This window comes from Numida meleagris, chromosome 1 (assembly GCF_002078875.1).
Source record: "Numida meleagris isolate 19003 breed g44 Domestic line chromosome 1, NumMel1.0, whole genome shotgun sequence".
Classification (NCBI taxonomy): Eukaryota; Metazoa; Chordata; class Aves; order Galliformes; family Numididae; genus Numida; species Numida meleagris.
Window position 1 is genome coordinate 63,994,705 of NC_034409.1, and position 122,920 is coordinate 64,117,624.

The following is a 122,920-nucleotide window of genomic DNA, read 5'->3' on the forward strand; positions in this document are numbered from 1 at the left end:
TTACTGGGTGACTGGCTGTCTTTGTCTTGTCCCATTCAAGAGAGAGCTAGCAAGAGTGCAAGTCCATCTTGGAAGCAAAGGCAAGGCTGGAGCCTGGCACTCCAACTACATCACTCATGGCAGTGCTGAGGGCCCCAGGCTGAGCTGAAGCTTGGCTCTTGGGCTGGTAGCTGCATGGCGAGGGGAGGCTGAGCAGGGCTGTGAGAGTCTTGGGGCTCATGCTAATGCTGACCCCATGAGACAGCTAGAGCTGGAAGGTTCCATGGGGAACTGGAAATGTTCTCAGTGTGGTCTTCTGAGTTTATACTTGCACTGGTGCCCTTAACCTTGACCAGCACTTCCACTTCACTCTTCCATTTCTTCCCATCATGGCTAGCTGTTGGCTGCTATTTATTTCCCATTGTCACAGAAGAATTGAGACTTTATCTAGGTTGTTGCAGCTGGTCATAACAGCTGCACAAAGTGTGTGTAAGGAGATGGGGACCTGAAATCAGTAACCAGGGAGGGGGCAGCACACCACTGCTGAATAGACTGAGGAAAGTTCGGATTTAGCACTCTGCTTCAGGCCTTTAGAAAAGAAACAGGCAATTATGCCTGTTTATCTGTATAAATACATCTATATTTAGATACATATATTTCAGAGTATAACATATGTTTTGTGCAAGTCAGTCTAGTATACTAATCATTATTTTTGTAACACTTATTCATTTAGGATTTAAAATAGCTTCATTTTGTTGACTACCTCACTTTGCAAATAAGTGAATAAATTTAAGAAGAAAGTCAAGTAGAAACTGCACATCTAGAATATTCTGCATCAACTTATTTACAAGAAGAGGGAATTGGGAGAAGGGGTAAGCTTTTTTTCTGGTTTGTAGGAAACAAAGATATTAAATAGTAATTATATTCAAAGTGCACATATCAGCTGGGGCAAGTAATACTTTGATATCTTTATTTCATCAGTAGTATAAGTTCATTCTTTCATTTCCTTTCTGAAGCAGAGAACATACATTATATACCATAGCACATGCTTCTGAGACAGAAAAGGCTGATCTACGTTTAATTTTGTTTTGCTCAGTTGGAACTCTGGCTCCCTGCCTCCTCTGGGGAAAAGGAAGGAAAAAAAAAAAAAAAAGGAACAGCAACTTTTATCCAAATCTTGGTGCACTTCTGCTGAAATTACCAGTGCTGACATCTGTATGATACATAAAGCGTGCAGTAGGAGTAGAGGGAGGGAATTGCTTTTAATTAGATGTAACCTACCCAGGAGAAAAAGACAGGGAAATGTCCATCTGGCCAGTTCTTATTAATAGGACAACAAAGGATAAAAGTATTTGTAACATGCAAAGACACCGTTGTTGAAACTACCAATTGACCATTTTTATTAGAATCCTAGACAGCCTGAACTGTAATTTGAGAGGTAAGTCTTAGAAAGAAAGAAGCATCAAAGAAGGTGACAGTCCTTGCATGTCCTAAAAGGAAAGAGTAAGCAAGGGATGGGTGACCATCAGGTCCCAACCAGTTATTTTGTAGAGACCCTTCTTCTGTTCCAGACAAGTTACAGACCCTTTCTGCGAGGACCTACAGTAACAACAGAAAACGTGACAAAGTTGTTTAGATATCCTTTAATAAAATTTAACATTGATGCAGCAAGATGCTCTAGGCATTCCTGATGAGTCTAGTGATTTTAAGTGGCTCTGGTTTGAGCACTAGGAACATGCTGTGGGTTGCTAATTTTTGGAAAGTGCATAAAATGTGGTCTTCTGGAAGCAAACCTTTCTTGAGATTTAGCAATTTCAGATCTCCCAGTTCACAGGAGGTGTTTGAAAACACTGAACTGTAAAAGCATCAGTTTTGAATTGCTTTCTTAGCTGAGAAGAAAACTTTTTAAAAGATGTTAGCAAATGGAGGAAGTGATAATGGAATTTATTACACTTGTTTTTGCAAGTCTTGCTTTCTCTAAGGGAGGACTGGACAAAGGAGCTTCAGAGGCTCAATTAATGAAGATAAATGTAATATCTCAATAGTGTGGTGCTATATAAAACCAAAACCCCTGGTGGATGAGGTTTTGCCCAGAAAATCGGAAAAGCTTGATAAGCTTATTTTTCCATTTCACCAATAGCAATGAGATCTGTTTGTATTCAAAGATTGATGAAAGTTATCACCTAGTTACTGATTGCAGCAAACAAACAAGCAAACCATTTCCTGTGTCTCAGCAAAGGCCAGTGCCAGGGCTGGGCTGGTGATCCTTCAGTGTAGGGATTCCCATTACTGTTGCAGCCCAGAGAGCAGATGCGCTACAGGTCACATCCGACAAGGCAAGGTGTCTTGCCTGCTGGCCTCACAAGAAAGTCCGGGGTCTTACTGACCAAGGAGGAGCAGTTGATGCAGCAGAAGGAAGGGATGCCGTCCAGAGGGAGCTTGATAAACTCAAAAGGTGGGCCCTTGTGAACCTAATGAGGTTCAACAAAGCAAAGTGCAAGGTTTTGCGCTTCAGTCGAGGCAATCCCAGACATGTATACAGACTGGGAGAAGAACTCCTTGAGAGCAGCCTTGCTGAGAAGGACTTAGGGGTCCTGGTTGGTGAAAAACTTAACATGAGCCAACAGTGTGTGCTTGCTGCCCGGAAGGCCAGTGGCATCCTGAGTTCCATCAGAAGAGGGGTGGCCAGGAGGGAGAGGGAGGGGATTGTCCTCCTCTGTTCTGCCTTCATGAGGACCCAGCTGGAATATTGTGTCCAGCCCCGCAGGAAAGATGTGGAGTTTTTTGTGAGGGCCAAGAGGGGAGCCATGAAGATGATCCAAGGGCTGGAGCACCTCTTCTATGAAGATAGTCTGAAGGGACTGGGCTTGTTCAGCCTGGAGAAGAGAAGGCTCCAGGGAGAGCTCATTGTGGCCTTCCAGTATTTAAAGGGAGTCTGTAAACATGAGGGAAATCAATTTTTTACGTGGGTAGAAAGTGATAGGACAAGGGGGAATGGTTTTAAACTAAAGGAAGGGAGATTTAGGTTAGATATCAGGGGGAAGTTTTTCACTGAGAGAGTGGTGAGGTGCTGGCACAGGTTGCACAGAGAGGCTGTGGGTGCCCCATCCCTGGAGGTGTTCAAGGCGAGGTTGGATGGGGCTTGATCTAGCGGCTGTCAACCCTGCCTCTGGCAGGGGATTGGAACTTGATGATCCTTGAGGTCCCTTCTAACCCAAGTTTTTCTATGACTCTGTGGCTCGCTTCAGGGGTTACCAGCATGGCTGCAGGGCCAGGAGGTGCTAAAGCTGCCTGTAGCAGTAACTGCTAATCCATTGAGAATACTTTTTTGCCCCTAAACCTCAGACCAGAACAACCAGCTTCTGAGCAGAAGCTGGAGAATGTGTATTCTCCAACATTTAATTTAATTACACGTAAGTTGATTAAAGATGTTATCTTCATTTCCAAGGGAAATGAAACATTCATTCGGAGTCGTGTCAGAGCTCTGGCTGAAGGCTGCCAGGTCTCAGCACTGGCTGCTTTCTGCAGCTTCCAGTGGGGTCTTGGTCTTTCCTCATAGCACAGGCATCGTCTGACCCAGAACATGGCTTCTTGCTTTAATGTTCTGAAGGGCCTGAACAGAGCTAGAACAAAGAGCAACTATTCTGTCCAAGCTCTAACAAGAAGGGTTTTATGTTCTAGTTAGCACAGATCTGTCCAATTCCAAAAAAATGCAAATGCCATTGCCCCATCTGGTAGCAACTGTAACAAGGCCTCTGGGAGGCGAGTGGCAGAAAGATGTAGATAAAGGGAAAACAGAAGGGTAAAAAGAGAAGTCGCAAGAAGTAAGAGAGAGCGTCACCACTACTGTTACTGCTTCACAGAATTGTAATCTTTTGTGATCTCTTCGGAACAGGAGGTAAATAATAAAACACAGGGGAGGGAAAAATTTAAAATAAATGTAGTGTGTGAGTGCATGTTAAAACAGATGTCAGATTAAAAATAACTGAAAAGGAAATTCTACTGTAGGGGGAAAACTGCTTTTTCCTTCAGCATTTTATATTCCACCTTCATTAGGCGGAAAGTGAAAGAACTGTAAAGGAAAAGGGGAACTTTTGTTGATTCCCTCTGAACGCTAAGAGAAGCCTAATGTGAGTGTGGGGGCATGTTCTGTGGCGCGGTGCTGCAGCAATTCTCAGAGTGAAGCCCAGAAGCAGCAGGGATGTTAAGCAGATGCAGCTGCATGTGCCAAGCTCTGGGACTTGGAGCTTTAAGCCTGCGGTGTTGCGTAGCCAGGTAGTTTCATCCTCTCCATTCTCCTTCAGTCCCTTCAGGGTTGACAAGTCCTCTAATGTTTAAAAAAAAAATAAACCCTGCAACCTGGTAGGATCACATAATCCAGTAGTGCCCCTCTAACTATAGATCTAGGCACCAGGGACTTTGTTCTAGTTTCTTCACCCCTTTTAAGCAGGCTCTGTCAGTGTTTGACGACAGCAGAGCGGGGAACATCTACACAAATGTATTTTTCCCGACATGGCTGCCAAACCAGACTGATCATTGGAGATGGCAAGTACCCACGAAAATGGCATTGCCACTCCATAAAACAGAGCCGTCACAGCTCTCTTCTGCTAAATGTGCTTCATAATGGCTCCGTGAAATTCGTGATCTGAAAAGTGGCCTGGCCTGCACCTGTCTAAAGCCGAAGAAGCTTTAAATAAACACCTAGAAATTGTGCTGAGGCTGGACGGGGAGCCGGAGTGCTAGCATGGGTAGCTTGGCTTGTTCACATTAACTAATGAGATGTGGGTAATCTTTATATGGTTTGCTCCTTTATTCCTTAATATGGAATGGAGGTTTTAAAAAAGAAAAAAAAAGCTTACAAGAGGACACTCCTGACTGTTCAGAACTGATAGGTATCTTTGGCTGCTGTAACAACACGAGTCTCCAACATACTTGAACAATTCGATGTCATCCAGAGAAGTCATATTCCTACAGTGTTTGAGAAAAATGTTACTTCTCCCTACCATTATCTCTTCCAAATTCCCACAATTCCTATTTCTTTCAGACGCTTAAGCTAGTGAGGAAGCAACCGAGACAGAAGTAGAAGACATCCAAGCAGCTATCCCTGCCAGGCTGAAGGCAGAGTGGTTTCCCAACTTTCAAAACTTACATTGGGCTCATCCAGAAATTGCCGGGGAAGATGACAGACCAGAATCTTCCCAATGAGAAGTGCTTACAAGCAGGAGCAGCTTGTCCTTACAGAGGCTTAACCTGGAACATCTCCATCTAGCCAGCCAGGGCTTAGCAGGTATGTTAGCAATGCATGAGAGTCCTCTGCCTGTGAAATGCCTTGTATCGGACTACAGTCAGATCAGGCTGCCTTAGTGTGCGGCAGAAAGTGTTCAGAGAGGTTCTCCAGGTATTTAAGGCCACTCACTGCACACATATCAGCTCCGCCCGGTCTCAGTGCACCTGTATCTCTGAGATACTGAGAGAAATGTTCCCATGGCAGTGACTGCCCCGAGCAGGCTGTGGGCAAGGTGCAGGACCGAGGCTTCCAGGAGCCTTCACCTGTGCTACTTCTGCTGATCTTGTGCCATTCATCACCCACCTCTGCACCTCACTGAAAACTCAGGACCATCTGCTCAGAGGAAACTAATAAATGTATAAACAGAAATCACAGCAACTGCAGGAAGGTAACCCTCTGCTCTTAAATGAACATGTATTTTCTGAGTTGCCTCCATCAGGGCAGATTTCTTTGTTAAGCATTAATTCTGTTTCATTTTCCTGAACGTCTCTGCCATTTTCTCCATTAGAGGGCTGTAGAGCAGTGTGTTACAGTATTTTAAAACACAAATGGATTTAAACCTATGTAAATATACTTGGGGCCTAATTTTCTTCTGTATTGCTCTCCTGAAACTCGATGAGGCGTAAAACCGGTGCAATACAGAACAAAAATGTACGGCACCTTAGAATACATCAGAGCTCTGGGTTTTGCTGACAATGTTCAGAAACTCAGAAGTGGTAAGACTTTTAGACATGTATGACAGGTGAGGCAGAAGAGTGAGTCAGTTGCTGCTCGCATGTTTGAACACACTACAACTGGTCAATAGGATATGTTTTGAGGAAAAGGTAGCAAAGAGCAAGTATTATAGGCAGAGGCTAGACTAAGAATCATAAATGTTATAGGCTCCATTCTGCTCCAGCTGTGATGCTGACAAGCTAATTGTACAGACTGCAATTTTCTAGGCAAATATCTTCCTTGGCTGAACTTTATTCTAAAAAAAAAAAAAAAAAAAGAACCAGAAAATAAGGCTGAATAAAAGCATGGAGTGGGTTGGGGCTTTTCAGCCCACACCTAGAAATTTCAGTGCTTTCACTGTGTTAAGTTCCAACACTCCAGAGCATGAGCCATGGCAAAGGGGAAACTGGCCTCTGTCCTCACCACTTGCCTTCTGCTGCGTTCGTACAATGTAAGGTGCTAACAGGAGCAGTGCTGGATGGATGCAGTGAAACTCAAATGGCAGCTGAAAGCAGAACGAGAGGGAGAGAAAGACGCTGGCACAGTAAGTCCAGTGCAGATCAGAGCTAATGGGAACTAAAGGCAACAGTGAGTGCAAGTGTAAGCAGGGAAAGCAGAAGGAAAGGCTTGGGGGGAGGGTGCCTAGAAGATGAGAAATATGAACTGGCAGCTGAACAACAGCAAGGTGATCCAGACAAGAAGAGCTAGAGTGAACCCATCAAAGACACAATGCCTCATCAGGAAAGAAGCAATACTGAGACCGAAAGGAAATTGTTCACTGACCTGATCTCTTGCCTGTGAATTTAACTTCTGGATTGGCTGGCAGAGCAACATCACTGAAAATGGCATTTATAGAGGCTGAGATGCAGCGGCATGCGCAACTTTCAAACCAGTATTTGGTAACTTTGAAAAGCTTTGGCTTTGAAACTAATATTTCTTCCTTGTTGTTTGTTGTGCATTATGTAAATTTATTTCATCTAAGCAATTAACTCATTGAGGCAGGGATTGCTTTTTTGCCCTGTGTTTGCACACCACTTGCTGTAAAGTGTTGTGGTTCGTGACTGCTGCCATTACATGCCACGTTAATACAGATAGGAAGTAGTATGCTGGTGGAGGTTATACTAAAAGCTAAATGAGAATTCTAACAGTGGAGGAAAATGGTTTGATACAAAACACTGGGAAATTATCAGGCGCACCAGGCAAAAATAACAAGTGGAAAATTGGAGGCGAGTACCAAAGAATGGTTCTGTAAGTAGTTCGGTGAGGCTGTTGGGCAGCCCACCATGGAAGCAGCAGAAGTCCCTCAGCTGGGACCTGGCTGAAGATACGACAACTCTGTTCAGAAGGCACAAGCCTGCACAGGGACACAGACACTGCATGGTCTAATGGGTCCACTCTGTCTCCAGCTTCTGTGACTCTGCTCAGCTTTCCCCAAAAGCCAGCACGAAGGAGTTGGCTTTTTGACACAAAAGATGCAATACATATTTACAGACATTTCTTGAGCTGAGAACTATGAAAAGAAATCAAGTAGTTCTCATCCATGAGCTGAAATTGAGGGTACGCACTAACCCAAAAGGACACCAGCTCAAAGAGCGCTGTATGAAAATCTTATAAAGCTCTGCAACACTCCATAAATAATTTTCAGACAGGAAGCTTTTTGTTTCAGTGATAACAATACTAAAAAGGAAGAATGGCAAATATCCATGAAAAAAGGCTGAAACAGTCTGCACCCTATACTGATGATAGTTTTAATCACTACCAGTGGTTCACGCGCAATTATCAGTCATTTATTAAGAAACGCAAGTGATCATTACAGAGGTTTAGATTAATTCAGGCTGAAGCTTGGTGTCATGCCAGCGGTGCACCACGTGATGGGCAGACCATGGAATAAACATTCTAGCATGTCACTGTGCTATAAATCCTACAAATGAAAGAAATTAAAAAGCCAGGAGCAATTTTGAAAATGATTTATGATCGGAGGTGCACTTAGAAGTGCTTTTATTGTCACGGGAACATCTCCTTTCACATCTTTAAGGTGAAAGCACCACTCTGCTTCGCCCTGAGTTTCTCGGGACAGCCTGTGACTGCGTGAGGTGTGGAGGCGAGCACTGCGGCTCGCGCTGAGTGCTGGTGAGTATATGTGCACTTAGCAGTGCGCAACTGCTTGTGAGGGTTAGCTTTGCACAGCCCTAGGGTGACAGAACAGCAAATTGCTTCTGACACTTTAAGTATGTGAAAAGACACCAGTTGTGGGGTTTTTTTTCCCTTCTTTTACAGCTATACTATAACTACGCTCTTAAGCGCACGTATAAACATTTTATAACACAGATTTGGACTAACAGTTGAAAAATAACCTGAAGACTAGTTCTGCAGCAGAAAGTATTCCTACCAAAATAGCAGTCTGTTGCAAGTCAAACTTTCGCTCCATACATAAACGATGCAGAACTTAGTGTACTTCTGATGTAGATGTTACTAGAAGTTTTACCAAAATATCATGCTGGTGTTAATACGGATATGTTATCTTAAACAAAAAGTGAATTCACCTAGATTGAAAGGCAAAATATTTTAGTTTGCAAGCATCGTACTCAGCTGCCCATGTAAAGAATAGCAGCAGTGAAAGTGAGTGAATCATAAAAACATAGAATATCCCAAATTGGAAGGGATCCCATAAGGATTGTCTAGTCCAAGTCCTGGTTCCCTACAGGACCACCCAAAAATCAGGCCATGTCACTGAGAGTGTTGCACAGACGCTTACTGAACTTCACAAGCTCAGTGCCATGACCACTTCCCTGGGAAGCCAGTGTCAGTGCTCAGCCATGCTCGCAGTGAAGAACCTTGCCCTGATATCCAGCCTGAAAGTGAAAGCTTGGAAATCCAAGACACAAGCAAGATAGTTGATCCTCCCTCAGGCCAGTGATACTGGGACCACAGACACAAACCTATGTGATGCATTGCTGCCTTCCTGGTTCCTCCTTTGGGCCTGCCTTCAGCCATTTGGACTTGTGCTTTTCACTCTCCTGGGATGGCCTGAGGACTTCCCACAGCAGCGTGCCATTCGTACACACCCAGCAGGGTTGACTGGTTAGATATCTGCAGTTCTCTCTCCAGCAACGGATAACCTTCAGATCAAGAAGCCTACGTCATCATTACTGCTTGTGTCCACAACTGTAATGAAGATTTTAAAAATATAGTTGACGTGGGTGATTATTTAAGGTAAAGGTTTATACCTCTCTTAGTATTGCCTATCATTAGGTGACTGTGAATACCCATAACAATCTAAAACATCTCATCCAGAGCAATGTTTCCATATCTGACTTCTCCGAAAGGGTTAATTTTCCATCTCTCTACTGATCCTTCTCCATCCTGGGGCTGTGTAGGAAAACAACTTTAAGAACTTGGTTGGAGATCAGCTCTTCAAAGCTAGCAGCTCAGGGGTTGTCTTGTGATAGCCTGCATGTCTCTGCTTTTCCTCTGCTGGTCTTTAAACTCCTGCGAGGTTCTTTCACCCTTCTGCAAGGATTCACACAGCCTCCTCTTGGCAAAGTGGCTGGGATAACAACAACCAATGGAGAGGATTGTGAGTGTAAATGCTGTGTGTGTGGGGGGTACCTCAAACTATTTGCCTAAATCCTATAAGCCTGAAGAGGAAGAAGATGACCGCTAACTGGATTAAGGAGTATCCAGGGTCCTACCAGGAAACTTGTGAAGAAAAGAAGGTGCCAACCTGCAGAAGTGCACGAAAATGAGTAACATGAGAAGAGAGATGCCCCACTTCATGCTCACCTCCCTCAGGGTTGGTGCTGCCTCCTCCTCACTGGATGTCACAAGTGGGCAGATGGTGTGGTTTACAGTGCATGGGGACACAGGGGAGGGTGACCGCCTGGGGTGCCTCCTCATCCTCAGGGGGCACATAACTGTGTGGATGTGAGAGGAAGGGAGGTGGTGTCAAAACTCTGAAGGAAGAGCTGTTGACTCGCTGTGAGGGAGCGGAGGGGCAGTGCTGAGCTCTGCTCTCTGTAACAGTGACATGGCCCAAGGGAACAGCATGACACAGCTCTGTTAGGGGAGGGGCAGCTGGGCGTTAGGGAAAGGGTCTGCACCAGAGGGTGGTGGGCATGGAACAGGCTGCACAGGGCAGTGGGCATAGCTACAAGCTGATGGAGTTCTAGGGGAATTTGGACAGCACTTTCAGGCATAGGGTTTGGATTTTGGATGGTCCTTTGCAGGGCCAGGAGTTGAGCTTGATGATCCTTGTGGGTTCCTGCCAGCTTGAGATATTCTATGATTCTGTGGTTCTATGATTACTTATGGAAGGCTTTTCTTGAATTTATGTTTACTTTTGTAAGCACCTCATATTTTGGTTTCTTTGTTATGATGCTTGATAAAGACCTTGGATGTATAGTTCACTGATTGCCAGTTAATTACATGTCATTAATAAGTCAATAAACTCCTTTAATCCTGATTTACCTTAAACTATGTGAATTGAGCAGATTCTTCCTGCAACAACATTAATCTTTGTCTGTCTGTTTTCTCAGAAATAAACCAATGAAGGTGGAAAGCAGACAGCCAGAATGTGGGTGTCTGTGTACATCATACCTCCTCCATCACGTCAAATAAAAGGGGCAGAATGAAATGAAAAAGAGCTAGATGGTAAGGGGGACATTCCCCTGGCGCTGTAAATGAAGTGTACAGCTCAGTGCTTTCCAGGGTAGCAGCAGCTCTGGGTGGGGATAAGTCCAACGAGCTCTTGCAGCACAGGGAGAGCACTGCGAGCTGTATAAATTGTGCTAAGGGAAAGTGCATGGACTAGAGCTGTTGCAAATTGAGAAAGCACAAAGAAGACTTTAAGCCATTCAAGCTTCCTCCTTGTGAAGTCTGTGCTGAGCCCCTGCGGGCTTGTAGCTCAGTAGCTTCCATGGCCCTATGCAGACCAGGTGTTAGTTTGCTCTGTGCATCTCATCTGCTGTTGATCTCTCTTCCAGTTTTACTGACAAGGCTGCTGAGCAGTGGCTGCTCTGACAGCAGTGGGCACCTGTGGATCCCTATTTAATAAGAGCCAACCCAAGAGAAATTCTCCATCTGCATAGTAGCCTTATGGTCCTCCTTTTTTCTAATTTGCATTGATTTAGAAATGCTAAATCATAATTTCAACAAGGCAGATGCTGCAAGAAATGGAAGACACTAAAAGAGTGATATAATCACTGTGTTATATTTGAAACAAGGCTGTGTCCCCTGAAGAACATTTTCACTTGTGTCAGCTCTATCATGAGTTCTCCATCCTAAATGGAGGGAGGAGTATGTCAGAAATGGGGGCCTGGGAGCCACGTACCTCAGTGGATTTAGGCACTGCAATCCCACTGCACAGCCCTACACATCCCTACTAATGATACTCCAGCACTGGAATTTGAACTACTCGCGTGCGAAGTTGTCTGTGTTTTTGTAATGGATCTGTCGGTGTCCTCCCCGAAGTCAGCATCAAATCTGCCAGTCAACCGACCTCCATTCTCAGAGAGAAATCTCACTTTCACAGTTTGCAAGGATATATGCCTTGTCTCCTGGGGCCTTTTCCTCTCTCTCTCTCTCACCCTTCCCATCAACACTCCAGCATGAAAAAGGGATGCCATCAGGCACAGTTATTAATACATAATAGAAGTGCCATGTGTGATTGTCTGAATATTCCAGTGTTTTATGTAATGCAGATTTAGAGATTTCATTGTAAAGTCATTTTAAACTCTGAACTAATGGGTAGTTTGGCAACAGCCTCTAAGTATGAAATCATTATTAATTCCTTTAGTACCATAATAACATTGATTTAGATGAACTCTTATAACATAGAAATTGTATAGTATTTAGCTGTAATTAACGTCCCCTAATTAGGAAGTGTTGCCAAGTAGTTTTCTCTGCTGGCTCTGTTGTACTTAAGTGCAGCTGGATGAAAATTAACCACAAAGGGAACAGCTTGTGTTTTATGTGAAGTTTGCCTATGATTGATTAAAAAAATATTCCTTGGTACTTCATTTTATTATCAAAAAGTGTGCACTGGATTATCAGTGTTACAGGGAGCCACAAAGTTCACGTGCCATAAACTGTACCAACATTTGTGTAGTATGTTGACCCAGTGATGACATAGTAGCTACATATTCAAAACATTCATAGATTTATTTTGTTTTAATACCTCGAGTTATCACAGTAAAAATGAAGTGATTTTGCTGTGGCTGTCATTAATAAAGTCTGCAGAAATTTAAGTAGAATTAACATAATTTAATGTCCACTCAGAGGATAGAGTCATGCGCTGCAAGCTGAGAGCATTTGTTGATGCGAAAAATGCTGACATTTTTGGAAATTCAAATTATAAATGAAATACTGCTGTCAGTTTATTGTGCAACTTCGTAGCATATGGTGCTTCTGCTGGTGGGTGTTATTTCAAAGTTTGCAAATCACACTATGAGAGTGTCCCTCTGGTGAGCTTTTGCAATGCTTAGCAACTGTGAATCAAAAGTGACAGTACAGAGGAAGAGGGACTAAAAAAAAATCTGCCTCTAAGACAGTAGAACAAAGTACATGGTAAGTTAATACATTTTTACAGGGGGAAAAAAGAGGCCAACATGCTATAGCTAAGAGAGATCCAGTGCCTTCATTCTTGCACAATAATGCACCAAGTCTTCTAAATTGTTAAAATAAAAATCTGGTATCTCTCTCCCAGTCTTTTTGATTTTGGTATGACAAGAGAATTAAAATAACTTTCGAAATTGGGAAAGTTGCTTCACTACATAATGCAACCTCCTCCAGATGTTCTTTCTACCCACCTCACTGACAAAAAGTATAGACTGTCAGAGAATAGCAGTAGCCATCTGAAAAACATTCCATACAAACACAGTAACACAGAGGAAAGGTGTGAGCCAGAAAAAAATGAGTTTCCTATTAGCCTGGCATACAAGAGGATTTCAACTAGTCTGATATAAAACATGTCACAGTAAAGTAAATTTAAATAAAATATTACAACACCCTCCACCATTGTTTTCAGGACTCTGGTACCTAATGGCCCTTTTAACATGCACATATACTACCAAGAATTGAATATAAATGTTGATTCATTGTGATTTGATCTGACCATTGTTGATAGTTGTTGTTTTGCTCCAGGTAGTGATTTTTGGTACCAGCATGGAACCGTGATATGTGGTACAAACCTCATCATTTTGCCAATCAAGCTGGCTGAGAATAGAAAGTGATGGAGCTGTCAGTAGCAGTTCAACCATAAGCAATTCTAAACTAAGCAATTTGGAAATTTAAATAGTTATAATGACCAAGATTTTCTACGTTGGCCCTTAATTACTGGAATGTCAATTCAGCTCAAAATTGCCTTTCTCAGGTAATGATAATTCCTAGAAAAGTCTTTGCTTATACACCCACCCATAGCACTCATTAAGTCAAGCTTCTTCCTTTTGTCTGAGGAGCTGTCAATTTTATGTGACATCACCAATCATCTGCCATCTAAAACATCTCCTGGCTGTCTTGCTGAAGGCTGATTCTCTTTTAGCTGCAGTGCACTCCATGGAGCTCAGCCTGCTGCTAAAAGCATTGTTGGACCAAAAGAGTGTCAAGAGTTGCATAGTCTTGGCACCACTAAATGGTGATCCATTCAAACCTAGTGTCCATGGAACAGCAGTACACTTTTTATATATGAAGGAAAACTCTGCTTCCCTGCCCTTCACAGCACTCAGCACTGGAAGAGAAGACAGATGTCCTCTCCATCACTTCTTCTGGAAAGGAAAAGGAGAGGGAAGTCGCTGGAGTCATTGTGTCAGGGGGTTCCCTCTGAGATGGGTGTAAGATACAGAGATGGGCGGAATGAATTTGTGTATAAACATATTCCCATACTTATTTTATATTACATTTCTTACATTTATTTTACATCAATCTGCTATTGCCAATTCAGAATGACTATATTGCAACTCTCCATGTCAACCTCTGCTGATAGACATTGTTGATTGTTTTCTTTTTGAACGTAAATAAATGAAAAATAGGCAAAACCTTCTCCATGAGCAGAATGTGCCGATGAGCGATCCATTTTTCCTGTTGCCCATGTTAATATGACTGTTTCCCACAAAAGATCAACAGCACTCTGCAGCTGTAGCTACAGAACAGCTATGCTGTGGTCCTCTCTTCCAGCTGACCTGGAACCCTCATGGGTAATACTGAATTAGAGAGAAATCAAGAAAAAGTGAGAATAGTACAATCACATCTGCTGAAGAAAGTCTGTCACAGGTAGAGGGAATTCAAATGCCATACTTCAACATTCTGACTACTTCAGATAGTTTACTACTTCATCCTGGTGGTGTTTCACGTGCCTTAAGGCAGTATTATACCTCTCTAGACACCGTGACCAGTAATAGCATTGTTTTTATGTACAAAAAGAGAAAGAGGGAAGGGGCTTTGATGTTGGTTTGAAAAGTTGTCTATTTTTTTTCCTTTATTAAAAATGGAGAACAGGGGAGAGTTTTTCCATGCTGTCTCCTTGACCATGACGCTCTCCCTTCCAGGCCCTACACAATGAGTGCACCATTCCCCCACACCTGGAACAGCTGCACAGGGGTTGCAGTCTCATTCTTGCAGTTAAATTGTTTCTTATTAGTTTGGATGCAACTTGCTCACTTTCTCTCCCCACTCCTGATTCTTGCCATGCACACAATGAAATAGTAGGGGCCTTAGGCACTTAAAAAAAATAACAACAAAAAAAAACCCTCAATAAATCCCCTTAAGGGACCATTTTAATTCTGCTTCTGTTCTTGATGTGCAAGTTCTTGCCCCACTATCCCCCTTGAAGCAGTTTATTTCTGTCTGTCAGCGCTGCCAAAGTGACAAAATCCTCTTTCCCACCCACCATGTAATTGCTCTGTTGTTGCCCTTCCCACACATGCCTGTAGAAAGAAAGCTCTTGCTTGATTTGTACTGCTGAAGTGAATAGCATCCCTTCCCTCCCTCCCTTCCTCCCTCCCTCCATGAGGCTTTCAAGTAGTCACACTATCATTATTTATTGCTATTCTGGAGGAGCTCCCCATCTGAGAAATAAGCACATTTGATATGAAACAGAACAAGGGCCCTGTCCTGATCCTCTAGCTGGCCTGAGGAGTTTGGGGCTCGCAAGGAATGCAGAAGCAAACACTGCGAATAAAGATCAAAATTAAAGGATGTTCAGAAGGAGGGTCACAAAACAAGAAAATCAAGGGACATGGCTGTAATTTTAATTGCATTTTTCTTATTGTAAAGTCTTTGGGGCAGAGCAGCTCCCTTTGTTCTCTGCTTGCACAGAGTTGTGTTGTTAATTTTAGTCTATGGCAGAAAAAATTTCAATTACTGTAGAGATATTTTTACTTTTCTGGTGGTTCACTCTTTCTCCTTTAAGCTTCCATCATCCACAGAAAACAAAACCTGCTCTGGAATCATTTTTTTCCCATGCATTTGGGCTTATTTATCCATTTATTTTAAAGGTACACAATAGATTGATTTGCACACCTCATTCTTGGTGCTGAGTTTATGATTACAAGAAGACCACAGCACCGCTCCTAACTACATCGTCAGAAATGATTTGTTCAACTTGCCTGAGGAAACTGACCCCTATTTCTTGTTAACACTTCAACATTCACAGTTGTATGGAAACAAAAAATGCAGTTTCAGAGCCACTCACCTCTAAGGTAAACAAAACACAATAAATTTTTCTTAATACAGTTTTATTTCTTAAGAAAAAATGCGGTAACATAGCTTCAGCTGGAACAGCTGTTTGTTATGGACATGCTAAGTTGTTCATGTCCTTTTTGCTCTTCTCTGTGATTTGGCAATGCTGAATTGGTAAAAAGCCATAGACAAATTTTTAAATAATAGGGGTGTAATTTATTTTACGGTCAGCATCCTATTGTATGCAGCTTCACATTTTTGCAGTGTGACAACTGTCTTTGTGAAAAAAAAAGTCCGTAACAGTGGTCTAAATCACACATTTGTTCTTCCTTCAAGCACTGGCGGTTGTCAAAACCTGTTGCCCTCCAGTAGGGGAGCCTTTTAGAGGTATTCCAGCGCTGGCTCCATGCAGACAAAATGCATTAGAGGCCACTCGAACACCACATCGAAACAATGGCACAGACCTGCTTTTGCCCACTTCATCCGTGAGCAGTCCTGCAAACCACGCAGAGGGCAGTCTCCTCCGAGCTGCCGAGCACTACCAAGTATCAAATATCAAGGACTGATAGAAATTTACTTATATTACTTCCCAAGTGTCTATTTACGATACCCGTGGGAGTGTTATCAGACAGTGAAAAAGCCCAAGTTAGGAGAAAACAAACAATCTGACTTTAGCAGGAGCGTAACAAGCTAACCGTAAAGTTATACTTCTCCGTGTGCCCAAACCTCTCTGTGCTGCCATATCTCTCCAGCTCTCCCGCTCAGCACTAGCTACTTCACCTTAAAATCTACTTTTTATTCAAACTTCTGGTTTTTTTAGAATGAATGAATGAATTCTTTGAAACAGCCCAAACTTACCCCTAAAGGAGCTGTATGGAAGTACCCTTCATTTCCTGCCTAACCTGAAGAAACGTGTGCCAGGAGAGCACCTTATTATGCTACCATCAGTGATATTCTGATGATGATGTGTCCATGCTGGGCACTGACTGTGCAGGTCTGTGCTCAGTTCCCAGTCCTCCGCTCTGTTTTTGGAGCCCTTGTAGAACTTTCTCTCACCGGCTCAGTAATTATCAAGTTTCTGTGGCTGTGCCTGATGGGCTTTGGATCCAACCCTCAGAGGGGTGCAATTTCACATTGCAAAACCCAGCACTGTGGGATTGGTGGTGCTACAGCATTTAAGATCCAGCACATACACTCATGAGTCTTTTCTCAGCTTCAGGGGCTAAGATCCACATCCCTGACCTTAACCACCAGGCTATATACAGGTGTGCCCTAGCACAGCCCTGTGTGAAGGTGGGCACCCTTCACTTCTATCCTCTTCTGAAAAGCTGAAGAACTTCAGTACTAATTGGGCCAGAGAGAGAGGAGGAGTGTGTATGAGCAACAGGGACTGTGGCTCTTCAGATTATTATTTAGAACTTTCCTCCGAGAGGGAGAGTCTTGGGTCCCAGAGCACGCTCCTAGAACTTGATGTATTTTACATTACATGGATTTTACACTGATAAAATACAGAAAGAGCTGTGACTGGAACTCAGGACTCTCTCTTTCAAGCCAGGTGCCCTGACCACAAAGCTGGCTATGGTCTCCATCCTCTCTGGCCAAATCATTGCTGATTCTCTTCTACATGGTGCCACAGCTCTCACAGGAAGTCTGGGAAAAGCAAAAATTTCAGACTCCTCAGGGAGAAGCAAATGTACAAATATATTGTTTGGAGATCTTAGGCTTAGGCATGATCAGACTTAGGGAGCAAGCCGGTCAGCTATTTCAAGATTAGGATTGCTTCTCTCTGTGCACAAAGACAGACTGTGAGATATTTGGAAAACCAGCAAGGAGAAAATTGCCTGTAAAAGGTTGAGTCAGAAGGTAGGGTTCAAATGGGACTGCAGATTGTGTTACATTTGGCTATATTCCATGGAACTACCACTGAGATATCCCAGTCTTCTATCTTCTCCTTTAGAGAGCGATGTGCCCCCCTGTTCAGCACCCTCATTCAGCTGACAAGGTCACTAAGTTTCAAGCATTGTATCTCCACTGGCTCTGATTCCCTCCTATTTTAAGCATCCATACAGGGAATGAAAGACAAGCAGATATTTCTTAGGCAGTCAGAGGCATTTAGCTTTTGGTTGTGTGACACAGGAGGAGAGACGCACCCAACCAACCAACTTCTCGCCTGAACTTGGAGCTCACACTTCCTTCACAGCTGACATTTATCCTTCTGCCAAATCAAATCAAATCCCGCTCTTGCAGCTATCCTGAAAACTGCATTTACATCCAGTCCAAGGCTCCCTACCCCGTGCCAGCTCTTCACAAGCATCAAAGTGCTTGGTGGAAGGGAGAACATCCTTATTAAACACACCTGCTTTGGTTTGCTGGACAAGAGCCTATTCCCATTTACAAGTCAGGCATATCACTGCTGAAGACACAGGAATTATTTCTTTACATGCCAGCTCCATGAGCAAAATGCATCCCCTCGTTCATGTGAAGCGTAAACCCTCTCTTTTGCCTTTAAGGACCCACTGCCAGCTCCACACTGCACCTTCCATTAATTTAAATCCCAAATCCATTTGGCTCATGATATGCTGCACTAATATACGAGGGAAAGAGGGGCCTTGCTCATGAAATATTTCAGGTATAATTGGGAAACTGTGGCTACAGATGCAATCCAGGAGCATTTTGGGTTGGTAACCAAGGCAACACATTTTGCTTCAAGACACACTTTTCTGTTGATAATCTATTGTAATGCCAGTAATTGCAGCTGACAAGGCTCTGTTTGTTGTGAGAGATAATTAGCACTTGAAATAAAGTAACAGATTTAAATAAATTGAGGGGAACTGAGTGGTGTGACCTGATCGCTTTAGAAACAAACAGGAGTGTTGAGAGCCTGCATGCGGTGTGATGTTAGTGGTGGCCTCCTCTGCGGCTGAACAATACCAACATTTATTAGGCATTGTTTAATTGGGAATTACAGTCCCCTTCGTGATGAAAACACTTTCCGTTTCTCACCCAGGTTATATTTACAATATAAATAATGTGTTAGAAATAAAACCATAAAAACTCTCTATCTACTTTACAGAACAAAACTATTGATGTTTTCATGCGCTCATTCTTTTGGCTAGCACCTGATTTGCTTAAAATATGATGTTTTTAAGTAAATAAGCATTTTGGACAGCTGCAGGGTTTTAAGAGATGCTTGCACTCCCTGCACAAGGGTGTGCAAGGAGCGTTGCTCATGCAGCATGTAGCAGGAATGCTTTTATGGTCAGCAGGCAACAAAGGTGCTTCAGCTCAATGCCAGTTTACTTAGGGCCAGGTTGCATGGCTTAGGTTGTGAACACAGCTCCTTGGTTGGTGTTTGTGTTTATATTAGATATCGATGTGTCTGGAACTGGATGAGCAAGCCAGGGCTGCTACCTGATGTGAGACCATGTCTCCTGCAGTGGGGGTGTTAGCTGGAGGAGTAGGATGGATGCTAGATCCACAGCAGTTCTGGGGCTCCCCAGTAAAGCCACATTCCATATCTTGCTTTTCCTGTACTTCTAAGGTACAACTGCTCAGTGCATAGCAAGAAAAGGAACACTGTCCTACTAATACTTGTGCGCCGCAAGAATTGAAAGTATTTTACATCAACTTGTAGCTGCTAAACTGAGGATGGTTGCAAACTAATCTCTTAAAGGCTTTGTGAGACCCTTTTCCACAGTGTCTGAGCATCAATTTTGGCATGAAAGACAAAATGAGATTTCCTAAGAAAATGAGATCTGCTGGTTTACAAGAGAGGCTCAGGCCGGGCAGCTTTGCCTGGGGTCATGTGCAGACGCTCAGCAGATCAGCAAACTGAGCCTGCATGGTGCAAGGTCAGCAGCATCAACCCTAATGGTAGGCTACTTCTCCCCTGAAAGCCAGAATGTCTGGGGATGGAGCAATTCAGCTTCTTCATAGACTCTCACCAAACCTGCAAAACCACCTGGCCAGGAAATTATATCACAACCCGTGTGAAAACAGGGTCTGCCGTGTAAATACATTCATCTCACGGCAGGCCAGAAGGCAAAATCAGTATCCTCTCAAGATTTCCTCATAGACGTTAAATGACTTTCTATGGCCACTAATATTGTTTATTTCCTCCATACTTCATCAAAAAGACATCTCGGTTATTCTCAGGATAGCAGGCACACTATTTCTCCAGCAAACATTAATCAACTGTTCACATCAGAATCATGCATTCGTGATACATTACTGTTCATAGCCCCCTTAATATGGGACAGTAATATTCTCCTGAGTCCAAAATCATATTATTGCTTTCTTTCCACAAGTGGGGACAGTGGTTAAAGGCACCAGAACCAGCTAGCGGTTTGCTAGCCCCAGCTGAAGTTACAGAGGTGACTAGGAGAGGAGACAGCCTGGAACCTGGGGGTGCTCATGCTTCCAAGGCCAGTGGCCAGGCCCTCCCACATGTTCAATTTTCTGTACTAGTTCTTGGGAAGCAATCAAAGAAAGACTGCGTGTTAAAAACAGAAGTGGAGTGCATAGGTTACGATAATTTTTCTTTTGTAATCAGCAACTTAGTGTTGCCAGGCAATGTTTTTGCTTTTTAAATGCTTTGAAACATGCAGAAATGTTGCATCTATATGTTATTTAAAAAACAACAACTAATGATCTGCAGTAGTTCCCCAGGAATTAAAAACTGCTTACAATTTATAGCGTTTGCAGGATCGTACTGCAAATCCCATCCCATCCCCAGTTCTAAGCAGCTCATAAAAATGGCCTGTTTATTTTCTAAAACGATCTGCATAAAAGGATTAAGTTTATTTATTGTGAAAATTAACATCTTTCTGAAACAGTAATGACTACATCATCGAGGAATGTTCTCTCCCTGAATGCCTCCCTCGGCACTGCTGTGCAAGGAGACCTGCATTTATAGTCTCCTAGAATAGAGTTAATGCTCATAAGACTCCGCTCTTGTACGCCTACAGCTAAATCATGGAATCTAGCAGATGGTGTATGTGTGTTTCCTAATGCAATGTCTTGTATATGTGTAGTTGTCATAATTAAATAATAACTCCCTACACCGTCTCATGTAACAGGAGAGTCTCAGCCACATTTCCCATCAGAGTGAAGCCGTCAAACCCAACTTGTGGGAAGATGAATTAGGCTACAAGGAAACTAATATACAGAGTACCCCCCATCACCTCCTCTCAGGAATAAAATGAGTTCTTCTCTGTGCAGCCAGTTCTCGTTAAAAATTAAGTAAGAGCATCTCAGTCCAAAAACTGTCAGATACTATGGTCCCAACACATTGCTGAGGTTAAGTAACCTGTTCTTGAGAGGAGAAAGTCCGGCCTCATCTGTTTGGGATTTCCCCTGCTTTTTCTTGGTCATTGTCATGACAGAGGAATTACGGACATCTGCAGGAGGAGTTCCTGTGAGACGAGGCAATTTGCAGCTATCATCTTTGTAAGATAAATGCCACAGCTGCTTTTTATATTCTTTTATGGATGGAAGAGAGAATGATAGGTCTCTGCAGATACTCATTCTTTCCTTGGCTTAGAGAAAGAATTAAGTTGTTGATTACGCCCAGCAAGAAACATCTCTGTTCAAACTGAGGACAAATGTAACTTATTTTAAGGGATACAAGTTTAACAATTCCAGTATTATCCTTCACTTTGCTGTAGAAAAATCCTTTTGCTGAGGATACTATAAATGCCTTGAACAGATGAAAGGCATTTAGCCTTTATTTCATACTAAAAATTAGAATGTGAAATCGAGAAAAGTATCTTTGAAATATGAGTCAGCAAGTGAAAAAGGAGGCTGTGGGAGCTATTTGCCTCTCCTGTGTGAAGAAAATACATGGATACTTCTGCTGCTGGTCCCCTTTGGCACAACCTCTCCCCCCAGGCCACTGTCCTCATCCTGCTCGCGGCCTGCACCTCACTCTTGCTAGGAAGCAGCTTTCCCTTCTGCAGGATGGCAGAGCAGGAGGTTATCATTTTTTCCTCCTTATTCTCAGCTTCACAGAACTGAAGATTCCAGCCAGGATTTAGTTCTAATCTTCGCAAAGGGCCCTGTCCCCTTAGCAAACAAATCACTCCTTCTCTATCTCCAGGATCCTAAGATCCTCTTCTGGCTTATAAAAGGGAAGACGTAGTTGAGCAGAACATGCAAATGGCTCTCTCAGTATTATTTCACACAGTGACCATTTTGCTTCGTGTGTGAGAAAAAAGGGGAAAAAAGAGCGCCTTTAAATTTCGCATCATACACTCTAATAAAAACTCAAGGGGAGCTATTGCCACAGAAAGCTCATAAGGACAACAAACTCACTTTTTTATTTTTTTTTTGAAGTTTGCCTTATAATAAATATTCATGCCATATTCCCTTCACAGTGTAGCTGCTAGAGAACATGCTGTAATCTGTTTAAGAAGAACATGAATCGGACTGATAAAAATAATTGGTTGGATTTCTCTTTTAATTTTTTTTTAAAATGTTTTAAATAAAGCTGTCAAAGGTTCCTGTGGTAATGAAGAGCTTTGTTGTTATGACAACTGCTTATTCTTTTTCCTTTGAAGAAGCCTGCAATTTGATAGGCAAAACATCAGGAATAATTAAAACAAATGGGAAGTGAAGACAAAACATCTGCTATGAAAAATCCCACCTGAAACCTTAGCAATCTCACTTGTGCAGTGACAAAATTCAGGTGGAATTTGTTAATGTCAACCAGCATGGGCACACTCAGCAGATGCTGGGGTGTGGGGTCCACACATCTGAAATCCCATTTCTGTGTAAGGGCACGCATATCTCCTTCGTGTAGCTAACCTCTCTTCCTCTCCAAAGTGTATCCTTACCAAAGAAGGTTACTTTCAGAAGTTAATTGTGCTTCTTCTAATAGGTGCATATTTAAATCCTTTTTAAATCAGCAATCAGTTGGCCTCATGTCCTCCAAACATTTGGCAAGCTGGGCTAGTTTCTTTTGAGACAGGTTGCCCCTGCTCTGCAGGTTTAAAAACCGTTTGGATGTGGTGCTCAGGGACATGATTTAGTGGTGGGTTGTTAGAGTTAGCACAGTATGGTTAGGTTGCAGTTGGACTTAATGATCTTGAAGGTATTTTACAACCTGAGCAATTCTATGATTCTACAATTCTATCACAGGGACTGTAGGGCAAGGTGAACTCTGGGAAGGGTGATGAGGATGAAAGGGTTCTGGGAGCCTGTAGGGTTTTCCTTTAGATGTGAATGTGGGCACTGCTGGAGAGGCCTCTAGAAGATGAGGTAGTCCTCAGAGTGCTGACTGGGGACATACTGAGGGTCCTCGTGGCTTTAATGCACTTCCATGTGAGCAGCTGGGACTGTCCATAGCCAAGATGATAAGTGGCCATCTGTGATGTGGAGAGCCGTACACAGGCATACAGAGATGCACCTAGCAAAAGTATTCCTCGTCTGGAACTAACATTAGACACAAGGACAACTACTAAAAATTTCAGAGAGTTTTCCCCAAAGCATATTTTTTCCTCATTGTTATCTGATTCTCATGGGCTGTCCTTCCCAGGAGACATGTGACTGTCAGATTTTAGTCATTTCCATGTTTAATAACTAATCTGCTAACACGGAGTTTTACTTCTCAAACTGCAAGACTTAACCCCTTAGATTCAGTACAAGAGAAGGGCAACAAATACACATTCCCGGCTCTGTAATGTTAATAAACTCGGCATTTGGCAATAAGCTAGGATGGCACACACTGCAGAGAGACCAGCTTCAGGAATGCCAGCGTTCTTACTGTGCTTCACAAGACACTCTACAATAATTTCTGTAGCTTTGCATGCCAGCTCACACTACCAGGTGACTACAGTCTCGTTTTGCTGTTCTCTGAGGCACGCACTGCTCTCCATTACTCTATCCACTTGGAAATAAGCCAGCACTCCTGAGCAGCAGCATTTTAACTGCTGTCTTGCCTTGCCACCTCAATTTAAGAACTTGCATGTTTCATGAAGTCTCTTCTCAGTACCTCTGCGCACTCATTCGTTCAGCCAACGAATCCTCACTTCCACAAAAGTGAGGATTTCGATGTCCCCACTGAGGAAAGGTGGTCCCCACTTATTACCCTTTTCTATGTAGAGAGATGTTGGACATCCAAGAGAAGACTATCTTGCTATGAAGGTGGCAGGATTTGGAAATAAAAGCAACTGTCTGGCTGTTGCAACTGCAGATTTTTGGGAAGCTGCTGTAGGAGTCTATGGTAACCACAAAAAAAAAAAAACAAAACAAGAAACATAACAAAAGAAAACAAAACAAAAAAATCCCCACCATTAATATCCAAACAAAAAAAAAGAAAGAAAACCAAAAACCCCAACCAATCACCACCACCAAAAAACAACCATATTTTACTTTCCCCCCCAACTGTCTGTATTCCCCAGTTAATGATACACGAGTCTCTGGGCTTGACACTAGGTGGTGCTAGGGTAATGGTGCATGGGGAAATTCAGTTGGAAAATTCTGGGTGGAAGAGCACAGTAGATTGCAAATGGTTACTCACCAATAACACGTTTGCTCTAGAGCAGCTAATCCATTACTCTCAGTCTGTGTTAGGCTAACCCACGTGGCAGGACACCATTAGCTGGCAGCATGAACATCTGAGGCTTTGTTTCCTCAGCCTGGCTCTGACACTCAACTAGAGTGTTTCCCCTCACTTCCTAGGTGGAGTGTACAGCAAGTAAATAAGAGATCCTGTGAGGAGTGCATGGAACCTACAGGTGTTACCTGGCTTAGTGGTACACAAGGCCTGTTCCCAGGCATAAGAAATTCATCACAATATACAACACAAGGCTTTTTTTCCTTTTTTTTTTTTTTAAATTGATGAAGCACCACTTTGTGGTGACAGGAAAGCTTTTTGCAAGAATGCCCCAGCTGTGATATCTGTGTCTTCATCAGTCAAATCATCTTGCATGGGTAGACAAGCCTACAGTGTAGCCAGATATAGTGTCCAATCAAATAGTTTTACAAAGTCATTAATTGCTAAAGCTCAGAACAATATAATCTAAATATATATAAATCATAAGGTGCCCTTAAATGGAATAACCCCTGTTTTAGCTGTAATAAACACGGGCAGTGAGTAGCTCTTCATGGATTGCATGTATTTCCCTACTCCACTCTTGCTATGTATGCAGGGAACTTTTGAGGCAATAGTTCATGCACATTCAAAAAGCATTTTTAAAAAGCAACAATAACTCGGTGGCTATTTGCTATCTAAATGAGTAGTCTCAGATGACCATCTTGCTAATGCACACTATAAAATATATTGTCCCTGTTCGCTGGATGTAAAACAAATGCAGAGATTTGTGGGTTCTGGCAGTTGCTGCTTGCTCAGTAATGCTCATTTGTCTTGTCACAAATATAAAATGTAGATTTTTTTGTATATAAATATTTCCAGCTTGGCAAAGTGATTAAAGACAGAGGATATCCATCTTAAAATACCTAAAGGTATAAAAATGAAAAAGTGAAAATAATAGCAATATTTCACAAGGGGATAGGTCAGAAGACCCAGACATTATTATCATTTTTTGCCTTTGAAAAAAAATGTGGCTAGCCTGACAAGAACCCATCCATCCTCTGAGAGCCACCCCTGACTTCAGTAACATGTACCAATGACCCCATCCCCTTCCAGCAGTGACCCCCTCCTGCTCTAAGTGCAACCTCAGCTGAAGGACCTGGAGATGACTGTGACCCACAGAGCAAACCAGTACTTGGGATACTGCTACTTACTGCGCAGATATTTGAATTCAGAGAGGGCTAAGACTTGGAGTGCAGCAGAAGTGGCAGGGCCCAGACAGAGGGGAAGCGCGCAACCCACACGTGCTTGTGGAAAAGCAGGCATATATACCCAGGAGCCGGCTGCTGCCTCAGGCTGGGCGAAAGCGCTGCTTTGAATCTCTGCATACTTCTTTCAGTCACTGCTAGAGAAAGAACAAAAATAGTCACACAAAGCATTAATAAGATCTGAAGTCCTTTAGGTAATAACCAGAGAAATCGATGCAACCACAGCCAGCAGGAGCATCAAGTGTGCAGAGCTGCTGAGCAAAACTTCAGGGCATGAGGTGCGGATCCTCAGCTGCGAAAACGGGCACTGAAGCCTGCCTGTCTGACCTGCTGGCAACACCCAGCCAGCTGTGTGTGCTCACCGCAACGTGCATGCTTGCAGACATCGACTCTGGTGTTGCTGAGAGGGAAAACAGCACCCATGAGCAGCTCCTTTTAGAGTCGCTTAGATGCCTGCAGTCTGTGTTCTGTTGCTTCCTTTTCAGTGACTGCATGCAACTGAATTGTCACTTAGGAGTCCCAGAAATAGTTATTAGGCAATGGCCACCGGATCACCTTCATTAGAGCAACAAAACACGATGCCTGGAGCAATGCAAAAATCTTTTTGCGCTGTTATCCCTCATCATCCAAGGGCTTTTAGTTTGCTGCAGCCAGACTGTTGAGGACCCCATGTATTAACACGCAGGCAGAAGACAGGAGATGGTAAGAGATGATCAGACGGCAATCATGGAAACAGATACTTAAAAGATCTTTTCATTTCACCGGGTGATGGACCTGATATGCTAATTGAAACAACATCTGTGTCTGCCTGTGCGATTTCAAACCAGGAAAGCTTTGTTTTGACACCAGTGCAATGGAAAAAAGGTCCTCTTCAAAAGAGTAGTAGTGACCTCATTCAGACACGCTCGCTTTCATGAAAGGTAAAGATGGCAGGCAAAGCAGTGATGCCAGCAGTTCGTTCCTGAGCAGAATGGGGAGGGGGGGGGATCATCACATAGTTTGTCTTTCCAGCAGGCTGATTTCCTTTAGCAGCCTGAATAAGCAATTGGCTAGTAGCCAGCTGTGGCGGATTTGTCCCGTGTTTGCAAGATCAGTCAGCGAGCAAAGCTGTTTTCAGTTAATAAATATTTGATTTACAAGGTACAGCGAGTAATAAAAAGGGAAGAGAGTTTAGCTGCTGGGAGATTTGTTTAGCACTTTAGTGGGGATAACTAACAACCAGCATTGGTTGTTTTTCCTCCTTTGCATGGCCAGTGGGCAACCAACTTGATCAGTCTTGCTGCATTACAGCTTGTAGTGAGCAGAACTAACACGCTGAGCCAAACAGAGGTGGACTGGGATGTATACTGTGCCTTGACAGAAACACAGCTGAAGGGAACATTCGTAGATTCCCCTTTCTTCTTCTCTGCGAGTAACCTGTGATAAATATTGCATTTCTTAGTATCATTGGGAAAAATCAAAACTGTTTGATCCTTTCCATATGATATAGATAGATATATATGAGAGGGGGGAGGACATAAAGTAGCAGGTACAGAACAGCCAGCAGCATTTTATCAAAGGAGAAAAGACCCCAGAAGACACTAATCAGCCGACTACAGAGTCCTGGGTATTTTGGATGGAGCTGGAAAACAAAGTGGGCACAAAAAAGAAAAAAAAAAGAGAAAAGAAAAAGAAAAAAAAAAAGGACCGTGTTTAAAAAAAAAAAAAAAAAAACAGAATCGAAACCAGCTACAAAAGGTAGCATTTTTTTTTTACATTTTAATTTCCTCCTGCAGCACTGAGCCTCTAGGTGGGGATGTGGCAGTGCAGGCAAGGCAGGAACAGGGCATGCATCAGGAGGGTGGCAGTGTTCTCCTTGCGTGGTGCCAAGCACAGTCTGCATGCCGAAGGAGCCAGTGCTCCTGTGCTTGGTCTCTGGCACATGGCAGCCCTCCCGTGTGTCTGTGAGAACATCTCCTAGTCCTTCAGATCTCTGCTTCCACCACTTGTGGATAGGCAGACTAACCTACCCACTGCTCAGGCGCAGCCGGTTGTTTCCTTCAGTCTCCGTACAGGAGTTCTGAGTTGGGAAGCGGGCACTAAAAAGTGCAGAATACAACTGTTAGTGTTGTGATAGTTCCTTGCAGGAGAAGAGTGAAAGCTTCTTTTTAGAGGCTCAGAAGGGCAGCATGGCACCAGAAATACCAGGCACAGACAGTTACTGATTTCTAGGGCTGTGCCAGAAGTTCCTTCTCAGCAGCTACTGATAGGACAGAACAAAGTGTTTTCTCTGTCAAGTATGAATTAATTATTCTGAGTTCTAGCTGTTCAGCCCACACTATTTTACACTGTTAAACTGTTTTGCATTCGTCCCCAGCATGATTCCAAGTACATGCCTGGCAAAGGCGTGAGGAAAGCCCCACACAGCCTTCCAGCAAAGGACAGATCACAGGCCTTTCTTGCAAAGCAGATTCTGAAAACGTAGCCCACTCTCACTCCCTGCTACACAGAGGGGACTCCAAGCACTGGTTCTGGGCGGGACAACAAAAGGCAGCCCCGGGCACCACCATGCTGCCATGGTGCCCTGGGCACCAGCTGCTGCCTCTGCGCCTGGTGGGACTGCAGCCTGGGCTGCCCCAGGGCTCTGCGTTGAAGGAGCACCCGGCTGGCTGGTCTAAGAGCAACAGTGCTGCTGAAGGGACCAGGAAAGTAATGTTATGAAGAGTGGCAGAAGAAACTGGTGCTGTTTTGTCTGGAGAAGAGGAGGCTGAACGGAGTCCTCATTGCTGTCTGTAACTACTTGAAGGGAAGTTGTAGCAAGGTGGGTGTTGGTCTCTTTTCTCAGTTGACAAGTGATAGTATGCAACAAAATGGCCTCAAGTAGCACTGTGGAAGGTTTAGACTGAGTATCAGGAAGAATTTCTTCACAGAGAGGTGGTCAGGCATTGGAACGGGCTGCCTAGGGAAGTGGTGGAGTCCTCATCCCTGGAGGTATTTAGGATGTGCAGATGTGACAGTAAGGGACATGGATTAGCGATGGGACTCAGTAGGTCATGCTTATGACTGGACATGATAACCTTGAAGGTCTTTTCCAGTCTAGATGATTCAATTGATTCTGCAGTGTCCCTGCTGGACAAGCAGCAGGCAGGTGCCTCTGCAGCGACGAGACAGGCTTCAGTGCATTGGAAAGGCTTTCTCTTTTCAGCTCTGCAGATGCCATACCAAAGCCTTAAGAAAAATAAGCTATCTGGTGTGTGTACTGGGAGGTGGGAAGCTCTGGGTTCTTAGCAAAAAGACTATTTTAAAAATTTGTGGGGAAAAGGTGTGCAACACACCAGAGGCTAAGAGCTTAGGATGTTCTCAAAAGTAACAGGAGACTCCAGTTCATGTCCATGCAGTGCCTGAACTGAGGAGGTGAGATCACAGCTGTGCTACTCAGGCTGTGCATGCTATGGGTGCCCGTTTTGCAGCCTGACATACTCCAGATGAGTGGCCCTGTGCAGTGATGGAAGCCCATATTTGCTTCTCCACTAGTGCAGAAGTTCTTACTTTAAATTCTGTTCCAGACACAGGGAAAACTTCATGCCAGGAGTTTCATCAAAGCATATGCTTCTGCAAAAGAGCTTTAATGAATAGATGTTTTTTGACTTTTTTTTTTTTGCCAGAAATTCTGTCCAGCTCCACCATTCAGTTATCTCTAAAGATTGCTGTCTGCCATCTGGAAAACAAGGATAAAAATGTTACCTGCCTTTTACAAAGCACATTAGGGTTTAGTGGGTGAACAGCTCACAAAAAAGAAGTGTATGCAAAAACTAGTGCTTTCACAAACTGATCTGGCAGCTGCCACACTAATAGTGGACAATAATATCTAACTAGACCATACAAAGTAGTAATTTTGACATGAGCAGACCTGTGTTATATTATTTTAAAATATCCATTCATTACTATGGAACTGGAATCCAATGGTGATGTCAAGCGTTTTGGGAAAAGGAGGGTGTATTTCTTTCATATATGCTTTACTTTCTAATAGCTATTGGCCTGTTCATAGATTAATGGAGTGGTTTGGGATGGAAAGGACCTTAGAGACCATCTAGTTCCAGCTGCCCTGCCAAAGGCAGGGACATCTTCCGCTAGGCTGGGCTGCCCAGAGCGCCATCCAACCTGGCCTTGAATGCTTACAGGGATGGGGCATCCACAGCTTCTCCAGGCAGCCTGTGCCAGTGCCTCCCCACCCCCACAGGAAAGAATTTCTTCCAAATCCAAATGCAAATCCAAATCCAAGTCCAGTCTAAATCTACACTTTTACTTTAATCTGTTAGCCCTCGTCCTATCACTTCTCTCCCAATAAAGGGAGAGAAGGGGCTGAACAGGCTTCCTCAGGGTGACAGTACTGAGCAAAAGTATTTGATGTCACAAAGTAACGATGTGTGATGTCACTGGGCAATGGACTCTGTCCTCATGGAACTCCACTGTGTATATTGGGTGATGTAGTTGGACCACAAATATTTATTGCAATAGCAGCAGCATTACAAAACTGATCATCCCCATCCCTGAGAAACGGACTGAATCTCTGTTTGTTTTCTGTTGAGGAGGGAAGTGTCCCTTAGGGTCTCCCTTTGGGAACCCCTGTCTTGGCATAAAACGAGTAATGCGATTTATGTAGACGCTGCCAGCTTTTCTCCTTTCTCAGACAGAAAATGGTTTTGTCTAGTCAGGTAGTGTCACAATAAAGTAGTACAGTAGAAATTTCATCACTGAATGGTCTAAAAGAGATAGATCACCCAGTCTATATTTTCAAAGGTTTTTCAAGCAGTGTGCTGTGCTCAAGCGACAGCAAGCAGTATAATGAGAGGAAAAAAGATCTGAGGCTGAACTACAGATTTTAAACAAAATATTTTCTTGAGGGATTGATAATAACATTAACAAAGTTGGATAAACAGGGAGCAGACAATTCAATGTGCCAGTCAAATTTAAGGAATCCATTATACTTGCTTTTTGGTGAGCTTTTTCGAAACAGCTCTCAATGTATCCTCTGTTTAACCAGGCGGGAACTGAGAGGAGGGGACAGGCTCTGACAGGGCTGACAACCCCCTGCTAACTGTGTTCAAGACAATGCTCACACCTCTGCTTCATGTCCGCACGCCTGCTACATCTTCCCTGCCTCCTGGGTTAGACTGGGGCCGTGTCCTACTCTGTTTTCACACATGCATAGGCAGGGTTATTCAGGGGCTAGCTTTTAAAGAAAGGGTAAAATGCAGTGAACTGAAGGCATTTGCAACTCTTTTTTTCTACTACGCTATTTCAATATCTTGCTTTATTCACATCTGTCCCTTACAAGAGACTGGCCATGGGTACAAGCTCTGCCCAGGCACAGCAGAGTGAGCAGCAGTCCCACGTCACTGCTTACCAACAGTGTGAACACAAGTGAGAGCTGAATTTCCTCTATGCCCTTCGCGTTTCTGTTCTCATTTGAAGGAAAAAACAGTATGCGTATGTATTAGGAAATGCCACAGGAATTTTTTTTTAAGACAGGCTGAGAGAGCTGGGGCTGTTCAGCCTGGAAAAGGGAAGGCTCCAGAGAGACCTGAGAGTGGCTGTATGGGAACTGCTGAGTCACGGCCTGAACCACTGATTGAGCACCTGGAGGAAAGACCCAGTCAGCCCTGGGAGCACAGGTGAAGGCAATTCACTGTGTGACTAGAAGGGGTGGAGCCAGGCTCCACCGCTCTTAGGCCACATTTAAGGGCTGACTGCCACTGAGGAAGGATCTCTTTCCAGAGATCCCTCCTTGGTGGAAACTCTCTCCTGCAAACCCAGAGTATTCTGATCTGGGTGAGCAATCTACTTCCCTTCCCTTGTAGCATCTTGCTGCTGTGTCGGTCCTTCCACCTCTTTTGTAACACTTTTTCTATCATGTTGGTACTTCTGATTGCTACAGTGGCCTTTCAGTGTCTAAAGCAGGACTGTAAGAAAGAAGTGGATAGACTCTTTAGTAAGGTCTGTTGTGATGGGGCAAGGGGAAATGGTTTCAAAGTAAAAGAGGAAAGATTTACATTGGATATAAGGAAGAAGGTTTTTACAATAAAGGTGGTGAGGCACTGGCTGCCCAGAGAGGTGGTGCATGCCACATCCCTGGAGATGCTCAAGGTGAGGCTGGATGGGGCTCTGAGCAACCTGATCTACCTGTGGGTGTCCCTGTTCATTGCAGGGGGGTTGGACAGGATGACCTTCAAGGGGTCTGTTCCAACTCAAACAATTCTGATTCCCTAAAAATAGGGGAGATTAGGAGGATGTCTTAATTTTTCTAACTCAGAACAATCAGTGGTGTCATGGACCACTTGCATCTAGCTTGACACACCTCTCACTGCTGTGTGACTGAATGCAAGACCACTGTATCACTTTGATATTTTCTTGTTTGTAAATACCTGAACACAAAACCTTAAAAAAAAAATAACCAACAACCATATTAGGTACATGATGCTACTGGAACATTCTTGTCCAGAAGCTCCAGTCACAGTTCCAGCAAGACACGGCTTTTCAGTTGGCAAAAAGCCTCAGTACAGTGTTTTGTTTTGTGGGTTTTTTTGTTATTTTTTTCTTATTCGAGAAAATGAACACCAAATCCTATGCAGTTAACTTGTGCCACTTTCCCTCTGTCAAGGAGGGATCAATTAGTGTCTCAGAAAAAAAGTTCTTTCCAAAAAAAGTCCAGGCTTTTCTTGCAGTTCATATTAGTAGCTCTGTACCACATTGTCAGTGCCAGCGAAGGACGAGAACACAGGAATTGGTGATGGGATTTAGTCAACTAAGAGAAAAAGGTGTGTCACCACCTGCAGAGATTTTTTTCACTTACTTTCAAAAGAGTGAGTGTTTACAAGCTCACTTCCCACAAAAGTAAAAGCAGATCTAAACCAAACCTATGTAAGTCACTACTGTCTCAACTGATTTAGGCAGCTGTTGTTGCTGATGGTATCTTTGCTTCTCAACATTCATGAATAAATTCCTTCATCTTAAACCTTACAAACATACAAGTTCATGAAAGAACCCACATGACTCCTTTTATATTTAGGAGACTGAATAAAATATTTATGTCCCTCTGTGTCCCAAATATCAATTACTTCCTTCACCAAAAAAGTACATTTGCAATGGGATTAAAAATTTACCCTACTACAAAACAATATACTTTTAACTCATACATTTCCAGCTGTCTTTTTCAGACATGCACTGTATTCATTCACCTCCATCCCTTTTGAACCATGCATACCATCAACACCTCCTCTCAAATTTGACAGGTAAGTCAAAAATACAGCTATTGTCAGACAACACATCTGCATGATCTCATGACAGCTACAAGCACATGCAGCATTTACCACTGGGAGAAGTCAGCATTTACTAAAGTGTGTCAGACAGCAGCCTGATTTTCCCAGATTATAAGATTCCTAAATTAGGTTGGCCTCAAAATTATTTTTTTAGATATGGGAGATATGAAGATTTTAAGTTTTACTTAGAATTGAGTAACAGGTTTCAAATACATACTGGAATATGTTTTCTGAAATAGTCTTTCAATATCATAACCATGAAAATCAGAGGCATTAAAAACTGCATGAAAAATTGCCTATTAAAACGGAACAACAACAACAAAAATAAAAGCAGTCCCTCAAAACAGCAAATCCAACCAGGAAATCAATGCTCAAAACAGAAATGTCAACACAACTGTGGGTTTTTTTTGTTTTTGTTTTTGTTTTTTTTAAAAAAACCTCTACATCATTCTCAATAGTTCTTTATTCTTAGAAAATCTCTGGAATCTCTCTAAAAATTAGCTCTGGTTATGTGTTTTGACCACGGGAGCAGAGAGAGAAGTGAAAATGGTATGTAAATTACAGGGGGAAATGCTGGTTGTGAATGCCAGGTCCATAGCAGAATACTTCAGCTAACCTAAATTTTGCTTCATAGTACAAAAATTTAAGGGGTGCTTTGCAGTTATTATTGAAAGGTTTATAATAAATTATTATTGTGTAGCAGAAATGGACCTGGGGATATTTGTTGATGCTCAGCTGAACGTGAGCCAGCAGTGTGCCCAGGTGGCTAAGAAGGCCAGTGGCATCCTGGCTTGTATCAGAAATAGTGTTGCCAGCAGGAGCAAGGAAGTGATCATCCCTCTGTACTCAGCCCTGGTGAGGCTGCACCTCGAGTACTGTGTTCAGTTTTGGGCCCCTCGCTACAAGAAAGACATTGAGGCCCTGGATTGAGTTCAGAGAAGGGCAGCAAAGCTGGTGACGAGTCTGGAGCATAAGTCTTATGGGGAGTAGCTGAAGGAGCTGGGATTGTTCAGTCTGGAGAAGAAGCAGCTCAGAGGTGACCTTATCATTCTCTACAACAACCTGAAGGGAGGTTGTGGTGAGGTTGGGATCAGCCTCTTCTCCCATATAAATAGCAGTAGGACTAGAGGCAATGGCCCCAAGTTACGCCAGGGGAGATTCAGGTTGGTCGTAGGAAAATCTTCTTCCCTGAGGGAGTGATCAGGTGCTAGAATGGGCTGCCCAGGGAGGTGGTTGAGTCACCGTCCTTGGAAGTGTTCAAGAAACCTTAAGATGTTGTACTGAGGGACATGGTTTAGTGGGCAATATTGGTGATAGGTGGACAGTTGGACTGGATGATCTTGTAGGTCTTCTCCAACCTTGGTGATTCTATGATTGAAAATGAAATAGCTATGATACAATAAATTGCCAGTTCATCCCAGTTAAACTGGGATAAGGTTTTTCTCAGCTACTTAGTGATGTTACTATGCTAAAGAATTGCCTTCAGGAAAGCGTCTATATTTCTTCTGTTGCTTCTGTATCATAGAAAACAAGGGGTCCACATGGGAGGGTATCCTGTACCAGTGTTTTACCCTATCCTCTATTCAGTAAATCAAGTATATTTTGCTATTTCAAATCTTGTTAGGTAGTTGTGCTATTTACTACAGAGCTGTGTTAAATCACTATTTTCATGGAATCATAATGATGGAAAAGTCTTCTAAGATCATCTAGTCCAACCATCCACGTACTCCAGTATTACTCACTAACCCATGTCGCTAAGTACTACATCTACTTTCTCCTTAAACAACTCCAGGGATGGTGACACCACCACCTCCCTGGGCATCCTGTTCCAACACCTCACCCCTCTTTCTGAGAAGAAATTGTTTCTAATATCCAACCTGAACCTCCCCTGATGCAGTTTGAGGCCATTCCCTCTTGTAATTATTGCTGTTGCCTGGGAGAAGAGGCCAACAGCCACCTCACCACTGCCCTCAGGTTTGATTTTTGCAAACAGTGAGAGCTCAGATCAACCAAACAGGAAGCACACGGTTCTCATTCAGAAGGGATTGGAAAGAGAGAGAGAAAAGGAGGAAATGTACTTCTGTGAATGGAAATCCCCCAAATCTGTCATCTACATTTCTGTAGCTGTGCATATAAACAGTTTGTATTGTCTCAGCTGTGGATCTGAAGTGGCCTATTTTCAAAATGAAAAGAAGGGAATTGCCCAACCTGTTGTAGACTCCATGCTACAATGGAGAAAATAAGCTTGAAAAGTTATGTGGATCAGGGACAAAGCTCACGGTATCGTGACTGTATAGATATTTGAGCTCCTACTGAAGCCAGGCAGAAGTAAAAGTCCTCAAGTCCCCATGTGAGGTTGATCACATGCCTCTTGTATTTGCCTTTGGGAGACCTCAGGATTGTTTCCCTATTTTTGCCTTCCTACAGCCTCTGCTAACATAGAAAGACTTCCCATCTGGATGGTTCTTCTGACAAGCAGTAACAACATATGACTCAGTTATTTCCAGCAGGAGTCCAGAAGAGTGCACAGTGGAAAAATTTATCTTTGAATTCATAATTTTTGAACTTATTTTCATTCTCATTCTATGAAAAATTCATTTGTGCTATTAAAAACTGTGGTGGCGGAAACCCAAAAATCCAAGCCAAATTCATAATCGAAGGCAATTAAGTTGATTGCTTCATGATAAATACCACATCTTTTCTTAATGGGGATACTGTTCTTGAGTAAGCAAACTGTTTCTCTGTTCATTAATTTCAAAGAATGTATCTCTTTCAAAAGTTCAATGGAAAGCAAACATTTATTACTGAGTTGTTGAAAATCTCAACCATTTAAATAGCTTATATACTAATAACAGGAGCAGAAAAAGCAACCTGATTCTTCTTATGCAAAAATGTTGATCTTCATTGTCTCCTAGGGATAGAAAAATCTACCTCTACAATTCCTGACCTCTATTTTTGCTTTCTATTCATTTCTAAGAATGAACACATTCCTTGGGAGTCTGGAGGATGATTTAAGAACTGAATGAGAGAGTCACTATAAAAGAGTGCTTATAGATAAATGACAAAGTTTGTTTCTCAAGTAGGACAAGCAAAAATATGCAACAGAAGCTGACTGATTTATTCCCTTGGTCCAAGCTACGTGAACTATATAGGTTAAGAGCGATCCTTTGTTCTGAAAAACAGACAAAATAAAATAACTCAGTCAAGAATTCCTTTTAACTTTCATGTAGAGCACAGATGAAGAATTTTAGTGCTAGACAAAATTGAAAAAAAAAATGAAAAAATCAGAATTAAAAAAAACTGAGAAAAATAAATGGTTAAATCTGCAGTAGAGATCAGCTTTGTAAGTAAAGTCAGGAAAGAGTCTTGGGCTACAATTACAATTTGCAGATAAAGAGTATTTATGCAGCAGTTAAGTCATGAATGACAAAATGCCATTCCTTACTATGTCATGATCAACAAAATCAAAATGTAGTTCTTAGCTTCCGTAAACCACATACATTGAAAAGACAGTGTAGGAAATGTGAAAAAACTAACTATAAGAATAGAAATACAAACCCTATGTGGGAATTTTAGGACTCCACAGTTGAAAAAAATCATGTTGGCCACACCATACTCATGCAAATTATGCTAGGCACAAATCAGACCCTCTCTGAAGACTTTGCTAAATCAGGCAGCAAAAGGAAACCAAGAATTAAAGCTCAAACAGGAGTCCATTGCATTCATGATTCTCATAATCCTGAAGTCACTGATAGTAACAACTGAGGTGAAACTCAATTTCTTTTGACAATATTTTGTCATGTGCTTTAAGTGAATAAAAATGTGAATTGCTTGGAATATGTCGTATTTCTCTCTTGTTTCCCAGTGTTTCTTTCTTTATTATTTCAAAATGCAACAACAAATTGCTGGGGGTTAACAAAACTCCATCTGTTGTATTTGAATAACACACAGAAGTGAACTCTGAATGTAATCAAAATCTTTGGACATGTTAAGAAAATTAACAACACCGCCGAAAAAAGAAAAAGTATATTTTTTCAGAAAGCTGCTCCTCCTTTCAATTCTCTTATTTACTGCCCAGGCTAAGATTTGACTAAAGATAATACAGAATTTAAAATAAACAAATATTTACAATGGCAGAACCCAACCTTTTTGATGCCTTGTGGTGCCAAAAGGCAGAAGCAGCTTTTCAAACCGTTAGAAAGAGATTAAATACGATCTGTTTTGGAAATCCATTCTGTTGCACATTTATGGGTATGTAGAAAGTAGCAAAAAGTGCTAGCTGTACTATAGTAGTAGTTACTAACTGAAAAGCTATAATGTGCAGAAATATTGGATGATTAGGCACAGCAGAATACTGGGAACATACATACTCCAGTTCTGGAGACCAAAGTCAACGTAGCATGATAAGATCATTTTACATGCCAAACAATCTCAAAATGTTCTGCAGGAAATGCTGGCTTGTAGTTTGCTAATGGGCTCTGGATGCTCAAGGTGATATTTCACCCAAACTTGATTTTCACTCATGACTCATGTAGATCACATCTCCTAAAAACATCCAAATGGACATTTTAAATGGAAGGTACCACCAGAATTGTAGAAGTGAGCCAAGACCTGTCCCTCTCTTTGCTTCCATAGTCAACTGACCAAAGGGCATCTGAGGAAGATCAGCACCTTCAGCACTTCTGCATGCAACACACTCTTGGAGATCACCCATTCAAGAGACGTATGTTGGTTGTATTTATCATAACCAACTACCATCCCCTCCATGCTGCAGCTCCCTCATGGGTTTCTGTTCGAGCATGTACAAGGTTAAATTCTCTGTGAATCTCTTAAAGATATGTACACTGCAGGATAATAATAATAATAGAAAGGATTTAATGTGTCTTCCTGATATGACTCAGCAGTCAAATATTTATTTTCATTCAGAGATATTTAGCATTAAAATTCAAATAGATGCAGGTGCCATTAGCTATTTATGAGGGAAGGATTCTCAATTAAGTATTCTTGATTTGTTAACAATTCAAGTTACAATGGAGCTTTTATTTCCTTTTAATTGTAAGCAAACAATATTATTAGTTCTCAAGGCAGACAAAACAGCAGTATTATCACTATTCATTTAGCATTTTTACTAAAAAGCACTATAAAAAAGAGAAAGTAACAACGTCCCCCCACCTCAGTCTCTTCCTCCACCCCACAAGATATCCTTTCTAATCCTATAAAAGCATCTGTCTTTGATTTCAAGTGGAGTACCTGCTGTGCAGGATGCAATGCCAATCCAATTTGCGTGCAACAAAACCAAATGGGTTGAAATGAACTCTGCATTTTAAAGATGTTTTTGTTTAATCATTACCGTCACTTCTCTTTAATGAATGCATTAATCAAGCAAAACTTCAAGCAAAAACGGAAAGGCTCATCTCAAGAAATGAAAAAACAAATAAAAAACCCTCCTATCTTCACAATATCCGCTACTGTCAAACGCTGTTACACTTTCCTTTGGCAGAACTTCAAATGCATATTACCGTTGGTTGTTTGGAGATGTTAAGTATAAGCAGCAGCTCCCTCCAGAAAGAAGCGCAGGAGGAAACAGGTGAGCTGCCACACAGAACTGAGCTCTGCTTCTTTGCTGATTGATGACTGGCTAACCCAGGATGTGCAGCCCTGACACTTCCTGACTACCCTTTCACATGTGCTAGAATGCTGGGGTTTTTTTGAAATAGATAAGAATGGTCAATATACTACTGACAATGATGTGTAAAAAAACACATACACATACAACATTTATTCTGCCCTTAGAAATAAGTTTCTTCCAAAGCTTGGTATCAGTAAGAATGTTCAATATTGAGCAGATGCCCATCCGTCAATAGAAGGTACAGAGCTGGCCTACAGAGAACCTCGTTTTATGAATTGGGTAGGTATGTGAACACACATTTCTAACATGCATTCACTCATGCCCATAATTTGCCATATGATGTTTGTTCAAAGATTTGAAGATTAATTTTCATGGGGGAATATGGGCAAAGAAGAACACAAAATGGGAGAACAACGCAGCTTTTTCAGTCTGGCATTCCCACTGCCTCCATTACCCAGGTAGGATTAAGGATTGATGAAATTTGACCATCACGATACACTGGCAGAAGCCAACTGTCATTTTACAAATAAAGTAGACATAACTTAATGAAACTTGCTCAGCTGTCAGATGCATTTATATAAATGCTTTTTCCTTATAAGGATTTTACTCATTTAAATTGTCATAATCTTTGTCAATGTAATGTTTAAAATCCATTACCTTCCTCTTGCTTAATTTGTGTGTTTTATTTTTGCAAATGTTTAAGGAATTTGTACTGGTCACTGCACTTAGGTATCACGTGCAAATCTGGGGGAAAGAGTTGTTCAGAGCTGTACCGAAGCTGCAGCATTCCTTCACGAAGGTTTATTACAGAGCTAGATCCTTTCCCGGAGGAATTATCCAATAGCACTCCATTAAAGGACCATAAAAATTTTAAAGACATTTTATGATTAGGCCGGTGACCTCTACAAGAATTTCTCCCAAGGCTTCCACAAATTTTATCTCAATGTGGAAACAAAAAACTGCACAGGAGCAATCAGATTTAATTTAAATTAATTTGTAGTTTGGCAACAACAAAAAGCCAGTGTTTCCAGAATCAGGTGAGCTAAGAGGATTATTATAATATTAAATTTAAAAAAAATTCCTTTTTTTTCTAACAATAATAACAACAAAAAAAAGAAATTAGATTTCCATATGCTCTCTTTAGTCCCGGAGGGTTGATATTCTTTTTTTTCTCACGTATCGGAACCAAACTAGGGAGCATCAGAGTTGGCTACACTGATGCACAGCAGATAGACATTTTGCTGTTCCGATGCTAACTAGAAGATTAGGAGCTCCCGAAATGGCACCAGCTAAGTGACTGAATTTGATCACCAGCACATTCAGAAAAGGGAGCGAGACAGCTCCTCTCAGTCTCATTACAGACTCCAGGATGAACCAAGGTACACATGAATTTTGTATGAGATAAACTGAAAAAGTTGTATAAAAAGTTCAAGTTGTGATTATTTCTCATTGAAACTTTTTTTTGAAGAGTGTCCATCCACATAACATATAACATATTTACTCCTTATTCTACTGTTGTGCATTTGGAATAATAACCAATATTTCCCTTACTATTTCTCCCAAATTCTTCATTTGAAATGCAATTAAGAGATACCCACATTTTATTCTGAGAAAGACCCAATTTCCCTATTTCAGTTGCTGATAGGTATGAAACAACATCACATAGGGGGAAAAAAAAAGGAAAAGACAAGAGAGAAAGAAGTCATCCCAACCTTCTGTCAGGCACTTTACAGCATAATGAGCTATGATGAAAAACAAGTCAAATGCTGAAAAAAAAACAAGAAAGCTTGGAAATCTGATCTTGCTGACAGGATCTGGAGTAATTAATTTTAACCCATGTGACCACTGGATGTCCCCACTGTTCCTTAAATGCAGTGCAGACATCATCTAGCTGGCAGATAGATAAAGCAGCAGATTTGACAAAGAGCAGGGACTGTGCAAGGACACAGCCAGCGATGACTCTTGCAGTAGCCAAATCTCCAGTGCACACAGATGCAAACACACATACGTGCATGCACAGAAGCAAACTGGAGAGCAGGGGAGCAGCAGCCCACAGGCACTGAGAGAGAAATACTCTTTGAATGCAGTTTCCACCAAACTCACTTGGTGTCTGCTGCACACTTAATAATGCATCACGGAGCAAGGCTGGGTGACAGATCTTGGAGGGAGACAGAAAGCAGAACTGCTTCTCCTGAGGTGTGCAGGAAGCCTGGATTGGAGCACGTTGTGCAGTGGAGCAAATGGAAAAGACCCCAGTGCCATAGCAGGTGAGAGTACAGGTGAGGAGGAACAGGGATGTCGGCACCAGACCACTGAGCAGCTGCCAGTCAAAAGCATCCAAAGGAGCTGGAGTAACAAGAGAACACCTGCAATGCCATGGGGGTGCTCTCCAAATCAAAGGTTTGAGGGCATTGGTGAGATGAAAGCTGGACAAGGCAAGGGAAAAAAAACAAAAAATCCACCAGGAAGGCTGCTTCTACATGTCCTATTTTGAGGTCAGGTCGTATGAGAGGTTTGAGTTCACATGAAGGTGTAGCAAGCTGAAGTGTTAGCATCAACTCATCCTTATTTACTGTGTCATGTGATTGAAGGTCAGACCCAATTCTGACATCCAAAAAAAAAAAGAAGAAAAAAGTGCCTTGCTTATTACTGTGTCAAAAAGGAATGAGATCATGCCATTTTTTCCATAGAAGGAATTTCCTAGAAGTAATTTCAAATCAAATTTTAAAATCATCTGTGTCTCTTTTGTGCAGACCTTGAAAGCTCTTTTTTGTTTGCAGCAAGAGGCTGCAAAAGAGAAACCCCCACGTCCCTCCTCAATCCCCACATCCTCCCAATAGTTGATGTTAGGCACTGAACTAAAAAGCTGCGGGATGGTACCAATTACTTATATCAAACAATATTTGAGGAGTGAAACTATATGATTTGTGCATTTCCTCTTCATGCTTCCTACTGCTTCTAGAAGCCTGAGCAGTGATGAGGCTTGGCCACAGCTGACTTAAAGAAAAAAACATGCTATAGAAACCACAAGAGCACAGGTAGCTAGCAGAGAGATACTGAAAACAAATCTGAACAGTAAACAGCACATTTCACTAGAACACAATCAACATGGAAATAGTATGAGGTTTAATTGTTATTGGTGTAATGTTTAGTTACATAAACAGTAGGATGACCAGAAACACAGAACTTGGGATAGCTCCTTCAGCCTGAATGCTGGGCAGGGCACAACCAGACCATCACTCTCTTCCCTGTGCATCTCCCTCACACCCTGTTAGAAGGATCATGGGTCTGACATACTACCGCTATTCTTTTGTTCGCATTTCAGACGTTCGCAAACTGAACTGTACTGAAAAGGCAGGTTTTTTTTTCTTTTTTTTTTTTTTTTTAGGGAAAATGCCCTGGGGGAGGGAAATGCATGAATATATTTGAATAATAAATTAATTTGAGAATTTCATGGTTTGCAATTAAATTAATTAGGTACTCTGAATTACTGTCCAGCGACTCTTCAAGCTTGTTCTACTTGGTTTGAAGTGATGTAAATACACAAATATGCCAGATAAGCCTTAGACAGCTTTTGTTCTCTCCCCTGGATCTCATCTGTACTATCAGATCAGCAGCTGACCATAATGCATGTGCTTTGTATGAAGAACAAAATGGCTCAAGTGATTTGCTGAGATTTAACAATAATAATAAAAAAACCCAATACCTGTTAGGCTGACTTCTTGTAGTCAATACTCTCTTCTGAAGCATGTTGTCTGACAGAGAGAATTCATTGTGTATGTTTCAGCATTCCAAAAATATGAGTTACTATCATGACTCTTCATCCAAAGATCTGAGATTGCTTAAAAATGTCAGAGATGCTTTATGACAGCTGCTCGAATTCTGAGTGGTTTCTTTACAGCTTTTGGCTCTAAAGGAGCATAAGTAACATATCTAATCCCAAGACCTGATTACTTTCCCGGTTTTAAAATGGAGACTGTGCATTCTCATTTTTAGGCTGTCTGCTGGAAAGGCAACTTTCTGGCACCTCCTCTGCTCTCAAGAAGTGACATTGCCACTTCAACCCAAGTTGAAGTCAAGTAAGAGTGCTCATCTTTTCATTTTTTCATTTGCATCTTAATCAGGAGCTACAATTAGAAAGTAGCCAAATTTAAGGCCAATGAAAGTTTAGAAAAAAAAGCTCAAAAACAGTTTGAGTCCCTCAAGTCACTTTGAGGCCCCAAATTTCAAGATCTTGTCAACACTCTTTGATCTAGAGTCCAGAGAAGGAAGAGTTTGGCCACTAGTTTTATGGCTGTGATGCTAAGGCAGAGTCTTCAGAACCCACCTGATTCCTCCATTTTTAGTATGACCATGGTTTGAGAATTGTCAGGCCCCCCTTGGGATAATTTATATGAAATCTTTATCCATTAGGGATACAAATGAGCTCGGAGAAATTATACTTAGGGAAACAAAGATAAAGCAAAAGCCAAGCCGTTGCTAGGTTCCTTCCCGGTACCTCTACAGAAAAAGTTTTGCCTAAGCAAGCTGGAAAATGACTGAGTGCAGTAGTATTAAGAGGTGTCCTCGGGCTTTAAAAAAAAAAAAAGAGAACAAATTCCTCATACTTTTCTTCCATTGCATTTGTTCCTTACCTATCACTAACTTAGCAGGATGAGTTCAGCCCAGAACTGCTGCAGCAAGCTCTGATTAAAGCAGTTTTCACTACTCTTACGTGATAGAAACCACATGCATGAAATCGCTGTGCAGTCTAGCCCGAACCACTTGTAATGCCCGGACGGAGCCCCATAAGTGGGATAAACAAGAACAGGACTATGCAGCAAAATCTATCTTGCACTAGAGTCTCACAAATTCAGTTTTAATTTTTGTAAACAGATTGCTTCTTGGGTTGTTATTATTAGTGTGAGCTGGACAGCTTGAATTGGAGAATAATTTATTCCCTGTGCATTTCTAATTACAGAAAAGAGGTTCACTCACTGACACACTTGTCCGTCTTGTTCTTTCCTGTCTTTCAGGCATGGCTGGTTGCAGTTAAATAGACAGACCAGCGCAAACTGCATAAGAAACACAACTCTGTCAAAAAAGGACTGAAGTGTTACCATTAATTATTCTGGACCATGTGCTCATTTACAACAGATCTAACATGAGAAATATTCTCAGAGGTGTCAAACAGCCTCAGTTTCATAGGTGCATGGGGGTAGCACTGACTAAATGTTTGAGTGACTGGTAGGATGTGACCTGCCAGAGACCCCTGAAGCTTGGGGATTTCATGTGCAATTTGTGTTTCAGCATTCAATAGATAATTTAAATTGGGCCCCTCTCTCTGAGCATTTCTGAAGGATCTACATGCATGAGCCCGCCTTGGAACTGTACAAGTATCTCAAAAAAAAAATTTATGAGCATCTGCGCAAGTGATTATTTGGAACTCACTGCATCTTAAAAGGCCTGAAGAAAGAAAGTGAGAATGTAGTTTTCTAAAGAATGTCGAAAGCTAGGTGTAACAGCCACCGGCTGCATAGGAAGATAGCTTGGAAATACAAACTGCGGGAAAGAACTAAGACAGAATCGCGATGATTTAGTTAACTATCTCGACAACAGGAGCTGGTATTACAAAAACCTGAGGAGAAAACAGTACACCCAAGCCATTAATCAGGTGAACAAACTTTGCAAAAGCAATAATCAATCAAGTGGTAATTCAGTTTGGAACTGGGAAAAAGAAAATAATACAAAAGACTGGGCTGAACTAAGTTATACCCTGCAACCATTTCAACCAGCTCTACAAGAGTATGTTCAATTTTTTAAAATAAAAGCAATACATGAAATAAGTGTTCCCTCACTGCCACTGTATTTACTTTTATTTTTATTCTATTTTATTTTAAAGCCTCTGCATGTTGTAACAGAGGAGACCTCCATCCACTCTCACATACTCTGGTAAACTTGAATCTCCTATTCCAAGTAGCAGCAGAAAGCTTTCCCACAACACAGCAATATCGTTATCAAATCAATAATAATCACCTTCTGTCCCTGGTGCGGTTTGCTGCTCTGTTACTGAAGCTTTTTACTCATTTTTGCAAAATCTCTGTTGAAGCATCCGCCTTAAAGTGGTGAATATTCTCTTGTTCTTTTTCATAGAAAATATATGCAGAACTTTTGGTGTTTAAAGTTTTATACAGCGTTCCCAACATTAAAGTTTACTTTACAAAGAGTTTAAGCTTTAAAAGCATTTCCATTAAGTGACAGCTCTTTATAAAGAGTGACAAAGCTTGTTGAAGAGGTTATAATCTGTCAGCATGTTATTAAATTATCTCAGGTTTCTATATCTTTCACCTGATATACTGAACATTTTTAAAGTAACAGTTTGAAGACAACAAGAGAACTCTGAGACAACGTAAAGAAATGCAGAATTGAGCATAGTGCTGGATTAGCTTTCAAGAAGCACCTTCTGGTAACCTTTGGTTACAATTTAAAATTGCTTTTGAATTTAAGATTTTTGTTTGTTTGTTTCAGAAGTATCCTCTTTCTGCCAGCTAGCTAAGTAGACAGTATTTACATACTGCATTCACTGACCGTCCTTACAGCAATGCTGAGAAAACTTCCCGTGCTCTTTTAAAGTGCTCCTATAACTACTGTCCCCAACGTCAGAGATCTTCTGAAGTTCACAAGACAGGACAAGGAAAGCATTGGGGATCTGTTTTCAAAAGATGCTTTTTCACAGTCTACAAAGCAGGGAGGACAAATGTTGACTACTAAGGGCTTTTGTTCCTTTGTTTCCTGACAGATTTTTTTATTATTATTATTGGTTGTTTTTTTTTTTTTTTTTAAGATTTCAAAACACTTCTTTTTCTGAGTTGATAAAAATATTTTGTGTTATTTTTCATTAAATAAAAAATGTGTATCAAAAAAACCCACACACCTACATTCAACCTCCATCCCACAGATACTCTGCTGGGTATAGAAGACTCAGTATCCACCCACGGCTCTAAACTAAGCTATTCCAGAGGTGGTGTAGCAAGCACTTGAACAGGAGTTTCCCACACTAACAGGAAAGGAGGATAGCCCCTCAAACCGTAAAGTTAATAACTGAAGTATTTTCTAGATATGCTTTTTTTCCCTCAAAAGATTAGATGATTGGAATGAGCGTATTTTGGCTCTACACAAAACCCTGGTGTTTGGAAAGAGGTGGGCTACCATCCAAACTGTATGTCTACTTACTTTTTTTTTTAATCTCAAAAAAAAAAGTGGAAAGAGATGCCAGCCATACAATATTTTAAGAAAATTTCTGCTTATTTTCTTTCTGAGAGTGTGCATATGCCCAACAAAAAGCATGGATTGCCTTCATGATTTGTTATTCTTAGTGTGTGTTATCCAGTCCTCTGCGGAGATGAAACATCTCCAAAATACAGAAAAATCATTACCAGATAAATTCCTTTTAGTTTGACTCCCACTGTGCATAAGAACTGATTAACTAACTTTAAAAAGCCAGCACCATCACTAGTAGACTGCATAAGGTTCAGATGTCAACTTCCCCGTCAACTTTCTCTAAATTAAGGAAATCCATACTGCAGGTTACAGGCAGAGACAGAAGCTAGAATAATTTGAAGAACTAAACCAACAGAATATTACTTCTTCAGTGAGGATTGCTTCAGAGCAGGAAGGTAAAAAGGAAGAGGTAATTTGTATTCTATTTAGAACAGAGACACAGTGAGGAGACTCATGGACCTATTTTCATTTTAAAGAATTAAATTAAAACAGTCTTTCAGAATACACTCTGGAAGGCAGTTACGTCTGTCCCTTCCAAGGCATGTTGGCTTATGTTACTGCAAACAGACACCAAGCTGAAATCTAAAAAGTTTAGTTCTGGGGCCATGAGGAAGGCTTCTCCTGCCTCCTTCCAACTCAGATTTCCCACAGATGCTGAACAAGAATGAGAAGCTAAGCAAGAATGACTTTTATATCAAGCAGGTCAGGTACCCCCTTCTCTAGAAACTGGCAGAAAAGAAGTGATTCTAGGAAATGTGCTACAAGCTTTTCAGATGCACTGGTAGCTCCACCTAAAAGAAGGGAAAAGAAATCTAGCACAGACCCACAGAGCTTGGTTTAATGCTGTGAAATTACATTTTAATCAGATGCACTCAGAGTTCTTGACCAAAAAAAGAGTTTGGAATGTTATTCCTCCTTTCACAGATAGAGAACCTGACTCAGATTAAATACTTTGCACAAGGACACTCACGAAGCCTACAGAATGTCTGATCTGGGTTCTATCTTCTGACTAGTACTGCTGAGCCTTAACAGCTCCCTCTTTCCTCTGCAAAGCTTCAGGCTTCAGCAAACAAAGCATTCCTCATAGCTAATTGGTATTACATGGAAACTCAACTGCTCTTATTTACAAAACTACAGATTTATGTCAAGCAAAGCCAATTATGCTTAATGTTTAAACTATTGCAGGTGCTCAATGACATTGTTGCTAGGCAGTAGAAGTGAAATTGCTCTTTTAATGCATCTTGTTCCAACTGGGAGCATGTGTTTTATCATCAGTGCAAACTTAACAGATGGAGATCTTAATCCTCACCAACGAGCTTTCTTCACCCTTCCGCACTTGAAATGGTGTCCCATACATTTAGTCTTAACTGAGGTGCTCAGTGAACTGTCTGGGACAACTCATTTTTCATATGTGCATACACGAATGCAGAATAAAGCACACATTTAACCCTTAAAAAAGCAGCACCAGCAGCACTCAGCACTCCATATGGATATTCAAGGTTAGCACTGACCTTTCTGAGCACAGCACCTAAGTAGTTATAACCAGAGCTGTTAGACAGCACATAAGCAGCTTCTTTTAAACTCAAGACTGAATCTACAGAATACTTTATATTAATTTCATTGCATCTCAGGACAAGATTTGGAAAATGTAGGCAGTAAAACTACAAAACTGAACTGCGATGTTTCTGTTCACTCACAGCCTGTGAACCCATTTGGAGGCAACTTCTTCCATGCACTATTTCAAAAGCTTCAGTCCTTGATGATAACGATCAAAACATGCATATCTGCATTTACTCCATGCATTGCGACATGAACACATGATCTGAATGTTTTATTGTCTCCCACAAGAACTGTCATAGATCAACAAAATACCAAACAAAAGGCTATTTTAACAATTTACAGCTGTTTATTATGTTATTTCATATGCATACACACCTATTTATTCCCCTCATTTTTCATAATGTATTAATCCAGGTGTAAAAAGCAGCATCTTTCAAAGTCAAGACTGTAGCTACAGAGTCCTTTATACTAATTTCACATATGCTGGGACAAGATTTATAAAATATAAGCAATGCTCTGAAAGTACAAAGAATTCAGTACAAAGTATTCCTCAAGGTTTGTATGCAGACCCAATTGCTCCAGCTGGAGAAGCATCCCTGCCTGTTGAGGTATAACTGCTAAATTGCTCTGCCATAACAGCAAGCATGATTGATAGACTTTTTCATACAGGTTACTCTGCATGACCAGCTGAAATAAGTCAGTATCCAGCAACCAGTGGCCCTTTCCATCCATCCTAAAGGGCAAATATTTTAAATCTAATAGTTAAAGCTTTTCTCCAGTCCACGTGTAAAAGGTAGAATTTTCAGTAGTCAAATATTCATCCCACAACCCATTCTAATTCATGTAATTCTAATATCTCCTCATGAAGGCTGCCAAACGCCTCACTCTCCATTGCTGTAAGCCTTTCTTGCACAGCTACATGAGAGCGAGATCCTTCCTTACAGAGAATTAATCTTTTTATTTTTCAGAATGACAGATCTTTATCTGACAATTAAACTGCAATAATTTATGTTCTCTGCTGTGATCTATTTTCAGATTTTGATCTCAGAGAAAGAGGTCTTAGTGTGCATGATCTAAAATTTCCTAAGAATGACCAGAAAAAATACAGATGTTCAGAATGAGAACTGAACTGAGGATCACCAGAACCACAGGTTTCTACAAGTTGATCTTATCATCACAGAAACCAAGTAAATTTTGCCACCGTCTAGCTGGAGAGAAGTCACCAAGGCAGTACATCAGAAGGCCATACCCAACCCCCAACACTCAGATATTACATAATTTTTTAAGATTAAAGGAGCACAAAAATAGAATTTCACAGACCAGGTCTCAGAGACTTAAGAAGAAATCCTCTGCTTCATAAGGCTCTCTCTCAAAGAACTCTGATCAAAACAATGAGCAAGCTCAAGTATGATTAATAGTAGATAAGGTCTCTTCTGGGACCCCTGGAGTCTCCTCTTTGCTATGCAGTCACTTCTGGAGGAAAAGGCCATCTCTTACTGGCAAGCAGAAGACGGTGAGGGTGAGAGAGGGTGAGGCAAGTAGGCAGCCTTCCTCCCCTCCCTTCCTCCCAACAAAAACCCTTACACAACAAACGCCAGTTGCACACTCAGCTGTGCCATCAAATCACTGCCTCACAGTCAGAAAGCACATCTTGAACACGGACAACCATTACTGATGAGCTTGTATGAAAATACTTGTTTCTTCCATCTCCACCAACGCATCCCAGGATCACTTTTACCACAAAGGACGATATTTAACAAGTTCCACAAAAGCTTACTTGCAGATGAGTACCTCTCTTTTCCACAATATCCGTTGCCATCTTGGCTTAAACTGGTCCCTCAGCCACCTCCTGCTGGCCTTCATCTACACAAGTTGTTTCCCTTGAGAAATATGCCAAAAGCTTTACTGAAATTAAGGCAGATCATCTCTACTATGTTTTGTTTAAAAGATGCGTTCTCATCACACACAGGCATTAAGGTCGTCTGGCAAATCTACCTTTGATACATCAGCATTGCATTTTATTCAGTTTTCCCTTTTATCTCATGACTTCAAATATTCTCTTTTAATTTTTTTTTTTTAAAACAAAACTTTAAATACTAGTGAGATCAAACTAACAGCTCTGAGACAGTCCTGACTGCCTTCCCTCCTACTTCTTAGATGTACTTATCGCATTTTGCTTCCCCCTCACTACTCCCCACCCCAGCCTATACCTGCAGCATGGTTAAATGTGTAACAGTGAGGTGATTTCCTTCATCAACTCTTTTATAGTTTCAGTGTATGAACTACTGTGTCACTTCAGAGCATTGTATGCATTCAGTGTGATTTCTCCTGTGGTATAGCATTCCTTGTGTCTGGTAGCATTCTGACTTGACTTCAGTTTTCAACTCTATCATCTTTAAATAAAACTATTCCTCTTGTTTTTGGGTTTAGTATGTTTCTTTATTACATGAGGACCCTAATTCTTTCCTCATTATCTTTTTATTAATACGACTTTTAAAAAAAGCACTGTTTGATTGGCATCACTAGTCAGTCAATCTTGAGAGTGCTTAACACTGTTTAAATTTTTTTAAGGTGGAACGTTAACTTCAATTTTGTTAATTGGTTGTTCCGCCACTTCCAGCTGTATCTACACTTTCCTAAACTTCTTCCTAACTTCTTTCACCCTCTCCAACTAGGCAACAATTAGTAATTTTCATCTAAATAAGCTGTCGCCTCTGGATCTCCCATTAGCAACAGTCCCGTACATCATCCTCTAGGAATGACAAATCCCACAATTCTTCTGCTAAAAATGAAGGCTAGATGCCTCAGCACAAGTGTTTCACATCAGATTTTTACAGATTTATCACTAGTATACAATTTCAGTATATTCCTGGTAGACCTCAAGGCAATCTCCAGAGAAGGTTAGCATGGCAGCATCCATTTTCCTGAAGAGGAAACTAAGGTGAAGCAGCAACTTGCTGAAGATCAGAGAGCAGATAAGTATTAGCCAGGAATAACACAAGGCTCCCACCTTCACAAGTATCAATTAACTAATACTGCCTACAAAATTATTTTCAAATGATACTGTCACAGTGTAATTTGCTAAACAAATGTATACATGAATTTATTAATTTTTAACCATTACTAATTATAAACACACATGAATACCCATCCCTTTCCCTATACAGATTAAAAGCCTCTCTACATCAACCATGCCAAGCAGTGAGCTCTCGTTGTCTTTGACATGCATTGTGACAGGGCAGCATCCTACAAGACTGACTCATAAGACAGCTGCTATTTTGTAAATTTATAAATAACAACATTAGTCCTAAAGTGATTAATAACTACATTGGCAGTTCCACTAAAGTGCACTACATAATTTATCATTAGAAAGCTTGTAGGTAACAATCAAAATTTAGTTCAACAAGGGTGAAACTTTTCAGGTTGTCTCCATAGGAGACAGAATGGGAGAATGATCCAGGACACTACCATAGTGCTCAACAGCCTTGTCATACTTCAGAAAGACTTCTTTTTCCTCAGAAAGGCTTCCTCTGAACTCACTGGTATACTCCTGGTTCAGATTGCTGTATCTGGGAAAGAGAACAGTGAAGGAAAATGCTAGGATAACCATCCTTCCTGGGATGGATTTCACAAAAATTATAAGTGCCTTCTGAATACTGAGTTTCTAAGCAAGCAAAAAATACAGTAGGGATATGCACTTTCATGGAATCTTTCATAACAGAAGGACAAGTGCTACACTTGATGCAAGCATTAACAAAAGCAGTACTCTATCACATCAATAAATAAACAGCAATTAATATTTGTAATAATACACAAATACTGTTTTGCAATCATGCTTTTCTCAGAGTAACTTTAGTAGACTTTTTCTAATTCAGAATTATAAATGCCAATTTCCTCCTACGCTTAAATCAGTGCTTATATCTGTATAGCCTCACCCTTTTTTTCATCTCTTCTGCAAAGTGACAAGGGTGAGAATTTCATTTGGCACAAAATGAAACTGTAGCATTTAACCTCAAAAATATATTTCATGTTGGCCTTGGCCACCTTACTGAAAAATTAAATACCTTGATATTGTAATGAAATGTCAATTTGAAATAAAATTATATATTTATACACATAATATTTGCTCCAAAAGTAATGCCTCCTATTTTACTATGTTGGTCCACAATGCCAGAGGTGGGTTTTGGTGGTATGGCAGTAGAGGTTGAACCTTCCCACCAATACTTTGCTACATTTTGTTGCCATGTGACAGACGGCAGCAGAGGGGTAGTCTGACAAAACAGCGTCTGACCTGGAAGTGCCTGTGAAGAAAAGGTGTCTCACTGAATTTCTCCATGTGGAAAAAACTGAATCTATTAACATTTATCAATGCTTACTGAATGCTTATGGAGACCAAACAGTGGATTTTATCATGGGGAGGTGTGTGGATAGTTTCAGCAGTGGTGACACTGATGTGAAAGACAAGCCACATTCTGGGCAGCCACGCACAGCTGGTGCAGATTGTGTATGATCACAGCTTGCAGGCTCTTGTTCATTGCTGGTGAAAATGCACAGCTAATGGTGGTTGAAAAACACTTTTGTAGCTGACAGTTTGCTTTATCAAATGGTGTTATTGTACTCTTTGTAGCTGTTGTAGTGGCCAAGGAAATAATAGGAAGCATTACTTTTGGAGCAATCCACCTATTTATAAGAAAACAGAAGGACTTTGTTGACTTTTAAAAACATGTTAATTTGTGGCAAAATTATTTGTTGAGCTCAAACCAGTTTTGACAACCAAAACCCTTCAGTTTTCAGCAGTAAACAACACAAATGAATATTTCATTTTACAGAAGAAAAAAATCTGATTTTATAAGAGGATACAACAAAGTACCTGGAGGAAGAACACTTCCAAACCATGATTCAGGTCACAGTTAAAAGAACTGAAGTGAGAACTAGCTACCTGTACAAATGGACACTTGTGTCTCAGGTTACACTGAAATGACTGATAAGATGCTACAGTAAGCATCAGTGCTGCAAAGTTAGAGTAATATGTAACAGGAAAAGGAGCATTTTTCCCTCAAGAGTTCTAGAAGTACAGTGCCTTGGAAATTTTCTAGCATTGTCATCATCAAATCACTATTTCAACTCTTCTGAAAGATTTTCATAGAACTGCAGCCCAGTATCTAAGAGAGAATGCCATCTACACATGACCTTTCCTCACAGTGACACCGCTTCCCTCTCCATTCTTGAGGAGAAGTATTCCTTATAACACTGACAAACTGATTAAATATTCCAGAATACAAGATGCAGGCCAGCTCTAAAACCATCCTGGATGTAAGGTGGATTGTTTCATGCAATTCCTTGCATTTTACAGGCAATATGTGGGCATTAAACCTAGGCTCTACAGGTGGCATAGAATTGCTTTCTCTTTAGGGGCTAATTGAGCAACTCCATTATACCCAGTAAAAAGTTTCATTCAACTCACTACCCAGCAGACTATCAGAAAATATTTCTGCATTACTCTGTTGAGACCACCACATAAAGCATTAACCAGTAGTGTTCTGGTGTCTTCTTGCAGCTCTCACATCTACTGCCTTATGCTAAAGATGCAAGCTCACAGGGACAATAGCAGCATTTACCATGTTTTGGCACAAAAGCAAGCGCACAGGAAGTCATTTCCATGGCCGAGATACCTTTGCTATGGCTTTAACCCCATCTTTGTGTCCTTTAGGAAAGGAAAGGATTCTCTTCTTTGTTAAAAGCATTTTTTTTTTGTATTAATAAGGCTCTTTAGATATTCAAGGCTAATTATAACCATTTGTTTATTCGAGTCTTACCACAAGTTTTCTGTGAAATCTTCTCTTGAAAGAGAAGGAAAAACCCACAGAATTCTGAATCCTGGACAACATCACATGATCACTACTAATTCAGTATTACACGCTACTTAGAAGTTCAAGAATTTCTGCCCCACCTACAAAAGAAACATCAAGTTTATTTCCCCACACGTACCTGTGTGCAATAGTCCAGAACCAGATGGTGTTCACCATCATCAAGGAAGCCAAGAAGAAGAAGAATCTCTCCAATTTACCTTCATGTAGCAAGTGTGGAAACCAGCTGCCTGTCAAAGCAGACATTTGAAGCAGAATTAGTTTGCCTTGCAGGGTGAGACATGGTTTTTATGAAAGACACAAAGAGAAGCTTGTATAAGGCACAGTCACAACAGGTGACTTGAACCCCCTGTAGCTATTTACACGGTCTTAATTCACTCAGTGTGCATTTTTTCCAAGTCTACAGTGTACTTTGCTTCTGATTTGAAGACATAAAGTAAATAAACTTGCCTAACAAATCTGAAGCATCCTGGAAAGTTAACTCTGCACAACTATTACAGTCATGGCCGGGCCATTGTCCTGTGCACAGTTAAATGAATGACAATACACAAGTTTTAGGAAGCGTTAGAATTAAGGTGGTTTGTGGAAATCTTTAGTCACATCTCTCATGCTTTTAACAGGCTCTTTTTTTTTTTTTTTGAAAAGTTCTTTTTTTAGTGCCTTTGGTGTCACTCCATTACCAAGATGCTAGCAGACATTTGGCTTTCTCTATGGCTGCCTTAAAATAAGAGTCTGTAACATGTTCTCGCATTGTACACATCATTTGTTCTGCAAGAATCACAGACCTTTGGCTCACTGAGGCTTTTAGTGACAGTGTCTGGGACATTCTGGAAGAAAAACCCCTTCAGCAGCAAACAGTACTACCTATAGACACACACCCAGAGCCTCTGTCTGTATTCTTGCTTGCTTTCAATGTTGCTCATTACAGCCAGCAAACAAGCTCAGATGGTAAGTTATTACTATGGAAATTGAGATGCTTAACAGGAAAGCAAGCCCCAGTCAGACTGCATCTGAAGACAATCACCACCTGAAGTATTATAATCAGCTACAATAAGAAGTAAAACCAAGGTGAAAAAAGAAATTACTGTAGATACAGAATATCAGAGAGCTGTACAGTGCCATAACGACCTCCTGCGTTTTTTTGGGAGCACAGGTTGTTTATTGCCTTTGAGGAAGGAGAGACTGCCCTCATTAGCAAGTAGTGAAGTTCAAGAGGAGCACTCAGCCACAGCTGAGAACCTGATGCCCACACTGCACACAGCTCAGGAAGGCTGCATCGGACTGATTCCTATTAGCAGCTGGAACGCATCCAGCACAGGCATTTTGTGGATTTAGTTTCATCCAAAATAATGATCTTTTTTTTTCAGTGGTCCAAGATCACTGCAATGTGATCAATGCACAAATAGAGAGGGTCAGAAAATTCAAGTCAGAAGTACACACCTGACCTTAACTAAACCACCAGCACTGATGCACACAAATATGCCTTTCATCGCTCTCTCAGATTCTGGTACCTATTCCTCCCTGTTTATATGGGATCACTATTCTCCACTTGAACTAGCTTTAAAAGGGAGAGGAGGAAATTAGCTTTCTATGGCTTAATTGTTCTGTACAGAGATGATAGCCACAAGTGATCTTTTGACCAACAAAGACATCTTCAGTCATCCAGTGTAATTCTTAGCATGTCAGCTTCTTACTAATTAGATTTGGAGGAAAAAAAACAATAGCAAAAGGATTGCACACACACCTACATTTTCCTTTTCCTCCACATTTTGGCATGGTAAACACATTTCTTTTTCAAAGCAGTTACCTCTCACTCTCCCGGGACTATCAGGGAACACCTGCCATCAGAGCAGCAGCTCTCCCCCAGCTCTCAGCTGACTCTGTGCCATGGCACCTTCCTGCCTGTCACAGCACAGCACCACCTCATCTCCGTGCCTGGTGCCTTTTGTAGCATTATCTCAGAGTGAGCTTTAAAACGTATCATTTAACACTGTCAGTTGACTGAGCTCCTAGGTGCTATAACTTCATTTTAGTAGCTTATAAACTTTTACTGTCATAATTCACAATCAGGTAGTTTTTCATTTTGCATCCCCCAGTGGCCAGAGCTCACAGAGAGAGCAGGTCTACCTGATGAAAGGGGAAGCACACATGGGGCTTGGTGCTACAGCTTGTCAAAGCAGAGTTCACACTGTCTGCTAGGTTACTTACATCGACTGGTCTAACTATATGAGCAGCAGGAGTTTCCTAATGGAATAGAGTTTATAATGTAAACTGAAGAGAAAATACAGACTTAAAAATGGTACTAAGCTATATATAAGGAATTTAGCAGCTTCTAAGAAAACAGTGAAATGGATCTTGGACACTATCTTAATGGTAGGAAAGCCACAATATTGAAAGCCTGAAAGTGAAGCTGGTTGGTTCTATCAGGGTGGAACATCAGCATGGGCATTAGGAGGTCTGGGTTCTGCCTCCGTTTTACATCCTCTAGAACCCCAAAGATCAGGTAGGTCCAACAATACACATTTTCGTCAGTGGGTATAGCCAACATTAATCAACAATTTCCTAGTTTCAGGCACAAATATTTGCTTCTTACTTTTTTGCTTTTAAAAGTAGGTTGACTTTCCATGGAAGAAGGGTTATACCTGGGCTACAGTCTCTTCTACTCACATACACTGCATACAGAATCAGAAGACCTGGGAGAACAGCCACTGGCATTGAAACTTCCACCTTGCATTTTGGGCAGTGAAACTACTTTTAGGCACCTCACTCCTTGCCCCACTAAAAGCTTTCACAAGTCATCTACAGAGTCTAGTACGGGCTTGGTTTGGTTCATGTTTTCAGGATTTTATTCTCAGCCATGAATGCTAGGAACTTATTTGGTCTGTTTGTTTGTTATTGATGGAATAAGATGCCCTTGGCACTACTGTGTTTGAAGAACTCAGAACTTTTTCATCCTTCAATCAGAATGCAATATGCTAACAATTCACTTTTCCCCAAAAGACACTGCCTTTGGGTTCTGTCAATCCTTTACTTTTCTATGGAGATTGCCAACAGAAGTGCCAATTACAAGGTTGGTTTGTCACATAGATAATTGCTCACTGGGAATTAACTTTCTACAAGCTCCTGATTTCCATTTTTATTCCAACAATAGAAATACTCAGTAGCATGAATCACGACAGAATCAGAAGTTTCCTTTAGCCAACTGTTTTAAAGAGCCTTTTGTTATTTGCTAGAGGTGAACTGGTTATGCATTTCATGGCAAATACAGAAAAGAAGAATAAGCCTAGGAAAAGCCTGAGTTCCTCAACATTGCTACTAGATGTTGTCAAATTAAAAGTACCTGGTAAACTTGCACCAACACCCCAGCAGTCTCATCCATTTTGCATTAAAAATGCTCAAGTAGTACAGAGGAATATGATCCAACACAGCCGAAAAAGTAGGTGAAGCAGAGACCTGTGCTAGTTGTGGTGGACAACCCCATTAGTGACAGACAGTGACATAATCTATGAAAGAGTGTGTGGAAATGACTACAAAAAACATTTTCCACATGTGCTAGTACACACAAAGTACTTGTTACAATGTTGGTACCCTTGGAGTTCTCAAGGGATTCTCAGTGAAGCCCAAAGTTGCATAGAAAGGCATTCCGTTTTTTTTACTGAATAATACTATCATTTTCAGTACAGAGAAAATAGAGAAGATATAGTAAAGAAGTCATATGCCAGAGGTTAGCTCATTCTGTACAACTCCAATATTTTTAAGCCTATTCTTCAATCTAGAATATGACTGTAGAAAAATTAGTCCAGATCTTAGGAAAGAATTGCATCTCCTATAACCTCATCAAATTAGCAGGCATATATTCAGTGTTTAATCATATCCAAATTAAAGTCTCAGTCTGCCTCTAATCCTTATTAGCTAAGTAGGAACCAATGGACACCACCATCTGGGCTGCAAGAAATATCCTTTAGCTTTATAATATCTGGTATTTAGAATCACACAAGGCTCCAATCTGGAAAGAGTAAAAACTAGCCATCTCAGTACAACTATGTCTGGGGCAGTTTCCTTTCTCTGACCTTTTTCTCCCCACTTACATATTAACATTAATATTTTTAGAGAACAGTAATCTGAAATGATTGACATAGGAGGACAGGTTGTGTCTTGCATCTTCTTCCATTAAAATGTTAGGAGAGGTAGAAGATCCAAAAGAAAGCAGTTTCCCAGCTTGTACTGAAAATATCACTGTCATCCATCATCTGTTTGCACTCGTCAGATTTTTTTTTAAAAAAGGTTATATTTTATCATATTCACACCATCCCCCATAGATGCATTACAAGTGATTAATGCAGCTTTGTCTGTGACTGTTATTTGATCAACTTTGCCAATAAAAATCTAAATAATTTTCTAAACTAGTGACATGAAGTAGTATATAAAGAGGTTTAAATAATTTTCTCACTCTCTGTACTTCAAAATACACACTAGAGGATCTTCTTCACTGTATCCTGAATTGCCTCATGGCAATCATGGCCACATCGCTTATATATGGGAAAACCAGAAATAGTTTTGGCATAAGTTCTAGTGAAACAAGAATTATTGCATAAAGCAAAAGCATCCATAGCCCAAGAACTACATGCTGAGCCTTGTTAAATCCTACAGAAAGCGTTGCATAAACACTGTCATCTTTCAGCAAGAAAAGAGTGAATTCTTATCTTGGTTAAATTCGTTTAGCTTTTCAGAAAAAAATAAAGAGATCAGGGTCATTTGCTTTTCCCCACAGTTTCTTAAATTGTACAGGTACCAAATGTTTCAGAAGCTCTTTAAACAGCTGAAAAAAATACCAAAAGCAAGTAGTATGTCATTTGAACTTATTTGATTTGAGAGGTCACCATTTTCTTCTCTGAAGCTCTGTCATCTTTAGAAGTTTCAACAACTAGCTTTTAATCTTTATGATTTAAAGAACTATTACTTTGCTGATCTTAAGCTTTTCTTTGGAAGCACCAAAGAACACCTTTAGAAGCATATTACAAAAATTCAGAAAAAATACAGAATGTGAAAATTTCATAAGAAATGTTTTCATATAAGACAAGACCAAGTCTAAGTAATTGTTACACACTCTCTCCAGCCTGAGAAGCCAAATCTCAAGCTTACTTTGGTTTAAGACAGCAAGACTGAAGTCTGGTGGGGTGAGTGAAGGAATACTTCCCTGGAGGTGCTCAAGTAGTGTTTAGATGCGGTACTGAGGGATATGGTTTAGTGGGGAAATATTGTTGGTAAGTGGACAGTTGGACTAGATGATCTTGGAGGTCTTTTCCAACCTTGGTGATTCTATGATTATACAATGGAAAAAAATCTGTTACGCTGGTGGAAATTCAAGCAGCCCCGCTCTCTATTGCAGATGCCCTTGTACATGATGGTTCTTTGCCTGATTCATTCGTGTAAGAATTCCTGCTTTTTACCCATCTCCAGGTGACACTTGTCTGCCTGGTAATTAAACTCTAACAGAAGTGTGAACTTAAAAACTACCCCTATTTCAGATATGTAAACAAAGGAATCCCTGTCCTTCAGCTCAAGGTCTCAAATGCATCACTTTTCAAATTTACTTATGAAAAAGTCATATGTATTGAACAAAGATCTATCAGCAAAGGAAAAAAAAAAAAAGAGCTTAAACCCTTTGCCTTTATTCAAAGACAGCATTGCAGAGAAAGCTCCAGTATGGGGGCTTGAACTAAATACTCCTTAGCAGAATTAAACTGAATTACACGTAACTCACCTTGAAACATACCAAGTTCTTTTGGAATGGCATTATTTGCCTGGAAAAGGGTAAAAGCCACAGCAAAAGCATATTGTCACAGAATCTGGTTCTTCTAGTAGTTGGGGAAAGGGAGGGGGTAAAGACTGCAAGAAAGGAGAAGCACGTCTGGGGGAATAAATCCCTTGGACAGCTTTGAAATGCTCAATCCAACTTTCTTTATGACATAGTGAAACAGAAGAGAGGTATTCTGCCTTCTTTGAAGCAGTAATCTTTCTGTCATGGCCAGAAGCCTCCGTGTAATAATTGTAGCTAACATGAACATGTTTGTTCATTAACATAAAAGATACATCCAAGACAATTTATTTTCTAGTATTCCAGAGAAGGATAGAGATTGGAGATAGGGGCTTCCTGCACAGTGTCATTCTCTAATTACTCTACCTATCGAAACTAAGATTACTCATTAAAATTAGATGAATACAGCAGCAAAGCTATGTCTTATCTTAACTTCATCTTAATTGTGAAAGCAAATCAATAAAACTTCGGCAGTCTTTATTGCTACTATCTGGAGTCTATTGCTCCAGATCAATAATCAATGGGATTAGAAAACTACTCAGGAGCACCAGTCATGAGCATATTCTTACCTTGAGTGCCTGTGTGGGCTGTCTGAACAAAGAGAGCGCCCATAAAGCAGCCAGCTCCATTGAAGAGAGTTAAAAAATGCATGGAAATTCCTCGAATTCTTTCTGGTACAAGCCAGAATGATAGCAATGAACCTTTAAAATAGAAGCAGATACAGTGACAACTTTGTTTTATTTTTAAAATAGCAATGGTAGAAGATAGAAGAAAAAAATCCAGTCTTTGTAATAGGAAACTTGTATATTTTACCCATAGAACCTACTGCAGAAGGACAATTGTATCTGTTGGCATAGAAGTCAAGAAAAACCCAAGGAAAATCTCCATCGCAAGTATGATGTCTGAAGAAAGCAGATGTGATATTTAACTGCAGGATCTCACATGCCAGAGCCAGTGCAGCAAGGCCACTAATGAATACTTCTGAACTTCAGTGCACTGCCTTTAATCAGACATTTGATTTGTCTTAAGGCTGGGCAATGCTCCACTTCCCTGGACAGAAACCCCAATGGTCACTAGCTACTTTAAAACTTTTTGTCCTTCATTTGCTTGTCAGAAGAGTAGACAAAAGAAAACTTTAGATGTGGGAGGTTGCAGCGTATAGTTTTAACATGGAAGACTGCAATTCCCCTAGTTGTAATTTGGCTAAAATAGGTTATAGTAACAGCAAGCTTTTATAACAGTTTTTCTTTGAACATGTTTTCCTGGTCAAAATTTTGTTCCCCAATTTTATACCGTGAGCCCTCACCCAGAATAGTTCTCCAAGCCCCAGTGTCTTCCAGTCTGCTTTATTACCTGAGTTTGAATGACCTCCAGCCTGAGAAACTTGCCAACAGAGAAGCCTACTTGGGTGCCACATTGCATGAAGCATTACTGGATACAAATGAAACTCCACAACCACTGTCTCCCACCCTTTTTAATTTGGATGTCTAAATTAGAACTTCGCAAACATATTTTAAAAAAGTAAAAGAAAAGGTATTATGGGCAGTATTTTTTTTCCCCCTCATTTGCAATAGAAGCCAAAGACCTGAGGACAGGAGAGAGCAGGTGAGCCCAGGGCATCATCTGTAGATGGAACAATATAGTCTGAAACACTGGACTGTCAGTGTCTTAACTACTTTGAGTCTAAGAGCCTAGAAAGTGTTAGATCATGGGCTTATTTTGTCCCCCTCATCACCAGGCAGGGCTGCAAAGCATGCATCTTGGCCAAATTCTACTTGGTAATAGTATCCTACTTAGTAAATTATTCCTGCAGTTTCAATTGCATACTCCATTCCTCACTTCTCCCACAGTGCTACTGTGAACAATTAACCAGCTGCTGCATTTCACTCTGGAGACTTCAGCATTTCATTGGTGGGTGAAACGATCCCCAATATATTCTTTAACTAATAGAGCAGTTTGTTACAAGGCTTTCCATTTTTAAGTGCTTGGAGAAATGTTGATGGGCAGAGGAATGTATAGCAGTGCTACAGCAAACATTGCAAATCTGGTAATTTTGGGCAAACAGCTACAGTGTACCCAATTGCTGGGACACTCTCAGTGCGACGCACCTGCTGTGCCCAGTGGGATGGTGATGGGGAGCCATCCTATCTCGTGCACTGCAGGGACAAATGCTTGCTAACGATGCTCCACAGGATGGACTTCCTTCCCCACTCCTTTTTTAGCACTGAGCTTTAGAAGAATAATTTCCTACTTCAAAACAAGCTAGGGTTGCAAATTCAAGCTCCCTGCGTGTGTGTGCGCGCGTGTGTGTGTGTGTGATCTTAAATTCTAACAGTGAAGGAGAGCAGTTACTTTATCATTTCATTTTATATATAGATTTTAAGCAAGACCTCAGCATTAGGCAAAATTTAAGAATACATAATAACAGTATATAAAGGTCTTCATGCCACATAAGGCAGGTGGGTACGTAAGCCTATCAACAAGATAATGAAATATATCTTACAAACACAATTATAAGTACCAATGATCAAATGTAGATAAAGAGTTTAATATGCCAAATCTAGCTAAATCACTCCAGAAATGAGATATCTCCTTTCTTCCCTGTGATTACAAGTGTGAACATTTCTGTCTTCAACTGGGATCGTGTACTTTCAGGCCAAGTGAATTATTATGATAATTGAATTTGACCTTCTGCATAATACAGGCAGTAAAACGTCTGGAAAGGTGAAACAACTATTTCAGTGTCTAGGCTGTCATTACCATTGATGTGGATCCAGTGAACAGTTCCTCAACGGTAATTCAGTTCAGGCTGAAATAGAAACCAGTAGTTCAAGCAGATGCCAAACGCTGCCTGAAGTGCTCCAGTGTGCCTTGACCGTCTGCACAGGGCTGCCCTGGGGGGGTACAGAACCTACGGGAGAACTATACCCTACCCCAGCAGCAGCTAGAGGCCAGGCTGGTACCATAGAAGGAGTCTGCTTGCCCTGCATGCACATCTTTGATCCTCTGGCACAAGAGGAGCCAGACATCTACCTGTGGGCAAATGAGTGCAAGCCTGCATCTCAGCTGAACATAGTAGTAATCTACCTATTTTAAGCACCAACCTTCAGTTTTTTTCCATGCAAATCTCAAGCTCTGTTGTAGCCCAAGGGTTCTTGAATCACATCTGTAACTGTAGCTTTTAGCGAGATGTTTAATCTTTATTTAAACGGGGAAGACAATAGTTCTCTTCCTAACGTATTCTAATGATAATTCTTCAAAACAAAAAATCTTGGTCTTGTAGGGCATCTTTTAGTTTATTTTGTTTTTAAAGGCTAATGTCATCTTCCAGTCATTGGACTTGTGCTGTGTTCCACTATGCTAGTTAAGAGCTTTTTTCCCCACCAGAAATATTCTTTTCATGCAGAAGCATAAGACTGTAAGCAAGTCACCTAACCATTTTTTTTTTCTGTTAAGCTCAACGGAGAAGGTCACAGTTTTCTGTTACACTTAACCTGCAACCTGGAAACCACACAACCTGCCTAGAAACCTATCTCAATTAAGTACTTGAGAGCAAATCGGATGAAGAGGCATTATGAAGGTGTTAAGTATTTAAAACTAGGGAAAATTACCTTTTTAGTGACAAACCATGACCCGCTGCTCTGAGTAGTCTTACAGTGCAAGAATAAAGCCAAAATTATTTCCTGCTCTTAAATAAAAATTCAGACGTTCCTGGGGTTGTACTGGGAACAATAGATACTCAACCTGTCAAATTAAATGCTTGTGGAGATCAACTAGTTAATAACATTACCTGTATTTTTAAATGAATGTTGATTAGGTTATTTTTGTTAATAACTTTTTTTTAATAAGCTTTGCGAGGTAAAACACTTTGCACTCAGAAGAAAATAAGCCTCAGGAATGTCAGTGTTAATGTGTAAAAGTAAACTATATGGAAGGGAGATAAGCTTTAGATTCATAATCAAGAGTGCATCTACATAATTTATGGATGGCAGATGTGACTTAAGCTCTGCAGGAGTGTTTATCTCTGGCTCCAATACACCAACTAAGGCAGGATGCTCTGTGGAGGCATCTTCAGATGACTCCTGAGCACAAACAGTAGTCCTGCATCTGCCTACAATATTTTTCCAGTCATTATGTCAGTTGAACTGTAGTATCTCCTTGCATGTGCTGTATGTCAGTGAAAAACATGTGATTTTATTACACGGTTCCTTAAATGAAAAGGGTTAAGTTAAATTGCCTCTCTTTGCTGTGGCTTGAACATGCTCAAAAACTGCAACCATGGCTCAGCTATCACGTGTATTCATTCAGTCTCAAGAAAGCCATCAGTAACAGAATAGTTCAGAACTGAAGGAACCTCAGAAACCCATCTGGATCAGCCCCTGCCTGAAGCAGCTTCCATTTCAAGGAAATACACACACCCAAGCCCAGAATCCCACTGTTATAATCTCCCACAAGATGGCGAGTAACACAACCCTGGGACCTAACAAGGCTGCAGCATCTCGCAGTTAGTCTAGAACAGCACCACTGCATTACAGCCAGCAAGACAAATTATGCTACTCAAAGCAGGTAGAGAATAAATCTGCCCATTAAGCCTGTGGAATAGAGCCAGAGATAAAATATTACATGATAATTTAATTATTTTTAGGAAGTGACATTCTCTACAAATCCAGACGCTCTTGCATTACCCTTTTAGGTTTTACTTACAGGAGGGAGTTACCAAGGCTTCAGCCACTCCAAGCAAGATGTACTGAGGAGCTAAGTGGAAGCAAGGCATGGAGGAGACCAGGAGAACCTCCTCAGAAAGAGTCTGTTCCACCTGAGGGAAATGCTTTCGGTGTATTTCAGAGAAGCCAGCAACCATTACAGAAAGTGCAGCAGATAACTGACCTGCAACTGGGTAAAGAGCAAAGTAATTCACCAAGGTTGCAGTTACAGGAATACCACATACTTACAGTGAATCAGAGTCCCAGTACAAGGGAAAGAAGGGTTTTTTTAAAATTATTATTTTAAAAACACATTCTGGACAAAGAAACAAGAAAATAGATCCTACTCCACAAATTTGAATCTAAACCTATGGTAAAGAGACATCAGCTTAGCATACACAGAATGCAGGAATGCAGAATAAAAAAAAAAAAAGAGGAAAAACCTTTCTGAAAGAGATTTTAAAAAGTATTTAATTTCTTAATACTAGAGGAGAAGAGACGGAAAGAGAAAAGAGAAAGCAGGTCATCCAGATACCAGAAAAGATCGAGTACCAAGAGCGAGGGAAATCCTACAATTCAAGCAGCAATAAAAAGCAAAAAATAAAACAGACAGGATGTCTGTTTTACGTATTTATTTTCTATACAGAAAGTAGTGCAGGCAAACTACTGTATTTCTAAAGTAACTGCACCATTTCCACAGCTTGAGACCACTACCTGAGGCAACAGCACCAAACTTTAGCACATGCCATCAACCAACACTTTACTGAAAAATACAGCAGCTACCTTTGTGTTATCAGAAAGCCTGCAGAACTGCAAACTGGTAGGTTTCTTTTTTTTTCCCTGTCATTTCTAGACAAAGGAACACACAACTCCCATGTCAGAAGTTATGTATTTTTCACTTGGTACTAATACATCTCTCCACATTTTCACCCCTCCACTACTCGTACCATTATTAATGGAAGACCTGTGCCCTCACATACTCCAGTCTGAAGTTATCCTTCCTTTTATTCACAATTTAAATAAGAATGATCTTCTTCCTTCACTATCTGTGCTGTCAAATGAGCACCAGTGTTGGTTGAATGGGAATGATTAAAGGCTTGGCCATGGGGAGAGGAAAGCTGCAACAGCCCAGACTTCAGTGGTCTAAGAGCGTTCTTTCTTTTCTGTATTTTATGAGTAAACTTGTAATTAATGGACAACTATATAGCAAATACACTTTCCATTCTCTGCTGAATCTTCTGTACAAGTGGTTAAATCAAGCAGGAAAAACTCAGTACACCAAAACTCATTTTTTTTCATGAAGAGGTCCACTATCTAAATTCACTTTAAGATTTTCATGTTTGTTACATCATACTGAATTTACAAAAAAAAACAACAATTACAACGTACCAGATTACAGTTTCCACACAGGTCGTATTATGGAGAAATCAGATAGTTCAACACTGTCTTATGATTTGTCTTTGAAAACTTATACTCTTAACATACAGAAAGTTTCCAGGAAATTATTTAAATTTCTTCCTCTTACAAAGTTTGCATTAAAATATAGTTATAAGCTAGCTCAACACCAACATCCTATTTGTACTTTCAATTTTGTTCCTGAAAATAATTATGAATCTAATTAACTGTTGGCAAAAATATTGGCACTTAGAGGTCTACCATATTTGCAGGTGCGGTCATATGCTTGGATATCTCAAGCCATTGCCTGTACTCACAGGCATTTTTTATGCCTCAGGTAATTTATCACTCCTAACAGAAGCCTATTTTAATAAATGAACCTATTAAGAAGAAAACACTGCATATATTCTACTGCTGTTCAGTGTAACAGGATATAACATTAATACTAACTTAATAGTTTTCCTTAAAACCATGGAAACTTCATCTGAATGTGCTTTTTGTGCTTTAATGCAGATGTTATTTTAAAAACTATGGTAATTGCAACCTGCTGTGTTATATGCATCTGGTTTGTATAAAACTTAATAACACTCTTAATTAGGCTAATTTAGTCAGATTAATACCTCTATGTGTGTCAGTACTCACTGTGCTGCATGCCATGGGGCACTGAATTAATAGTAACACACTGAGAAAATAGTCGTTTATAAATATTTTTGTCTGAGGTTTGCAATACAGGCTGGATGATAAAAGATGCAGGAACTTTAATGAGAGCATCTCTGGAAGAGCTTTAAGTGAACACAGAATGGAAGCTGTTTTTCTAGTGGAATCGCATGTAGTTGATATCAAAAGACAGCTGCAGAAGTTCCTCCAGATCTCAGAACATAGGAGGTCTGAAGTTAAGGACACCATGATGAGGGGGACCAGGAAATAGAAGAATAACAGTAATGTCAAAGGGAAAGAAGTCGAACTTCATCAGGCATCACCTGTACTAAAATGTACTAAAATCATAATTACTTCTAGGCCATGAATTTCCGTAAATGAGCCCTAATCTGTAAGTCTTAGCTTACACGCTTACTGTTGAAAGTGTTGGAACTCAAAAGCAAAGACTTCTTCCTCATAAAGTAGTGTGAAGAAGAGCTCTGGAAATTCTTCCTTTCTTCCCTTTATGTAAGTGAAGCACACAAGAAGGAACGTGTAAGTTATGTTTTAGATTAATATTTTATTAAAATGCTAAACACCTGGACATATATTACATATTCAAATTAAAATTCCAGTGCTAAAGAGGAAATCTGTACCTCCCCAAGGAATCTTCCACTTGTGAAATGTTGAAAATTGGAAACAGGAGCATAATGATGCTCATTTGTTTGTTTCACACAGCCAGTTGTCTGTGCCTCTAGAACTTGGGCGGTTTTAAAGACAGCTATTGCAGATAGAACTAGATTAACTTTTTATTTCTCATTTGGGATTCAACTGAAGAGTCTGGAATGAGCTATAACAGTGATAAGTTTCCTTCTTGTAAGCTGCAGTCCTAATGTCAATACAGTCATAGCTTAAAAATATGAAAAAAGCTTCTATTTATAACTTAAATCCAAACTCGCCATTTTGAGCAACAGAACCATTCTCAAGAATCAGAGAGCTACTAACAAAGATTATCCCTCCCCCCCCAGAAAACCCTTCCCAATGAAGTTAAGTAAAACTGGGAGGGTTAGGAAAAAGCACATAGAAGGTAACCAATGTGAAGTAAAACTCAAGCCTAAATGGTTAGTGCTGTTTCTCACACCAGTTCCTTAGAATGACTCAGTTTTTTTCTCAGTGTTTGTCTCAATACATTTTATTGAATGGAAGAGCATCAGTCTCCTTCATCAACAAAAGCTATGCCTTTTTTCTTGAAATCTAACATTTTTCAAGACTGTCTTTTCTAAAGTTTCTTTGAAATATACCCACCTCTGTCATCCCAAAACAAATCTATCTTAGTATTTTTAGTTTGAAATAGTGGTAAAACATACTATCATCTACTGAAGTTTCTCTTTTAAAATGAAAATACATATCAAAACTGTGTAAACTGAGATTTTAGACTTACCAATGTAAATTGTTGGAGAATGTCCACTTCCCTTGGAACTGAAGAGATACGAGTTAACGCATTCCAAAATTGGAACAAGAATCAGTAGTGGCACGATGCTTATCACATTCATCGCAGCAATTGGCAAGACAAATCCACTGAAGTTCAAGTTGGAATTCATAGTTTGGAGATAATATCCTGACGGAATCTGTATTGTGGAATACAAACCCACTTCAGTAAAAATTACCTTTTCTGGATATTTTTTTTTTTCCTGAATTGGAAGCTTCTTCAACACTTTTCCTCCTGAAGAAGTCACAGAAAATCAATTACACACTAAACAGAAGGAATAACCATTCATGATAAAAACCTTTCAGATACTGACTCTTGTTCTCTGCCAGGCTTTAGCATTATCTACTTATTTCACTTACTCCTCAGTTTAACAGATCTAAGCAGCAGCACGTCAGTTTGTATTAGCTCTAATGAAGATCAAATAAACTATCAGTCAACATGATAAAGTCTCCTGAGAACTTTAGTGACTTCTTACACTTCTTCACAGCGTATACTAGAACTCTTTTCATTTTAGAATTGAAAGATGCAGAGTAGTTTCAAATTTGTAATTGTGTGCTCTAAGTGGGAGAAAATTTTTAAAGACATTCTTGCCATCACATAGCTTTAAGAGTTACATAGATTTAGCCATAGTCTTAGAAGCAGCTCAATGTGGCTGACATTAATGTGACTGGTATAGCAGAGATGTAAAGGGCTTCTTTTTACTTACGTAAATCAAAACCAGAAACCAGTAATCAGATGAGCAACCCCACCGATGGTAGTCATCAGGATATGAAGTTAAGTAGACTTATAAGACTGTCTTTCACTTCAAGAGCAAATAGTTCCTACTTGTTTGATACAGAGAATCTGCTGATTTTATTGACACAAACACATGAAAGCCCACAACTGCTTATACCAATCAATTTTTCTTGTGTTTCTTTGAGGAATCTTGGTGAACTAAGCACTGAAATTTCACAAGCAACAGGGATTTACAGTCCACTTCACTTTACAGACTGATGGAAAAATAAAGAGGTAACTTGAGCCATTCACAGAAGACATCCATGGCAGAGCTGGATGTAGAATGGATTCCTTTATTCTCTACTCTCGTTTCTGCTTTCATAGCATTTTGGATTCCTGAAGTTTTCTGCATGGCTCTTACACATGACTGACAATGCCAAATCCAGATGGAGTATTACTTATAGCTGTCTGAAAATTAAAGTGTAGTTAGTAACCCAACTCTTCAAAGGTTACTTGTCAATGATTATAGTCAACCCTAACCACTGGTATTTCATTTAATGCTGAAGAATTATTCAAATGCTAGCTCTTACTAAAAATACTGTCACCCATATTTCACCTCCCAAAAGAAATATAAGATGTAAAAGGGTGAACAAATGGAAACAGAATCATGACAGATCAGATGTAAGCTTTGTTGGTTCCTCATTTCCATTGCCTATTGCAAATCGGAATTGACTTATTAATAGGAATTCAGTTATCATCAACATGAATCATAGGCAATGAAATCTGTTAATAATATGGAGAAAATACTATTAATCTTTATGAAAAAATATCGACCTATTGCCTAGTCTAAGAGAAAGCCTTGCACTTATTGGAAATTCTGCTGAGCATCATCGCTTTCAGGAGGTGTAAACAGTCTTTTCCAGATATATACGTAGACATTACAATAGAGATTATTGATTCCTGGTACAATTCCATCTGGTCATTAACACATAGTCTCAGTCATGTGTGCTTGAGGTTTTTGTTTTATTTTCGACTCTCCCTGGCATGGAGCAGGGTGAGAGAAGAAAAGGTGGCAGCTGAATGGGAATATTTAACAGCTGCAAGATAACGTCAATAAAACAGTGTATGTTACACATTTGTAAGAATTTCCTTAGGCAGCCTACACACACATTTTAAAACCAATAAATAAAAATGAATTTCTAAACCAGCTCACAAATTTGTTACGCCAGTTGCCAAAGGGTAAGCTGCTTCAAACTCCTGCTTAGCCAGGATCATCCAGTCAGAAATTAATCTGAAGGAATCACGTCAGTTGAAGTAACTTCCTGAAATATTAACATATCATCCATACATTCGGGCTCTGAAAGAACTGTTTCCATAAATGGAAAACCACCCATTTCCATTGTAGGCACAGCAGATATATAAGCCTACCAAAACAGTAGAAATATTCAACTGAAACAAAGATTTTATGCCTTTCCCAAAAATTGAGTGAATATTTAAGAAACTGGAAAATTATACTTTTCACAAGAGTGCAGAGCCTGAATGTCCAAGAAAATGAAACAGTGTGAGGAGCATGGGAGTCTCAGCACTAGATGTTCCAGCCATAAGGATGGATAGAGGTGAGCAGCAGGACGCCACACAAACTACATCTCATCAAAGCTGATTTTACTTATTTGATGAGATGAAGACTATTCTGCAAGGTGGTTCTGTTGGTAAAGCAACAGTTAAGAACTACGCCTTGAAACATAGTAGTAAACAGTCTTTTTTGAGATTTGGTTTGAAAAGCTGTTTACTCACCTGCATAATACATGTTCTGTAAAGAATTTGGAGAGCAAACAATGGGAAGAGCCTGCCAAGTGATTTTGTACTTTCCACTTGAGTCTCACTGTACCGACCACCATAGTATTCCTTGGCATGATCTAGCCAGTTGGATACATCTCCACTAAAGTAGCGATACCGCACACAGCAGGTTTTCAGTGCACTAGCAATTACCCCAAAAGTAGTCAGAAGGGAACTGTCTGGAAACAATCAGACATCAGGCATTAGTACATTTTTATTTGCTGCCAAAATAAACAAGATGACGCATTTTGCGAGGAAAAATACAACCTGATAAATTGGAAGGTAATGTATTACCTTCCCTTGTTTTTGCTTTCTCTTGACTGAACGAGTTTTCAACTCAAGACAGGAATGAAATACTGCATCTCTGCTGAAGTCCAACAAGAGGCATGTAGCAGTGAGGAGAAAAGGAAAGGGAGCTTAAAGAAGGGCTGATGGGATATAAAATTTTGAGTAACATGTTTCAATGTCAAAACTATCTTAGGACTTCCAAATAGCATGGTGCGGGAAAGGAAAAGCTTCCAATCTAGTTGTTGGCATATTAAAACTTGTCCACAGGTTACTGGGCTCAGTAATTGCTAACTTGGTTCTCAGACTTTGAAGAAAGAAATAAAACAAGGACAGAACTGTTACCTGCAGGCTTGAAAATACAGATTCATTTACCTTTGGTAAGTGCCCATCCATGAGAATCAAGGCTATAGAATCTTTGCCTTTTTGATGTGTTGAAGGACTACAGTAACCATCTACATAGTGTCCAAATATAACATGAATTAAGAAAATGGTAGAAAAAAAATCTCCCTAGCATCTCTGCGGTTGAAAGTATTTTCTAGAATGTTCATCTGACACCTATATGATGTTCTTTCAATACTAAGAAATGGAAATTAAAAAAATAATGCCTAGCATTAACCTGTAGACTGTTGGCACTGTTAAATAAAACCTGAAGTATAGAGTATGACTGAAGCTTCCAAACATAAGCATTGCATACAGATTTTATTTTCTGTCACTGTGTCAGGCTAAAATTCTTACCAATCACTGTAAGCATTGCTAAAATTCAGGATCCAGTATATTTCAAGACCAGACCTGAGGACTAAGAAGTCAATTCAAACTGAAAGTCTGAAGACTAAGAAGGTAATTAGAAAAAAGTGATTCTTTTGTCATAGCAGTTATTTTCAGACATAAAAAAAAAAAGTAGCAGAAATTATCAACTCAAATTATTGACATAGCTAGAAATTATATGTTTTAGGTGAAAGAAGTCAAAATCTCTTGCTTCATCTTATGTGAGAGACTGAATATTCACAAAAAAGGAATTAGATACAGTGCATTTAACATTAACAATAGAGTGTTACTACCTAGTCAGTGCTGAAAATCAGAGGCTCAGAGGATATATCCAGTCAACCCAATGGATATCTCTAAACATCACCAGGTCACCAGGGCTTTGTCCTGTTTTATCTGTTTTTTATACCTCAAACATAATCAAGGCCATCTCCTTTTCTTTGGATTAGATGATGTAGGACAGGCTCTCCCTTGCTTACCCTCATTGAAAGAGAAGGTAGAAAAACCAAAACAAATCCTGACATTTCAGTGCCTATACTAACGGATCAGCTGAGGACCTCTTTAGTGTCATTTCAATCAATTACCTACAAAAAGTTGCTCGTATGAAACACATGTTTCTTAGAACAGAATTCCAAGCAGATTAGTAAATGGTAAACTAGTAAATAGTAAACTAAAAAGATAGAACTGCTAGAAATTGTAGTTCACACAGGAACTTGAGTCATACATAGATCTATATCAAGAGAATATGGCCAGTTATATATTTAGAATCAGAATCTTACCCATTCTTTAAAAGCAAAGAAGTAAATCCAACAGTACTCCACAGTAGTGAAATTTTCAGATTAAAGTACACACTGAGTAGTTAAACATCATACTCTACACTATTATTTCTAATGTTTTCTTAAAAGCATCTATATGTATATATATTAAATTACATATTCCAGAAAGAAATTTCCCCTCTCCATTACACTTAAGATCTTGGTTCTAATGTTCTGCTACAATGACCTTGATGTAATCATGAATATCTATATTACTTAATCATAATGAAAAAAAATTCTGTACTGCACTCTAGATGGTAGATACACATTTTTTCCCCCTCCATCTCTGGTCACTTGCCAATCCTAAAAGTTCTAGCAGTGGAAGAAATGCAAATAAAGTCCATACTTGGCAGCTAAACATAATTGAATGCATGATCCATATTTGAAGAGTTACCTCAAAATAAAAAAAAGGAAATACACACAAAAATCCTGTAAGGTCATCTACAGATTTGAATAACAGTTTTGATGTATTTAATATTTCATTATCTTACTGGAAGATACAAAGTTTATTATGTTTTATTTTGACTAAAGAGAAAAACATTTTTCTAGAGATTAGCATTCTGCAAAGATGTGGAGAATATATGGTAAATTAAATAACATACATAGAAAAAACAATACAAGAAACGTTCTGCTAGTTTTCTAGATGATTATCATAGCAGAATATTGGCTAGTATAACACAAGATTGTGTTATTCTACTTAGTGGCATCAAACTAGTTAGATAAGCAACCACAGGTTTGGTTCATACAAAACATACCTATGCAGGCTAGATACTGAAGACTGTTCTTAGCTTCTCAGGTTGTAAAACCCGCAGCGAGTCCTAGAGAGCTTGACAACTGCTATTCTCTCTATAAGAAACAACTTAATGTGACACTAGCCTTTACATACCTCCATCAGATAGGATTTTTTTTTGAGGAGCGTTGTGGAATGCATGCATTTCTTTCTAGTATTTCCATCACTATAACATCCCAAAATACTTGGTTCACACATTATTTCATTACTAATAATTTTTTTATTAGATTGGACTAGTAACAAAAACATAGCATAATTTCAGTTTCTGTGCTCTACTGGAGGTAGAACAGAAAGCTTTGGGCACTTCTACAGCCTTATTCTGATCACTTAGGCTCCAGTTACATTTCTGTGCTTGGTTAATGGAGAGAGATAGTTGTCATCAAAACATTTTGAAAAGCTAAGGTACTAACTGGTAGTAAGTGCTAACTGGTGAGGCCACAGAAGTATAAGAACTTCTGCTTCAAAATATCACTGTAGTCTGCTTAGGAGCTATTTAGAGCTATTCAGTATTCTCAGTTATTTTCAAATACGTACAAATACTTGAGGCTGTATCAGAAAGCACATTAAAATAATAAGTGTGAGATGTTCTGGAATACAGTGATATTATAAAGCTTCCTTGTTAGTTTACTAAACTCACTGTTTAGTTGCTCAGGTGTAACTCCTGGCCAAACTCTGGAGCACACTTATGTGAGAAAACAAGAATGCTTGGTGCACTAACATCTCTGCCTCTACAGACCTAAACACCTTGGGCATAAACTGGACAAAACACACTAACATAGTCATGTGCAGCATGCATATAGTACCCATTCCTGTACACACAGCTGCTCTGAACCTATATCTTGACATGGCAGAAGACGTACATAAGTTTACCAGAGACTGCTTTCAATTTTTCAGTCTATCCAGAATCTACATAGATACCTTTACAGAGGATGTTTTCTCTTACATCGACTCTGTAGAGTTAAACCCTCTCCCCAAGTATCTACAATCAAACAGGTCATTGTTATGGAAAAACTTATTTAGATGCCCAAAATGACCTCTTCTGTTAAAATAATCTCTAAAGATACTTCCTAAGAGATAGTTTCTTCTTACCTGTTTTGGGTTTGTAAATCATTTCCCCACGCACCATGTGAATTGTGATCATGGCCATAAGCACAGACACAAATGGGATAAGAAAACCAAGATTTCTGGCCACAGACTGCTGGATATAAGAGATGCTGACAAAGACAACTGCAGAATTTAAGTTAATCAGCCAATAAAACCTAGTACACACAGACAGAAGAGATAAGATCAGAAGAGCTGAATAATTCATAGCTTTTATAGAAAATAAAATCTTACAAATAAAATTAATGGTATAGTTAAGTATTACAGCTATGGACAGCATCAGTACCACACACACACACACACTGATGCAGCAGAGGCACCAGATTTTACTTGGATGTTTCAGCTCTGTGAGGTAAATGATTAAACTAAGACACTAAGGCAGTAGAGCTGAAAAAATTATCAATCTAGTGCCAGAAATAAACTTGTGGATAGGAATAATTAAATGTCAGCATTTACCATTTACATTTTTAATATCTGATAATGTAAGCTTTATGTATGTAAAATGATGAAATTGCATTTTTAAATTAATTGCACTTAACCTTAACAGAGAAATAACATCGCATATAACAGCCATTCAATAATTTCCTCTGGTGTGAAATAAAACTTTTCCCCTAATTTATGTTTGAAAGAATATTGCACAAATAATATCTACCAGAGCAACTGACCAAGATATCCCACTTCCCAAGGAAACGCTTTGGACAATAGGCTTATAAACACGTACTAAACATGGACTAAACATTACGTTGAGACACTTAAAAAAAATTCATTTAGAGTAGTCAATGATCTAGCATTCAGGGAGCAGCACCGAAGTACTTCTGCAGCTCTAGTCCATTTGCTTGGATTATGCAGATTAAATGTTGGGCAGGTGGCCATACTGAGCAAGAGGCTTGTTAGTAGACTTTCCCCTTCGCTTTTAGAAGTCCATGAAGGACCTTGATTAAATATAGTATTTTGAGAATCTTATGCTTGGAGAAGACCCCTTTTCAAACATGGCAACATATTTTTTAGCAAATCCTTAGAGTAAAATGTGCTTTAGAAAGGGGAGAAGTACAAGAGGAATCGATCTGTTGAGCCAAATGTCTTGTCTTAAGGACCCAATATGTCTAGCTGAGGGTTTTACTTTGCATTTGTTCTAGTCTGATCCTATGGACTCAAAGCTTGTGATTGGCTTCAGAGTATCACATATACCATCAATTTTGTGGTTAAGTATTCTGAAGGAACTCAGCTTCTGCACTCTGATTTCAACTCAAGAGCACATTTCTGATATAAGCAAAAATGTTATTGTGAAAGATCCAGGAAAAAAAGATCTCCTTAGAATATTTTATGGGAATATATTCATTATGATAACTTAAGAATTAATATTCAGGTGACTTTTACCTTAAAAACATTGTTACTGTACTTGAAAAGCTTTTACTTAGTATAACAATTGAGATGAACTTGCTAAATGAAGACAGATCCAGATGAAAAACACTTGAAAATATTCAAAAATTGAGTTTTATCCCTTTTTTAAAATTCATTCTGAAAATTGAATACATTTTCTGTTGCTTATAATACTATTTAATTTTTTTAAATTGTTTGAGCTGGATGAGCTTAAGTTTATTTATCCAAACTCAGACCCAGATATTCCACATACTTGACAAAGATCCAGTATCCAAACTACGTAATTTCCTGTACAACTTTTTAGGAGAAGATGAATTTTTTTTTTTTTTTTAGAATCACTTTGGAGTTATCTACAAAGCCAAAGTGAAAAAGATAAAAGAGGTAGAATTAGTATTTAATTTCTAGTTAAAGTGTTCTGGGTTGGCAGCAGAAAAATTCGCTGTATACAGAAAGAAAAGTGATTTAGAAGAGACATAGGGGAGGAAGGAAAGAAGAGAAATACTACACATTCCCTGCATTTTTTGCAGCAGATCAGTAAGACGACACAACACTGCTAACTGCCATCCTTAGTCTGAATTGTGTACCCTTTGCTCTTATTCTCTGTCCCTATAGACAGAATTTGTTTAAGAGAGAAGAGCCATAGAGCATTCTGGAAGTTAGAACCAGGTCCTAGATGTGCAAAGCAATCTTCTTCAGGAATTGAATTAGACAGTAGGTAGTTACAGGTTTATACTTCACCATTTCTTTTAAACCCCACCTTTAACCCAGTAAGTCTGATTTTCTTTTAAACAGAACGTGGTTAAGGACATAGGCTCTTACTTATAAAAAGTATGCAATCACATTTTTTTAATCTATTATTTCATAACTCAATCCTGAGACAAATATCTACCAAGAAAAAAAACACTCTACCAAGAGAAAATTATTATATTCAGAGAGGTTGTAATGAGATTAAGACCACTAAGAATATAACCTCATTTTTAAAATCTTGAGATTGCAATCAAATAGCCCCTTTTCAGATGCCATCGCAAAAATCACATGTGCCTTTCTTAATATTTCCAAAGCCCCAAGAAATAACCCATTTGGATTTCACCCAAGGAACTTTTTATTCATATTATGTCTTCTTTGTAATCAACACTGAGAAATGTCACTTTGATTAAACACAATTCTGAATGGCTAAGACCACAGTACAATAAATTCTCCAGAGCTATCTTTCAGAACAACTGATTGCACTCCAGTCTTAATCCCCTAGAGTCTTATTTAATCAAAATGATGTTGCTAATTAAGGATTAAAACTCAGAATAGAGCAAAAAGGATTTTTTTCTTCTCTCCTATGGGCAGGTCAGAGAGGCAGAATCTGCTCTAAGGAACTAAAAAGTCTCATCCACCTTTGGTAAAGCTGCTTTATTCACTGAAGTTTGGATTTAATTCAAAATTCTTTGATATTAACATAATTGAAGGAAAAAAGAATAGCCAGGAGAGCTATTCCCAAAGGAAGAAAGATCTGATTCACAAAGATCTTCATTGATTCCTCAGTGTTTTGTTGTCAATACAACAATGTGCTAAGTTTTGATTTTAATAAGTGTGTGTACATAGGGAAGGGAGAGGAAAGGTGGCAGTTCTAGAATTTATTTTACCCTGACTCAAAGCAGGAGTCTAGAGGTTCCCACTGATACTTCTTTGATCCTTTTCTACAGTTTAACCAGAAAGTCCAGGTGAATGTTCAGTGCTACAAAGTGGTAAATGAAGGCAAACATATGACCAAAAATGATCCCTCTGACACAGAAACAAATAGTTAATTTGGAAAAAAAAATCTGATTTTTAGAAGATATTTTACCTCAGCAATTTTTCCTCCAAAGTTTCCTGAAAAGTGAGATATTGTAAATGAAATACAAATGTAAAATGCTTTATCTGACATGAAATGTTCAGAGTGCAAGATCTGACACAATATATCAGATTCTTACCACTGATATCAGCAGTTAGAGTCTACTAGCAATCTTTAGTTCCAGCAAACCAGTGGACTCTATTGCTACCTGTGATTTCTAAAAATTCACTCCAGTGCAAATCCTAATGTATAACTGAATTTTGTCACAGTCAAAACATCAAATTATAGATATGTTAGTGGTAGAACTATGTATTCCACTTGGTTTCCTAACAGCAGCAGGACACTAAGTCTGAGTGTTTGAGCAAACTATGTAATCCTGGTTCTTGACTGAGGATTGCTACTGGAGGCCAAAATAGCTGATCATGAATCGGTCCTGGAAAACAAGAACTGTAGCAAAGTTTTTTACATAAATTCTTGGAAACTATTCCAAAATCTAAATGTTCTCCAGTTTAAAACCCAGCAAATAACAACAAGAAAGCCACCATCCTGGAATCTGCCTTACAACTCCACAGGGAATTTCAAAGCAATGCTGTATCATTCTCTACAGATATGTAAGAACAGCTAAGCTACTAACCAGTTGAAAAAAGAAAGAAGTTCCTTTGGTCCACAATTCTCAAGGTTGTATGCGCTTAGTGGACAAACTATAGCTCTTATGCCTCCTATTCCCAGGCTAGCTGTGAGTAGTGCAAAGTAGAACACTATTTTCTGCTCCTTTTTCGTTAGCGTATGAAGAAGAATATGCCGTTTGTCAATGTAGATATCTTCAAAAGGGAAAGCCACAACGGGTAGCAGGGCTGTGCCTGGAATCAGAAGGAAAACATTATTTGAAAGATATTAAAATTGGACTGGTAAATATTAATTCGTGAGCAATTATGTTGAAAAGATGAGAAATCAGAGGACAACAGATGAGAGCAAAGAGGAAGGGCGTTACTTCTGCAGAGAGCTAGGAAGACAACACCACTATGAGCCTCTACAAAAGCAGTTTTCTCTGATACACTTGTTAGGATTTAGGTCCTTCAATATGCTGAAGAGCTTACTCTAGAAATGAAACTCCTCCCATTATGCCTTTCCCATTGGTTGTGTGTAGAGGGCAGTAGCTCTCCACTAGCCAGCAAGGAACAGGTAAGGCACGTTACCGCCCAGCAAAAATAAAAAAGCCTCCCCATTGTGAAACAATAAAGTTTTTTTAAAAATATATATAAAAATTGGTATCTTCTTTATACTGAGTCTTTAATGAGGTCTATGATTTAACAAAGTCTCAAAGGTTTTACTTTTTATTGTTTGTTTCTTAGCTGGAATTTTCTGGTTTTCCGTTGCAGCTTCATGGGAAAAATATGTTTTTGAGAATTTAATTCATAGAAGCACTGCCATGAATTATATTTACCAGATCCAGTCTGCAAAGCAGGTCTCTCAGATTTGGTCAGCTATAGATTATCTGGGCTTTAATTGGAGGCCAAACTCAAAATATAGCGAATTGCAAACAATATCAGCTTGACATTAGCCAAGGCTTAAGACTATATCTGTGCATCAAACCCTTACAGTTTAGAAGCATTCAATTAACCTAACAAAACAATCACCAGCTCTGAAATTCACTAATTGCTACAGAGTAGTCCTGCTTAGGTTGAACAGTTCTGGAGATCTTTTTTGCACAGAACATCTCCAGAAAAACAAGTGGGGAAGATTCAGAATGCACTAACAGAAAGCAAGCTCTCACTACAGGTATTAGGATATATCCTCCCTACTCGCTGCAGTGTTTGTTTCTACGGATGTGTGCTTAAATACATCTCTCCCAGTGTCCAACTACAACAGTCATGTCTTCACATACAATAGAATTGTTGCTACCAGCAGCTGGGAAGTGATTTCCATTCTTTCTCAAACTCTGACTAAAACATCGTATTTGCCCTAAACACTAGCAACAACAGATGCTTGTTAAAGGGACCAGTCCTAATAAAGAGCTGAGCAACTGCATTCTTAATAGCTAAGCCACTTTGAAGAAGTAAAGTTCACATACTCGCTAATCCATGAGATGTACATGAAAATGTTTCTTGGTCTTGCTCTACGTATTACCTCACAAAAATACATGGGTGGAAGGCAAGACATTTTGTAGAGGAGAAATGAAGTAATTTGTTATTAGCAGGACTGGTCCTGAGCTTGGAGAAAATTATTGAATTTCAAACACAGTGTTCAGCAATGTATTTCTGTAATAGAAGTATTACAGCATTAAAGGACACCAGGCTGTCACCTACCTAGGAAGTGTAGAAACATGCAGATACACACCAGCTTGATCCGTCCCACAAGGCACTCTGCGAGCCAGCCAGCCAGCACTGGCGTCAGCATGGAGGTGCCCACAAAGCACATATTGACAATGGCAGCCTGGTAGTTGCGATAGCCAAGTCTGACGGTGCAGAAGAGGATCATGTTGCAGACGATGCCAAAGAATGTGAACCTCTCACACAGCTCCACCAGCAGCACACAGATAGCCTCCTGGACTTTCTTCTCAGGCAGAGTCAGATTTCCAGCATGGTTTCTTCTACCAGATAGCAGGTTTTTCTCCTTTTCAGTATCAGCCAGAAGCTGCTTCTCTTGAACATTACCACTCTCTGAACGAGGCATGCTTGACTTCTTTGACTAGGACTCGGTATGACAGCTTAAGTTACAGGTATACTTCTGTTCTCCTCCACTGTAATTAGCAAACTGGTAAGACTCTCACTTTGAATTCCACACTTTACCACTACAATTTCGTAGGGCAGCAGTCACTTTTGTGCTATTACATATAGGATCAAAGAGTTTCCAATAAATAAATTAATCAGAGCCATACCAACATTTCAACTTCTGAATTTAGCAACATTCAGGAACATAGTCTATTTAATTAACACATTCATACATGAAAAAGATTTTTCCCCTAAAGTGTATCTGTTAAATTACATGAGTCCAATACAGTACGTACAACTCTATTTGTATGTTAAAAACAAATGTTTAAATACACAGGAAAGCCAACATTTTTATCAGAATTCAAATAATAAATCAAGAAAATAATATGGATACAATAATCTGTAGCCTTAATTAGGCAACAGCTGAAAAATTGCAGAGAGTTTTTTTTTTCAGTGAACAGTATCTAATGTATTAGATTTGTTATTTTTAGTTGAGATTCAGATAAGTTAATTATAAAAAAAAGTAATGCTACTACATTTATGTCAGAGAAGCAAATTTTAAAAGAAAATAAGTTGAATGCATTAGCAAAGAATAAAAGCTATCTGAAAGTAACACAAACCAAAGCTCTTCTCTAACCAGATATTGTGTGGCAATACACTGTGTGGGACAAGAGCACAGACAGTGCACGCTCTCTCTCTTTCTCTCCAGTAAAAGCAAATCTTTTTTCTAAAGCATCTGTCTTAAACACAAAGCCTAGGAATTCTGAAACCTGGATCTACATAGCAAAACACTGTTACCTAAAATGGTTTGAAAATACATATATTTTTTAATCTAGTAAAAGTCTAAAGCCAGAATTCAAACACTAAAGAAATCTTTGTCAGAGATGTCCAAATAAGAATGAAAAAAGCCGTGACATGTAACATAACCAAGAACTGCTTCTGTCTTTTCACCTACAGTAGCTACAATGAATTCCATTTGGACAAACCAAGCAGAGAAATCCAACCTAGAAATCACCTATAACTCAGCCTAGCTCACTAAAGCCTAATGAAGCCAACTCCAAATCCAAACACAAGCGATGACTGCTTTTAGACCAAAAGGCACATATATCTTCCATTGCACAAAGATGCTGTCATTTAACTGTTCAGAAAGAAAATGTTATTTCCTTATTTTATTTTTTTAAGGAAATATGACCTTTAAGGAAATACTAGAACCAGATAGAAAACACCAGGATAACCACATTTTTACTACTGGAGACACTTCAGTATAAAATAGCCTGATTTTCTACAAGCTATTTTTCTCTTAAGAAGTGCAAAGTTTACCTGTTCTCATGCGTGCTAATAATTTGAAGTGAATCATATCATGAAAGCTACTACAGACAGCGAGGTTACTAGATAAAATATCTGTAACTTAATCTTCATGTGGTTTCATTTATTCTAACTTTGGGTAACAAAGAAGGGAAAGGAAATAATTGGCTGAGCCTTATATATGCCATTGAAAGGAGGCAGTGGTGATTGTTTTCATTGTTATTTATTCTGAATTGCCTTTGCATGTGGCTATTAAAGGTGTGGTGGTCCTGATAGCCACAGGACACAATCAGTAAATGAGTTAATGTCCTTAGTGCTAAGACTTCACAAAACACTGTGGTCTTTCTTGATTTATTTATTTAATCACATCTGCAGCAGATATAGGTGGTCTACCAGGGAATTCCCTGAGATGGTTTTAATTGAGTTCTACTTGAATCATCTGGTGTTCTCTTGATCTACTCTTAATAAAAGAGGTAATAGGACTACATAAAGCAAGAATTAAAAAAGTAGATTTAATTTCAATATGAACTGCCTTTGTCTTTTTTTGACTTTTTTTTTTTGAGTTTTTTTTGTCCTTTTTCCATATATTTTTGTCAGTTTGAAAAATATCTTATATTCTGGGGAGGATTATGAAACAATTTCTGTTTAAAATCTTAGCTCAGACAACTAATTCAGAGATTTCTGTGTAGACAGCCTTCAGTCGGAACTGAGATGAACTGGAATTGATTATAGATTATGATGGTCTTGTTTCGTCTTGTAGTTCACAGCATTTGAAGCCTGTATCTGATGCTTCTGGAGAACTTTGTGAGCATTGCTAAAAATGCAGGATAATGTTTGCCTGCATTTTTGTTTGACTACATACCAGAAGAACAAATACAAGCAAAACCTAAGTACTCAGCAAATAATGTAAAAGATCATTTAAGAAAGTGAAAAGCAGTCATCAGGAAGGAGGTTGAGAAGGCATATTTGTGAAATCTGTTAGATTAGCAAATCTATTCTAATAAAAGTTCTCTGTGTTTTATAAAGATCTGTTGCGTGCTGTACAAGCACACTTTGAAGGCTGAAAAAGAGCATATAGGAAGTAATCAGTTTTTAAATTTTTTGGTTATATAAAAAATTATCTCAGAACTTCTGGACCTATGGTACTGATCACATCACATTTGAATAGTTTTATTTTCCCTTTACTATGTATTCCTGTGATTTTTTTCCACACTTTAACCAGATGCAACTGGGAAAACCTAGCCCAGTTCTGCCTTGGTTTGGGACAGATGTCACACCCACTGTCTTGTTCTGCAGCAGATTTTGTCTGTGAAGGGGCAAGACCAAGGTGAAAGTTTTAATGTAGAGAATAGATGTATTTTAAGAAATGTGCTTGTTAATTTTTTGTTTTGTAGACATAATGTAATAGGTTGCGGAAAAGCCATATTCTTCTTAATTCAGCCAGAAGGTTATGGACCAAACCATTCTCTGACAAGTGCTCAGGAGCTACTTGTGGGGAGTGTAGCTAAGATCTTTGTTGCAAAGATCTTTCTGTTCTCAGTTTGTCCTATGAAAGAGTGCCATAGCCATTTCTCCCTGAGTCCTACTTCTTCCCACGTGTTTTTTTCCCTCTCTCCTTCCCTTATTCAAGCACAGAGTCTGGCTAAAGCATGGAACTGACAGATTGCCTCTGTGGTTGTGTGTAAGCCATGTTGGTTTGCTGGGATTTTTCTCTCTCCTTCTTGAAAATAGAAATAGCTTCAATTACTTCACTGAGGTGCTAAGGGTTTAATTCACTAAAATTTACAATGGTGTTCTATTTCATAAGGACAGCATTGCAGAAAGACAAAATATATATTTATTTTTATATATTTTATATATTTTATATATTTTATATATTTTATATATTTTATATATTTTATATATTTTATATATTTTATATATATATATTTTTTTAGACACTACTAAGCCTAAAGTGCAAGAGTAGCAAAATGGGTGACAAGGTGCATCATTAAGTACTTAAGGAAGAGCAAATACAAGAAAGTACAAGAGTGGACATGCCAGGTCATGAATATGATGAAGGGTGTGGAGCATTTTCCTTCAGGAGAGACTGAGAGAGCTGGGACTGTTCAGCTCGGAGAAGGCTCAGGGGGTTCTGGTAAGTGTACATAAATATGTGATGTGAGGGGACTAAATAGGATGGGTCCAGGCTTTTTTCCACTGGGGCCTAGTGACAGGAGAGCAGGTAGTGGACACAAACTGAAACATAGGATATTTATTTTAAATGTAAGTAAAAAACTGCAGTTGTCAAATGTTGGAAGAGGTTGCTCAGAGAAGTGGAGCCCCCATCCTTGGTGATTTTCACAACCCAATGCAACGCAGTGCTGAGCAATCTGGTGCTTGTGACCCTGATTTCAGTGAGGCTGTTGTACAAGATGATTTTAAGCAGTGACAATGAATATTTTGCTAAAGCAGAATCTAAGGGAGGAGGCAATAGAGGCAAGAAAATAGTTTCTTGTCTTGTTGCTGAGTATGCCCTCTACCAATAGTTAGAGAGAGAGATTTCCTAATTTACTTCTGTATTTTTTTTTCAGGGTAGTGGTTTTAAAATTGCTGATCCTCAAACCTTTGCTATAAATGAAACTTATTTTGGCATGATTACCCTGTTTCTTCAAACTGCACATCTTTTATTTTGGGGATTTTGTTCAAACATATATAATTATCTATGCTAAGCAGTTTTTCATATGTTGTAAGGCGCTTGTCTTATTGCACCTATTTGACGGTTTTATAATTCAGGAGTAATTGAATTGCAATTATTTTTCATGATGCATGGTACAGTTTTATATCACGTTGTTGGCAGATATTCTTTATGATGTCGTTTGGTCTAATGGGAAAATTAGAAGTAGCTCTATCATATAGAAAGATGGCTTTTTTGTGCCATGTTATAGTTAGTAGATGGCACACAGGATATTTTCTTTTGACATATAGATTTTTAGGTACAGACTGAAATGAGATTCTAAAGCAGGGTTCACAGCTGAGACAATATTATCTGTACATCCAAGATTATTTCAGCTGTTCTCCCACAGTGACAGATCATTTATATTCAAGTCCATTTAGCGGTTAGTATTCTAAAATACATATGTAAGTATAACATGATGGGAGAGTTTCTGCTCTAAATTCATCCCTGATTGAACCTAACTGGTTCCAGAGAAGCCATGAAAAGGTGCTAGCATCTTTTTAGAAGCAAATAGTCATCACAACAGGGGGATCGACAGTTGATCTCCCACCTTGTTGAAGAGCTTTCCAGTCACCGCACTGCTCAGATAGTCTCTCAATCTCTCCTGCTGGAGCTGTAACTCAAGGTGTAAAGCTTTATGAACTGTACGGAAGCTGACTTTGTAGCTTAGAGATTGTTCTATGGGTGGTTCTGTAATTTGGGGAGACAAATCCAAGGCTCTGTGTCAATGAATAGTTAATTATGTCAACGAAAATGATAGTCCTCAACAGACAGGAATGAGTAGACGCCATCTGAAAAGAGCATGAGCACACTGGATGTAGAAGAATAGTAGGAAATGAGAGCTGAATGCTAAAGCCAGCAGAGCATTGTTTTTGAGTGGGAAAATAATTACCTGGAAGTTTTCATTTTTACCTATGAAACAATATTCAGAATTTCACAGATATTCATGGGATGAATCAATGGGCTCATATGAAACTGATATTGTTTATTCATATAAAATTCTCATAAACATCACATGTATGTTGATAACAGAAAGTTTCAGATATATAGCCATCTTGAAATCTTTTCTATTTCCATCATCTACTTATATGCATTTGAGGCTTGTGAACTGGTACGGGAAAGAACGTCATGTAACTTATTTATTCAGCTGCAATGTTGAATGTCTGTCCAAAAGCTCAAAACTGTAAATAAGGACAGTCAGTAATACCTTGTGTGGTTTGGGAGAAACAGTCAGAGCTGAAAATGCATGTTCTTGTAAGGGCCAATACATTCTTACTAAAATTATTATTCTTTAATGGAGAAACAGTTGTCAATCTTTATGAAAGATGTCAGCTTTGCCAGCAGGTCAAGGGGAGGTGACACTTCCATTCTGCTCTGCACTGGTGAGGATGCATGTGGAGTTTTGGGGACAATATCCTCCATTGCTGGAAATTTGTCTAAAATGAACAATACTGAAGTTATAGTGCTAATCTCAGGATACATGCAGCAACACGTTTTCAAAATTCTCTCTTATTCTTGCTTCTACATTAGTAATAGTTTAAGTAAAGGCAGGCAAATTGAAATTTTGTACCAAGCAGAATCCAAACACAGATTTTTTTTGTTACTAGTTTTGATATAAAAGCTGAAGACTTGAGTTTGAACAGGTCTGGACAGGTCTGGTTTTCGATCCTGATGTGATCTTCCAAGAGCTGACACTTCTTTAAGCTTTCTCTAATGTTTGGCATTTAATGTAGAAGAGTTTTGGGGAATTCCACATATGGCTTCTGAAAGCATAGCATGTGTGCAGCAGCAGGTCAAACTGCCTTATTTAATTTCCAGGGAAGTCAGACAGTGCTCGGGATAGTGTACAATATTTGACCAGTGGTATGGAGTCTAAACTCCAGTTTCTCTTCCTTTTTGTTCCTCTTTATGAGATTTCCTGTTTATGAGATTCACTTATGCTGTATAATGGAGCATATATGTCAGAGTCCATCTAACACTTTCTTTCAGCAGTCCTCCAAAGAGATGCAATGGGGAGGCTGAGTATGCTGCACCTAGGGGAAAGAAGAAAAGCTTGAATTTACTCAGTTGCTCTCTGGCTTTTGTTAGATGCAGTAAGACATAGTATTAAACCACTATAAGGTTTACAATACTTAAACTTTGAGTTGCCTTTTAATATAGAAAGGTAGCATGTGTGCTACTGATTTAATACTGCAGACAAGACTCACTAGTGTCTGTTACATGCTACAAATGATTTCCCTATCATTTCAAACTAAAGCATGTTTTTCATTAAAGTAAGATAAGTTGTTTTAAAGCCATTAATAGATAAGGAAAAAAAAGGAGAGGATTGCCAGATATCAAGCTAATAGAGTGAAAATATTACATTGCTAAAAAAAAACACAAGAATTTTTAAGTGCATGGCTAAGGAATCATTGCAGATTTTAAAGGCCCCCTGGCACTCTCAGTAGATGGTGCTCAGCTCCAACAAGACGGTGCTCTTGAAAATCAGTGGGCATTATGACACTCATAGTATGTTCAATGGCTTGCACTGGTGATGTGCAAGACCGAGAAAATATATTTTGTTAACTTGTAAGTATGGGCAGTATCTATATTTAATTCCACGGGATGTCTTGCCATTGAACATGGCAGGTGAAAAAAACCCTGACAGTTAATTTCAACCTAAACATAGTGGATTAACTTTTCCAACTTCAGTTTCTGCTTAACCTGACTGATTTTGACTGAAGCAGATTAAAGAAGGCTCACATAATCCTTTCCACTGATGGAATTGGTGGGTGCTGGGATGTCTGTCCCAGGGGTGCGATTTCTTCAGCTGTAAAGGTTTATGAAGAGAACATCTGTCCATGCCTAAAATGCTGAAATCAATACATCGTGTAACTTCATAGCAGGCTGTACTTCTGGCCTCTGCTGTTTGATGACTTAAATGCACATTTTCCTGACTACTGATGGCAGTTCAAAGATATCACTGAATTTTGACAAGTATAATTAATTCAACTTCAGTTGCACTCTGTGGGATCAGAATTTGTATTTGTATTTTTTTTAATAATTGCTTAAAAAATAAACCACAACCATCAATAGCTGTTATATCTGCTACTCAGTGTTCTTGCAGAATGTTTGTCATGTTTGATATAAGAATCATCTGCAATATTTGTCCATGCAATCTTCAGAACTCTGAAGAAATTTGGGCAAATTAAACCTAGAGATAATAATTATTAACCTTTTTTTATGTTTGATACAGACTTTAGATTTAGCATTGTTGCTTCTGTGTGAATTTCAGGGTAGAAATACAATTGCTTACATGGATTACACAGTATTTAATCCCCTCCCCCCCACCACCCCAAGTTCTGAGCTGTGCGATGTAGCCCATTTTGAAAAAAAAATCTTTTTTTTTTTCAGAGGTGAGATTGAATATGATATTCCAAAACAGTATAATCAGACTAAATAGCTTTATCAAAGATAGCTATTCAAAGCTTTTAGTGCAAATGCTTACACTTAGAAATTCTCTTTGTAAGATTGTGTTTACTGACTCTGCCACAATAGGTAAAAGAACAAAAATGTCTTTGATGATTTAGCAGTGAAAAGGGTAGTACTGAAAAAGAGATGAGAAAGAGTGGGATGCAAAACACTATTGAAAAATAATTGATATTGTTAAAGGAAGAAAGACTAAACTGGAAGAGAAGGATGAAGAGAGAATCATGCTGAAATAATTTTTGCATTGGGTGCTTACATTTTACAATTAGATATGCAAGGGTTTGTGCATCAGTAAAATTTTGTCACATTCATACTACAGACTGACCTAAAACCACATCTAAGTTTCTCAGATTTCCTTCCTATTGCTTTCTCCTTGACAGACTTTTGAAGATCTTAGATATGAAATCTCTAACTGAGACATACATCAAGTAATTATATTTGTGGTGAAACAGATGAAGGCGGAGGAATGCAAACCATGTTTTGGTTATAACATCAGGATGTAACAAGAAAAGAACAGCAAAGAGACACCCTAATTTCCTCATCCATTCTTTTGGCCAAATTTGAAAGGTCGAAGAGAAACCTAGGTGTGCTGTGATGCACAAAGGAACCGCATAGGCTGCACTGTTTAATAATGATACAGCCATATCATCACAATGATTGGCTTTCTCTACGTATAACAGTGAGTATGAATGCTGGAAGGAAGACTTCAGGTTTTCAGAGAAAAATGTCAAGAAATGGCCCAAGAAATCAGTCTGCACACAACAACAGAGCATCTTGCAAACTGAGTTTTAGTAAAGACTATACTTAGTTTTTACTGCCGTAGTATCTCTATATCTGCTGTATATAATTCCCTTCAGTCCCCTTAACCCAAAATTACACAATCATACTTGAGAGAGCAGTAGGACTTTAAGCTTTAAGGCAATGACTTTAAAAATAGTAAGTGCTAAACTTTGGGTGACCTGCGCAGAATCTGTTCAGTCTTTATTTTTTTTTTTCCTGAATTGTGAATAGTCTTTTATTAAGGAATAAAATTTGTTAACAATCTCAAAGTACAAGATGAATTTACTCTGGGGATAACTGGAATGAAAGGAGAGTTTCTATAATATTCAGCTTTTTTTTTTTTTTTTGCAGAGTATGTAAATTGTGGAGTGGATGAAGTAGAGTGATACAGATGACTTCTAACCCCAAGTGCTAAGCTATGGAGAACAGGTTGGCTTCCACTTCCACCCTCCAGTCTCCATCTTTTTTCTTTTTGTCATGGATTTATGATTTTTGGTTATTGGTATTCCACATCATAACATCGTTTAGTGCATGGGAGTTAAAGAGTTGATGCTCCAGTTCTGTGGATTATTGATAGAAGAGAAGAACTACATGTCCCAGAGGACTTTGCGTTGATCTGTTTCCATTTTCCGTTCAGAGGGAAAGATAAAAACTGTACGCAGATCATGAGACGTCCCCTTTTTCCCTTCTGCTTGCCTCTGCGTGGGTGCTCTCTGGCCATCTGCCTTCAGCACTAGAGTAAGGCCTTTGGTTCTTCGGACACTCTCTCTCATGTTATTTGATTTATTAGCTTCAATTCTCATTATATTGTGTTGTCTTGCATTCCTATATCTTATTTAGTAAATTAGTTTGTTTCTCCTCAGATCGTTGCTGTTGTTTTGTTTTTAGGCCCATCTCTCTACCCTTTCCCTTTTTCCCCTTTCCCGGGATGTGGGTCTGTGGGTCCCCCTGCCCCATTAGTCACTGAAACGGCCTGAACCTGCCTGTAAACCATTGACACTTTCGTTTTAATTTCTGCCCCATCCTCCTTATTCTTCTGTCCTGTTGCTATTTTTACTTATCTCCACTTTAGTCTGGCCTTTATTTACTTTTCTCTACCCCTGCATGTTCTTTTTATTCATCTGCAGAGAGCAGCAGAACCTGAGATTTCTGTATTGTTATTCTTCTTCAGTCTGTTCCCAGCCTCCTTCTTGTTTTCACTAGCTTTCTCTTCATTTTCCAATTCTACATTCAGAATTGCTGCCTTTTCTTTGATGGGAGTGAAGAGGTAAAGCAAGATATTAAAAAAACAGAAGCTGGTGATCATCACCACCATGACTAGGATGCTTGGGCTGGAATTTGGAACAGCTGGAACACACCAGGATGGGAGCACTGCTTCCATCTGTGAGCTCTGAAAAATTTTTGGGCCTTCTTCCAAAGTTGCCACAAGCACAGTTTCAACATATTGACTAAATCTGTCAAGTTGAACTTTTTTTTTTTTTAACCCTTTCCACTCTGCACGCTGCATGGGTGCTTGGTGGGACAGCTGGGAAATGGAGTTTTACTCCTCCATGTTCCTGTGCCCACAGCCCCACAGCTTCTGATAGTCAGAAGTAGTAAAACAACAAAAATGCATGCAGGTGCTGTACAGGGTCTGGTATGTGTTTAGAAGAAGGGAAGAGATGGAATATATTCCATTCAAATGAAACCTTCTGAAGATCCAGGAGCTAGCAATCCAACAATCCTTTCTGGACATCTAAAACTGATTTCAGAGGAAGATACAGTTACTAAATACAGCCACTTATTTAGCATACTTGGCAAGTGTTCCAAGGGATTAGGAGGGCACATTTGGTTCCAGTGACTTTTCATAATTCAAATTTCATGTTGCATGGAAGACATGCAATGAATTTATGTCTCCCAGATTACAATACCTCACTGCAGCAAAATAAACAGTGAATTCAGATTGTTTTTTTACACCTATTCATTGTGAATAGAGCAGAGAACATGGTCTGGCTCCTTCCAAGAGAAAAGAATCATGCCTCTTACTGAAAAAATGGCAAGGAGATCTTAATGTTATTGTAACTAACTGATAAAATTCAGGCAGATGATGGAAGACAAAATAGTAATATTAGATGCAGAGATGTTACATTTTGTAAGATAATCTCCAACACAGTTCTTGCTGCTCATGTTTGTTCACATACTTCAGAGGAATGTTTTCTAATCATCCAAAGAAGTTTACAGTGCTACGTTGAGTTGACATCAGTTGAAATCAGGTCACCAAGCAAGATATCCATAATGAGAAAAGCTGTATAGCATGTGCGTGCTATGCAAGAGGCTACTGCTTCCAGTTAGTTTAGTAATGAAATCATTATGATTTTTTAGTTTTGCAGCAAAAGATTTTGGCAGTCACACAAGCATGCTGTCATGGAGTTGTGAAGTCCTGAGCAGATCTAAGACTGAGCTCTAAGTTTTACAGCTTTTGTCTCCTTATAGTCACAGTGTTTTTTACCTGTGGATTTATTGGTTCCCCTCAGCAGGTATGGCAGAGTTCCCTGTAAAACATGAAGAAAATGGAATTTATCAACCAAGAGCAAGTAGGGTTTTAAGCCCTTAGCACTGGGTAAGGGAAAGAGTAAGAATTAGGCTTTGGAACATGTTTATGAAAAGTAGCCATTAATATATTTGCTATGGTTTATAATAGGGTTTAAAATGCATCTTATCTGAGCATTGTTTTTCAACAACTTATCTGTGATTTTTTTTAAGTGTGAATATATATCCAGAGGCACCTGACTGTCTTCAAAGGCCTCAATTTTAACAGGACATCTCTAACTAGTCACTTTTCAAAACATTGTTTCCAACTAAGCGTGGCACATTTCTATCGGATAGCCAGGAATGTTATTTTCTACACTATAGATTGGTCAACTGCGATACAGAGAATTTGTGGCCCACCTTGCAAATCATCAGTAGGGCTAAATATCTAAATGAAGAATCCTAAATAAGATCTGAGGAGAAACTAATATCCTACATAATGATTCTTCAGCGTTTTTCCAAATTTTCAACAAGCTGTGATACGGAGTTTTTGTATTCCCTAATCCAGATCTGTGCTGACTATGTCTCAGGAGATGTTACCGTGGAAAGAAATACCAAGCTATACAGTCCCCAGCTGGTGTGCCTTTTGTGTCCCTGCGTGACAGGAAACTTTCACCTGGCTGCTTCTCCCTGAAAGTCAGGTAGATCCCATATGCAGTCAGCTTCCCAGAGTGAATAAAAAGCTTTTAATGTTTGGGCAGTGCCTACCATTTGGGAATAGCTGGAGTATTAGCAATAACAATGATTCATGTTCCTTGTTCTCAAAAATGCAAAGAGAATGTTAAGGTTTCCTGGAGATCCAGTTTTTCTTGTACCTACCATCTCTCCCATCAGCTATGTACTTAAGCAGATCAAGCAGGGCCATTGAGGAAGAAACCATCACCGAATTCTTGAACTTCACAAGACACCACCACACCACTTCCAACCAGGCAGTGCATTCAGAAGCTAAGACAGCATGTGAGCTTCCTACTAATACAACGCTTCAAAGGGGCATATACCTTCAGAAAGTGAGGCTGATAAAATTACAGAGTTGTTATGACAGCTTTGCTAAAGTTTTAGGACAGTCTACTTTTCTACTCAGCTGATTCTTTCTACTTCAGCTGGTAGCAAGAATCTAGTGCAACTCTAACCTTGAGACAGAAAGATACTGACCAGACAGTGAAAAGCTATCAGCCTCAGCAAACCTGCAGATAGTATGGTTCACCGAATACCTAAATTGCATTCATATAGCTCATGGCATAAGAAATATGCTGGGTAAGTTCAGGGGCAGGTTAACTTGCCATAGATTTATAAACTTTATATATATGTATAGATATATATTTGCCCTAAATCATTTCTATAAAAGTCTTCCTTTATGTTTTAAAGCAGTTCTGAAGTAAACTAAATATCAATGAAAGCTGTCAGATAGATAATAGAATTCTTTCTTTTCCTATTTCTTTTTTAACAGAATGGGAAGCAATAAATTCTCCCATTTGGTGTTTCTAAATGCTGGTGAGGACAAGTCCTCTCCCAGAGTTTAAATTCCATGAGTCCATTCAGTCTCTCGCCTGCTGACTGCAGCAACCAACAAAGATTTCTTTAATGAGTGCCAGTAGTGATGGTTCTGCAATGCTGACGGACCAAAGGGCACAAAACTTGCTCTGAGAAAAATGCTCAGTCTCAATCAGGGGGAGGGTGAAGCAAAAAAAAAGGAAGGAAAAAAACAACCCTCATCCAGTATTCCAGTACTGAGGAACTTTTCAGCCTAGTAAAGTTTGAAAGTATTTTAAACCTCATTAGAAAAATAAAGTTTGCCTATTTCGCCTGTTTCATACACTGAGCAGGCAATGAACATATATGCTGTCACATTCATATATTACAGGCTCTTTTTTTTCCCCCAAACCTTCGTACCTTGGACTTGAACTTTAAACTTGTGACAGTGTTATGTTCATTAGAATAAGAATCACTTGCTATTTCCATTGCAAAGCTCCCCCCCAGAGGTTATCTTAGCTGTTTTATAAATCATATCAGGAGGAAAGCTGGCATAAAGGTTGACAGCTCACTCTAGATAATCATTTCCTCTTCTCTTAAGTGACTTTAAGGAGAAAGGAACGTGTAACTTGCCAGCTCAGTTTTAGTGGTCAAGCAGCCACATCTAACCACCACCAACATCCTGACTAAATTAGCTTTTAAGCATTTTACCGCAGTACAGGAAAATCACAGTCCTGTTCATAAGGGGAAAGACTCAAACATTCATCAGCCATCAAGCTGTATTTTCTCTGTCCTCCCAGTGCAGAGCTCATTACACAGAGCGGCATGAACTCCCAAGTCCTTTGACACAGGCAGCACTTGAATGGAGGCTGGGGTTCAGATTACTGTTGATTTATCAGCTTCCTTAAGAGTGAGGCTGATTAGGCTAATGGCTTCTATGGGATACGATTTCAGTATACAAGTCCTCTGTAATGGGGGAAGGCAAATGAAGCAAGTTAGTTCTTCTCGGAAACAGAACCTACAACTCAGGGCAACAGCCTATTAATAGAAACTTAAAGACAGGAAACAGGAAACAGGAGAATCCTGGTTTTAGGAGAAAACATCACCTTCTCCCATTTCCATGAAAAAAACACCTAAATCCTGGACAGAGAGACTAAAAGAAAAAAAAAAGAAATCTGTTCCTTTAAAATTGCACTTCACCACCAAGACCTGAATCCAGACTTTTTAGAAATCAGTAGAGATCTTTCCCCATTTTTATTGGACTTTGGAGCCAGTGCTGCTGGAAGAGAAAGGCTCACTATGGCATCACTGTAGCAGGCAAAGTGGGAGGTCATTGACAAGTGGGGATGTAAAGATGTTCTTGGAAGTTGGTAGTGAAAGCAACAAATTTTAAGGAAGAAAAAGAATCTTGCAATACTATTTAAAGTGTAAGCGTGACTCATCTCCTAATCACTGCATCTATCCCTGAAACTGTTGTCTCTTATTTGAGTAAGGATAATAAGGCAGTCCTTTATAAAACAGATAATCCTGAAAGTGTGTATCAGTAACTAAGATATAAGGAGCTTATTTTCTCACTGTCTTGTAATACAGAATCAGAAGACAAATTCAATTCAGTGCCACTGGGAAGAATAAAATCAAATTCTGATAAAAACAATACCTTTTTACATAGCATATAATTAGACTTTGAAATTAATTTATCTTGGAAGCCAAGAACTTGACAAGATACAAAAAGGAACTAGATATTTGTGCAGACGATGAAAATATGTGGAATTATCACTTATGAGAAACAATTGTTTGGAAAAAATATAAAACCTATTTCAGCTATTCAACAACTGCAAAATGACCAGCCCAAACTGATCAAGACAACAACTAGTTCAATTTTGTTAGCTGCCAATAAATAGTTAATTGTACTTGTGTGGAAATAAAGGAACTTCTGAAAGTAGATCAGAATTTGAATCTTATGCAAGAGCTTGAATGGAATACAGCCAATTAAAGAGATATTGCGTAAAGCAATACTGTTTGGAGATATCACTAATTCTCAGTGTTCTTGTAACTTTATTAAGCTGACCTTACAACACCCCCAAGAAGCAGAAGTAGTAGTTTAAGAGCTTGGCAGCCTACTCACATTGATAGAAGAGATTACTATTACCACTAAGTTTTTTACACACATCGTTCTTGAAAAAAACAAAGGACTACACAAGAAACCACTCTGTAAAGTGGGTCATGGTTGAAGGCATATTTGCACATAGGTGGGAGGACGCTGAACAGCTTCCGCTATAAGCTCTCTGCTATATTGCATGGGTGCTTTAGTTTCCAGAGCTGTCAGGCTTCAGCCCACATGAAGATGTTTCAAAATGCACAACTCTGAATAATGTTTGCCTGGTTTTGTTACTTTATTTTATTTTATTTTATTTTATTTTATTTTATTTTATTTTATTTTATTTTCCATTATCAATAGCACAATGAGTTTCTATTACTAGTAGTATAGCTAGGTGTGACTTGCTGTTAAATAGGTTTTATTCCTACCTCTCACCTGCCAAAGGGTGAAATGCTGAGAAACAAGACTAAGAGGCAAATACAAAATTGGTATTGTGTTTGTTCTAAAAGAAACGAGGAAGTAAAGAAATTCTTAACCAAAGCTTCTGTATTTTGTCTTTGACTTAACTTGCTTTCAGCGTTGTAACATGTATTGCACTAAGTGGTAAATCATATGCAGAGGTCACTTCATGCTCCTTGAAGGGAAATTCTTGAAAATTGAAATTGGTAGCTCTTAGAAATGAGCCCATAATTTGGGACAAGAAGGACCATATCTAATTTCTAGAAAAAACATCTTTAAAAGATAAGATGTTACAACCAGCTTTGAGCTTCATCGACCTCTCAGACAGATAGCCACCGAGTTCTTCTGTGAGAATCTGGTGGAACACCCATGCAGCTATCCTGAAACTTGGTCCAGTGTGACTGCAGTTAAGATTGAAATTTGTGTTTAACATACATCTCTTGAAAGTTATTGTATTATCGGGAGCTCCTTTCAATACTATCTTAAACTCCTAGAGATGAGTTTGCCTTATGACTAATGCATAGTCCCAGAAAACAATGCACTATGGCTGGGTGCTGAGGACAGTGCTGAGATTAGGACACAAAACAATAGTCACTTGGCCCCTTTGTTCCCAGGAGCACAAGTGACATACAGCATCTTTCAAGAAGACAGCAGTATTCTCCTCACACTGGGAAATCAGCTTCTCCCTATATTGCTGCTTATTTTCAACTTTGGTCGGAGATGTGAAAAGGCCAAGCTGGTACGCAGTTCGCTGGTCATTTCTGAGGACATGGCTTCACTGCACCTTGTACACTCTCTGAGAGAGAGAAAGAGCATTCAAGTGTATTAGTAATTGTCTGGGACAAGAAGTGCCTAGGAAACATCTGTACATGTGGAAGTCTGCTTCAGTGAGAATTCAGTATCAGTGCATCTAGAGGGCCATTCCCATTTTGTGTTTGTTTGGACACCAGAGATGACCTTATTCTTTTAAAGATGTAGTTTATGCAGAATTCATCATAATGTCTGATACTCCAGCTACACTTCAGTTTTGTGAAAGCACCGGAGTGTGGTGTGGGATGAAAATGTTGCCTGGTTCACCCCAAACTTACCTTAAGCCCCTAACACATTTTACACAGCCTTTCTGCATTTTTCTATTATAGATGTCAGGCCATTAGCATACCTTCTCGCTTGTACTAACCTAAAATTAATACATGAATTGTTTATTATTATGACTGTATTTCATTGTTACTTGAATGTGGACAGTTCAAGACAATTTCTAACCTGCACATGCTTGCTGCCTGGGGGCTATGAGTCATGTTTGTTTTAAAAGAGGCAGCACTCGCAGACTGTCAGTCACCTGGGTTATTAGAAACAGAGCACTTTAAGAATTACTCTGCCACCCCCTCGCCTCTAAATATAGCTAGTGTGCGTGGGTCTAAGTGATTAAGCTAGTCTGAGAAAAGGTCTCATTCCAAATAATCAATTAAAAGTCCATCATTTTAAGAACTATGTGGGCCTCAGGCCAAATGCGTCTTGAATGTAACACCTTTGACTGTTTAATGCTGAAATTAATTATTTGTATTACAGCTCCAGGTCCTAACTCAGAATCAGAATTCTTTTTCCTAGCAAGTAACAAGACCTGTTCCAAAGAGCTAACTATTTAAGTAGGCATGATGGACAAAGAGCAGCAGAAGAAAATCATCATTATGCCCTGCTTCACAGATGGGAAACGGAAAGACAGATTCAATGACCTGCCAAGGGTCACACAGGAAAAAACTAATTCATAAACCTCAGCATGAGGTTTTAAGCTATAAGATTTCCTCTCATTCTTCAATCAATAATAGCACATCACAGATGTGTAAGAATCTAATATCTACAAAATTGCTCTAAGGTCTGTAGGCTTGATATGGTTAATTTCATTAAGAGCAATAGGATGTGAGGGCACTCTGTACTGACCAGAAAAGTAGGCCTTGGAGAATGTGAAGCCTTTTAATACTCTTTTAATAGAGAATGAAGAAATCAAGGATGATCTAATTAAAATAAAAAGGAGAGGAAACAATTGCCAAACATTTGACCCAAGCTAAAACCAAAGTAACTGATTCAGGAAGCAAACCGAATTTTAAAACAATAAATAATAACTCAGGTCTAGAAAAGGCAGACTCTATTAGTGAAAATTTTACTAAATATTTTTTCTTATTTAAAAGAGAGTTGTGGATCAGTTTTATGCATTCTGTTGGCGTGAGTTTCAGGGCTGCACTTGATCACATTTTTTAACACGCTCCTCCCCTATTATCACAAAGGACTACCAAGAGAAATTCTCACAGAGTCACCTGCCTGAAGGATTTGGATTTCAGGAAAAATATCAGGTATCAAAGAACTTGCAATATGATCACAACAGTCAACAACATCTAATTGTTTAAGTCTATGCCTTCAGGTTGTAAGAAAGAAGTTAAGCACTGTGGGAAAAGTTCATCCCTACCACAACCCATAAGCCCAACAGTGCAAACTTCTATAGACACCTGGGCTCCTTATATCCAAATCTATCAGTAGTCTCCTCCAGATAATTCACAAATGTAACAGGAATAATCACTATGTTGTGCAGAACATAATGCATTCTCAACATGCATAGGGTATAACCTTTGAATATTCCCACCCACCTCTCCTATTGCTTGTTGAACTGAAATTTTACTATCACTCCAACTTTAGCCTGAATCTTGCAAGAGTTACTGTCATACCTAAATTTGTGTATGGTACACTCATTATTGACATTACTACGGTTGCATAGATAACTCATATATCCAGTGTGGTTGCTGTCACAGGTCTGAATTGTATTTTGTTTTTAAAGCAACTAGCTTAACTGGGATGTGTAGCTAGTGCTCCAGTTAAAATACTAAATAATAGTACTCATGTTATTTTTAATAAAATATACTACATTTACAGCACTGATGTTGCAGCAAAAATGGATAAATTAAACCAGGTTTCAAAACAACATATCCTAACCCTCCATCCTTGCCTGTAAATAAATCAAACTGATTTAACCACCATTCTGCTGTAAGATGCTGTTAGACGCTACAATTTAATACTATTTTCCATATTTCCTGTGTTGTATAATGAACTTTGATTATGTAAGGAAAATACACAGGGAGCTGATCAGTATTCTTTGTTAAAACTATTGCACAAAGATGCAGAAATAAAAAACTAAATTTGCTGGTTTGTTCATGGCTGGCATGGACTTAATCGTAGGAAACTTTGTCCAAGTAGTGTTTATTCTGATAAGATATCTCTGACTGTTGTGGGTTAAAGTTCTTAGGAAATGCATGCCATCGCTATCACCATCTGCACTTGTGAGAGGTAGACTCAGATAGGCCCAACTAATTCACATCCACTATAAGAATTTTCTTCATCATAGGAAAAATTTGTGTTTGAAAGAGGTGCCACTGCTTGTGACTGGGCTCATTCATCAAAAGCTAAGAAATAATTAAGTACTTGTGATACACTTACAAATCACTCATACAGTGACAGAGCATTTAGTTTACAGTTACCAGTCATACAAGCTTCTCACTTACTTCTGTGGATGTGGTAAGGCCTCTTATTTCTGCAAGAATGGTAGTCAAAGGACTTGACTTTAAGTATCAGCCTATTAAACTACAATTCTACTTTATGTGTTTCTGAACTTATAGTAAAAGATCATGAAACTTTCTAGATGACTTGTTTATTCAATAAAATTTAGTAAGTAAATGAAACTTGTGCTGATGCTCATGATTGAATGGAATGTCCACAGAGTTTAACAGGACCTTCAGTGGAAGACCAATAGTAGAAAGGTCACATGGAAGCAAATCAAGCAACTGTAACATGCCCTTGACCTTCCTTATGTTGCATTAATATCAATCTATCTGCCTTGTCACAGGAAGAGTGAAAGGAATAGTGAGTCCCTGAACTTCCTTCAAAAGTAGAGTGGGTACAACTTCAGAGAAGCTTTTAAAAGCTTATAAATCAGTGCACCTGAAAATATTGAATTAAATGACTAAGTAACTTCATGAAAGATTTAAAGAAATCATGAACTATGAATAAAAGTGAACATACACGTAATTTAAATATATGAGACCTAGAATGTGCCCTTGGGTTATGAGGCTATAAGGGAAGATAAAGGAGTTCATTTATGCTGTTGGATATATGTTTGCCTTGACTGCTGTAGACTGGGAAGGCAATCAAGAGACTGAGTGAATCGTGTAGTGCAGTGCTAATCGTTGAGAAAATGTGAGCAGAGTGGGAAAAAGCTGCACCCCTGAACAAAAGATAGTCACTTAACTCTGTTACATGTCTAAGAAGCTAAGGGGCAAATCCTGCAATCTTATGTAGAAAGAGCAATTGGTGTCAGCAGAGGGGAGGACAGAACTTGGCTTCTGCCCTAGAATAAGCTTAACAGCTTCAAAATCTTGCCCTTTGGTAGGGTGGATTAAGTGTTCTAAGAGAGGCTTGCAAAAACCACCCTGTGAAAACTAAGTTGTAGCATTTAGCAACAGGCTTCAACCCAGGTACTGATGTGAGACAGTTGTTGGTTTCTGGGTCACCAAGGTCCAGAGGACATGGAGCTAGAAGGACCTCGTAAAATTCATGGACTTGAACTTTCCATTGACTTCAGATATGAAGCTTTATGGAAAAGGATATTTAACATTTACTGAACACAAGGTCTGAAGCAGCTGGTCTTTTCATTGACTTTGGTAGACTTCAGATCACAATCCAAAAGATCAAAAGCTACTGCACCAAATATAAAGCCCACAGGTTAGAAGTGGAGCATGAAATCTTCATCCCTGTTATCAAAATGTCAGGATGACTAGTGACCAAAAGTCATCATTTGACAATTAATTGCTCAGTTGCCTGTTGAAACAAGCTCAGGATCTTAGTTCGCTTCCCAGCAAATGACAGAATGTGACTGTCGCACCAGTATTTTTGTCAGGTGTCACAGGAGGAACCAAGAACTGAATTGTCGTCACTGACTAGTTCATCTCTCACCTCTTCTTGTAGTTCATTCAGATTATTGTTGAGGTGGATATAACAAGTCTTTCTATTCCTGTCCTTAGGACAAGGAGGTGTGAGCAACACACTAAGTACTATCTGCCCTTTCAGAAAGATTGTCACTTACTGCCCCACCTCAGATTCAGTTATCTGAGTTAACTGAGGTAATTCTCTACTCAGTACAAAGCATCAAAGCATTACAAATTGAATTTGTCAGATGTGGACTGTATCATGATTCTTGAAACATTCTTTATTTGTTTGGATGTCATAAACTACTGCATAAGAGGTATCAGTGTGACTGTATGTACAGTGCTGCATACTGTGCACAACTGAGCAAAATAATTATCCTTCATGGTCTCTTGCTGAGTCTGAACATAAAATGATATAGATGCATAAAGTCCCTAAAAAGGGTGAAAGTACGCTTTGAAAAACTTCTGTTGGAAAAGATTCATATGGTAGATGATTACTCTGAGCTCAAATGGGCTATAAAGTTTCAGGAAGAAAATATGTAAAAGCAACAAATATGACCATTATCGAATAAGTTTTTGGCAGTTGTCAGTAAGCTGATCTCACGAAACAGAAACAAATGAGTTTTTTTGACAAGGCAGTAAATGGATTTGCATGCATATGCCTATTCATTTTTTGTTACTAAAAGTGCCATTTGCAAACGTACTTCCAAGAACAGTAATAGTGTGAGCACATGCACAGAATCTCGAGGGGCCAGTGAAAAGAAAATTAAATGCATCATGAAATAAAGAATCTTTTTAAAAGACGTAGTGAAGATAAAATGAAAACTCACCAAAGCAAAGGAATCAGTTCTGAAATCAAGATACATTAGCACCCAGCACACCACTGGATTGTAGTGCCCAAATATGTATCCATCCAAACATAGTTTTTCCCTTGTCTTAACACACATCCCATTCCTTCTTTGACTGTATTCTAATCCAGAGTTTTTGGAAGGTAAATTACATTTAAAAGACACATCCAATAGCATCAACAGCATAAGTCTCCACAATTCATTTCTCTTTTTATGTTTCACGGTATATAGATCCTCAGTCTGTAGCTTCTTGTAGCATCTTTACTTCACTAGAACTATAAGTCTATTTCATGATCTGCACACTCCAAGTAAGTTTTCCAGGACAATATGACGTGGACTAGGAAGAAGATGTATGCCAGGTATCTTTGCTTTGTTCTGTTTTTAGGATATAGTCAATGACATTTTTCCTACTATCTCTTCAACATGTAATTCACCAAAATCCCTTATTCAGCTTCACAAGACTATTCATGCCACCATTAGAGACCAATAATCAGATATTAACCTTCTTAGATAAGTATCTGTATGGAAATCAGGGTAGGGTAAAGACAGAAGGAACTCAGTCCCAAATACTCTTGCTGGGAAGCCAGTCTTCTGTGGAAAGGGGCAAAATCCTCCTGCGCTCAGAGTGCTAAGCTGGTTACTTTTTTTTTTTTTTTTTTTTTTTTAAGAATGCTTTCTAATTCTCACTTACTGTTCAGCTCCTAGTCATTTTATACATATATTTATATACATTTTTATGAATCTCTATAGCTACTCTCAAGGCCTTTTTTCATTCCCCTCAACTTCAATATACTGAATATATAGTAAAATGCCTTAGCCAATAGATTGACTCATTACTGATGAAAAAAAAAAAAAAAAAAAAAAGCAAGGTTATTACTTTGCAATCCTTCCTGAGTAAGGAGAGTTATCTTTCATGCCTCAGGAAAACAGCAAGAAGAAAACTGGCTCTGCTCCATGAAGAAGTTACTGACCCTAGCTCTATACCAGATCACAACGTGATGGCTTCTCTCCTGCTCTAAATCTAATACTCTTGGTCAGAGTGCAGGAGGTGGGATGAGGAAAGGGGTGAATGCAAGGTGTTTCCCTGCTGCATGGTAACAAGGCTGTGCTCCTCCTGCTGACCTCCACCCCAGACAAAGCCAATGAAATACTTTTTCTGCAAAGGGCATAAGGGAGTAGTTCAAAGCTCCTGTGTGCAGTGCACACAGATAAGAAAACCTTGCCCTAAATGTAAAAATAAAGATTACAGATGGGAAAAAAACTACAACCCAACAAAAACTGGCACAGTAACTAGAACTATGTTATTGAGGATGTTATTTGTTATCCGTTGTCTAACAGAGTACATATTTGGAAACAGGCTGGCAATTCCATTTCATTCACTTCTCTTTCCTGTTCCACAAGTGTCATTGAAAGCAAGCAGCAAAGTCACTCTCTTCATGAATTTCTCAAGCTGAAATGCTCTCCTGAGGATTGTCATCCTGCTGCAATGTGATCTAGTCTAGGAGCCTGCATGTACCAAATTAAAGAGAACTCTATGAATCAAAGTTGCAAGATTTGATACTAAGGTATATAATGAACGCAAGAGCATGTAAGGCCCTGTGCTGCTCCCACAGAAATGAGTAGCAAGGGTCTGATTCTGGTTTTGCTTATCTGGCTATAAATCAAGAGCAACTTCACTGAAGCACACATCAGTGAAAAGTGAACAAGCAGCGTTTTAGTACCAAGCCACTAAATTCCCAACCTATCACACATGGTATATAGTACAAAATACTTTCCTAGCTTGACTTTGCCTGCAGGGTCATCCTGTGAGAAAACACTAAGAAAATGCTCAAACTGTGTCTTAAGAGAAAACTGGTTACGATACAGAGAAGGAGTGGGTTAGTAGATCCTCCTGAGCTCCCACTAACTGCCCATCTGCAGGAAAAAAACAAACAGGGAGCCTTCTCAGAGATCAAGATAAGCAAGAGTACTTCTGTCTCTGTTGTATTGTCAAATCCCTTCTGAGTCCAGAAACGGAGGCAGGATTTGATGACCAGATAGCTATGATGAAAGTTGTTAATATATTCCATAAAATTTTATGTGTGTTTGAGCTCTCCTTATTTGAGCTAAGTAGACAGTGCAGGTGAGTATCCCTTTGTGCGGCGAGACTTAGAACAACATGGAGCATCAAGCTAAGCCACAACTGTGTTATATAGGCCAAAAGATTTTCACAAGGTCTAGCTAGAATTGCAGTGGCAGATAAATTAACTAGTTGCAATAGAGTGTAACAGAGGGTAACTGGCTATCATGGCTTGGGGGAAAGAAAGAGAAATAGTATTTTTGCTAAGACATAGTACTCATCAGAATGGCAAGGTTGAAGTTATAAGAAAGAAAATTGCCCATTTTTACCAGAGTGACGAACACTTGATTTTGCGATGTTCTTTGCAAATGGGATTGCACCAAAGAGCGTCATTACTACCGGAGAGAGTAATTGCATCTTGTCTTATCACCTCTTCATCTTTTTAATGAGAATTGCCTGGCAAAGCACCATGCGCTGGGTCATAGCTTTGCCCAAAGAAGATTTGTGTTTGAGTAGTGTCTGCTTATGAATTTGTAGCCTATTCGTTCTGGACATTATATGGGCCACTAAATGAAAAATGATCCTTTTCCAAATTAACTTTTGAATCACTTGCAAAACTCCTTTTTAAAAAAAAAAAAAAAGTTAAAAGATGGAGCAGGAGATATACTCTTGTCTTGATGTTGTGGTTTGTTTGGTTTAATTTCCCATTCCAGGGCTTTAGGGAGTGTATCTCTGTTAAGTATTTCTGCAGCTGTTCAAAAGCAATCTTACTGCACAATACAGTATCTGAATAATTGTCCCAGGTGACTATTAAAGTCTATGGCTGCACCATAAAATCATGAGGAGTAATCTTGTACTGCAGCAGAAAATAACCAACAGCCAGCCCTGCAGTGTTATTCCTGTTAGCAGAGAACTACTGCAACCAAGTTAAGATTCAGGAAGACAGAAAGAGCACAGGGAAGGCTCTAGATCTTAAATTGTTCCTTTTCTTGCCAACTAAGCAAAACTTGCTGATGATTGTTAAATATTGAATTGTCTATATTCATCCCTAGCCAACTGAAGTCCATGGACTTACATCAAGTATGACTTTAACCTGTTACAGTTTTATATACTGCAGCTGAGGAACTCCTTTAAAGCCTAATGTATGATAATACAGTTTAATTGTAGTTGGTTGGTCTGTTGGGGATAAAATGTACTGGTTCCAAGTCATTTTGCTGACTCTAAACTTGGCTCAGAACAGAGAGCTGGGGGAAGGGATATACCTAATAAAAATATCTTTGCTACCTGGGAAGTTTGTAGATGTACTGCTGGTGTAGGCCCTAGAATTGCTGATAATTGATTTTTTAAAACGATGTTTGACCCACACTGACTACACAGTTTGCTGCTTAACCCTTAAATAAGAACAACCTGCACACAAATTTAACTCCCAGATGAGCACACTTTGAGTAGTTACTTCTCACTGAACAGCATGTGCTAACTTTGCATTCATTACACAACTTCTTCCAAGTCATGGGCTGGGGAGAGCCAAATTGCCCAAGGCAGGAATCTCCAGTCTTATTTTCCGGCAGCATGACAACAGTTACCAGAAGCAGGGGTGCCTGCTTCTTCTTGCCACATCTCTGATCTGCAGCTTGGGCAGAACCCCACAGTCCTACCACGAGGTAAGAGAAATAAGGCTCTCATAAAGCCATTTAGCCTATTCATATCCATCTGTGGTATGAATCCAGTTAAGACTGACAGTCACCAAAAGTTCATACCAGCACAGAACTGTTTAGCACCCTTGTGGAAAAATAAGCTTGCTTCAACCAGCGTGGCCTAGCACTTCTACTGTTTTACATAAATACCCACATCTACGTGAATACAAAAACCTCACAATAAGATTTGAGAGGCTTTCAAAGTTACCTTTATAACTTCACCTGTTTATCTACATACAAAAACAGGGCAGTAAGCCCTTTTGTAACAACCATTCCAGGACTAATGAAGTGGTGGAAGCTGAAGCTAGCTAGCTTGTTTCACACAGCAAAGGTAACTTTTAAGTGCAACATCTAAGACTGGTTCTCATTCAGGCACTGCTGCTGTTTTTGGTTTCAAGACTCACCATTCAGAAAAGGGACAACAGGACACTCATTCCTGAGTTTAAGATCATCACAACTGAATCCACAACTAAATGATTTGCCTGTGCAGCACTGAGTTATAGTATGATGCTCTGAAAGCTGGTATTAGCGCTCTGGGCAGTGAGGAAGAAAGTTTGGATACAAGATAGCAATAGTACAATTGCTATGAAGAGACCCATACAGTTAGGCTTTACATATAGATAAAAGAATTTCAAGCTTGCAGCTGTGCCAATCACAAATACTTGAAAATTCATGTAATTTTACCCAAGCATGTCCTAGTAACCTGGATTTTCCAACTTCTAGTCTTTTGTGTAGCAGTCACTGACATTTGAAGAAATTAAATACACTTAGCAAAGTTCCAGGTTGGCATAATTACATTCTATCAATCTAAAATGCTTTATGTAATTTAAATTTCAGATGCTAGAGTGTTCTCCGTTTCCCACCTCCAAAGTCTGTCACAGAAATACAAAACAACTAACACTTCTTTTTCTTCCTCCTTCTCCTCAACATTAGCTCTAGTTCAGCAATATAATAGTAACTAGTAAGTAAGTAACTAGTGTGTGAGTGTGTTTTGAGATGAGATTCATCACAGATTCCCTGTTACGCCATTAACAGCAGCAGTAGAGTTAGTGGATGGCATTGCTACTTCCCCGTAACAGACTAGAAACAGCTCCGATAAAGACTGCAGCCCATATAGGAGTGAAGACATTGTGAGCAAGGCTACAAATTTTTTTATTTTATTTTTATGGCATTTTTGCAAGGTAGTGCCAATGGAATATAGCTAGAAATTCCACCTCACAAAGGGTGAGGCAAATTGACTAGATTTATATGTATTTTTTGACTTTGTGCAAAGAAACCTCAACTTTCTGTGCCCATGCAAAGCTGAGTAACATGCATGGACTAGAAAACAGAAGACTGTAGTTCTCAGGACCTGACAAATTCTTGGTAGTTTTTTGGACAATGAATATAAATCTCTAGATGCTTACTGAAAGGTTTTTATAGGTGGCTTTTTTGAAAATAAAAGCACTTAGTAAAGACTAACTGAATTGATGATATGTCCAGGAAGAACTTACACATACAACTAGGAAGAGGAGGGAATCCAAAACCAAGACTTCATGTTGCTGTGTATTCCTTGGGTTTCTTACTTAAGTTGCAATGTAATTTCCAATATTTGTAAAGTTTTTCTTGTTTACTTCTGGGAATCTCTTGTCTGCAGGCATACCTTGGCATTTTCTGTTTATATAATTTTTATCAGTGTCTCATAGTAGCTCACTTAAATTGATTGCAAGCTTTCATTGTGCCTTTGGAGAGGCCTTGTAGCAAAAAACTTCCAGTTTGGTCTCTGGCTTTGTAACTTTTTTGTGTGCTGCTACAGCAGAGCAGCAGCACTACAACAAAGGAAACCTATCTTAACTGAGCACTTGCAGCAATGATTATAACCTGAATGTCTTAAAATTAGTTTTACTCTAAGTGCCCTGTCTCCTCTCTGGGCCTTGTTGGATCTGTGAAGTAACACTAGGTAAGTCCTTCAGCTCTTGGAAATATGTTTCTCTTTCTGCCACTTTTGTGTTATTTTAAAAGGATCACATTTTGTTCGTCAAGCTGCATTTAATGCTTAACAAATAACTCTTGCATGGGGTTAGTTTTAAAAGTAACTTACCACGTATCTGCAAAATCAGTTTTATTGGCACATCTGAGCACTATAATGATAATGACTCTTTCATGGCCTTTACTGATGTGAAATATCTTGCTTTCCTAACAAATATTTTACAGATCAAATAGCTTCACAAAAGCTGAGGATACAGGTCTTTTCACTTCAGTACAGCACGGGTCTTTAAACACCTCACCACATATGTACTACAGTCAGCCACAAAGATGGTTCTGTGCTGCAGATAAATCCTCAGAAGCAGGACCATTGCTGCAGTATGCACATGTAGCAAAGCAGGAATCAAAGCAAACTGTGTTCCATGATGTGCTTAATAAATAGACCCACTGAAATGGTTCACCTCTATGCTTGCCCAAACTTTCCTGAGCTCTCCCTCAGCTGAACCTCTAGGCATCAAGCTAAGCAGGGCACCAGTTTACAAAATCTTTTTCATGTGCTTATTTCTTTTATGTCCACATCCTGACTTTTGATCCTTGTCTTACTCTTTCCTTGTAGCAATGGTGCTACCTGATGGTAGACAGTAAGCAACTTTAGAGGATAACCTTGCTCATTGTCTCTTTAAATGGCTATCAAATGAGCTTTGTGGAATTTCTGAATAAGGTGTTAATGATGTATAACTGAATAGGCAAACAGTAGACATGACCGTTCCTGCGCTTTAGGGAGATTGTCTCCATTCACCATTTCTTCCTGCTTGGTGGTCATCCTCTGCTGCTACTGGTCAAATATGTTATGTCTTATTGTTTCCTTCTCATAAGTGAGTGACCGAAATTCTTTAAACAACCTGACTTCCACTGCTGAGAATTGTTGTTCTCCATACAGTCTGATGACTAAGAACCTATTGAGATGAATACTTGTTCAAAAAGCAAACAAAAGATTTGACAGTGTACACCAAATACCTGTTAAAAAAGTGAAAAGAGTCTCTTTGATTATTGTTATAAGTATATAGAGGCACAGTTGAACAGCCCACCTTACAAACTGACATGAATGCAGTCAGGCTGGTTCTGTATAAACACAGAACACTTCCTGCCTCAGGGAGCTCACAATGTGAAGAATGCTGTTCTGAGCTATATACCCTTACACTAGTAAAATGGGGAGCTGTAAAGACAATTTTAATGAAGTAAGAAACATGTATTTTAGTGAAACTGTTCATGATTTGTGGTTATATTGCCTCAGTTTCTGTGCTTTCATTATTTGGGTTTCTGAGTACAGACCATCCTGACTGAACATACTAGAAGAAACACACGGGATGTACACATATGCTTTGGAGTCCTAACCCCAATCAAAAGGCTGCATATGCCAGAGAAGCCTTCACTGAGCTATAACCAGTAAGAGGCATTCCTAACTGAAGAAAGATCATTATTTTTAAAGCACTGCCCCAGATAAACTACAAGGGTCACTCCAAAAGTAAAACCTCCCATGTTATTATGTTGGCCCACAACGTCAGAGATGGATGTTGGTGGTATGGCAGTAGAGGTTGAACCTTCCCACCAGTATTCCATTACATCTTGTTGCAGTGCAACAAATGGCAGCAGAGAAGCAGTCTGACAAATCGGCACCTGACATGGAAGTGCACATGAAGCAAAGTTGTGTCACTGAATTCCTCCATGCGAAAAAAATGGTACCCACTGACATTCATCTATGCTGGCTAAAATTTTATGGAGAACAAACAGTGGATGTGAGCACAGTGAGGTGGTGGATGGTGCATTTCAGCAGTGGCAACAGTAACAGTGGGTCACCTCCGCTGGTGCAGATTTTTCCGAAAGCAGCATGCAGGCTCTTGTTCATTGCTAGTGAAAATGCATAGTTAATGGTGGTGACTATGTTAAAAAATAGTGATTTGTAGGTGAGAATTTGTGCTATCAAATAGTGTTATTGAGCTGTTTGTAGCTGTTGTAGTTTCCATGGAAATAAACAGGAGGCATTACTTTTGGAGCAACATGTATAGCAGTTTGAGATCTTCAAAAGCAGATGCATGTGAATCACAGTGAAATTACATAGATGTCAGCATCTGATATAGTGAAAGTGCTTTCTAAACAGAAGAGGTAGGTTTTTTGTGGACAAAAACTGACTGGTCCATTATACTAAGCATTTTTGCAACACTTTGGCATTAAACAGGTTTTGAGATAAAATATGTACTATATCTCACTGTTCACGATTTGTTTTACTCTGTAAATCATAAGTAGTTATAAGGCAGGAGGTATTATTTCCCAGTTTTACAGAACAGCTACACAACTAATTTATGTCAGCAAGGGGCAAGGGGGTGAGCAGAAGCTTCAGGTGGGGTGAAAAAGTATTGGTACATTCTTTGCCCATCCAATCATAATGAGTAAATGGAGCCACAGAATGAGTCAGGATGGAACAGGGTTGATCAATACACGCTTCTCCTGTGCCTTCCCCGCAGTCAAAAGAGAATGATTATATTTAACTGACCTTGCTGGGAAGTATCTATTCCATCTTGGAGGTTAAATGAAAAACTTGTATTCCTACTTTTATGCTGACCCAAAATTTGTGTCCTGATTCTACTGTCTCTGGCTATATGGATAGTTCTTCAAGTCAATGAGAAAACTGTCGTGAAGAAGTGTTTTTCACATGAATGAGGCTTGCAAGATCAAGCCCTTCATGATCGGTATAACCCTGGGCATTGGGCTGATATGGCATCGCTGATTTAGAACAGTAATCCTATTAGCATCAAAGGGAAAATTCACAAGTAAGGTCTGTGAGAATGGGTCCCTCAGGAGCAACTGTAGCCATAGTTATGTATCTAACCTCACTTAGATCACAGCAGTTTTCAAATGTTGTACAAGCACTTTATGCTGCTACTGAACTTATAAGAGAAAATATACCTTGAGCACAAGTTCACTTCTGTTTTACTGGCTATAACCCCATTTTGCACTCTATTTAGACTCCTCCCCACTCTTAAGCAGTCAGTTTGCAGGAAACACTGGCTTCTATTCTTGTTTCTTTTCTTTTTCCCTTCACTTAAACTTCCCTTAACCTCCCTTTCCCCTCCTGTCTTCCCCTTCCCATTCCCTCCCCTCCCCACTCCCTGCCTTAGATTCCCAGAATCCATAAAACAGAAATGAGAAATCCAAAGGAAAGGGTGATTTTTTTGGTACAATTTCTGTCTGTGTTTCTGATTCTCTTTAAATCCTACCTGTATCTATGGTCTTTCTCCTGGCATTCTGGCATTTCTAGGTCTAGATCTCGATGAGTGGTGTCTCCCAGGGGTCAATGCCGGCACCAGTACTCTTTAATATCTTCATCAATTACATCAACAGTGGGATCAAGTGCAACCTCTGCAAGTTTGCAGATGACACCAAGCTGTGTGGTGTAGTGAAAACACCTGAGGAACAGGATGTCACTCAGGGGGACCTAAACAGGCTTGAGCAGAGGGCCCAGGAGAACTTCATGAGGTTCAACAAAGCCAAATGCAAGGTCTTGTATCTGGGTCACAGCAACTCTACTGACAACACAAGCTGGGGAATGAATGAATTGAGCATGGCCCTGCAGAAAAGGACTTGGGGGTACTGGTGGATGGGAAACAGGACATGAGCCAGCAATGTAGACCTGGTCCGCAAGCTGGACACTCACAAGTCCATGGGGCCAGATGGATTGCACCCTAGAGTGCTGAGGGAGTTGGCGGATGTGGTTGCCAGGCCTCTCTCCATCATCTTTCAACAGTCCTGGCTAACAGGGAATGTCCCGGTTGACTGGAGACTAACAAGTGTTACTCCCATCTTCAAGAAGGGCCAGAAAGATGACCCTGGTAGCTACAGACTTATCAGTCTAACCTCGGTGCCAGGGAAGGTTATGGAATGGATAATCTCAGGATACACTGTGGATCAGTTAAAGGTCAACCAGGGGATCAGGCCCAGTCAGCATGGGTTTAAGAATGGTAGATCCTGTTTGACAAACCTGATTTCATTCTATGACAAGGTGACCCGCACAGTGGATGAAGGCAAGGCTGTGGACGTGGTCTACCTGGACTTCAGTAAGGCCTTTGACACTGTCCCCCACAGCATCCTTGTGGAGAAGCTGGCTGCCCATGGTTTGGATGGGCATACGCTCTGCTGTGTGAAACACTGGCTGGATGGCCGGGCCCAGAGAGTTGTGGTCAATGGAGTTAAATCCAGTTGGCGGCCAGTCACAAGCAGTGTCCCCCAGGGCTTGGTGCTGGGGCCTCTTCTATTCAACATCTTTATCAATGATCTTGATGAGGAGATTGAATGCACCCTCAGTAAGTTTGCAGACAACACTAAGCTGGGAGGGAGTGTTGATCTGCCAGAGGGTAGAAGGGCACTACAGAGGGACCTGCATAGACTGCATCGATGGGCCTAGGTAAACCATATGAGTTTCAACAGGGCCAAGTGTCGAGTCCTGCACTTTGGTCACAACAACCCCAGGCAACCCTACAGGCTTGGGGAGGAGTGCCTGGAAAGCTGCCTGATGGAAAGGGACCTTGGTGTGCTGATGGACAGTCGGCTGAATATGAGCCAGCAGTGTGCTCAGGAGGCCAAGAAGGCCAATGGCATCCTGGCTTGTATCAGGAATGGTGTGGTGAGCAGGACTAGGGAAGTCATCCTGCCCCTGTACTCGGTGAGGCCTCACCTCGAGTACTCAGTTTTGGGCGCCTCAGCACAGAAAGGACATTCAGGTGCTCGAGCAGGTCCAGCAAGGCTGGTGAAGGGCTTGGAGAATACGTCCTACGAGGAGCGACTAAAGGAACTGGGGCTGTTTAGTCTGGGGAAGAGGAGACTGAAGGGAGACTTCATTGCTCTCTTCAAATACCTGAAAGGTGATTGCAGTGAGAGTGGAGCTGGTCTCTTCTCAGTGGTGACAGCTGACAGGATAAGGGGAAATGGCCTCAAGTTGCGCCAGAGGAGGTTTAGGTTGGATATCAGGAAAAACTTCTTTACAGAAAGGGTTGTTAAGCACTGGAACAGGCTCCCCAGGGAGGTGGTTGAGTCACCATCCCTGAATGTGTTTAAAAACCATTTGGATGTGGTGCTCGGGGACATGATTTAGTGGTGGGTTGTTAGAGCAGTATGGTTAGGTTGCGTTTGGACTTGATGATCTTGAAGGTCCTTTCCAACCTGAGCAATTCTATGATTCTATGTGCCCTCACAGCCCAGAAAGCCAACCATATCCTGGGCTGCATCACAAGAAGCATGGCCAGCATGTTGAGGGAGGTGATCCTGCCTCTCTGCTCTGGGCTGGTGAGGCCTCATCTGGAGTACTGCATCCAGACGTGGAGTCCTCAGTACAGGAGAGACACAGACCTGTTGGACCGCGTCCAGAGGAGGGCCTCAGAAATTATTCCAGAGATGGAATACCTCCCCTGCGAGGACAGGCTGAGAGAGCTGGGGCTGTTCAGTCTGGAGAAGAGAAGGCTCCAGGGTGACCTGATAGCAGCCTTTCAGTATATAAAGGGGGGCTGTAAAGAAAGAAGGGGACAGATTCTTTAGCAGGGTCTGTGACGATGGGACAAGGGCAAAAGGTTTCAAACTAAAAGAAGATAATTTTTGGTTAGATATAAGGAAAAAGTCTTTTACAGTGAGGGTGCTGAGGCACTGGAACAGGTTGTCCAGAGATGTGGTTGATGTCCCATCCCTGGAGACATCAAAGGCCAGGCTGGACCAAGCTCTGAGCAACCTGATCTAGCTGAAAGTGTCCATGTTCACTGCAGGAGAGTTGGACTGGATGGCTTTTAAAGGTCCCCTCCAACTCTAAGGATTCTATGATTCTATGACATGCATATAAACCAATTACGTACCTTTCTTCACAAGTAGAATAATGTGGATTTAATTTAACCCCTTTAACTTAGTAGGTTTACCTTCTTCAGATAAGGAGTAGAGCATTAAACAGCAAAAAATGAGGTAATAGAAAATATTTATATTTTTATCATAAGAAGACCATGTGATAGAGATATAATAGCTTAGGTGGCATACAAATATTTACAAAGATAAAATTTCCACCTTGAATTAACAGTTACAAGCTGCTGAAACATTTCCAGATTTTTTATAAATCCATTCCCCAGGAGAAGAAAATCTGAAAAATTTTCACTCTCTCACCTAGAGTATTCACAGTCACATGACTTGCTTTATTGACTTCAACTGAAATACAATTTGCTGTGTCATTGCTGGGAACAAAGGTTGTTCAACACAACTCTCACAGTCAGTTAAAAACAGTTTCTGAGCTACAGTCCTTGCTCAACTGAGTTTTGCTGTTTGATGGTTAATAAAACCAGACACAGCAGGTCTGAAAACAGGTGCTTAACATGGCACGAGGCATTGAAATAGCCTCAATTAATGCTGAATATATGTATACAAGACTAGTTTTTCAATAATGATGGAGCTTTAAAAGTTGTATCCCTTTCCCACTTCATGCATATCTTTAGGATTATTTTTGAAATCCTTATTGTGCACCTGAGTACACTTTTCTACATCTTTTTCAGCCTTGTTTATATAAACTGCTTAGTCACAAACACTGTTTTAGTTACGAAAAGTAGTGTCATGGGAATAGTGCCTTTTTCTTTGCAGAAGCAGAGAGAGGTTTGCACACCAGGTTTCCTCCTTTCATCACATTCAGCTGAGTTGGTTAGGAGAAGCTGATGCCCAGCACTGAAGTTCCTTTATTTTCAGTTAGGCAATGCAAAACATCACAATGCTTGTTAACTGCAACAGCACCGGTGGTTTCACAACACAAAGAACTTTGCTTTTGGTTAAAGTTCAGATCCACCAACTGAAAGTAAGGGCTGAAAGTACTAAGATTTTAGGAGCTTTAGTAGTTTTTCAAGTAAGTTTTGAGACCATTTGGGAGCTTGTGTCATCACTGAACATGATGCATCATACATGGCACTGGTGAGGCTGTGCCTCAAGTACTTTGTTCAGTTTTGGGCCCGTCTCTACAAGAAAGACATTGAGGCCCTGAAGTGTGTCTAGAGAAGGACAGCAAAGCTGCAAAGGGTCTGGAGCACATGTCTTATGGGAGAAGCTGAAGGAACTGACATTATTCTGTCTGGAGAAGAGGAGCTCAGGGGTGACCTTATCACTCCCTACAACTCCCTGAAAGGAGCTTGTAGCAAGGTGTGAATTGGGCTCTTCTCCCTGTTAACAGCGATAGCACCAGAGGTTATGGCCTCAAATTGCACCAGGGGAGGTTTAGGTTTGATATTAGGAAGAATTTCTTCTCAGAAAGAGTGGTGATGTACTGGCTGTTCAGGGAAGTGGTGCAGTCTCCATCCCTGAAGGTGTTCAAGAAACGTGTGGAAGTGATACTTAGGGGCATGGTGGGGATGGGCTGATGGTTGGACTAGATGATCTTTGTGATCTTTTCAAACCTTAGTGATTCCGTGATTCTATCTCTAATGAAGTCTGCTTAGGTTGCTATCTTTGGTTTCCCTCCAGGATTTGGAGAATTTGGGCGTCTTTACACTCATGGAGGCTCAAACCAAAGCACTCTTTTTGGTTTGTTTGCTTTTTCCTGCCATCCTTTTCCAAGTAATGCTGGTGAGGGCCGACCAGGCAGGGGACCGCTGACGAACCAGCAGCCAGGTCTGCAAGGAAGCCGCAAGGTGACCCCGGGGCCCGCCAGGCCTCTCCCAGCCCAACAGCGGCGACGGTGACCCCTAGCCACTTACTCGCGTGAGCACACAACCCTCACGCTCCCGCTGCGCCCGCCTGCCCGAGCTACGCGCCCGCTCGGGACCCGCCTCCGCACCGAGGAGGCGAGGCTAGGCGGGGCCGGGCCCTAGGGCTGGGCGGAAGTGCAGTGTCCGACCGGGAGGAGCGGGCTGGTCGCGGTGTGCGCGCTGTGCGAGGGGACCCGGCGAGGTGCGTGGGCGCTGCGCGATGGTGGCTCCCGTTGCCGGGTGGAGCAGAAGGGAAGGTCTCTGCGCCCGCCCCGCCGCCGGCTGTGGGCTGTGCTCTGCGAAACGCGGCGGGGTGTCCTCGGGCACTGCCTGGGGGGAGCGCTGGGGGCTGGCGGGGGGCGGCGAGGGGGCGGCCCGGTGCCTGGAGCTCGCCGCGGGGCCGCGCCAAGGGGAGATCCGGGCCGGCGACATCCGCGGCCCTCGTCTGTGGCAGTGTGTTTTCTGACTTTCTGAGTGTATAAAAGGGCGCAGTTTCGCTTTGGCCTGTGCTTTGAGTTCACAGCTCAGGTTTGATAGGGAAGCAGGAGGCCTCGTGACTTCAGCGTGGCTTTGAGCGTGTCCTTACGAAGTTTTGAAGGCACTTCTATGGAAAAGTTATTGCAGTTTATGGGAGGGGTGTGTGTAGTGCCAAAGCTCAGGGGTGCAGTGGGGGAGAACAGAGCGTGCATTGCGAAGAAGCTGGACTTGCCGTGACGCTCTGAAAAGTGGTGATATAACTAATGAATGACAAAAGACCATCCCTAATGAAATTCAGCTAATGACAACTACATGGGGAACACGCAGCCAGTCAGAACTAGGGCAGCGATCACATGTAGTGTGAATGTTAGCATAGCTGGGGTGCTAGCGTGGGCAACGTACCTGAAATATCTTCACCCCTTTGGTTTGAAGAGCTTATGCATGGAATCTAGGCTTGTGCGCTTAGCAGATCCAAACTTTAGTTTGTGCTACAGTGAGGTATTACGTTTCCAGATAAGGCCGCTGGCAGTTTTAGTAAACGTGTCCCTTTAAACGTTGTGCTGTTGTTGAGTGTAGTGTGAATTTTTTGCTTTTCTGTTGGTGTTAAAATTATGAATTCTTTGTCTTCGGTTTTCCATCTTCCATTTTCATAGTGAAAGCAAGGCCTGGGCTTTAGGAGAATTAAAAGATGCTAAACCTACATGTCATGGAAATGGATAAGTGTGATACAGTTCCAGTGCGAAGAATACTTTGATGAACTGCTACTCACGACTTTGCATCATAGCTCTTGGATATATTTTCAGTGTGGCTTTCAAATTCAGTAGGGAAAAATACTCTGAAGCCACAGATTTATTTTCTTTTTTTTTTTTTTTTTCTTCTCCCCTATGAAACCATGCATACTCCTCACTGCGATACCAAGTTAGAAATGTTAGAAATCACAGTTTCTGTTCACTGCTGAGTGAAATCTTTGCTGAGTTGCTGGTCGTCTTCAGAGCTGCTGTACTGTAGTGTGAGTGAAAAGAACGATGCAGGGTTATGGTTTGTTCCATAACCCTGAGTCCCAGTGCTTGTCCCAGTGATCTAGCCACTCTTCTGGAAATGATAAAGGGGGGAGCAAAATTCCACCACTACAGCCTGACCTATTCTGGCAAGGCTGGGTTTGTTTCACTGAGCAAGCTGCTGCTTACCTCTGTCCTGCCCTCTTCCCCACCAGGGATGTCTGTTCAGAACAAGAGTCTTAATGCAACTCTCAGCTGGTACAGTTTCCCTTGCTTGGTTATAGCTGGTTGTGACTCCATGCTGTAGGCAAAGTGAGAGATTGTTAGATGTGTACATAATATTTATTTTTATGACTACTGTTAAAGTATAATAGGAAATAATGAAGTTAATCGTGACAAAAAAGTACATTTATTTTGGTCGCAAATGAAACAGCTGGGAGCTAAGACATACTGGTTTTATGGAGTTCTACTCACTAAATGTGTGGTGAGTTGGTGAGACTGAAGACTTACTCTGTGCAGATCACAAATTAAATGTACAAGGGGGCATGCTTTTATACACATTAAGTCCTCAAAACTTTCATAACTTCATGTTGTTGGCAGAAGATACCACCTCCATTGGGTTGTGGGTTTGGTACAGCCTCCCTGGAAAGAACCCTCATTAGCTTAAACCTCCCATGATAAAAGCGTAAATAGTTCTCTGCTTTTTGTCATTACAACTTCATCTTTGCCCGTGAATCATGCTAAAAGCAACTTGTAAGAACTAGGTCTCAAAGGAAAAAAATGCATGTTTGACTCAATTTGATCACAAGTTATTGCTGGGTGGAAAGACAGCGATTAGTTTGAAAACTGAAATGCAGTTACAGTTGTGTCATTTTGCAAAAAGAAAAAAAAAGGTAGGCAATAATAATTTTCTTCTTTAAGCACTACAATATATATGTTATGTCATCACACTCTTTGTATCCTGGTGATTGCTTAGGAAAATTAACTAGTTTAGATGATGGTCTAAAAGTGATTGTGTTATTTCAGTATTCTAGTTTGACTAAATTTTGTGTGATCATACTAAATATTTTTGTTATTAAAATTGACAGTTTAATAAGCCAATGCAATGGAAGAGAAAAATAAAATGATAATATAATTTATCTTAAGATATTAGATTATGTCATTCTGGAAATAAATCAGGGAAAAAAACTTGTTTGAAAAAAATTTTTTCAGGGAGCCAAAGTTGTGTTTATAATTGCAATGATGCTAAAAAAGCAAAACAAATCCATTCTGTCAGTCCTGTTGTCAGAACTTTAGATTGCTCTAATGTCAGTCTAACTTCAATTTTTTTTCAAAGGTCATCAGTGAGAAGTGGAGAAATGGCTAAATTGACCCAGCTAATTGACAATGAAGTCTTCCGTGCTTATGCTACCTACGCAGCTATTGTTCTTCTAAAAATGATGCTAATGAGCCTTATAACTGCATACTTCAGAATCACGAGAAAGGTAAGACATCAGGAATACTGTCTGGTGGTATCATTATGAGGCTGTCTCCTACAGTTGCATTTGACTTATTCTACCCTTCTAAAGCATTTCTGTTCTTTTTAAATACAAATTTTTCAGAACTGTGTTTTCCACTGCCTTGTGTATAGTGCTGGGGTCCGGGGTACCCAATTTGTAAAGCAAATAAAGTGTGATGTGAAGCCATGTTGTGAATAACCAACCAATAGGGTCAAAAAGGGCATATGGGTTAGATTTTTATGCATCTGTAACCCTTTCATCCAGTAATTCTAAAGCTTTTTATGTTCCCTAATTGTTTTAGCCTTCCCATTTCATGTAGGTCATTAAAAAAAAATAAAAAATGAGAGGCAGGCTAAAAGTTTACATAGATTGATGATTAGGCTAGATAGGCATCTGAAAAATACAGTGAGGTTTACTAAGTAATGCAAAAGCTGCATGTGGTTTATGAGAGAGTGCTCATGGAAAGCATCGTGTAGTTTGCCCTGTTCTTGGTCATTTCTAGGTATTTGCTAGTGGCTGTTGTTGGAAGCGCTTGATCATGAGCTGAAAGAGCTCTGGATTTGCCCTATGTGACTGTTCTTAGGAGGTCTGCTTCTACAAGACAGCGTGTGCTTCGGAGTTTGTTGGAGTCCTTTTGTTGAAATGCAGCTTTTTATTCTTGCTGGGCGAAAGAGAAAACAGCTGAATTATGCTGTTGTTCAGGATTTTACTTAATGCCTTTGAGGTCCTAGTAGAACAGCATTTGAGCTACTGCCGATTTCAGATAGCTCTTTAGGTCTTCAGCGCAGCTTAATATTGAGTATAGTAGACCACACAGGCTGTATTTTGTTCAAAGTAGAATGCGGATTTCTGTGTCGTAACCTCGTTTCCTTTTCCTCTTTCAGAAGAGCAGCTGCATAATCTAATGAAGTCCTCTGTTAATGCCCATACTGTTATGATCCATATGTATGCAGGTGGCCATAGGACCTTAATTAATTTGGAGTACTTGGTTTTCTTATGATGGACAGTAATACTACAAACAGACAAATTAGTAAAGTCTTATTCTTTTCTTGTTTGAAACAAAACAAACAATTTAAAAGAAAATAGACAGTAATGAAATATTAAGAAAAAATGGAGGAAAAACAGTGGAACAAGAGAAGTCTCCAGAATTACTATCTCTAGAATTTTTAGGCCAGGAGTGTTCACAGCAAGGTATCAAGGCAGCATGAGAAAGCAATCAGGTAGTTCTCTTAAAATCCCAAAGTTACCTTGACTTATGCCTGTGTACTCTGAACAGTTCACAGACTGAATGTGTTACCACATGTCAGCAAGGAGACATCTATTGTGCAAACTGAAGTCAATAATATTTGTAAATGATGACTTACAATACTGGAGGTAATAAAGGGGGATTATATAAATGGCAGAGTTGATACCTAAGAGAAGAAGGGGGGCAGTCATAAATAAGGCTGTGGATAAGGCTCTTGGATGCTGTTCTTGTGTGGACTTTTGAAGAATGAAGGAATCCAAAATGGCTTTTCAGATAATTTGTCAAGAATAGTGAAAAGGAGACTTAGGCAGTACAAATAGCAGTTCTGCCTTCCAGATTCTGATGTTCCATCAGCCCACTGGCCTTGCATCGGTCATCTGCCCTATCTGTCCATCTTCTAAGAAGGCATCATCCATATGCATAAATTACATTTATTTGTCAACATGCAAGCTACACTTGGGCATGGTTCAAGAAATCAGTAATCCATTGAACAATGTATTGTCCTCTGTGCATTTAACTGGTTATGTGGTGTTACAGAGACATTAGTAGAAAGAGTGACCTTTGTATCGAGCTGCCTTGACTAGAAGAAGCATCCTTGCATCTAATGTCATTTGTGTGTTTTTGTTTGAAACAGGCATTTGTCAACCCAGAAGATACAGCATCATTTGGTAAAGGTGATAGTGCTAAAAAATTCCTGAGGACTGATGCAGATGTTGAACGTGTACGCAGGTAATGTATGGAAGTATTTAAAAAATTATTTTAAGTAGCAGAATAGTACTAAATCAAGGAATTAATTTCATCACATTATCTGGCAAACCTGCGTGTGTTCTCTGTTGCAACATGTAATAATCTTTTATGCTAATTTGTCCAGGTGAACAAACTATTTCACATTCAAATGGTCAGCAATCATACTAAAAGTAAGAAGTCATTGTCTTGCTGTAATAGCTCATTGTTGAGTAATATCCTGAGTGCATGGGGAAAGCAGTGAAGAGATGTAAAACATGACTGTACATTGATTTAGTATGCATCAGTGTATATTAAATATAAATCAGTTTTCTATATAATCTGATCATGAGTTGCGATAGTTACATCTTTTATTAAAGTGTAAGGGAAGTAACAAGGGGAAAAGGAGTAAAATTATATTAAAGCCGTGGAACTCCAGAGTTGTAATGAGGGCATAACCTGGCACATTGTACTGTGTGGGAGTCAAAGCCTATGTTCTTTTTACTGGATTGAATTGGCGTTACTCACTGATGTATCAGTTGTATGGGAAAGCTGACCAGCCTTCTGGAAGAATGCTAATAATAGTATGGCAGTGTGCAACCTGCAGTGTAAGTGTTTTGTTTTACAGGATTCGTGGCAGAGTGTAAAGTGTAGCTCTGGGCTAAATGGTGCAGCGTATTTAATTTTATTTAGCTATTGGCAAAAATATTCTGTTACCAAGATCGTAACTTCAGAGATAATGCTTGATATACTTGTGCTAACAAGGGAAGCTTTAATGTTCTTAATGCTTACTGTTATCGTTATTCCTTAATGAAGCTTTTAGTTTATTCTCTATATTCATGTTTTTGGTGTAAAAACTTGAATGCTTGAATGTGAATGAGCTGTTCTTATTAAAACCACCATTTAAGAAGATCTCAAAGATAAGGATCAACTCTGATTTCAGAATGTCACGCCCTTGCAGATGTAGCTCTATGAAGGCTAATATATTTCTGTATGGCTCTGTTGGATTAAAATCTGAGAAAGCAGAATCTCATCTCAGTATGCAGTAAAGATGTTCTGAGCTTTCCTTTTATCCCCCTCTGTTGCTCGAGGAACTGTTAGTTGTTTAATTTGCTGGTTGTTAAATGAAAATAGGCACTTTTTGCTGACGAGTAATCCTTTTATATTTGTAAATTTTAAGAAGACATCTAAGCTGATATTAATTTTAAGACCAAGTGCCCCTTTGACTCAGATTATTTTGTTAGGGAAGTGACACTCACCTCACAGTCTCAGTTAAACAGATTGGAGTTTTATAAAATTCAAAGCCTTTGCTGCTATTTTTCAGTTGGCCAGAACTAGTAAGTTGCCCAGAACTTGGCTCCAGTTACTCCGTTGATGCTACAGAATCCATTTTTTTACCTCTCAGCAATGGCTCTTAATGATTTTTTACTCTTTCCTTTTCCAAGCGTCATGACAACAGTGAATGTTGCATGGATTTAACATGGCTTCTGTTCTATATAAGTGACTGGAATGTGTTCTTTTGTGGTTATAGAAAAGACGTTACTTTTTTCACTGTACTTTTTTTGGAAAAAAAAAAATTGCTGGAGGATATGTTTCCTTGTAATGATATATGAGTTCAGAAAACAGCTGCGAAACACCACCATGTTCTGTTTCTAGTTGGCAGTGAAACTTGACATAATTGGTAATGCTTAGAAGCTTTTTCAATCAGCATATGTGGCTGAAATTATAGTTTATCTAAAAAGGTAAAGGGAACAGGGAATATTTAGGAAGAGCTGCAAAAGGATACCTTGAGATATGGAGGTAAGTCTCAAGACATTCTTAGTAAATTATATTACGGTTTCAACATTTCAAACATTTTTCAGCTATGTTAGTGCTTAGTAAAGGAGAAAATGAGCCAAAAGTGTAGCTGTCATACCTGTTAGCTGCTTAAAAATAACATTCCTCAAAATGATCGAAGCTTGTGAAGTTTTGCTATAATTTTACACGTACATAGTGTTTCATATTTTCTTTATGGAATCTAGAAACTGAGTTGATAGGGTTGGAGTAGACCATCTGGTCCATTAAGTCCAATAGTTGCAGTCACCGTCAATCAGTTAATTGATGTTCGGTTGTGGGAGGCTACAAGAAAATTCCAGCTGTCGTCTTCTCCTTCCTTTTGTTGCATTCTTGCACACCAGGTTGCACTCATATACCTCATGTAAGTCTTTAATATTACTAAGATTCTGGAGAAAAGTAAGACCTTACAGACTGAGAATCAGAAGTGTAAAAATGTGGAGTGCCACAATAGAGACCAGAGCAATGTCAGGTGAGCACGCTGAAACTGGTTCAGTGTCTGAATCAACTTCCCACTGCAGAGGAACCCAGCACTAGTGTTAGAGCCTTAACAGTAGAACACCTTGAAGATGCTAAAATACGAAAGCTCTTGAAGTGGATTATTCAGTGAAATGTAACACTATAAAACAATTTTGCTTCTTTCCCCAGAGGCCACCTGAATGATCTTGAAAACATTGTCCCATTTTTTGGCATTGGACTGCTGTATGCTCTTTGTGGCCCTGATCTGTCCACAGCCTTGCTGCATTTCAGGATCTTCACTGGGGCAAGGATCCTTCACACTTTCGCATACTTGATCCCTCTTCCCCAGCCCAGCAGAGGTTTGTCTTGGGCAGTTGGGTATGCAGTTACCATCTCAATGGCATACAAAGTGTTGAGTAAAGCATTGTACCTGTAGCTGAGTCATAGCTTCTGTGTATCATTCAACATTCCATGCTAAGTTTCCAGTGGTTAGTGTTTTGAATGAGTTGTCACAAGTTTTACAGAGTGAGTGGAATTCATTTTTCAGCAGAGGCTTTTCATTCCCGTTTAGAAATATTTCTTTTTGGAGGAAAAAAAAAATCCCTTTTCCTGTATTCCCTATTCATAGGCTGTGCTGCCAAAATGTTAGATTGAATGTTCTCTTTGCTATTTGTCAAGTGCTTACGATTCTAAACATACGATGATGCTGTATTGATAGCATGTGTGGTAATTTTCTACAGATGCACTATTTTTGGCTGTAGCTCTGAAATCTAAATCAATAAAGACAAGATGAAAAAAAGTGTGTTTGAATTTTTGTTTTCATTTTGACACTTCTAACTGCAGCCGGCAAATAGAATGTCACTATGTATCAGAAAGAGATTTCCAATCATACAGTTCTTTGAAGAATGCTTACCTTAATAATAAGATGTAGCCAGTAATACTAGGCTTGTTGTAAAAAATCTTTGATGGAATTGTTGTTTGTGTAATCCACTTTGGGATTAAAAAATGCAAACCATTGTAGCTCCATTTCACTCAGATGAATAGATTAAAGAAATAAAGATATTTGGGTTAAACTCTGTTTAGTGACACTGATGAAATTTTGAAGTAATTATTTTTGTGAAAGTTATGCCATACATAGGTTTTGTGACTGGATTAAGCACAGATCCTTTGTAGAAGATCTTTTTTTTTCATTTTTTGAAAATTCATCCTAAAATGAGTGACACTTGCAAATATCAAGTAATTCGGAAGTGAATATGTAATTAGTTTGTATGTCACACAGTCATAAATATGTCGCTGATAGGAAATTTTGCTCTTTGCTTATATCTTTCTATGATGTGTTAGTTTGAAGTGTTTTCTTTAAAGGACTCTTCCTGGTCTTGTTTGTTTCTTTGTGTAGCTATGGCTTAAATGATAGCACAAAATTTCAAGGAAAGAAAATAACCTAGAAAAGACTTCATATATAGTGTGCTGGTCATTGATGAGTTTTAAATGGAAGAATGAGATGTTAAGACCAGCTATCTTGGGTAGTATGATTTTAACAATATAACATTTCCCATCAGCCCTTCTAATTTCAAGGAGGGCTGGTGGTTGCAAGAGAAGGGACCAGACTGGGGCCTTGAACTGAGGCCTAAACCAATAGTTGTCAATTTACCAACTCAGATTGATCTGCCTGTGACTGTTCTGCCTCCTTATATTGTAATTCCATCATCTAAAACTGTATTTTCCTCATTTCTTTGTAGCTTGCCCCTTCCTTCCAACCGCCTGTCTTTCCATCCATTAAAAAAATGGAAAAGTAGCCACCATATAGAGGTAACCACTTCAAATTCAGCAGCAGAGCTAGTCTTTCCCTCTAGTGCCAAAAAGGTGCTTTTTTGGTGGAATGAAAATCTCAGAGTACCTACTTTCCAACAGAGAAATTCTTAGTAGGCTTTTACACTCTTAATTTCAAAATTTTCTGATGAGTTTTTAAAATTGATTCTTGCTCCACTTTTTGAATTTTTCTGGTATGCCTACAGTAGCACTAGGAAAGCAAAGGTCCATGCATTCAGACAATATAGTTGTTTAATAACTCCTTATCTTAACCATCTAACAGTAATGTGATCCTAAGTTTAAAATAGGACTTCAGTTCATTTACAGGCATGTTAAGAGATGCAAATATCACAAGTTGTCCACTAGGAGTGATGCAGCCTAGTTGTCATTGCAAAATATATTCAGGA

At 39.7% G+C, this 122,920-nt stretch overlaps 2 protein-coding genes and 1 long non-coding RNA gene across 4 annotated transcripts in view; 2 read left to right on the forward strand and 1 right to left on the reverse strand.

The window, feature by feature from the left end:
- The window catches only part of LOC110395850, an 11,257-nt gene extending 804 nt beyond the window's left edge, over positions 1–10,453 (forward strand). The window contains exons 1-2 of the long non-coding RNA XR_002436653.1: positions 1–851; positions 5,024–10,453. The exon at positions 1–851 is cut by the window's left edge and continues 804 nt beyond it. This is a non-coding gene — a long non-coding RNA (uncharacterized LOC110395850). The remainder of the gene's footprint in view (positions 852–5,023) is intronic.
- SLC15A5 (solute carrier family 15 member 5) lies at positions 47,519–80,796 on the reverse strand. Of its 2 annotated transcripts, none has more exons than XM_021390823.1 (10): positions 80,645–80,796; positions 78,920–79,353; positions 77,248–77,473; positions 73,400–73,569; positions 69,614–69,834; positions 67,058–67,244; positions 63,587–63,775; positions 59,452–59,583; positions 53,186–53,294; positions 47,519–50,766 (listed from the first exon to the last, which is right to left on the reverse strand). In XM_021390823.1, exons 2-10 carry the CDS (start codon positions 79,284–79,286, stop codon positions 50,616–50,618), a joined length of 1,752 nt encoding a protein of 583 aa, XP_021246498.1. In that variant the 5' UTR covers positions 79,287–79,353; positions 80,645–80,796; the 3' UTR covers positions 47,519–50,615. The 2 variants fall into 2 exon arrangements, with proteins under 2 accessions (XP_021246498.1, XP_021246490.1); XM_021390815.1 differs by having other exon boundaries at positions 78,920–79,437.
- On the forward strand, positions 113,530–121,504 carry MGST1 (microsomal glutathione S-transferase 1). The gene is made up of 4 exons (XM_021390835.1): positions 113,530–113,671; positions 116,281–116,428; positions 118,324–118,418; positions 120,894–121,504. Exons 2-4 carry the CDS (start codon positions 116,303–116,305, stop codon positions 121,138–121,140), a joined length of 468 nt encoding a protein of 155 aa, XP_021246510.1. The 5' UTR covers positions 113,530–113,671; positions 116,281–116,302; the 3' UTR covers positions 121,141–121,504.

What these genes read in the sequence shown, in the direction of transcription:
- SLC15A5 (XM_021390823.1), bottom strand. Translation starts at nt 79,286, where the DNA reads ATGCCTCGTTCAGAGAGTGGTAATGTTCAAGAGAAGCAGCTTCTGGCT. An exon ending in CATGTTTCTACACTTCCTAG is followed by an intron (nt 77,474 to 78,919) that starts GTAGGTGACAGC and finishes TTCTGATTCCAG; the next exon opens with GCACAGCCCTGCTACCCGTT. An exon ending in TTCTGGACTATTGCACACAG is followed by an intron (nt 50,767 to 53,185) that starts GTACGTGTGGGG and finishes TCTCTTTCCCAG; the next exon opens with ATACAGCAATCTGAACCAGG.
- MGST1 (XM_021390835.1), top strand. Translation starts at nt 116,303, where the DNA reads ATGGCTAAATTGACCCAGCTAATTGACAATGAAGTCTTCCGTGCTTAT. An exon ending in ACTTCAGAATCACGAGAAAG is followed by an intron (nt 116,429 to 118,323) that starts GTAAGACATCAG and finishes TGTTTGAAACAG; the next exon opens with GCATTTGTCAACCCAGAAGA. An exon ending in GATGTTGAACGTGTACGCAG is followed by an intron (nt 118,419 to 120,893) that starts GTAATGTATGGA and finishes TTCTTTCCCCAG; the next exon opens with AGGCCACCTGAATGATCTTG.